Source organism: Schistocerca nitens, chromosome 3, assembly GCF_023898315.1.
Source record: "Schistocerca nitens isolate TAMUIC-IGC-003100 chromosome 3, iqSchNite1.1, whole genome shotgun sequence".
NCBI classification, from domain to species: Eukaryota; Metazoa; Arthropoda; class Insecta; order Orthoptera; family Acrididae; genus Schistocerca; species Schistocerca nitens.
In genome coordinates, this window is record NC_064616.1 from 744,875,561 (window position 1) to 745,019,739 (window position 144,179).

At 39.4% G+C, this 144,179-nt stretch overlaps 1 protein-coding gene across 3 annotated transcripts; it reads right to left on the minus strand.

Moving 5' to 3' along the window:
- Positions 1–13,563: 13,563 nt before the first annotated feature.
- On the minus strand, positions 13,564–107,272 carry LOC126248723 (succinate--CoA ligase [GDP-forming] subunit beta, mitochondrial). Of its 3 annotated transcripts, none has more exons than XM_049950030.1 (10): positions 107,229–107,272; positions 101,363–101,430; positions 79,083–79,221; positions 62,927–63,026; positions 50,612–50,764; positions 31,089–31,269; positions 29,325–29,583; positions 20,227–20,361; positions 18,226–18,354; positions 13,564–13,860 (listed from the first exon to the last, which is right to left on the minus strand). In XM_049950030.1, the coding sequence occupies exons 1-10, from the start codon at positions 107,251–107,253 to the stop codon at positions 13,754–13,756; spliced, it is 1,296 nt and encodes a 431-aa protein (XP_049805987.1). In that variant the 5' UTR covers positions 107,254–107,272; the 3' UTR covers positions 13,564–13,753. The 3 variants fall into 3 exon arrangements, with proteins under 3 accessions (XP_049805987.1, XP_049805990.1, XP_049805988.1); XM_049950033.1 differs by lacking the exon at positions 107,229–107,272 and adding an exon at positions 106,855–107,209; XM_049950031.1 differs by lacking the exon at positions 107,229–107,272 and adding an exon at positions 106,354–106,378.
- Positions 107,273–144,179: the final 36,907 nt, after the last annotated feature.

The window sequence follows — 144,179 nt, forward strand, 5'->3', positions numbered from 1 at the left end:
AAATAGTCATGGAAACCAATGTGTCAACGATGAAAAAGAAAAATCCACTACCTCGTCGCAAATTGTTGTAACGTCAAGTTGAACAAATATATTTCTAGGACGACACAATACACGTAAATCACAGAGCAAGTAAACAAGGTAAGACGAGTGTACACTGTAACAGTCAAATCAGCACTGAGTCGAAGTCTAGCGGCTGCTGGCTGGCTGGTCGCTTAGTTGGCGCAGCTGCTGCATGGCTGGCAGACAGCGCCGCATGTAGAGGACGCGCGTAACTGCGCGGCAGCACTTTGAAAGATCAGCGAGTCACAACACTTAACCCAGGAAGTACTGTACAACTAAAAGGATAATAGGAGGAAGAGCAAAGAAACGAACCAATTCTATGGTTAGATGAGGAGGAAACAGATGAGCACCACATGAATACAAAGCAGCCCAATGAGGCACAATAAAGAAGTCCTCATTAGACGGAAGAAGAAACAAATTGAAATGATAGATGCTTAACAGGGTCAGTTCAGTTGGCAACAGTGTGCTCAAAAGTTTGTTGTGAATTCTGATGTTATAAATAATTAAATAAATAAAAGATTAAAAGCTACTATTAAATGATTCTTGTTATAAATATAAGTGTACTTATATTAGCATAAGTGTGAGTTTCATAGTAAGTAAGCTAAAAAAATGTGAAAATTATATTTTTCATCTCACACTTACAGTCATAATTTCAAGCCTAATTTTATGCATGAGAGTCACACAAAGAGTGCAGCTTATGTTAACACTTATAAACTTGATCAACCATGTGTGATAAATGTTGATGTTGCCACAGGTTAGTGAAATGGAGTATTTTGTGAAAATTATAAGTTATGATTTCACTGGGGTGACTGCAGTGGGGAAGAGAAGAGGATGCTCAATGATGCTCATCCATGGAATTTTAGATTATGCAAAAAGACTGGAAAATCAAAGAACAGGAGTTATACACTTCAAGCTGAGTTAGAAAATACAAAATTTTATTTACAACAGCCGAAGGGAGGACAGGAGAAGGAGGTACTTGGAAAAGGTTGCAAGCAAAGGATGGACAGTGGGAAATTTTTTTAGCAAATTCAAATTTTGCTAGTCAGTACGTTTCTCTGGCCTCCATACTTTGATAATGAAGAGCCTCATACAGATGTAGAGGAATGCAGGGTGCAGCAGCACAATTAGGAAACCTGTAGGTAAGTTGAGTTAAAAACAGAACAAGTTAGCAGTCACTGAATGGATGTAGGCCAAAAGTTAAGAGTTCGTAGCACTAGGTCACAAGTTTTGTGAAACCAAGTGTTAGTCCTGACCAGGTAGCAGAAAACATAAAACAAAACAAATGTGTAAGGATTTTCGCAAATGAAAATACAGTATTAGAGGTGATACGGATAAAACAGAAGCAGCTCCTGAGCACACAATTGTGGGTTTTGTGGTGTCATTACCAATCCTGTGCTGTAAAGCAAGTGAATATGGAGCTGAAAGAGCTCCTTCAAAGAGATGGACGCTCTCCATTGATGCTGATTCAGTAGTTCTTATAGGAAGATGGGGATATACCTCTCAAAGCCAACACTTGCATGAGAGTGGTATAAGGACAAGTTAGCAAATCTAATTAGCAAAAAACACAAGGGAGCCACTAGTACATGAAGGCAAATCCCTGTGGTTACTGGGGTCAGGTGAGACACTGGTTTTAGGTCCGATTCAGAATTCAGACAGATAGTATTAAAAGAAATTAAATTGATAAAGTCTTGTTCACAAAGAAAAGGGGACACGTAAAAAATAACCAGAACAAATAATTATCAAAAAAAACCTTTCATATTATAACCAGTTTTGTAACACACCAAGAAAAGATGTAAAAGAACTCCAGGAGTAGTCACATCTTGACTGAAATTGACAGGTCAGGCAACAAAACCAAATCAGTAGGGAATTTTGTGAAAAAGAGAGACAGCGGAGAAGCCACAGAAGATAATATGATTTCTGGTATAGAGAATGTGAGCATTGTAAAAGACAAGTCAAGTGTAGCACATATTTTTAATAATTACTTTTTAAAAGGAGGTTAAAAAGATTGGTGCAAATAGTTCAGGAGAGAAAGTAAAACAGTACATCAAAGAAGCAGTACAGAGACATTTAGTGCATAAAAATTAATCTCACATCCCCATATTAAATAAGGAAGATCATTATGACCTTAAAAAGTGGAAGTTCATATAGGGTCTCTCAATATCTCCAATGGGACACAAAAAAGCTTTGACCCTATAATATGTAATGTTGTTAGTCACTCATGTAATGCAGCATTAATTCAGGGTTTTTTTCCCACACAGATTAAAATTTGTCATTGTTGTGTAAGACAAGGCTGCAACTCATATGAAAATACCTACTTGCCAGTGTCATTCCTTACATGATTTTCTAAAAATTTTGAGACGATAATTAACTTCACAATTGTCACCCACCTGTGTAGTAATGGGATACTTAACTAATCACAGTTTTGATTACCAAAGGGCCATTCTACCGAGTCAGTTGTCTGTATATTTTCTAAGCACATAATACAATTTTCAAATGATGAAATATCACCATGTGATCATCTGTGACATATCAAAGGCATTCGATTGTGGCAGTCATAATACTCTTACCCTAGGCTGTTCTGAATAATGCAAAGCAGGATACTACACACACATCAAAAAAAGTTTTGCATCACCTTGGTTCTGAGAGTTCTGGAACCTGTACAGAAAATTGGAATAGAGATCAACATAAACATCATTTCCACCATTTTGCTCATGAAAACCACACATTGCATGTTCTACCACCATACAGTGAGACCTTCAGAGGTGGTGGTCCAAATTGCTGTACACACTGGTACCTCTAATACCCAGTAGCACGTCCTCTTGCATTGATGCATGCCTGTATTCATCATGGCATACTATCTACAAGTTCATCAAGGCACTGTTGGTCCAGATTGTCTCACTCCTCAACGGTGATTCGGCGTAGATCCCTCAGAGTGGTTGGTGGGTCACATCATCCATAAACAGTCCTTTTCAATTTATCCCAGGCATGTGCGATAGGGTTCATGTCTGTAGAACATGCTGGACACTCTAGTCAAGTGATGTCGTTCTCCTGAAGGAAGTCATTCACAAGATGTGCACAATGGGGCGCAAATTGTCATCCAGAAGACAAATGCCTCACCAATATGCTGCCAATATGCTAGCACTATCAGTGGAGGATGGCATTCACGTATCGTACAGCCATTACAGCATCTTCCATGACCCCCAGCAGCGTACATCAGCCCCACATAATGCCACCCCAAAGCAGCAGAGAACCTCCAACTTGCTGCACTCACTGGACAGTGTGTCTAAGGCATTCAGCCTGACTGGGTTGCTTCCAAACACGTCTTTGACGATTGTCTGGTTGAAGGCATATGCAACACTCACCGGTAAAGAGAATCTGATGCCAATCATGAGTGGTCCATTCGGCAAGTTGTTGGGTCCATCTGCACGATGTTGTGGTTGCAAAGATGGACCTCGCCATGGACGTCAAGAGTGAAGTTGCACATCATGCAGCCTATTGCACACAGTTTGAGTCATAACAAGACGTCCTGTGGCTGCACAAAACGCATTATTTAACATGGTGGCATTGCTGTCAGGGTTCCTCCGAGCCATTATCCATAGGTAGTGGTCATCCACTGCAGTAGTAGCCCTTGGGCGGCCTGAGAGAGGCATGTCATCAACAGTTCCTGTCTCTCTGTATCTCCTGCATGTCCGAACAACATTGTTTTGGTTCACTCCAAGATGCCTGTACATTCCCCTTGTTGAGAGCCCTTCCTGGCACAAAGTAACAATTCGGACGCCATCGAACCACGGTATTGACCGTCTATGCATGGTTGAACTACAGACAACATGAGACATATTTTGCATATTTTCATTCATTGATGTATCATGTGATAATACTCTTGGGTAACTCTTCACTTACGCAAAAAGTATTCATTGCACAAAAGAAGCTATTAAATTTGTATGTAGGGTTCACACATACATCTTACGGGCATCTCTTAACCACAGTTTCACAGTAAATTTATTCACTTACAAAATTTGTTATCAATAACCTATCTGAGCCTGCGAGAAACAGAGACATTCCTAAGTACAACATTACAAAGAAAAATGATACACATTCTTTAATGAATCTAACTGTGGCACACAAAGCGATGAAATATGCAGCTATAAAACTCTCTGAAAATCTACCAATTAAAATAAAATGTACATTGCAGATGTTTCTCCTCAACAACAACTGCTGTACAATAGAGGAATTATTGAATATACATAATTTATCAGTTATAAAGGGAAAAACTATAAATGCCCAACTTGTATATATGATTCAGTATTTGATCTAAGTTTGTTTGTTGACAAGTTCCACATCATAACATTTATCATGAATATGATCTATGGAACAAATATCTAACTGGCTAGCTAATAGTGGACTAAGCTGAATTTTAACAAGACAATAGTTCTCAGAAGGAACAATCCCTACACATCATTTGGTTTAAAAATGACTGTTCTACCTCTTACGTTTACTGATGTGAACAAAGTAATTTATTTAATGACAAACATACAACTGAAAATTCTGACCTCTTCCACACAAACAAAAAAACATTAATTTGCTCAAAAAAGGTATATGACAAATATCTATGGTAGTGATTAAGAAGGTTAACAGATATATAATGGTGTCCATTTTAACTTTGTCTCCAACACCTCAAACTTTTGCCACTTGTGTTTTATAATCAGTTCTGTTGTTCTTGTGTGCTTACTGTGCTTGGTTACAAAGAGTTCTACCTGTGGCAATTTGCATCAGCATCAATTTTTCTTTCCCTTTTACTTCATCAGACTACTAGCTACCCTTGATATGTCTCCTGATCTTCACACTGCTACTCAGCTGGTGTAGACCCAATATCAATCATGAGAAAATATTTTGGGCCGCCCCCCCCCAGACACTGACCACATTGGTCGCTCAACAGAACTTCCAAGACTGGCTGGTAGCTGAGTGTCATCCATCGCTGGTAGCATAAGATGCTGTTCCTGATGACACATTGCACTGATAGTTCCTGTGGTAGCCTTGTGAAGAGGAGAAAGCTATGTTCACAAATCTGTACTCAGCTGAACTTGACTGCCAATACTTTTTTTGTGACTATAAACTGTAATTTCAGTTTACAGATATATATTTTTGTTATCACCTTTTGTATGTCTTCCATTTGCTCGGTTTCTCTGATTTCATGCTTCTGCACTTGCTTGCCTGTATGTTCAACTGCAGTGCTCAACACTTTCACCACAGCCACTATTTTCTTTGTTTTGGCCTGGACAGCTAAACATATTAAAAAATTATTATTTTCAGTCTGGTTTTTTAATCTAATTCTTAGATTTCTTGTTACCAGCTTCTTGTCTACACACACAACCTTCTTATGACAAGAAAAACAAACTTGTGATAGTCGGCATTAGCACCAAGAAATGCTGCTGCTTCTCTCTCTCTCTCTCTCTCTCTCTCTCTCCCTCCCTCCCTCCCCCTCCCTCCCTGTGTCTGTTTTCGCAAGAAACGATAGCATGGCAAAGTTCTTTGTTCATCATAAGCACTTTTTTTTACATAAGATTTCAATTTCACAACTAGTAGGAGTAACTGATACTTTATTAAATATGACTGTTTTAGAATTTTAGATACTAGTCATTAACTACAGTGGTGCCTGTCATTGAACATCATTTGGTAGAAGGACAGCGTAATATATTGTTTGCATGTAAAAATGGAAATTGTCTGTCATCACTAAATCACTGCCTTTAGTTGGGTCATTTTTGACTATGACAGATACTGTTAGCACTTCTGCAATGAAGCCTGAGCATAACTTGGAGCCCAAGACCATGCCTGAGTATAGCTCCAACCATGATTTTCTAGATGCCAAGCCACCTTTCGCTCGGAAACTGGGCTCCTTTTGTATGAGAACATTGTACATACATTTTTCTACCTGTCCCTTGCAGGTGCTGCCTCATGTAACCAATTTCCACAATTATTTCAGAAGAAGCAGCATCAAATGCAACAGTTGCTGTCACAACCGGCTCAGCCAAAGTGATTCTATTGTCATCAGTTTCATGTATGTACTCATTAGCTTTTGCAGTTTGATGTAATTCTGCTACAAATGTGTCACATTTATTGAGTGAGCAAGAAATTTTGGAAGCTCAAGAGGAAGAAGACAATGATTCTGGATTGGATGGAGAAATATCTGAGTGGAAACAGTCTCGAGAAGAGTCACATTCAGGTAAACTGCAGTCTGCTACAACTTTTCATCAGTGATATTGTTGCTCCTACTAGTTGTGAAATTGAAATCTCATGATGAAGCAGAATCCAACACAGGTCTCCAGATTTGTTTGGAGAAGATGAGACTATTTGCTGGCAAAGCAACCAAGCATGAAAGAAACAGGTTAGTATTGCCCTGATTGCAACATACCTCTCTGCATGAAATGATACTTCAGATTTTTCCATATAAAAGAGAATTACATGTGAAATTGCTCACTAACTCACATCACAATTTTATTAAGGATAATTATACTTTCTGTTACGATTGTTTTAAAGTTTGTTATCTATCAAAGAACTAAAGTAAATATGAAAAATAAATCTTTCTTCAGTTTGTATTTCCCTTTAACATTTAGCAAACACATATGTGCCAGTAACTCTTTAAATAGTGGCGCAAATGGCTGGTTTTCTGAGCCTGAAATTCTTCTAAGTGGCTAGACTTTTAAGTGTTAATTAACATAATTAGCAAAAGTATTTTACAATAACGTATTTTTTCCTACAGAAAAGACTTTTTTATACTTCATGTATGAAAAGATGCATCCTGTAAGCAAACACCTCAGATTGTTACAACGGACGGTTTTAACTGGTGAACTGTCTTCTTATCTGAGCAGAAGTAGGTAAAGCATTCATCAATCCAAAGCCTGCTTTAAGCATCAGACTGGTTTACTAAGCATTGCTGAAATGAAACTGGTATCCATTGAGCTTCTTTCCTACAATTGACAGTGATAACTTAGCTAGTTACACAACCTGGCAGTACCACTCAGTGTCAGTGGTATATAGCTTACCTATTAGTGCACAATGCCCAAAAGAATGGTATATATGGAAAAGTAACTGAGTCATGGAAACCATTAATACTTAACACAGAGAATGCTGAAAAATTACAAGTTAAAAAATAACAAAAACAAATTACTTGTGACTCAATATAAAAATAAATAACTCATTACAACAAAAAGACTTCTTGCCATTGTGCAGATCTGCTGAACCTAATAAATGGCATATGCTATTAGGAAGGCCTTCAATTTATATTTCATAATCTGGGATTCGTCACTCACAATTTTTCAATTCAGATGGAAGTATATTGAAAACGAAAACTGTAAAATAGTGCACATCCTTTCTGTACGAGTGTTAAAGAAGTGTTATCCAAGTGAAATTTCTTTTTCTGTCTAGTGTTCGCTGTCTGTTCAGTTCCTTTAGAATGAGTCCACATTATTAACCACAAATCCCATGAAGGAGTACCTGGTATATGTAAAAGGATGGTAGAATTAGAATTTAAAGAAGCTTGAACAATGGGCAATGGCTTGCTTAAAATTCTTGAACTGACACTGCAGATTCTTCTTAAGATCCTTTTTTTGTATGAGAACATTCTTTGTGAACACACAGAGTTGTCCTTAACACGAACGCTGCGGCTGACGCTTATAAGCATTTCCGCGATCAGCACGCCAGTGCGGTTGATGCTTATAAGCGTTTCCACAGACAACAAGCCAGTGCAGCTGATGATTATAAGCGTTTCCGCGATCAACAAACCAGTGTGGGTAATGCTTATAAGTAGCACGTTCACTAGCTGACTACTCAGTATAGTTGGTTTGGCTGTGCACTTGTGTTAGTACAAGCAACCAACAAAATATCATGTTATGTTTTCCTGTCTGCAGTTGTGTGTTTTCGTCTTTAGTCGTCTGTGTTGTGCATTGTTTGCAGAAACATACCATAGTGATGAAAGTTTGGAAGCAGAACTGTCGAATATGTTTCGCGACAGTTCGGAATTGGACGATACGGACGACGATGATGAGGAAATCGCTGACGATAAAGAACCCGTGCTCGCAGAAGTAAGCAAATCAGGTGCGACTTGGCATGAAGAACCACATGGGATGCAGTATCACCCATTTACAAAAGCAGAATGTTTGCAGATAAATCCTGCTGGCAATACGCCAATGGGTTTCTTTAGGCTACTGGTTACAAATGACATACTGTAGCTCGTACTTGATGAAACTAACGGTAACGCACACAATATATTTGCGAGCGAAAATACAAAAGAGGGCTCTAAGATTAGTAATTGGAAACATGTAAGCATAGGAGAAATACTAGTCTTCCAGGGTATTTCATTACATATGGGTAATGTCAAATATGCCCGATTGCAAGACTACTGGAAGAAACACCCGCTGTTCAAAAATAGAGGAATAGCGATGAGTACGGGCATTTTGCAAAAAATCCATAGTCAGGAGACCCAAAACCAGATGATCGACTATATAAGGTACACCCTATATTGAATCATTTTAACAATAGAATGTGTCAGGTGATGACTCAGTGATTCATTGCAGGGGACAATTGTCATTTAGACAGTATAAAAAGAACAAAAGGAATAAATATGGCATCAAATTGTACATGCTAAATAATCCAGACGGTTTCGTAAATAAATGCGCTGTGTACACTGGGATGCGTGGTGATATGGTGGGAAAAGAGCATGCTGGACGAGAAGCTGCATGTTGGCCATCACATTTACATGGACAAGTTTTACGACAGCTTTGCTTTAGCTAAAGCCCTCTTGAATGCAAAAACACATTGCACCGGGACACTAAGGATAAATAGGAGAAATACTCCTAAAGATGCAGTATGCGTAAAACTTGTGAAAGGAGACGCTCTTGCACAATATTCGGACGGCGTAATGATTGGCAAATGGAAGGACAGACAAGAAGTCTCCTATATTTCCACAGAATAGCCACTGCCCTTTACCAAATATAATAGTTGTAAGTCTCGGACCGATGGGCAGGACCAGATGTTGTCGTAACTAAGAAACTATTCTTCCATGTAGTTGACATCCTAATGTTCAATTCATATTACCTATTTGATAAATACTCAGGGCATAAAATAATGTCATAGTATTATAGAATACAAATAATAAGGGGAGTACTTCCACCAATGGACGTTACGAAAGGTGTGGGTAACAAATATCGCAAAGATACACACATTGTGTAAAAGTGGGATGCAATTGAAGGGAAGAAGCAAATCAGCAAATAATGAGGAAGTGATGTACAACGTGTGCGGAACGGGGCAAGCGTACGGATACACCATACGTGTGCATAATGTGTCCAAACAAACCTGCATTCTGTTTGAAATGCTGCACAATTACACATCCGTAATGTAATGGGATGTTGTATCTTCAGAGGAAGATCTGTTTATATTTGATTTGTAAAGTGTTTGTATTTGTTTTATTTGATAGCCAAGTAAAATTTCATTGCATTGATTGCTCAGAACATTAGGTTTCTGTACAATATGTGGACTTATTTAAGGTTTGCTATAAAAACATCACCTCTACACCTTGCAAACTTATTTGTTATATGGGATTGGGTTTCCATAGCACCACACTGCAGATGAGTCCTGTTTCTTTTTCTCCATTTGATAAATCTTTTGGTGTTTTCAGACTAATTCTTTTTCAATGGAGAGGATTTATCGCTTGTTTGAATTGCATTTTCTTTCCAATTTGCAATAAAATCAATAAATCAGAGGCGATGTTAGAATTGTTTGCAATAAATGTGTATGATACTTATAAGCATCAGGTAGCATGCAGCATTTATCACGATTGGCATGCAGCTAAAATGTACTTGTATTTTTATATCCAGCACCACCTGTTGCGCAGACGTTATATTCGCTGTCAATACTACGTATGTGCACAACATGAACTTCGCAGGTTTCGCAAAGGTATGTTTTCAGCTCTCAGCTCATGTGTGCTTATAAGCGTCCACCTAGAGTGTTAGCGGCCTGCACTGGTGAGTGCAACAAATGTGTTAAACACGATACGGTACGAGATATATAGTGAAAGCAAACAAGCTTTGCATTTTAGCATCAGTAACAAAAGACATTATTATTATTATTATAAAATGGATAGCAGCTCTTGGTTTCTGCACAAGATTCTAAATGTTATACATACAGAAAAGTTTTTCATTTAAAAGTTTTGACTTCACTGATTATTTGGGCATATTTATATCAAAATTTAACTTTGACAACAATTCTGTTTCAAGCTGTATACACCACTTTGCATTATATTCCACATCTCTGACAATGACACTTGGGTCATTTGCAAGTGGCTTAGGTTTTTGTATCATATGTCATGTTTACTGGTAGATCACTGTATATGGTTACTAATGGACATAATGTAGTGCACTACTGGATTGTATTTGCACTATACACGCACTTGAAAACCATGTGTGCCACTACATATGTACTGGCTATTTAGTGAAGTATGATGTGAAGCTTGAGGCTTGTGACAAGTGCTTGAAAAAGGCAGACAGTCGAAATTAACAGCACAGACAATAATAGGTTACAGCCTGCTTGGACCACGATTTCATTCTTAGATCACTGATACATATCAAGAAAAGCAGTAGATCTACAAGAGGTTCATGTCTCCCCCCCTGCCAACCCCAGGCCACTACGGCATAGCACATCAAACACATTCAAACATGTCCACTGTTTGTTGATACTTTGACAGAGCTTTATGCTTCTTGTTTGTTGGATGCAGGCTGAGCTTTTACCCACTTCCTTAAAACTCCAACATATGTAAAACACATGCACATGGTCAATGCTTTTGATAAATAAAAGAAGATACTAGAATGAGATTTTCACTCTGCAGCGGAGTGTGCGCTGAGATATTTATTGTCTGTAACTTGCTATTTTACCTTGCAACTACCTCAAACACACAGGAAGAAATTGCTTTTCCTAGAGCTAAACCACATCTGTCAACAGATTATGTGCACAGAGATGTGCTATTGTGCCCTGATTCACTACCACCTGAAAAAAAAACTTTCAAGTCACTGGCAATGAGGAAATTGAGCTGTAGTTGTCTAAATGATCTCTTCCTTCATACGCAAAAAAATGGTTCAAATGGCTCTGAGCACTATGGGACTCAACTGCTGAGGTCATTAGTCCCCTAGAACTTAGAACTAGTTAAACCTAACTAACCTAAGGACATTACAAACATCCATGCCCGAGGCAGGATTCGAACCTGCGACCGTAGCGGTCTTGCGGTTCCAGACTGCAGCGCCTTTAACCGCACGGCCACTTCGGCCGGCTTCATACGCATAAACTGATTTTATTAATGAGTAATTTAAAATGGCCACATTTGAAAGACATTGTATAGGACACTGATTACCAGTATAGCACTAATGTATGCTGTGTATATTTCTTTATACACTGAAGAGCCAAAGAAACTGGTAAACCTGCCTAATATCATGTAGGGCCCCCGTAAGCACACAGAAGTGCTGCAACATGACATGGCATGGACTCGACTAATAATATGAAGTAGTGCTGGAGGGAACTGACATCATGAATCCTGCAGGGCTGTCCATAAATCCATAAGAGTACCAGGGAGTGGAGATCTCTTCTAAACAGCACATTGCAAGGCAGACCAGATATGCTCAATAATGTTCACATCTGGTGAGTTTGGTGGCCAGCGAAAGTGTTTAAACTCAGAAGAGTGTTCGTGGAGCCACTCTGTAGCAATTCTGGATGTGTGGGGTGTCACACTGTCCTGTTGGAATTGCCTAAGTCTGTTGGAAGGCACAATGGATATGATCAAACAGGATGCTTACATACATGTCACTTGTCAAGAGTCAAATATAGATGTATCTGAGGTCCCATATCACTCCAACTGCACACGCCCTACACCATTACGAGCATCCACCAGCTTGAACAGTCCCCTGCTGACATGCAGGGTCCATGGATTCATGAGGTTGTCTCCATACCCGTTCACGCCCATTCACACGATACAATTTGAAACGAGACTCGTCTGACCAGGCAACATGTTTCCAGTCATCAACAGCCCAATGTTCGTGTTGACAGGCCCTGGTGAGGCACAAATTTTTGTGTCATGCAATCATCAGGGGTACACAAGTAGGCCTTTGGCTCCAAAATCCCATATTGGTGATGTTTCATTGAATGGTTCGCACACTGACACTTGTCAACAGCCCAGCATTGAAATCTGCAGCAATTTGCAGAAGGGTTACACTCCTGTCATACTGAACAATTCTCTTCAATCATCGTTGTTCCCATTCTTCCAGGATCTTTTACTGGCCAAAGCGATGTTGGAGATTTGATGTTTTACGGGGTTCCTGATATCTCTGGTATACTGGTGAAATGGTAGTACGGGAAAATCCCCACTTCATCGTTACCTTGGCAATGCTGAGTCTCATCGCTCGTGTGCCAACTACAACACAAAGTTCAAACTCACTTAATGTTGATAACCTGCCACTGTAGCAGCAGTGACCTATCTAACAACTGTGCCAGACACTTGTTATCTTATATAGGCGTTACCAATCGCAGCGCCATATTCTGCCTGCTTACATATCTCTGTATTTGAATATGAATGCCTATACCAGAATGAGATTTTTCACTCTGCAGCGGAGTGTGCGCTGATATGAAACTTCCTGGCAGATTAAAACTGTGTGTGGGACCGAGACTTGAACTCGGGGCCTTTGCCTTTTGCGGGCAAGTGTGGAATTGAAGCTGTGAGGACGAGACGCGAGTCGTGCTTGGGTAGCTCAGTCTATAGAACACTTGCCCATAAAGGGCAAAGGTCCCAAGTTCGAGTCTCGGTCCAGTACATAGTTTTAGTCTTCCATGAAGTTTCATGCCTTTACCAGTTTCTTTGGCGCTTCAGTGTAGCAATGCAAGCCTTGCCTCTTCAGAGATTTAATAATCAATTTAATTTCTTCCTTTTCTTGTTTCCTGTTGCTGTAAAATCATTGTTGCAAAGCAACAGAAGTTATATGTCCAGCATACCTGCACAAACCAATTTATAATTACCTTGTCAGTTATTGACAGGAAACGGTTATTAAATATTCTGCAAAACATTGATGGATCACTAAAAGTTTCATTCTCCCACAAAAGAGAAGTAATATGCTAAACACCCTAATAAGTTTTGCAGAATTGGCCATAAATTTTTAATTTTGTTCTGAGAGCTCCCTCTTCTCTCGGTGTAATGCAATGTTTTAATCTGTTTGACAACATTCTTCAGCAATTTGAAATATTAGATGATGTGAAATTCTGTAACTGGCCTCTGAGTGTTTTTCAAAGTATTTCCTCCAATATATTTTCTTTCAGACTGGAAATGAATCAACTAGTAACACACTAAAAGAAAAGGGATAGATTATTATTTCAAAGGCATTTATGGCTTGTTGCAGTCTCTCTGAAGAAACAATGTTGAAAAACTGTTACATGGTAGTGTTCTGAGACCTATCAAGGATAAAATAAAATTCTGAATATTTTTTCAAAAAGTCTTTATTTTTATAAAAAGTCAATATCCCAAACAGTACATAATATAAATCATATTCTCATCATCCACAAACTCACAAAGATCATAGAAAAAATTGTACATAAACAACAGTTTGAAAGAACGTAAAAATATTCCTCAAAAAGTTTTTTTCCATCAGGTTTAGCAGATAATACTAAATCATGTACTTGACGTAACTTTCACAGCAGCATCTTCTAAACTAGATGCCAGCTGTATTGGAAGACCTGACTCTCTCAGTATTTTCTTTGCCTCTTCAACATTTGTTCCTGCAACAAAAAAATGTCAGTGTAATTTCTGAAGGTATATTTTGAAATTATAGGAAGAGTGATGACTGTTCCAATGTCTCCAGTCAAAAAGCTTTCAGTACCAAGAACATTGAACTATAACAGGTCTTGTACATGTGTCCTGGTAAAGTGTAACAACATTCCAAGTTCGTAACAGTATTTACTCTACAAAAGTGTGCAATAATAATGATGTGTAAACTTAATGCAGACCACTTTGCAGAAGTCTCTTCAGTGACCTAGATAATCTTACACTTGCATGACAATATACATATTCCCTGATGGTATTTGTGGCTAATAATTAAAGTAAATTTAGGATAAATGCTGTAATTCACAACCACAGTAATAGGTGCAAAACTAATTTCCACATGGACTATGCAACTAGTTTTTAGTTTATAAAGGAGTTTTATACTCTGGTGCAATATCTATAACAGGTTATTGTTGGACATCAGGCAGGAAATTGAAAAATCTTCAAACATTCAAAAACAAAGTAGAAGATAACCTCACAGCCATTCCTAAAATTGAACAGTGTATTTGGACTCTGAGATGATAAACTGCAAAAGAGCTCAGGAGTAGGGTGAAGCAAATGGTAATAACATTAAACAGTAACTGTGACAACATTCTAATCAAAGAGTAATTTCTGAGTTGGATCTAAAAAAAGGAGCAAGGTCACATGCGATGTTTACATTTCCCAATTATGGCAAGTATTGGGAATCCAATGGAAATTCAATACCAAACCACACCATAAGAATTGCCAAACACTGTGGTATTGTAGAGGTACTCGTAAATATGGAGTTAAATGTGTACAGCAGGGAGATATAAAACTAGTGCTGCACATGACTAGGCATGCAATAAGAAATCTGTGAATAGGGTTCATCACACAAAAACTGGGTCTGGACTACAAAGATATAGAATAAGCAACATATCATTTAAACGGAGACAACACTTCACACATTGCTACTACACAAATTTCATGGATAGAAGGCAAGTCAGTGCTTAAGCTGTATTTGTCCCTCTTCCTTCAATTGTAGAGCCATTAGTTTCACACGACTTAATGTGGACAAAAGAAAAATGAAATTATTTGGTTTTTAGATAACCAATGAATATGTATTATTCCATTAATTTCCCTGAATATGTCAGCCTTTAAGTCTTTCTTTTAGCCAATAAACCTGTTAGATTAATAACTGTGACCTTTCACTGACCTACTGCGAGAACATTAATTGTATTTTTATAACAATGTACTGTTACTAGTCCATTATTTTGAGTCAAATTGTGTTTTTGTATGTTTGTTTATATAAAAACGTATACAAGTTGGGTAACATATTAATACTTCTTGTTGATTAATTAACTTTGAGAGCATGCAAAAATATTTTATGTAGAATCATTTTACAGTCTATATTGATTGTATGTTCTCTAAGTCTGCTTCAGAATCTCCATTTTTCCAGAAACGCTCACATAAATTCCTGAAACACCTTGATAACACTCTTGTATTGCCCAAATCAGTCATTTACAGGTCTAACTGCAAACCGCTGAATTTGATGTCCCGCATTATCGGCACAACTGGATGAACATAAAAAAAACACACACACACACACACACACACACACACACACGCACGCACGCACGCACATCTCAAAAACTTATCACATAAGGCTCTCACACATAGAATGTTTCACACAGATACCACACTTTTGCACAATTTTCTAAACAAATCATATGCATTATAATTTACCTAAGATATGCAATACTATTTTCCGGCATGATCACACTAGTTTCCATAAAGAAATGTCACAAAGTTCAAGTAATTTTTTAACTGCTTCAAGATAGAAAGCCCTCTTTGGTTGTTTGTTTAGTTTTTGTCAACTGGTCACTGAACAAAGCATGAAATGGAAGGTTCCTGAGAGGCTCTTAAATGCAGATTTTTTTCTCATCCATGACTGACAGTCCCTCATGTGGAATGAACAACTTTCCTCTCAGTCTGAGATATGAAAGCCTCTGGGTAGAGCCTGGATATTTCATTACATGGTGGTCATCTTTTCAGCAAGCTAAAGGTACACCTGGACTGATGGTGGTGTGTTGATATATGAGCACAAACAGCAGTTCTCCATAATATACAGGAGTTAGTCCACTGCCAGACACAGAACCACTTAGAAATATAGATACCATTTCTATCTTGCAGCTAAAAAGTTAAAAATGGTTTCTTTTTCAATTAAGTTCCAGTAAGTAGAAAAAATTACATGAATGTACTATTCATTTCATGTCACCATATTAGCACATAACAGTCATCTATGAATTCATTGTCATACCACATCAAGATTCATTTCTGAAAATGATATAAAGCTACTCACAGTCATTTCCTGTAACCTGATTATGCCAACACTCCAAGTGAAGTTGGCTGTGATCAAAGAAACCAGTTCACAAATGCAGTTACTACAATGTTATTTATTTACTGTGACAACTGAAAGTTTTGGCCACAGCTGTATTTAAAGCTCCCCTGCTTATTGTGAAATATTATATTTTGCTTTCTATTTTGAACTACATTGTAAACATTTAGGTACATCTCTTTTCTTATTTACATTGCCTGACAAAAGAAGTGAAGCACCTAGAGGGGGATGAGGAAATGAAATGAAACTTCATGGGTCAAGAGGATGTGTGGTGTTACAGTGATTACAAAATCAAGTCAAATTTACAAAGATCTCTGTAATATGAGCCCACTTATCAGTATGATGATGTGCCCCCTTTTACCTGAATGCTTCCACTGATTCAGTTGGGAAGAGTATCATAAAGCTATGGTATCCTCTCCCGAGGCAAGCTGGCCCACAACTGTTTTAACTGATTCTCAATATCTTGGATATTGGCACTGAGACAGAGTTGAAGCTCGAACTGGTCTCACACACCTTCCACCAGGAAAGATCTGGGGATCTTGTTGGCCATGAGAGTACGTCAACATCATGCAGACAGTTCATAGAGACATATGCTGTACGTGAGGATGCATTGCCTCTTGAAACAGGACACCATATACTTTTGCATGAGGAGTAACACATTAGGACATGGGATGTACTGTTATGCTATCAGAGTTTCCTCATTCACCACCAACTGTGACCTTGTGTCATACCCGATTGTTTCCCAAACCATTACACCAGAAGTAACATCCATGTGTGTTTCCAAAACATTGGAAGAATGAGCCCTCTTCCTAGGCCACTGCCATACTCATGGATGATGTATCTGAGGTAGTGCAAAACTGTGTATCATCTCTGAACACAAAGTGATGCCATTCATCAACAGTCCATGCTTCCTGGTCACAGTGCCACTCCAAATGCAGTAGTCTACACATGGGACAGTAATTCCCTAGTCTGACTGCTGATAGCCTCTAGGCCTAACTGCCTGATCAAAGTTTAACATTATTTAAATAGCAAATGACCTCATTTTATTTCCAGATTTAACAACCCCACTTCACACATTGTTTCATTCACCATTTCGCACGATATTTACAAGGCAACCCTTAGTTTTATCAAGTGCAATGATTGTAGGCACCTTAAATAATTATACCCATGCAATGGAACCATCCTACAGCCCATGGTGTAATTTACTCAACATTTTCACTTGTCAAGCCCTCAAGCTGTTTTCCACAGATACCTCTATAGTCACCTCATGTACGTTTTTTGACTTCCCATGTCTATATCGCACATTTACCTCCCATTTTTCCTCTTTCTCTTCCAGTGTATACCCATAGTTTACCTCCCATATTCCCCCACAGCATTTATTACTTAAATTTATCACTCCCTGACATTTACATTCCTCACCCCCCCCCCCCCCCCTATAGTGGCATCCAATTACAAATTTAACCCTGCTCCATCTGTTTTAAATCTGATAATGTAATCAGCCAGGACAATGTAGCTGTGCAAGTGTGTGTGCATTCTATAGCTCTGAAGGATTCATCCAAAACTTAGCAACATCCTCAGTCTTGTTTATGTGCCTACTGATGAGTTAGTGCCTCTGTTATTTAGTATGTTTTTACCTTTACTACTCCCATTATTTATAAAATGTAAAGGGGGGCAACAAAATCTGCAATTTGTGGAACTTTTCTGATAGTGCTTCACATCTTCGTTGTCAATGAAAAGTTTCTCTTCATTCTGATTATGAATAATCTACCTGCCTTCATGCATACTAGACCAACTTATTCTTTTGTTATGCTAAAAGAAAAAAAAAGTTGAAAATATTATGAAATGATGCATTACTTTGTTTTTCTTTGGCCTTATCTATCTTCATTCTTTTAGATGACAACAGCAATGCCACTTTTCCTTCATTTTGCAGTTCTTTGTGTTTAATTTCACTAATTTCATCACTTACCTTCTAGACGCACAACCAAGGGAATACTCAGTTTGATGTTTCGTGATGCATTTACTATACCATTAGCAATTGTTGCACAGTTTACAATCCCACCAAACACGTTGACTAATATGGCTTTCACATTAGGATCTGCAATGAGATAGAAGGATATATATTATTTATGTACATATGCATAGATGTTTTTATTTCTCTTACATTTTAGTTGCTGTCTTAAATGAGTCTACACAGTGTTTTACACTCAAGCAAGTAGTGAATAGCTGAACACTTCTTGTGTACACAGATTCCTTTCATTCAAGTTCATGATACAAGAGACAAAAAACATGGGGAAGATCAATTTTCACTTACAGAAGTACAGTTCTCTTCAAATTCTTTCACCTGTTACAACTAAAACTGAGTCTTTGCAACGACAATTATTTTGCACTCTTAATTTTCCATATTACTTAGAAAGATGCACTGAAATTATTTGTTGGAATGTTAATTGATGAGCCTTTTCGAAACTATGCATACCATTTGTTATTAAGTAGGGGTCACCATCAATTCTATTTTGTTGGCATAAAAGTTAACATTTTGGACAGCCCCATTACTGACATTTAAAGCTAGTGTTAGAATTTCTGGCATAGCACTGACATACATTTGAAGCGCATCTGTACAAAAATGCACAAGTGTATAGCAGTGCTTCCATCTGCCTTGACTGCAGAGGTTCCATCCTTTTTTTAAGTTGGTTGATTACAGTCGAGTTGTTTAGTTTTCATTGGAAATTCATGATTCAACTGTGGATAATTATTTTCCTATTCCAGGCCTCAATTTTTTTTCCATGAAACCCCCAGACTACATTCTTAAGTAAAATTAGAAGAAATGTATTTTAGCTCGGCATTACATACTGTCTGGCTAATGTGAATGTGAGAACATTCCTATAATTTTTTCAAGATATTTAAGTTCTACATGCAGTAATCCTTAAGATTTATTAGGCAGTATATGTGATTGGTCTTCCCAGAGCTGGTTTTAGGCCTAAGTGACACAAACCACTGCTTGCCGCGCAGAGTTGAGAGGGACGCCACAGGCACCATAACCGTAAGATTTCTGTACAGGACATATCACAATTAGTAAATTAGTAGCAGACACAGGAGGTATCAAGCTGAGATTGATGTCTGAGTGTTCATGTGCACTGGGGAAGGGGCTAAATGATAAGTCACTTATGCGGAAAACTACTATCTAACTGGTTTTGGTCGGCCAAGTGCATTCTGTAAATTAAAACTCTCGTCCCAGTTGATTAGGTTGCCTACTAATCATGGTCTTAATTTCTGCTAGGAGAAATACAGTCTTGCATAGAGTGAGGAAAACTGTTTTGACCAGATGCACTTCATGATTTTCACAAATTGTAAGGATAAACTTCCCACCTATAAAAGGAAAGCTCTAGACTTAATAACCTCTCTATATGACAAGCTATCTCAGTGTTACTGACTAAGGGGTCCATTTCAGGGGCTACAACAAGAAACTGATTCTCTTCCACTTCTTTATAATAGCAAAAAGTTACATACCTAAAAAATAATTGTATAAAGTCATACCTGAGGCAAGAGCTTGTATGACCTGGTGAGAGGAGAATAAACAGCAATAACGGAAAGAAATGGACCAACATTGATAGAGGACTATAATTATGATATTCTCCTGTAACTTTGCAAGTCACTGCCAAAATTCAGCTCCCATTTAACGTATTTGGCGAATGACTAGAAAACTCAGAATGAGTCAGGAAAAAAATAGGATATCACTCACCTCACAGAGACAAAGGAACTGTTAAAGAAAACAGACGGAACAGAATTTGCCCCCATGCCTTTGTACCTAGCCAGTTCTGTTGCTTGGAGTACATCCCATTCCTTATGTTACAGATCACAGTTTCATCAAGATTAGAGAAATATTCATCACATACCAGACTACCCTCAAGTACATAATGCATGTCAGCTGACAACTATCACCAATTCAGTCAGTGATTGTTTTACAACTAACCTGATGTCAGGATTTTGAAGGCCTCATATACTTGTTCTTCTCTCACACCGCCTCCAACATCAAGAAAATTTGCAGGTTCTCCTCCATGCAGTTTAATTATATCCATTGTGGCCATTGCAAGTCCTGCTCCATTAACTGAGAAATTATTTAAAATTAACATTAAAAACATGACCCATAGAAACATCAGTAATGAAGTATCACAATTCTTAAACAACAATCATAAAGTACAATAAACAAAAATCCATACACTGAGAATAAAGCTGCTGTGAGATGGACAGATGACACGTTTTCTATTTTAAATTTTCATTTTCAGAGTCAATAAACATTTTGATCTTCAACATAAATAACCTGTCGTTTGTTGGAATACACAGTGTCCCAGTTTCTATGTAATCTCCAATAAATGGTTTAGCATGATGTTCAGCCCCCCCCCTCCCCCTTTCAATTTTAAAATTATTGTACAACCATTATCTGCATGTAAGTCAGTAACATAATCATTACTGTCAGTAGTAGCAGTAACATTGCTGCAATTTCTACTTAAAATTAGTGCTTCTATTTTCAGTGCCCCTGTATCAGCATCCCGACGTCCTACACCATGGGCGTTTGCCACCATACTTCTGTTCAGTATTGTTTTGCACACATAACTAGTTACTGCCATCTTTATTTGTTCTTCATCAGCTGGCTAATCTACCCTAACTTGGGTTTCTGAGTGAACTAACTTTCCCCTCCTCACCTTAACTTTTCTAAGGGAGTGAACTTTTGACACTTCTAGTCTGATCTTTAGTAATCAAAAGGTGACTATCAATTAACTTGAAGAGAACCTAAACTGCAACTTAGTGAGGATTAGGGGAACAAACCACAGTAGATCACAACATCCAACTGAGTTGTTCATGCTGTGTAGCTGTTAGTACCCATAAGCTAACAATGTAGTTGGCTTCCTTTATGGGGAACAAAAATGGACAGATTGCTTACTGATATACATTGCAGATCATGCGATGAGTCACAGTTTGATATCCTCTTGACCAAATGGATTACAAGTGACACAAAGACGAAGCTGATTGTTAAACAACAATATTGACTGGTGACAAGGAATCTGCTTTTAATAAACTGCCACTCAACCACGAGAGTGATGACAATATTATCTGTATTGCTCATAGTTCCACATTAGGTAACCTCAAGCCTATGGCTCATGTCATATGGGGATGGCTGTCAGCCCTCTCCAAATAGATACTCAGCACAGTAAGCAGACCATCTGCTCAGAACTAAGGAAAGGGCACTATGGACCTGTTTCTCAATGCACAACACCACAGAGTCAACAGCACTCAAGGGTATTTCTCCTGGCTACAAATGAGAATACCATTTTGTAATCCCAATTATGCTCTAGCCTCACATTCACATGCTAGTACACAAGACACAGAGGGGGTTATCGAGGATGAAGATGTTGGCTAGGTGTCTTGTATTATGGCCATGCATTGATGTTAACATCAAATACGTGGTCCATGACTGCCAAAAGTGTGCAAACCCGGTCGGATCTAGTGTCCACGGCCCACTCCTGATCCGCCATGAGACCACATGTACATCAATTTTGCAGGCCCATCTAAGATGTCTATGCCATCACTTGTTGTGGATGCTATCTCTCTAATTTCCCACATGTTAGGTGGTGGTCATGAATGACCTTAGCAGCTGCAAAGCAGGCCCTAGTGCCTCTATTCACCACTGAGGCACCACTACACATTGCTGTAACTAACAGGGGCTTACATGTGCTCTGTTGTTTTTGCCAAAGAAGTGGCATAACACATCTTACCACCATTTCTTTTCATCCTGTATCAAATTCAAATGCAGAGTGGCTGACCAGGACATTCCAGACCCAAATGAACAAAATTCAACAACAGCCACTTCAGTGGAAGCTCCGACATGCTTCCTCTGTTCATATAGATCCACCCCAGTACATCGCTGTTTCCCAATGAAGATTCTGCACAGGCACATTAACCATACCTTTATCAGTCTCCTGTACCTGACTCAGCGAGCCCTGTTCTCACAGCCACCCTGAATGGGCTCTCTAATATGGGTTCTCACATATGGCTATACACCAGGTTGGACTCTAGAGGGACGCTGCTGGTCACAGCCATGCACTGTATGGGGGCTTATGGTGTACGTAGATGTAGATTTAGGTGTAGTTGTAGATAAGAGAAGCTCTCAATGTTAGAGTTAGTGCCCAAATATTAGCACCTCATGCTACACTGGCATAGCTCTGACTACAGTAACTAAATTATGTTACACTCCCAATGTGAATTCGTCAGGGCCCAAGTAACTATCCAACAGCACTAACCATTGCCAGCTACGCTTCCCAGCCAGGCCAGGTCATGATCGCTGCCTGCCAGACTTCCACACAGTACCCACCAAAGCTCCTAATTTCTGCCATCACTGACACAAATGTTACAATCTCCACCCATCTCAACCCCCCCCCCTCCTCTCCCCCTTTGACCAGACCATCATAACAATGGACTACGGAGAAGATACAGAGATTCAACCACAGGCACCATTTGAAGAAAATCTGTGCCACAAGAACAAGTGCCCAAGGCCTTGCTCACACCATTAGCTATGAGCTACCTACTGGTAGACATGCTCGCCTACCCTCCCCTCGTAAATTGCTGTTCCTAGTTCCACCTCCGGTACTAGCGGCCCCACAAACCAATATAAGTGAGGGGATCTAATATTTCATCACTCCTGATATGTGAAGACAGTTCGGAGAGTAGTGACAATATTATTCCTGGGCTCATAGTTCCACATTTATAAGCTCTATGCCTACGGGTCAGTAAACTCACCAGTAAACTCACACTCGAAAGCAAATAACTGGTATAACAGATGAACCAAACAGTCCTTATTTCATTACTGGAGCCATAGTTAAGCTGCCTCAAATACAGAAATAAAGCTATTACCTCACATTATAGACCTGAACTTTGATTTGTAACCCTGTGGAGTGTGGCTTTCATTCATCGATTCTGGTTTGGGCTCACATTACTTGCAGTTGTAATGTTTGCTCTGTACCAACTTTATTGCTTTCAACTTAGTATTGATCTTACATTCAACAAGCTATATGGTATGCAGCTGTTACAAGATTAGCTAGAGCCAGGTCACAACACTTCAATGCTGGCATCTTATTAGGGTGTGAAAAGGTTATGTTGATACCATGATCTAAGATTCTGAATTACTCAGGTCCTGCCTCAGACTGTAATTAGCATAGGTGTGCTGTGGTTTAGAGCTGTTCACACGTCTTTTAAAACTCCCAAGGCCATGGCAGGTTAGTGTAAAATGAACAGGATTGCTCAGAGGCCCTGCTGACTCGTGAGTTCCTGAGATGTCAATATTCCAGCCTTGGCGAAAACTTATAGGGAGAGTTGGACTGAAAGAACTTAGCCAATGGCTTCATGCCATAGGGCATGCCCATCTATTTCTTTGCTTACGCCTTGCAACACAAAATTTGGCTAGCTAGACAGTAACACATACCTTTAAAATTCCTCTGCTTCTACCACTTTTCATTTGGGAACAGTGAACAGCAGAACTCTAGAACCTGATGACAGGTTAACAGAGTTGAAAGAGGAATTAAAGAACATAAAACCAGACATAAAAGAGAGATAGAAATGTGGTGAAGAAATTAACAACAAACTGGATTAAAATCAGGATGTGTTTTACTACGGAGGAACAGATAATGAAGCGAAGGCTTTATTATCAACAAAGAATGGAAAATGCAGAATGGACTGCAACAATATCATCTACACATTCTTTCAGAAGGAAACAGACATTGGAACTGCCAAGGACTAATTGAACTGAAAATGAAAATGACAACTTTTTATCACATAATTAAGAGATGATGTGACGGTGTTAAACCACTTTCAAATTGCAAGTGAAAGTAGACTCATAAGATGCATAGTAAAATTAGATAAAAAGCTAGAAAGAAATGTACTAATCAGGCAAGTAGTCAGGATTGCAAATTTAAAATTTATCAAAGCACAGAGAGAACTACCACATTAAGTTAAGCAAAAATTCGACGTTTTTGAAAATGAAGGTCACACAGGTAATTATTTAACAAAAATGCCTATTCAAACAGTGAAAGACTTAGTAGGGATGAAGAACATGAAAGAAAAAGTATCAAACGGAATAAGGTAGCTATCAAACAGATGAGAAAAGTTTCAAGCATACAATAACATGACGATAAGAGCATATGTTGAATTAAACAAAACTCTTAATAAATGTCTTACATAGGACATGACAAGGTGCAATGAAAACTCAACTGAAAATCATACAACTGAAAAATAAAAAATAAAGTAAAATAAAGAGTATGAAGAAAACAAAACAGAAGCCAATGTTGGTTCAATTAAGGTGGCAAACAGCACAGCAACTAACAACAGAGAAAATGTTGCACAAGCATTCCAAAACTTTTTTAAATGTTAGTATGCAAGGGTGGTTTGAAAAGTTCTTGGAATCACCATGAGAGGTAAGCACTAGCGCAAAGAGTTGTTCACGTGATATTGATTGGACTGTTGCCTGTAAACATGCACCATGTCAGTGCTGTTGGAAGAGAGTTGTAGTGGTGACATGGCTCTGTTGTTGTTCCTGCATAGTGATTTGAAAAAAGGAGATTCAAGCAGCGATTAAGTACTTTGTAAAGAAAGGTATGAAGACAAAGGACATTCATGCCGATTTCCAGAATACACTGGGGGACTCTGCTCCTTCATATTCAACTGTTGCCAAGTGGACAAATGAATTTAAATTTGGTCACGAGAGCTTAGATGATGATCTGCGCAGTGGTCAGCCAAGATGTGTCCCTACAACAGAAATCATTGCAACAGCGCAAAAAATGGTCATGGAGGATCGGCGATTGAAAGTGCGTGAAATTGCTCACACATGGCAGATGTCATCTGAAAAGGTATATCACTTTTTAACTCAAGAACTATAAATGAAAAAATTACCTGCAATATGGGTGCCGCAACTCTTGACGCTGGATCAAATACGCATGCTGCCGGCATGGCAAAATTACACAAACTAAGGTATGAATTGTTGCCACAACCACCTTATTCACCTGATATGGCTCCGTCAGACTTCCATTTCTTCCCAAAGCTGAAAATTTTTCTCGATGAACGAAGATTCACTTCAAATGAAGAATTGATAGCCAGAGTTGACAACTATTTTGCAGGCCTGGAGGAAACGCATTTTTGAGATGGGATCAAGGCACTGGACAATCGTTGGACCAAATGCATTAATCTACAAGGCAACTACATTGAAAAATTTTAAAAAAAGTTTCAGTGATGTAAGTATTTTTTTTCTATTCCGTTCCAAGAACTTTTCAAACCACACGCATAGTTCACAAGATGAATCAGAAACACAAATAGTTAATAATGAAATTGACATCATTCTGTAAGTATTGGCAGATGAGGTGTACAAGCTCTTCAAGGTGTGTGAAAAAGATAAATCCCTGAAGGTGACTGAATCAAAATGATTAGTTAGCAGAAAATTTATCAAAAAGAAACTAACAAAGTTTTTACAGTATTTTTATAAAAGAAGACAATTTCTGTAAACTGTAATAATGCTATAATTTTTCTACTTCACAAGAAATGGGACAGATAATATCTAAAAAGAACTATATACATATAAGCCTCTGAACTGTAACGTTCATGATATTAACTAAAATTATCATGAACCATTAAATAATTATACGTCAAACAAGTGAAGGAACAAGCTGTCTTTAGAGGTTAATATAGCACAGACAGCCATTTGCATGTCGTTATCTAAATTACTCAAGAGAACAATGAGTATGGAAAGGCCCTTTGGGTTCCATTTATTTTGAGGAACTTTTTGACTCAGTATTACCAGTTTTGATTTATTGTAGTGAGTTGTAGTCTTATAATGTGAAAACCATTCAGAAACTGGAAGTTCCTGAGTACACAATGGAGAGATACATGTTGGCAGTTTTGAGGTAAGTAAGAAAAGAAATGAATCAGGAAACAGACTGGCATGAGAGACTTGTGGAGTACCATAATGATAATGAAATTGAGATGGTCGAAACATGCTGTTAGATAAATGAATGTCAGACGGGTCATAGAAGTTATTCCTTTGATTTCCAGACATAAGAAAAGCGCAGGGCAATAACCTGATGGAAAATGGGTAAATAGAGGGCACTAAAAACTTGCAAAAGTTCCATAGATGTGTATAACAGAAGACTGTATGGTATGGAAAATTCTAGAAGTAGGCCTTTTGTCCAGCAGTGGCTGTCAAATAGTTGATGATGCTGCTGCTGTCGATGACGACCTGTGTACCCAGTAGGCTCATCAAAATTTCAGTTCTGACCACTGAATGTAATTATTTACATGCAGTTAAACAACGCAGGATGTGAATAGTATAGATACATGTTTTATTACCTGGTATTAGTTCACCACAATACAGTGATTCCTATGACAGTGTCCTAACAAAGCCTTGCAATTATTATTTGCCAGTCTTTTATCTAATCCTCCACCTAACATACAGGAATGTTGCCTCTAAAAAGTAAACTACTCTCACAAATGTGATTGCTAGGCTGAATAAATGTCCAAAGGACACTCTTGCAATCAAAACTCAACAGAAACTACAATGACAAAACATTCATGGTACAGCTTTTACTTCCAAACCTCTTGCAAACCAGGCAAATGCAACGAATAGGCTTTTGTCGTGCACAAAGAGATTACCCATACTATCAATCAATACATGCATGCAATATTGTCCCTGGATTATACTTTTCCACTGTTCCCTGTAATAGTAGATGATAATATACTGAGAATACCTGATGTAGCATGCAATCCAGATTGTCTTCTTTCGTATGCAAAGAAAGGTGCAGGTTTTAATGGTTTCAGCAGTCATATTGTGATTTTAGTGGGCCTCTATACTGACAATGAAAGGAAATATAAGGCCTGTGTAATCACTTTAGGCAACCATTTTCACTTAATGTTGCAGATGGAGGCCTTGTTTCCTGGAGAAAATTGCAAGTTCCCAGACCATGACGCCCCTACTCATGATGAGGAAGCTGACCAACTAATATATCTTCCCTCAATTCCACAACTACCATATGTGCATATTATTAATCCATTGTATGGGAGAAGGAAAAAGAAACAGTCAATGACCTGCTATCCTATTTTAGCACCTTTCAAGGAATTTAAACAAATCCTCTGTGAGAAATATAAGATTCGTCCAACCATTCCCAGGTTCAAGTCCCAGTCCAGTACACAGTTTTAATCTGCCAGGAAATTTCAAGAATCAGTGTTGGTTGCAGTGATCCAAAGCAGAGACTCATTTACACTTTGTTAGTTTTAAAAATAGGAATTAAATGCATCCAGTCCCACAAAGATTTAGAGCATTTTCAATATCAAATACGGCTTTACATTACATTATATGTCTGTTTATGTTATTTTGTCAAACTCCTGTGTGCAATACAAACCAAGGAAGATATTTTTTCCTTCTCTAAGGCCAGCAGCATAATATACATCAGATAAAGATGCACCAGAATAGCTCCTTATAATAATTAATCTTTATTAATGACAGACTGTTTTGGCATTTATCACCATTGTCAAGCACATCTAGAATGTTGTGACATCCATGTTATTTCATTAGGGAACTGTTTTATAACTGTCAGTGCTTTGACTAGATAGTAAATGAAGTAAATATACTGAAAATAATACATTAATTATGGCTTGACAGTACTTTGACAATTCTACTCTTATGGCATTATGTGTTAATGTTGAGAGAGTAGAACTGTCAAACTACTGTAAAACAATAATTAATGTATTATTTTCAATATATTTACATTATTTACTGTCTAATCAAAGAATAGACAGTTATTAGACAATTCACTAACAACATAATGTGGATATCACATAATTCTAGATGAACTTGACAATGGCGATAAATGATGAAACAGTCTGTCATTTGAAATGGAAATGAAGTCCCATGCTTCTTGACAGAGCATCAGGGAATGATGAGGGAGACCCACACTGCCGTACTAGGCAAGGTCCTAATGGAATTGGTTTACCGTTTCCTTCCTCCGACCGTAATGGGGATGAATGATGATCATGAAGACAACACAACAACACCCAGTCATCTTGCGGCAGGTTAAAATCCCTGACACCGCTGGGAATCGAACCTGGGACCCCATGCTCGGGAAGCGAGAATGCTACCGCGAGACCATGAGCGGCAGACTGTCTGTCTGTCATTAATAAAGATTAATTATTATAAACAGTTATTCTGTTGAATCTTCCTACTAATCAAGGAAAATATGTCACAAGTGAATGCTAGGGCAGTAGTTTTATTAATTCCCTGCTCCTGCTGAAGTTAGTTACTTGCCAAATAATAATTGTCAACATCAGAAATTACAAAACGATGTATAATCAATTGTGCCAATTGTCTCTCATTGTACCAGCCTTAAAAAGAAAATATAACACAAAATATTGATGTCTCTTCACTTTCCATTTTACACTTATTTTCAAATACCTGTGCCCCCTAATTAGAAGCGCACAAATCAAGATTTATCAAACAACGGAAAATTCAGGATGGAATGTAACAATATTATGAGAAGGAAAGTTGACACTCACCATATAGCGGAGATGTCGAGTCGCCAATAGGCACATCAAAAATATTTTCACACTTAAAGCTTTCGGCCAATGGCCTTTGTCAACAATAGACACACATGCACGCACACATACACTCATACAAATGCAACTCACACACGCGACTGCAGTCTCAGGCAACTGAAAACACACTCAGCTGTCTGAGACTGCAGTTGTGTGTGTGAGTGTGTGTGTGTGTGTCTATTGTTGACAAAGGCCATTGGCCAAAAGCTTTAAGTGTGAAAATCTTTTTGTTGTGTTTATCAGTGACTCCGCATCTTCGCTATATGGTGAGTGGAAACTTCCCTTCTCATAATATTGTTACAAATCAAGATTTAAATTTTATATGTTCAAGTGTGTGTCACAAAGATACAACTAAAGTTTGCACTTTATGATAACAATCCACTACATCTATTTTAAATTTATGCTATCATACAACAGATTTTGCATCCGTTCATCCAGAAAACTTACCTAAGCAACCAATGTTACCCGACATTCCAATGTAATTTAAATTATACTTTGCTGCTTGCACCTCTCTTGGATCAGTTTCAGAGGTGTTGTCAAGTGCAAAAATATCTTGCTGTCGAAATTTTGCATTGTCATCAAACTGGATTTTTGCATCAACTGCAACAACATTTCCTTCAACAGTTTCAGCCAGAGGGTTTATCTCCACCTGAATTGCATCCACTTTAAGAAAGAAGTCCCACAGCCTTTTAATTTCTGTTGCAGCCTATTAAATGTACAAAAATTTCAACTTTAAGAAAGATTATCATAAACAGTTTCTTTTAACAATTATATTAATGAAATATCTCAAAATAAAGTGAAAAAGATACCTGTCCTTAGAGAGGCCATGAAACTAACTGATCACGATTTACTATGTAAGTGAGATGGTAATTAGTGACACGTTTATACACTTCTGAAAGGTGAATTGTGCCTGTCAGAATCCATATTACTACGTGTTGAGCTCAGACTGCTGCAGTCATTATTTCCATATTTCTAGCACATGAATTTTTCACACTTTTGTATGATTAATATCTCAATTAGTGTCATTAGCTAGTAGATCTCATTGTAAAGTCTTCAAGTATAGCCAACAGCAAAACACTGCACTAGCAGTCTTCTTTCAAAGTTACATCAAAGAGAACCACAAAGAGAACCAATGAACAGTACACATAATTGTATTTTAATTGGATTGTGTGGTCAAAGTCTACTGCTGCTCATCTCTCAATCCCTCTTCATTAAAATGCCACTCTTGTTTGCAAGCACTTGGAACTCAACTTTTTTTCCAGAAATACAAAGTTAGCTTCTTTTTAATTATTGGCTGTTGATGGTGAAAGACTTAATGTTCTTAGAATGAGAAGATGAGGTACTGATGAAAATAAAGCAGTGACAGCAGATAGAAATTCATTATTTGGTTAGTTAAGCTGGTAAAATATTTTCCTGCAAAAGACAAACCCCAGGTTCAATTCGCAGACCAGCATACAGTTTTAATCCGCCAGTAAGTTTCAAGGTTTAACATTGGTTGTATTGATCCACACGGAGATCATTTACACTTTGTTAGTTTTGCAAATGACAGTGTGCTCCAGCAGTGCTTATGGCAATTAGTTTGTATCTGAGAGACTGCTGCTACCATCCACACTGATGTTTCCTATGGTTTCCATACCTTTCTTCAGGCAAACACCAAAATGGCTCCTTTTGATATTTAATGGCCAAAATCCTCCTGAATCTTTTCCAATTTGAGTTTGTTTTGTGCCTCTAAAGAAGTTGCTGAAAGCATCCACCCACCCACCCACCCTTCCTTCCATGAACAGAGCTAGTGATCTAGGTTATGTATTTGTGTTGTGCATTACCACACCAATCCACAAAACTGACTGAGCTGCACTATTGATCAGAAACCTAAGACGCTTTTTTATAATGTGGGGAGTGGTCAGTACTGAATGGATTCAGAATAATTAGTCTCCATATCACAAGCACTGGAGTTTCATGCATGGTGGGGCCACGCCACAACATAACCCAGCTGTTTTCACCTTTCTTGACGAGTCCCTCAGTAATCAAGTCATTGGTTTGGACTGGTCAGCATTTACAGACAGAGAGAGGGATTGTTCTCCTGTGACCACTTTTTCCTGAATGTAATGATAAAACTGCCTATCTCAACAGTCTTCCACCAAAAAGTGAGATTCAGTCATAGAAAAATCTAGTTTACTAATTTTTTTTATTTCTTTTAGAAAGATGTCTCACCTTATTTACTTTAGCACCTTCAAATCCGAGGAATTTTGCTATATTATTAGCCATTTCATCAGTTACACCTTCTGATATGTTAACTGGTACAGTTTTTATAAGATGAGGTGTCTTTTCTGCCACATTTTCAATATCTGTGCCACCAGACGGTGACGCAACAATAACTGGACCATTGTGTTCCCTGAAAAAGTCAAGAAATTCTGATCATCAAAAAGTAGTTACAGAAGACTTTTGCAAATATTCACTTCTTAAGTAACTGTAAAAATGGTCTGTTATTTTCTAGAAAAATATAAATACTCGCCTCCAAGGAGACATAATCACAATAGAAGAGTTTCAAGCACAGAAAAAAGGGGAATCCATAATGTGCTTGGTGCTGTAGCTGTGCAGCTAGGTAGTACAACAACAACTACTACTACTCCTACTACTGCTACAGAGCCAAAAAATAAATGGCTCTTCACTGGGAAGTCAAACACAAATTGTCCACCACAGAAAATAAAGAACAAGGAAGTTTATCTGACCTGACTATCAGCATCCCAAACAGAAATATCTATAGCCATCATCGTCATCATCATCGTCGTCATCGTCATCATCTACCATTTTAGTCATCAAGCCAGCAAGATGTGAGAGCCAAATTATAAATGTCATATCTCCACTACGTGGAATCAAAAATTCTTAAATAGGACTACACTGTGAGCACATAATTATCTGAGGCTAGAACTTACAGATGTTTTAGAAATTTTAGACCTCTAGAGAAATATAATCCCCACACACCACACTCAAACTCTAACAAATGAATATGCAGCTATATTTAACTCATGATAAACAACCTTCACTCTTTTCACCCTTTGCTCCCTCTTTAGGGCTGGAAAACAAAGTTCAAGTTCCCAATATCAAGTGGGTGAAACAGGTTCAGAAAAGAACTCTTAAATGCCACGAAAGACAAGGCTGGAGAATTCACACTCTTAAAAGTACCTACCAAGATGCCTCTGCAATGTTACATTCTCTCAACCATTAACACAGAAAAATTACAATCAGAAAATCACAAAGAGAAACTGCCAACAGAAAAGAACAGATGGTAACCATTAAACAAACTCACAACAAAATAAAACAGGTGAACAGAATTCACTACAAAACTACAAGCAGTATAGTGTGCATCAAGAAACTACATCAAAAAAGCAATAAATAAAAGTAACAAACTGAGCCAAATACGGGTGTTTCACGGGTATGACATCATACGAAAAAGTGCTATGAAAAGTCATGCTGTAATGGTGCCTGTGGTAGTGTGCAGAGATGTATGATGGGAACAGTACGGTGGGCAACTAGGTCCAACATCAGTAGGCTGTACTTGGGAGGAGGGTGTGTTTGGGGGGGGGGGGGGGGGTGGAGAGGAGAGAAGTAGAGAAGGGGAAAGGACTATGCTGGGGTGGGGAGTAGAAGTATTGCGTCAGGCTGGAGTGGAAGAGGGAAAGGGGTAGAGGGAGAGGCTGATGGCTTCACCTGAATCTGCAGTACAGCACTATTTCATTTTCATACAGCTGAGGCACTGTCTCTTACTATGATGCTTCCATTTAATGTGCGGAGCTTCATGAAATATTTTAAGTATATCTCACGCAGTATTAAAAAGTTTTACAAAAACAGTTAGCTGTGCAACTAGCAGTAAATTCCCATTTAACTGTTGATAAACTGAATCATACACAACTGCTGCAACATGATGATAAAATGCTTTTTTGAGAGTCTTCCCCAAGCACTTTTCAGTTCCAGGTCTATATGCAAGATCTATACCATACACCCTCCCACTACTGCCTACTCCAGTCCCATTGCAGGCATATCTTACCTCATCAAAGGAGGGCCACGTGCAAAAGCAGCTATGTAGTCTTAATAGTTTAGATGCATCCACTGTGCAGCATTCTATGTGGGCACGACAACTAACAACTTCTCTGTCCTCATGTACAGCCACTGCCAAACTGTGGCCAAGAGAAAGCTGGACTACCCAGTTGCTGAGCATGGAGTCCAACATAGTGTGCTTGACTTCAATTACTGCCTTACAGCTTATGCCATTTGCCTTATAGCCTATGCCATCTGGATTCTTTGCACCAATACCAGTATTTCTGAATTGCTCAGATGGGAATGCTCCCTGAAAAATACCCTTTGTTCCCGTAATCCTCTGGACTGAACCTTCACTAATTCCTATCCTCCACCTCCCTCTACCCCTTTCCCTTCCTCCACTCCTGCCTGACGCATGACTTCTACTCCCCACCCCAGCATAGTGCTTTCCCCTTCTGTGCTTCTCTTCTCTCCTCTCCTCTCCCCCCCCCCCCCCAAATGCACTCTCCTCCCAAGTACAGCCTCCTGATGTTTGACCTAGCAGCCCACTGTACTGTTCCCACCATACATCTCTGCACACTACCACAGGCACCATTACAGCATTCTCCCCCCCCCCCATGCTACACTGCTATCCCTCCCCTCCCCACTCCTTATCTCGTCTGTATCCATACTACCCACCCCAGCCAAAATTATTACTCACCCAGGCGGGCCACACTGCCCTAACATGACAGTGACCACACGCACACCCACACGTTTTATTTGCCTGATGAAAGGTTTGGTCCGACAGCTAAAAAGTATCTAACAGTCTATTTTTAAAAGCGACTGTCCACTGCTTAATGCCTCCTCTATGCGGTGTGGTGTGCTGCAAGCTATTCTTTACTATGAGTCCATCCTACATTTTCCATTACAGAAAGTATCTCTCACTTAATATACTCCAATCTTGCATACGTTGTATTGTCTCCCTCACAGCAGAGAATGTTTTAGAAGCTCCAGTATGCTTATACAAGCTTGTTAACTGATAATAAGAGACTTAGTAGGAGACAATAGAAAGTGTTTGCTGTAGTTAAAAAATAAGAAACAAAATACTTTTCTACTAGCTGCACTGACGACTTCCAGTTACTGAACGCATTCTTCACCCGATATAGCAGCCCATGTTTCCCAATCACCTCCTCAGCTGTGAAAAAGTGCTTAGTGGAGGAACATCATTTTGATTTACATACAGTAAAGCATTTAGAGATTCGCACACTAGATTAGAGAAATATGAATTAAAAAAAAAAACATTTTTAGTTATTGAGTAACAGCAAGTCACATAGAACTACAACAATATACTGTCAAAAATATAATTACAAAGGCTCTTAGGGTTCTATCTTCATTGTTGTGAAGCACTGTAGGAAATGAAAAGACCCTGAACACACTGTTTGTAAGGGGGGGGGGGGGGGCAACAAAGTTCCAGAAAGTGAAAGTTGACAGATATGCTGGAAAATGTTTCAGTTCATTTGATACACAAAGCTGGGACTGCAACAATTTCTCCACATGTACCAGTAATTCAGGTAAGCGAGTAAGATGAAACCAGAACATTTTACTGTGTTTACTGGTAGTGGAATTGCTCACTAAAAAAAAAAAAAAAAAAAAAAAAAAAAAAAAAAAAAAAAAAAAAAAAAAAAGTGAATGAAGATGTCATTTCCATGAAAACTGGTGTCTTGGTATTCCTTATACCATAGAATCAAGAGTGTGAAATATTAAATGCAGACAAATCAGTACTAGTTTTCACACTCATGCCTGCCAAGGCCTGCACAGTACAAAATCAAACTTGCCATACTGGAAAGCTCAGTGAAGACACTGAAGTTACCAGTACTTGTCACTGGTAAAGCCACAAATCCCTTTCGTTTCTTCTTCTTCTTCTTCTTCCTCCTCCTCCTCATCCTCATCCTCTTCCTCCTCCTCCAGCTCATAACTTTCTCCCTTCTTGAAGGTTGTCTCGTGATGTTCTTGTATATGCTGCAAGCTTCAAGTCCATCTGGAGAGATGCAATGAACAACGTCGAACTTTTAACTATCTCATTCAACTAAAGTGTTCCGGCATTGTACACTAGGTATAAATCAAATTAAGTAGTGCATTTTTAAATAAATTAGCCTCAGATTCATAATAATGGAGGCTCATGCTCTATCCTACCATCCTGATTTAGGTCTCCAGGCTGAGACAAAAGCAGCCATGTGTGTGTTTCTTTCTAAATCTGAAGAGGAACTGTGTCCAACAGCTTAATCTACTTTTAAATGTACTTTTAATGTCTCTGTCCACTGCTCAATACCACTTCATGTAGTGAATAGCAAACTATCCTATACCATATTAATGTCAAAAGATGAAGTATAGTTGCAATGCAAATCAGAAGCTGGTTCTTTCAAACATGAAATTCTGGAAGTGAGTAATTTCATTCATAGATACACCTTTGCAGAACACATTATATCACCTGGTGACATTAATGAACATCTTAAATGCACACAAAATACCCGCACTTAACCCTAGGACGCCTAAGGGGGGGGGGGGGGGGGGGGTTCGTTGAACCCACAATTTTTTTTATGTCCCCTGCTTTTGCCCAAGTGACTTTCATACTACATATTCCCTTTGAGTTATTGTTTGTTGGCTATTTTATGAAACGTTAGTGTCAATATATTTTATAGAAAATTCCTGCTTTGAAAGAAAAAAGAAAAACTTATTATGGGTCCAACAAACCCCCCCTTAGGCTTCCATGCTATAGAAAATTTCCCTTAGTAGGACAACAATGCAAGTTAGTTTCTTGTTGGTTGGTATTCTTGACATTCACAACAATGGGTTTACTTTCAGAGGAAGTGATTGTTGATGTCAGTCAGCTGTTATTTATCTTGTAAACTTGCAGTGAGTTAGTGCAGTTCCCTACTGTTCACACGCAGACTTAGAAATGACTAAAAGAATACATGACTCACCTTTAGAAAGAGTTCTGACTGAAATTTTAGATGAAGATTCTGACTCGGGAGTGAATATGAGGATGGTGTTATGGAGTATGATTCAGATCGCGAAAGTGATGTGGATGTTAGAGAAGATGAAGATAGTGCAGCTTCAGGCAGTGACCATCAGGATGTCATTATGGCCAAGTCTGGAAGAAGGTACGTAACCACACAGCCTAGAATTCCTCGGAGGTCTGTTGCTAATATAATAAGAGAGCAGGCAGGAGTAACTCCAGCTGGTGTTTGCCATTCACCTGGAAAAGCCTTGAAGTTATTTCTTACTCCTGACATCATGGATGTTAATAGTAAAACATTCAAATGAAGAGGCAGTTAGGTGAAATGTTACTTTGACTAATGAGAAATAATTGTATGCCTTTATAGGAATCCTGATACTTATGGGGGCAAATAAGGACAATTCTGCCAGTGTACACGATCTTTGGTCAGACCTAATGGGTCGGCCAGTTTACAAGGGTATTATGGCAAGAGAACATTTCAAGGAACTTATTGCAATCATAAGATTTGATGACAAAAGTACCCGCCAGCTAAGAAGGGAAGCAGACAAGTTCACAGCAATCCGTGATGTTTCCAACAAAGTGAATGATAGGTTTCCACTACTGTATAAACCAGGGGTCCACCTCACCATTGATGAGATGCTCAGCTTGTTTAGAGGTCGCTGCCCCCTTCAAAGTATTTATGAAGGATAAACCGGGCAAGTATGGCATCCTTACATGCATGATGTCCGATGCAGCTGACAGATACATCTTGAATATGGAACCTTATGTAGGTAATGTTCAGAATTTGTCGAAAGAAGAATGGGGTTCAGCAACTGTCGTCAAACGTCTGGTAGCACCAGTGAAAAATACTGGTCAAGATATTGCTACAGACTGATACTACACATCGGTGGATTTGGCGGAAGAGTTATACCAAGACTACAAAGTTACAACAGTAGGAACTCTCCAGTCAAACAGGAAGCATATTCCAGACATAATGAAGAACACATCAAATCGAGAGCTATATTCATCAATGTTCTTGTTCACAGACCCATCAACAAGTAGTCCTCCAGTAACTTTGGTGTCCTACATAGCAAAAACAAAACCAAGTAAAAACTTACTGATGATGTCAACAATGCACCAAGATAAAGGCACTGTTGGAGGAGAGAAGAATAAAACCGAGATAAATGCATATTATAATTCCACTAAAGGTGGAATTGATACCACTGATAAAATGGCGCGTATGTACACCCGCAAGAGGGGAACAAAGAGATGGCCTCTATCTGTATTTTACTCTCTCATTGAAATTTGTGCTATCAATGCAACCACCATGTTCATCCAGCAACATCCAAGATGAAAGGAAAAGAAACACAACAAACAGAAACTTTATCTTCTGCAAGCTGGGATGGAACTAGTGAAATTGCAGGTAGAAGAAAGAAGTGCCAATGCAAGAGGGTTATCTAACCAAATTGTTCAATCAATGGAGACTATTCTACAAAAGAAAATCAAAGAAGTGACAACAGAAGCACTTCAGCCTCCTGCAGGGAAAGGTCGGTGCCATATTTGTGTAAGAGAAGCTAAAACAAAGAAGCAGAAGTACAACAATCTAAGTAAACCAAAACAGTATTGTGGACAGTGTCGTAAACATGTGTGTAACACACATTCACAAAAAATTGTGAAGTGTGTCTCTTGCCTTGAAGTTGAGGACTCAGAGTAGTCTATTGTATATGAACACATCTGTATTATGTCAATTTTTTATTCACTCAATCCAATATTTATAACAATTAACAACATTTATAAACCGATGCCTTAGTTAAAATACATAAAATGTTTTGAAAGTTGCAATTTTTCATCAGTAAACTTATTTAATACCTGTGGGCTCGCCGAACTCGAACCCACCCCCCCCCCCCCCCCCCTAGGCATCCAAGTGAGAAAAAAAGGCTTGGGCGTCCTAGGGGTTAAATACCAGTGTAGACTGTTTTTTTGCATGAAATTTCTATGCTGCCTAAAAGTAACTTATTTTGCTAAAATAGTTGTCTTAATACTGCATTTATGTTTTAATGGTTTTTGGAATTCCTTATGTAGCTATCTATTTTACATACTACAGATACAAAAAATTGCTTCCTGCTTACAATGTTTAATATAAGCTTTACCTGTGAACCCCTGAGAGAATCTTAGAAAATGTTTTGGGAAGTCCTGGTGGAAGGTAAACAATTTAAGGAGTAAACGTAACAACTCACTGAATATTAGAGGAACTGAGTCATCAAAAGGGATATAAACAAAACTGAGAACATTGCCAGCTTTTGGGCAAATGCTTTTTCTGATGAATAGTGTATACATACACAAAAACAAATATGTACACACACATGCCCACACTGCTACATTGTGGCAGCCGAGTCACACAAAAAAAAAACTGTTTCCTGCTCAAGATGTTTTGCTGTTTAATATGATCTTTACCTGTGGACCTTTGGGAGCATCTTAAATAAACAAGTAATATCATGACCACAAAAACTAGGAGCATTCTTAAAAATAAAAAAACTGCAGGCATACAGGCGTGTGTGGACATATGTATGTATGTTTATTCTATAGATCACAAAAAGGATTCATCCAAAAGTTATCAAAGTTCTCAGTGTTGTTTATGTGGCTTGCAAAAACTCAGTGTGTCTACTATTTGGTGAGTTGCTAACTTTACTCCTTAAATTATTAAAAAATGTTTTACTATACACAGAGTACTTCTTTCTTACTCTGACTTTTATTTTCTTAATATATTCCACTGCCTACATAATGCCAGAGATACAATAATCAAGAAACCTTTCTCACATAGTTTTTGACCAATTTTTGTTCTAAGAGCACTAACAGCTACATTTGAGTGTGTATAAACAGTTTGTACAACATACAAGGATTGTAATATAGGCATTTACTGATTTCACATTCTGCTATAAGAATACTAAAAGCAGTCTTCTCGTGCTACGTGTATCAAAAGCTGTCTACATAACAAGATGGAGTGAAAGGGTATGACACCACTGACGTTTCAAATTCCATTCCAGGCACATTACAGCCACCATGTCCCAAAGCATACGTAGAAGACAATATAGTCATCATCATTTGTGGGTTTTTGTGGATACCAGTCATCACTTTCTGTACTTCTACAGGGTGTCTCAAACCTTTTGGGTCAAACTGAAACTGGTGATAGTAGGTCCACAAGCGATTATACCGAGATAGGAAACCAATGGTCAGAAATGCATATTTATTGTATCATAGACACACTCTGTATACACCACATAACAACAACATAGCTCATAGTAATTGTTCAAAGCAACACCCCCATCATGATTCACATGATACAACAGTGCATGCAGTTCAGCTGCACTCTCTCAGTGATCCCAGTTGCCTGTTGTACACTGGAAGAGGCAGCAGGTGATAAACAGCACACACACCTTACCACCAAACAGACTTAGTCCACAGCATGTGTGTAATGTGACAGCAGCATGCATCACACCAGCACATTAACCTGTTCTGCACGTATACCACTATACCTGGTGTCAGTTGTCCATTGCATTAGACAGCTTGTGGTGTGTCCATGGTGAGGCGTGCTGCTGTGTACAGCGCATGACACATAAACAAAGATGGAATATCATGAGAGTTGGCAGACATGCATTAAATGTACAGTGTGGCAGAATGTAGTGCCTGTAAAGCAGCATGATTGTACAGAGAATGCTTTCCCAACAAGCATCATCCTAATATTCTAACTCGGGACCTTTGCCTTTTGCGGGCAAGTGCTCTACCAAATGAGCTACTCAAGCACGACTCACGCCCAGTCCTCACAGCTTTACTTCTGCCAGTACCTCGTCTCCTACCTTCCAATCTTTACAGAAGCTCTCCTGCAAACCTTGCAGAACTAGCACTCCTGAAAGAAAGGATATTGTGGAGACATGTCCAAGCCACAGCCTGGGGGATGTTTCCAGAATGAGATTTTCACTCTGCAGCGGAGTGTGCGTTGATATGAAACTTCCTGGCAGATTAAAACTGTGTGCCGGACCGAGACTCGAACTTGGGACCTTTGGAAGGTAGCAGACAAGGTACTGGCAGAAGTAAAGCTGTGAGGACGGGTCGTGAGTCATGCTTGGGTAGCTCATTTGGTAGAGCACTTGCCCGTGAAAGGCAAAGGTCCCGAGTTCGAGTCTCGGTCCAGCACACAGTTTTAATCTGCCAGGAAGTTTCATATCAGCACACACTCCTCTGCAGAGTGAAAGTCTCATTCTGTATCCATTTCAAAGGATACGGTGTGGAGAGTATTGGTGCAGCAGGTATTACATCCTTGTCATAAAAAACAAGTGCGCAAGCACAGGGACAAACAGATGTTGAGTCCCACGTTCACTTTTTAAATGGATTTGCCACCCCAGTGCTGTAGTGCTGAACTCTGTACAGTTTGTATTGCTCACGGATGAGGCCTCATTCACCTGTTATGGTGTTTTCAACAGCTGCAACAGCCATTGCTGGAGTGAGGATAATCCCCACATCACATATACTGGTGGCCACCAGCAACACTTCTCTGTCAGGCATTATCCAAGATCACTTAATAGGACATTATTTGCTGCCTTCCCGTTTGATTGGTCCACATTGGCTGGTGTTCCTGTGAGATGTACTGCCACAGTTCTCGGAGACTGTAGGCCATGTTGTCCATGAAAGGAGGCCATTTCACATTAGCTGGTGTTCCTGTGAGATGTGCTGCCACAGTTCTCGGAGACTGTATGCCATGTTGTCCACAAAAGGATGCCGTTTCAACATGACGGTGCACCAGTCCACTTTGATGTTAATGTTCATGAGCACCTGAACAACACAAACCCTCATCACTGGATTGGAAGGGGAGGTCCTGCCCCATGGCCAGTGCAATCACTGTATCTCACGTATCTGGACTTTTTCTTCTGAGTCTATGTCAAGATGTGGGTGCATGAAACCCCCATAGAAATGTATGATGACCTGTTTCCTAGGGTCCTAGCTTCCTATCTCCTCATACAACAGACACCAGGGATCTTTGAGAGAGTGCAGCAGAACTTCAAGCACCATTGCTGTGCATGGATTGAGACTGGCAATCGTCACTTTGAATAAGTACTATGAGCTACATTGTTGTTATGCGGTGTACGCTGTACATGCCCATAACACAATAAAAATGTATTTCCGACCACTGGTTCCTTATTTGAATACAATCTGCTGTGGGTCCATTATCACCTGTTTAAGTTTGACCCAAAAAGTTTGGGACACCCTGTATATAGCAGTGAAAAGCATCCAGGATGTTTTTTTTCTTTTCAGTGAGAATTACAACTGGTGAGGTTGCACATGAATTGTTATTTAAGCTTGTCAAAGTATGTTACTTACATAAACAAGTAATATTATGACCATAAAAGGTACAAGCAGTCTCCAAAAAGATACCAGTTACACTGTATTATGCAATGTATAAAACAAACACTTATGTGGGTGCTGATTCATTAATAACAAACACTGTGTATGTTGTATGGCATTATGCTGATATGTATATTAATATACTTAATAGAAGTATTGTGTGTATTCTCTTTCCCTCCGGCAACCCTCTTTAGTAAATCACAATAAATACTGCACAAGATATATATAAGCAACATTTCAGTTTGTCCTCCCATCTCCCTCTATTCCACTTGCATGAGAAAATCGTGTTGGGAAGAGGAAAGGCACAGTACACTGATAAATGAATCATTCAGTTTCAAGCCACAGCCTAAACATAAGATACCCCTTATTGCCTCAAAATATGAGGGTCAGAAAACAGAACAGTTTAACTAACGATAGGCAACAGACACACCTCTCTTTAACACATCTTCTGCATTCCCCATTTCTGTAGAACCATTACAGCTGAATAGCTGTAAAATATTTCTTCTGTTGTGTAATTCATAGCTAAAACTGATGTTACCTGTGCACACACAAATAAGCATGTAATGAATTAACAATGATAAAATTAGCTGCGATGTGTTGGCTGGAAATGAAAGAGTGTTATTCAGTGCCACACAAATTATGGACAGTGGTGAGTATCTACAAAAGTACGGCAACACACTGATGCAACTTTCAACTGGGAGCAATATCAATATCACAGTTCCTCTTTCTTAAAGTTTTCATTTTGCACAATCATTTATTCCTGGACTAATAAAAATACCCTTCAAGTTAATCTCTTTCAAAACTTGAGATATTTAACCCTGCTTTTATTTCAATGACAACAAATTGCCCCAAATAATATTATTTCAAACTAAATTGAAAAATCATGTTTGAATAAAACTAATCAGTGGTCACCTGAATCAGACAATACAAAAAATGATACTGCAATGAATAAAGTACTTGGTTAAATAGACATAAATTTATTGAATTTTCTTGTGTAAGATGTTTAATATATCACAAACAATTTCTCTGCTGACTATACAACTGTTTGATGGTCCTCCATATCTCAAATGTGTGGTACCATAAATGAATATGATTGACAGTCCGAATCACAGTGAGAGAGGAGAAAAGAACAAATTTGTGTAAGCAATTGCATGAAGAAGTAAAACAGGGTCAAGCACTCCAAAAGTACTCAAAGGTTAGCACTACCAGTAAGGAATTTTTTCCCCTCTCCATGAGTTCTTCATCATGACAACAGCCACCTGTATTTGTACCAAAATTGGCTGATCTTATTTTACATCATGATGCAGTCATAAATTTTACTCAATAGTTGTGAACCATCTTTCTTACAGTACTATATAGGGTGTAAACAATAACTGTTTACGACACACCACAGTGGTGTAGAGGAAGTCAAGACGAACAGTTTGCATTCTGCCAAGCCAGTAAACCACCTCAATCTGGCCTACAAAGGCCACCTTAGCTACAAGCATGTGCACCATGCGAGATTTTCAGTACCCTCTCACTCTCTTATGCTAATGGCTTAGCCTGCTTTTTCACTAATATTATTACTTTAAGGTTTCCCATGAGGGTAATGAAAAAGGACATCTTTTTTAAATGTTATACAAAAACTAATTATGTTTACAGTTGTATCTAAATTAACCATTACGAACACAGTAGTATCATAGTAAAAACAACAGACAAACAAAACTGTTTAATTGCTAATTTTATGCTGCTAAAATTCAAAATATTTAGAGGTAAAATTTTACGTTTTGTACATGCATGAACAAAGGGTCTTTGAACCCTTTTGTCATTGATGTGACACATATACCACTAAAGTAATACACAGTTTTAAGTACTGAGACATCAATGTCTCATAGCCCTCTAGTGCCAGCATGTAACGAGATGCTTTCAGAACTTGGAGAAAAATACTACGTCCCCATTGGGTGGATATATAGAAGACTGCAAGTGATCATATGATATTGAGGTGTGTGCATTTATAGAGTGTGTGTGTGTGTGTGTGTGTGTGTGTGTGTGTCTCCAGGAAAAGACAAAATCACCATCTTCTCTATTCCAAGAATGCCTGAAGTAACTAATTGTTTTTTATACACCACTGACATTATTTTGAGACATTACTACATACCTCAGTAATTCTGCTAGTTTGTACATAATTTGTGTGTAATGGGACATACAGGGTGGTTCATCTGAAGTTTCGGATGAGATTATCTCGAAAACTATACATCAGGTAAAAATAGTGGGTAAGAAAAGTTCGTTAGCTCAAAGGGGGACATCAAATGATACTACACGTGATCTGCAGCCCTCACCCCCTTGGGTGGGGCGGGGGTAACTTTTAAATCTTAAATGGAAACCCCCATTTTTCATTGCAGACTCAGATTCTCCACAAAAAAGTAATCAAGATTTGTCTGAAACATTTTTTAAACCGATGACAGATGGCGCTGAAATCGAGAAAAAAGTAAAATTGGGGAAGAACTCTGATTTATTTAGAATTATCCAAGAAGGCACATCAAATCAATAAAAAATGTGCACCAATTCTTTCGTTACACCAAATTAAGCTATTTTTGTACAAAATGTACTATATCCTACTTTTAGCGTTACCCAGGAGCAATGACATGGAGGTAGTAGAATGATGTTCCCATGGGGTGCTTCATTATAGTGTGAGTCCCCTTGCCTCTCACAATTTGGGGTGCTTAATTAATGAAATTATCCACTAAGAAATTGTTCAAAATTATCCCCATTTGCTTCAATGCATAAAGTCAAACATCTGCGAAAGTTGTCCACAGTTTTGAGCAGCACATCCCGTGGTATGGCTGCACACGCTCTTCGAATGCGTTGCTCCATGTCATTTCTGGTTTTGGGCTGTCCTTCATAAACAATTTTTTTAAAAAACCCCACAAGGAAAAAAATCAGGAGATGTTAGGTCTGGTGAACTTGGAGGCCACTCAATTGGTCCGCCGCGTCCTACCCACCGACCAGGGTACCATAAATTTAAAACGTTCTGCACATTTTTAGCATAATGGGGAGCTGCTCTGTTCTGTTGGATCCACATTCGTTGCCTAGTTTCTAAATCAACATCTTCCATTAGCTTTAACAAATCATCGCGGACAAGTTGTAAATAAGATTCCCCAGTAACATTTCGGTCAAAAAAATACGGTTCTATCAAGTAACCGTTTAAAATTCCACACCACACCATTAACGACCATTTGTGTTGATTGTCAATGGGTCTGTGCCAGTGTGGATTGACAGGGGACCAATAATGACAATCATGACGATTTAATTAGCCATTGTTTTTGAATGTGGTTTCATCAACGAACATAACGCACCTAAGAAAATCATTGTCACCTCTTATCATTTCCAAGGCCCATTGGCAAAAATGCACGCATACTTGCATATCTTTCAGCGTTAATGCCTGTGTCAGTGTGATACGATACGCATGATAATTATGTGCCTTCAAAATCCTCAAAACAGTTGATTTCAGTATTTCAGTTTGTCTCTGAATCGCGCGACTACTAATTTCAGGATCCAGTTGAACACAGGCGAGAAAAGTAAGGGTACAACCCTCATTTTCATTGTATTTGCGATGACGAAGTCGACAGTGCATGTATCCACTTCAAGCTCATTGAGTGCAATTTTGAATAATGTGACCGCTTGGATGTCGTCTGTTTGGGAAATGTTCCACATACAATTGCACAGCTTCAGTGTAATTGTTATGGCATTCACCTAAAATTATCATCATATCAACAATCTCTGTAGGAGAATAGTGAGCCACGTTTCGCTAAAGAATAATTTACTTTCATCAGTTGATGTTTACGGTTCACAATTTGAAAGTGAAGTGACGTCTGACTGCATTGCACCGACCGTTATACTGAGCCATAGTTCGCAGTTTGGCCACGGTAGCGCCACAGTCAGGTGAGTAATGCAATTGTGAAGACTTCCCTAACGAGATTTTAATGCCATTCCGCCTCCTTCCATCAAAAACTGTGGTGGGTAGGTTACATTTTGTAAAAAAAAAATAGCTTAATTTGGCATAATGAAATAATTGGTGCACATTTTGTATCGATTTGATGCATCCTTCTCGGATCATTCTAAATAAATTGGAGTTCTTCCCCAATTTTAATTTTTCTCAGATTCAGCACCATCTGCCAATGGTTTAAAAAATTGTTTCAGACAAAACTTTATTACTTTTTTATCGAGAATCCGAATCTGCAATGAAAAAAATGGGGGTTTCCATGTAAGATTTAAAAGTTGCACCCCGCCCCACCCAAGGGGGCAGGGGTCACGTGTAGTATCATTTGATGTCCCCCTTTGAGGTCACGAACTTGTCTTACCCACTATTTGTACCCAATGAATAGTTTTTGAGATAATCTCATCTGATACTTCAGATGGACCACCCTGTATATGCCACAGAAAACATTGATGTGTGTCGTATGCCAAAGCCATCTTCAAATGTTATGTTGAAAACTTGTGTGCAATATTTCATGTTTTTCATTGTCAGGAGAATAAATGTGTTTTGGGGCTGATTTGTTATATTTTTTTCAACAATTGCCATCCTGATAAAATAATTCTAAAATTAAACATTTATCTCTGAAAATCATAGGTTCACATGGAAACATGGAGCTAGTTAGGTTCATGGAACACATGTGTACCATTTCACCAATTTTTTAAAATCAAACAGATTACATTTTTTTGGTAGTGAAAATGTATTATTTATCGCAAAGGGACATGGGTTTTGAGCTTTTATTTTTAAAATACATGCTAATTATAGGTAAATTCTAACCATGAAAGGGTTAATATCCAAGCATTATTTTAGCCAAAACTGCACGTGGTGTGCATGTGCTGTAGCTTACATGGATTTTCTTGAACAACATGAAGCTGTTTCTTGGCTTGATAGACTGCAAGAGTCTCATATCCAAAACACATCATATGAACAATAAAGTCATTCCTTGCTTCACGTCTGACTTTTACCATTGCGACCCAGTCAGCCAGTATGCAGAACTACTGATCACGACTTTATATCACATTTATATTATTTCACTGCAAGTTGGGTCATTAGGGAGGCCAAGTTGTTATACGGCTTCAGAACACAAGTGATGGTTATAGTTGACTACAAATTAATTTCAATAAAAACTCTTTAGTGAGTGGTCTCATCCCAAATTCAACAAAACTTAAATTTAATTGTGGTATTAAGTGCACGTAGTGTCAAGATAAAATGTGGACATCAATTCATAAAAATCAAAATTTACATGGTGCATAGATTCAGACACTTTGCTGAGACTACAGGTACTGACTTATCTAATCCCTTGTCACACATTCTTACTGGTTTTTTGTTTGTGATCTATATGATTTGATTAGTAATGGTCTTTTCTTGGAACACAATGTTATTGCTAGAAGGCACAACCACAAACTATGGGCACTTGTGGCAGACACTGGCTAACACTACTGATGTCACTGTTAACAAACACTCTTTTGAGATAGAGTAGTTCATATTACGGACATTAATCTTTCTTATGATGAAAATTCATTGTTACAAAGGACCTAAATTTCAACATTCCCAGTAAAGTAAATACTAACACTACTAAAAGAACTGTGGTCAAAGTAAAAGGCATATGTGAGATGCTTATGGTCCCACAGCATATACAGGTCAAGACTGCTATGTCTACTCGAAAAGCATTTTGTAAACCTGTTCCTACAGGCTCATTCTCAAAGTCTCTTTGTGCCATCATCAAAAGGTTGAATGCAAAACTGCTTGAAAATTAGATAGTTATTGTGGTGTCACCACCAGACACCACACTTGCTAGGTGGTAGCCTTTAAATCGGCCGCGGTCCGTTAGTATACGTCGGACCCGCGTGTCGCCACTATCAGTGATTGCAGACCGAGCGCCGCCACACGGCAGGTCTATAGAGACTTCCTAGCACTCGCCCCAGTTGTACAGCCAACTTTGCTAGCGATGGTTCACTGACAAATTACGCTCTCATTTGCCGAGACGATAGTTAGCATAGCCTTCAGCTACGTCATTTGCTACGACCTAGCAAGGCGCCATTATCATTTCTTATTTAGCTTGGGATGCATGTACAGTCAGACCAATGTTCACCAATTATGGATTAAAGTTAAGTATTCCAGCAGCTACGTACTTTTCTTGATAGTATAATTACTTTACCTGTTCCAGACCTCACACCAGCCTGCGTGAGCTTAAATGCGTGCCTTTCGGCTTCCTCCAAACCCCGTGAATTGGCTCCTGCCAATTCACAACAGTTATCACAAAGAGAGATACAGCTAGCTCTATCGTCCTTATATCGGGCACCGATTAGGTAAATAAGACATTGGATTTCTTTTGTTCTAATGACATAGCTAAAAGGAACCTTCTTCCTAAATTTGATACTGAGTTGAAGAAATGTGTAAAAGGTTCCAACATTCTTTTTGCATCTGAGTAGGTTAAATGCAAACAAATCCCCAAGAATCCAAAACTACCAGTTCTTCGCTCTCAAATCTATATAAGAGTCATTCACCAATATGTCCAATTGATGGATGCCAAGGTCCTAATTATAAAATTAACAGTTTTTGCTATGCTAAGCTAATAGCTGCATTCACTTTTGAGGAAACATGGTCCATAAAAATCGGCTATGAGACAGCAATTTTCTTAAGAGAAACTAAGATTCCACGAGAGACTAATGGAGTCTCTTGATATAACCAATTTGTACATAAATGTTCCAGTTGAAGAGACTTTGGAGATTGTAAGATTGAATCTTCATAAGTATATGAAACTTGCAGTACAGGAAATTACTGAAAAGTTGCATTTGTTGCATAAAAAACTAACTTTTAACTGTTTTATTTTCAATGGTAAGACTTATCTTCAAATGGGCAGCATGGGCAAAAGGTTGCTGTCTTTCTGTGTTTTTGACTGACATTTTCATTAATTATCTAGATAGAAAATTCTTTGCAAATAATAGGGCCATGTCTAATAATATAATTTTGTATCGACGATATGTAGGTGATATTTTTATTGCACTTACAGCAACAGAATCACACATTTGGCAGGCTCCTTCAGTCTGCTGCATTCAAAAACACACTTCATTGTCGAGTTGGAATCAAATAGGGAAGTCTTAACTACTTAGACTTGAATACTACTAGGCAATCTACAGGTACTTGTTTAGATGTTTTCAGAAAACCATGCATCACGGATGTAATTATTAATGTAGAAATGGAAAAGATCGTATGGCATTGTTGGCCGAATGTAGACTCTTGCACTTAAGTGTGTGCGTTCTTCCTGTCAATGTTCAACAGGTTAGCTAAACTTGTCTTAAGCTCTGCATATGTTAGAAAATCATACAAATCACACAAATATGTTGGAAAAATGGTTACACTGAAAGTGCAATACTATTGCTATTTAATAACTGGTATTCCATAGAAGGAAAAACAAAATCTATTCCTGATCCTCCCGAGAACATGCCTAAATATGCATTTATATCCTATACAGGGAATTTCTGCGAACCAACTGTCAATGCATTTAAAAAAGCCAATATACAAACTGGCTTCCAGATGCTCAAGAAACTTAAGACAGTTTTGCTTACACCTGTTGACAACAAGCAGGATAAATTTACAGAGTCGAAGGTATATATAATCACTTGTGGATCCTTTGATAGTGTTTACATTTGGCAGACAGGGCATGACTTTTTAACCAGATTCAGTGAACACCATAATAACAACACTACTGCTATGGGTTGTCATCTCAGTGATCAGAAGCATCATGCAGATATGACTGAAAAATCCCTAATGATTTTAAACATAAAGCCAAAAGGCTTAGATTTAGACATTTTGAAAGAAATTGAGATATATAAGCATTTTAATGCTAACCAACATGGAATCTTGAATAAACACATTCAATATTTTTCAGGTTTTGTTATGAGCACGGCTGTGTGACACCAATGTCTGATTCTGAGAACAACTCCAGCTTCCATTTAATTTTTATATAGTGCACCTCCCCTACCTAACCCCCTTTTCTCCATTCCTATCCCTCCCGCCCAATCTAATTTCTACTGTGTCTGTTTCATATTTTATAGTTTAGGCTGTACAATTATATTATGTATTTTATACTTTTGCTTTACAATTTTTGTAAAGTGTGACAAGATGATACGATTTTAATGTTTGATAATCTATGGTACCAAATAATATTTCTTAGTTATATGGACATGATGGGTAATCCCACCAAGAATGATTTTTGTTTATACTACTTATACTGAAATATGTCCCACGTTTCATAAAAAAACTGGTTGTGTTCATTAGCACTTTTTTTTGCTATTTGATGTAAGTGCAATGGTGCACATTGAGTACTTTCATTTACCGATTTGGGTCAGCCAGATGGACTACCCTAGTTTTAACAAAAATATTGTATTCTCCTTTCCCTGTCTTACTGCCTATACTCAAATTTGTGGCATATGTTTGTGCTGCTATTGTATATTTTAAGTTTATGTGACTTGTCATATCACACAGTTGTTGCGATTATAGCTTTTGATGATGTGTGGCACCATGTAATACTCTTGAATTTAACTTAAAATTTAGTAACTTTTTATCACTGTCAAGGCATTGCCATTTGTATAAAGCAAAAATAAGTTGGTTCACAGCAACCAGACACATCGTATAATAAATGTATAGCAGTTGTTGAGCATTGGCACCACTACATTTTTTGTAATGCCACCTGGTGGCAAAAATGTCTTCTTGGTCTGCACTCTGCAGAATTATGTCAGTGGCCTGTGAATGTTTGTTGCGTGTACAACTGGATACATATATCTACATGCAGCAATAGCGCCTGGATAGGTGTGTTATAATTTGTGCCAGGTGTTTTTAAATCTAAGTGGAATGATAAAGGCAGCCATTATTATGTTTTATAAAATATTTCTGGAAATAATTTTCTGTAGATGTCTGATGGTGAACAAATTCCAAAAAGTGTCATAAGCAATAAAGTCATTTCTTGCCTGATGTTTGACTTATCATTGCAACTCAGTCAGCCTGTATGCAGAACTACTGATTGTCATATCAATTTATTTGTCTCAATTTCATTTACACCACTGTGGTATGTTGCTAACAGTTATTGTTTACACCCATGTATTGAAATTTATCATCCATCTCCAATTAAAATGGGAAACCAGACCATACTAACCAATCTGGTACTACTATAATTCAAGTTAATGCAAACACAACAACAGCTCTCTTATTTTAGATGAATAAATAATGAAAACTAACAAAAGACATAGTTAAAAACTACTTAAAGGTACTCTTACACTGAATAGAAAAGATGTACAGTGCTTGTGATCTACAGACCTGTCCATCAGTATACAAACATAGGTCTCCCGCTTAATGGTAACAGACTCTGCTACCATAACTTTCTTAACTAGAATGCCATCCTTTGGAGTCTGCTTGGTGATAAGTCTATGCCCAATCATATTTCCCAAAATGGCCTCAATTTCTGCTGGCCTGAAATAAAATAAGAGTATTAATTCTTCAATTTAACTGTTTCCTGGAGGATACAAAACACACACTGTTTAAAACAAATAGATTAATCCATCATATGAGAAGTTTCTGGGATGTAAGGTACAGTGAAGCAACTCAGACACCCTCTCCCATGCAAATGTCAACCTCACCTTCCAGTGGTGTACCCCGTTACCATGGCAATGACGACCGAGTCATCGTGATATAACCAAACTACACAAAGGGAATTGTAGGAAATGACATTCTCTGCCCACCTATAACACCTTCACTGGGAGCACGTGTCAAGGCTCAGAGGTGGCAGCCCAAACATGGCAATGTGCTGATATAGGTTAACTACCCACAACTGCTTAAAATCAATACATTAAAGAAACTAAGAGACGCAGCTAGATGGACCTAAAAACAACAATGACAACATTTGGCATAAAGAAGGACATGATTATCAGGTTCCGAAAAGTTCAAAACTTATACCAACCTGAGAAACTGCCACCACATAGAGCAGCAGCAGAGATATATAGACTCAGCATCCTGGCAGTAAGTGAAGTGAGATGGAATGAATTTGGAGAATTGAAGACCTTGAGTGGGCATACATATCTGTATTTTCGAAAGCTAAACAGTGATGATCCACACGTGGAGGGAGTGGGATTGCTCCTAAAAGAATGAACAGCAGCTTGGGGAAGCACATGTCTTCAAAATTTCTCAGGACAAGATTCAAAGGAAGAGTGAGAAACAACTCCATAGTGCAAATGTTATGCAAAAACTGAAGAAGCTAGAGAGGAAATGCCAGTTTGTATGGAGAACTCCAGAAAACAGTCAAAAACACCATCAGGAAAGTTATTTTAATTATGACAGGTGATTTTAATGCAAAGATAGGTGCAGACAATCCTGGAATGGAGCAAGTGATGAGACAACATGGAGTCGGCAACATGATTAATAATGAAGAGGTTTTTGTGGCTCCCCTCATGAAAAATGTCAAAATATCACAGGTGTCTCCAAATCTTCACATTACAAATCAAACTGACCACACAGCTTTTAGTAGAAAGTGGAAAAAAAATCCCTCATATAATTGAGAAACCGAAGGAGAGCAAACATAGGAAGTGGCGACCACCTTATGGTTGCACATGTTCTCATCAAGATAGTCATTAAAGGAAAGTGTTTCCACACATTGATGTAGGAAATTGAAAAATTAAAGTAGCAGCCAAGAATTCATACTATAATCAAGAAACTGATTTCAGGGCCTTTGCACAGATGAAGAAGCGGGCACTGATGGAAAATTGGAGAAGATGAAAATAGCTGCTAGAGGCACAGCTGCAAAAAATTGCTTGCTTCAGGAACCCAAGAAGAAAGGAATGGATGTCAGAAACAACTTGGAATTGTATCTAACTAAAAGAGAAGTAAAACTAAAACTGAACAGTAGCAAGACACGGCTCCAAAAGATTAAACTACAGGAGGAATGTGAAGCTCAAGGTGTGGAAGTGAAAATGAATGTTAAGGTTGATCACAGGAGCTGGGACTTCAAACTGGCAGAGATGGCAACACATGTTGGTACATCTACATTTACATAGATACTCCACAAACCACTATAAGGTGCATGGCAGAGGGTACTCTGTACCACTTCCTGTCATTTCCCCTTCTCTTCCCTTCGCAAATAGAGCGAGGGAAAAACGACTGTCTGTACACCTCTGTATGAGCCCTAATTTCTCATATCTTATCTTCGTGGTCCTTAACGCAATGTATGTTGGCAGCAGCAGAATCATTTGGCAGTCAGCTTCAAATGCCGGTTCTCTAAATTTTCTCAGTAGTGTTTCCTGAAAGGAATGCCGCCTTCCCTCCAGCGATTCCCCAAAGCCTCTCTGTAACACTTACGTTTTGTTTGAACCTATCGGTAACAAATCTAGCAGCCCTCCGCTGAATTGCTTTGATGTCTTCCTTCAATCCGACCTAGTATGGATCCCAAACACTTTAAGAGTACTCAAGAATAGGTCGCACCAGCATCCTAAATGTGGCCTCCTTTACAGGTTAACCTCTCTTTCCTAAAATTCTCCCAATAAACCAAAGCCGACTATTTGCCTTCCCTTCCACAGTTTTCACATGCTCGTTCCATCTCATATCGCTTTGCAGTGTTACACCCAGATATTTAAATGACTTGACTGTATCAAGCTGGACATTAGTAATACTGTATCTGAACATTACAGGTTTGTTCTTCCTACTCATTCACATTAAGTTGCATTTTTCCACATTTAGGGCTAGCTGCCATTTATCACACCAATTGGAAATTTTGTCTAAGTTGTCTTGTATCTTCCTACAGTCATTCAACTTCGACACCTTACCATACACCACGGCATCATCAGCAAACAACCACTGACTGCTGCCCACCCTGCCCAGGGCACACCTGACGATATGCTTGTCTCTGATGAATACTCACTGTCGAGGATAACATACTGGGTTCTATTATTGAAGAAGTCTTCCAGGCACTCACATATCTGTGAACTTATTCCATATGTTCATACCTTCATTAAAAGCCTGCAATGGGGCACCATGTCAAATGCTTTCTGGAAAGCTAGAAATATGGACCCTGCCTGTTGACCTTCATCCACAGTTCTCAGTATATCATGTGAGAAAAGGGCAAGCTGAGTATTGCATGAGCAATGCTTTCCAAAACCATGGCGATTCATGGACATAAGCTTCTTAAGCTCAAGAAAGTTTATTATATTCAAACTGAGATTGTGTTCCAGGATTCTGCAACAAACAGAAGTTAGGAATACTGGTCTGTAAATTTTGTGGGTCCATTCTTTTACCTTTCTTAGTGTAGTCACCTGCACTTTTTTCCAGTTGCTTGGGACTTTGTGCTGGGTGAAAGATTCATGATAAATGCATGCTAGGTAAGGGGCCAATGCTGTAGGGTACTGTTTGTAAAATCGAACTGGTGATTTATTTGTTTTCAAATCTTTAAGCTGCTTCTCCATGTCAGGTATGCTTATTTCTATGTCGTCCATACAGGAGTCTGTCCGATGGTCAAGTGACTGTATGTTTGTACGATTCTCCTGTGTAAACGATTTCTTGAATGTGAAATTTAAAACTTTGGCTTTCATTTTGCTATCTTCAACTGCCACACCAGATTGGTCAACAAGAGACTGAATGGAAGCTTAGACCCGCTTAGCGATTTCACAGATCTCTTCTAATCTTCTCTACTAATCTTCGTTTGTCATTTGTGCATCCCCTTTTGAACCTAGTCTTTGCTTCCTCAGTATCTTAAGAATTTTGTTATTAAACTGTGGTGGGTCTTTTCCATCCCTCATCCACTTATTAGGCACATAACTCTCCAAACCACAATTTAGAATCTGCTTAAACTTTGCCCACAATTCCTCTACATCCATCTTACTGGTACTAATATGTTAATAACTACTTATCTGGTCTATCTAACAGAAACACTGTGCTAGCCTTATTGACTGATTTATTAATTTTTATCTTCATAGTTGCTGTAACGACAAGTCTATTTGTAGCTACAAGGTCTGAGATATTTCCATTGCGTGTGGGCTGCCGAGCTAGCTACTCAAGACAATTTTCAGAAAATGTGTTCCAAAGTATTTCGCATGACTGACTGTTTGTCTGTACCCCCCACAATTAATCCATATACATCCCAGTCTGTACTCAGCGGGTTAATGGTGGTGGTGGTTAGTGTTTAACGGCTCGTTGACAACGAGGTCATTAGAGACGGAGCGCAAGCTCGGGTTAGGGAAGGATTGGGAAGGAAATCGGCCATGCCCTTTCAAAGGAACCATCCTGGCATTTGCCTGAAACGATTTAGGGAAATCACGGAAAACCTAAATCAGGATGGCCGGAGACGGGATTGAACCGTCGTCCTCCCAAATGCGAGTCCAGTGTGCTAACCACTGCACCACCTCGCTCGGTTCAGCGGGTTAAAGTCGCTTCCAAATAGTATTGTATGATCTGAGTATTTATGCACTCTTAACCATACACTACCTTTGAATGACTTTAGGACTGCCATAGTGGAATCAGGTGGCCGGTAAAAACATCCAGCAATTAACTTAGTTTCACCTACACCTGTTATATGTGACCAGACAACTTCAGTACCACATTCAACTTCGACCTCAGTAGAGAGAATATTTTTGTCAACTGCAATGAAAACTCCCCCTCCTATGGCCTCTAATCTCTATTTCCAATATATGTTCCACGACTTGCTAAATATCTCAGAGCTTTCCACTTTGGGTTTCAGCCAGCTCTCAGCCCCAAGAATAATTACAGTGTGAGAACTTTCCTGGAGGGCAGTAAATTTGGGAACTTTATTATGAATACTTCGACAGTTTACTCATGAAATTGTGAAGATTCTCGCCAAAAAGAAAGTTTCCTGAAGTCATCCTGTAAGGAGCAAACAAGGACATCTCCTCACCAATGATGATGCACAACATCCAAGATGGCATGAGCACTTTATGGAGGTGCTGAATAGAGACAATGAGGGAGAGCCTAACAACAAACAGCACCAAAAGCTGAAGATGATCCTGAAATATTAGAAAATATCATTAAATTGGAGCTGCCTTCAAAGGAAGAGATCAAGGCAGCAATCAAGCAGCAAATAAATGGAAAAGCCCAGTTGATTGATAACACAAGACCAGAACTCCTGACCACTGAGCCAGACACAGCCACTAATCTTCTTCACCATCTTTTGACAACGATGCGGAATTTGAAAGGCATGCCACAGGAGTAGAGAGAAGGAATTTTAATTAAATTGCCCAAAAAAGGTGAAACCACCAACTGCCATAATTGGAGTGGCATTAACTTGTTTACAATTTCAAGCAAAGTGTTGGTGTGAATAATCCTTAATAGAATTAAGGGCCAAGCTCAACTGCAGATAAGAAAACAGCAAACCAATTTTAGAAGTAACCTTTCTTTTCAGATCAAATAAACACTCAGAGTCACCATCAGACAACCAAATGAATTCATTACTTGTCATCACATTCTTTTTGTTGACTTTTAAAATTTCTTCAACTCCACTAAAAGAAGACCTACATGGAAATCTTAGAAAATGTACATTACCACAGAGAATAGATTGAAGGTTGTCAGGAAGACTTACAATAACTACACATGCCAATTCATCCACGAGTATAAAGCTATGGAGGACCTTCCAAGTTAAGTCTGGAGGTTGCCAACAATGTGTTTTATCTCCAACTATCATTTTACTGGTGCTTTATGAAATTACGAGGAAAGTGGTGGAGAAGAAGGACAGAATGATATGCTGGGGATTGAATGAGCAATTGTTAGATCTTGAGTTTAACGATGACATTTGCCTCCTCTCGCAGAGCTATGTTGACATGGAAAGAACACTGCAGGACCTTGAGCATGAAGCCAAGATTGTCGTGCCGAAATTGGAGACTGCCAAGATGAAGATTATGAAACTCAATAAAAATAAATATGAGACAGTTGGAAACAATGAGGAAGTTGAAATGGTAAACGAACTCGCACACTTTGGGAGTGTAGTTACTGAAGTCTGAGGAGCAGCTGCTGATGCTGGAGCAAGAACCTAAAAGGCAAATGGGGCCTTCATACAACTATATCCATTATGGAGGGCAAGAGATATTTCCATGACAACTAAACTATGAATATTCAGAACAAATGTGAAAGCACAGCTGCTACACGAATGCGAAATTTGGAAGATTACCTCTACAGTCACCAATAGTTTGCAAGTCTCCCACAGTAGATGTTTTAGGAAAGTCTTAACACTTCGACTGCTGGAGGCGTGTTAATTCATCATGCATCACCGTACCCCTGGTGCGCCCGATGTGTTTAAGCGCAGCCCTTGGGTTTTCCCTACCGCAGTAAGGATGTGTTGATGCATACCATGCCACTGGCCTTTTCACCGCTAGGGACAAATTTAGGCGCACTGAGTAACACCTACCTGAGCACGGCAGACGTGTAAACACACAGAGCTGTCTACCTGCCCTGCTCTTTCAGTAGCTGTTCAGTGGTCTGACTGTATAGTTCGAGAGTGCCTATATGTTTGTTGCTGTGTTCCATCTTTGCAGAATTTTACTTTGCTTCCTGTGTTTGACAGTTTTGTTGTTTTCTATGGAAGAAATGTCATGTCGCCCTGGTTGTACTGATAAAGAGATCCTGGATATGCTCACTAGGAGCGACAGTGAGTGGAATTATCTGATGTTGCTAGCAGTGGTGAATCTTCAACAGAAACTTGAAGCTGTAGTCCTCAGCCCTTTACATCAGGGGGAGAGCAAGCATTACAGTCAGCAGTTTGTTTGAATTCAAGTAATCAGAAAGTGACAGTGAAACGGTTCGGAAAAGAGCGCACATAAGTGACAAGTTTGACTGGAAAGAAACCAATTTCCAACCGTTAAGCCATTACTTTGATGACTTGACTTCAGGACACAAATGGTGATCCAAGCATTCTTTCATTTTTTCTGATATTTATGTCTGAAGAACTGTTGCAATTTATTGCAGACGAAACAAATAGTTTTTCCATTTACACCAGAGAAAGTACTACAGAATCTGTGATTTTTCAACTCTCAAAGTGGAAAGACATTGCATTTTAGGAAATGTATTGTTTTGTTGCTATGTGCCTTCTAATCTTGCAAGTTAAGAAGTTAAAATTAAGTGATTATTGGTCCAGCGATACACTTTTGAAAACACCAGTTTACAGTGAAATGGTCCTGAGACTGTTTTTGTCTACTTCCAAGAATGCTACACTTCAGTGATAACTCTGAGAGTACTGGAAGTGACAGTGTACTTAAAATTAGGATGACTGTTGACAAAGTTCGTAAGAGGTTTTGTAATTAATTTTGTCCACATCACAAGCTTTGTATAGATGAAAGTATCTTACCGTTCAAAGGACAATTATCTTTTAAGCAATTTATTCCAACCAAACAAAGTAGATTCAGAATAAAGACATTTGTACTGTGTGACTGTCAGAGTAGGTATATTTTGGATTTTATTGTATACATAGGTGCAACAACAGAAATTGAGTTCCACAATTTAGGAAAAAGTGGCGACATAGTGGCAACTCTTGTGGGACTATCTAGAACAGGGTCATATTCTGTGTGTCGATAATTGGTGCTCCAGCCTGGACCTGTTCCTCTGGCTTCACAACCATGGAACAGCCGCATGTGGCACTGTTTGTAAGAATAGGCGCAACATTCCAAAACTGTGGAAGAAATTAAAATGAGGAGAAACTGAGTTTAAGTCCACTGACAAGATCCTTGCTATCAAGTGGTACGATAAGAGAGAGGTGTGCATGTTCACCACAAGTCACACAACACAAATGGTTGAAACAAAAAAGACTGACAGAAATACTGGCGAAAAAATATAGAAACCACAATGTATTGGAGATTACAATTCGAGTATGGGTGCAGTTGACCGTTGTGACATGTTACTGATCTCTGTGGGATCAGTGTGTAAGACTGTGAAATGGTACAAGAAATACTTTTTTCACATTCTGGATCTGTATATTCTAAATCCTCATGCTCTCCACCGGTCGGTAACAGGGTGGAAAATAGCGCTTACGGAGTTTAACCTTTCTCTTGTACAGGAGTTTGTAGAAAAATATGCTACAGAATGGAAAAAAGCTCACAGAGGAAGGCGCTATGATGACGAGAATCCTCTGCGATTCAAAGGGAGACATTTTCCGGCTGTTATTATGAGTGAACATTTTCAGAAAAGTATGCTAATGCGCAAATGTGTGGTTTGCATGAAACAGAATCTGCGCCGGGAAACTAGATTCTAATGCAAAACCTGCAATATTCCATTATGTGCTGTACCCTGCTTTGAGACTTATCATACAAAGAAGCATTACTAATCATTGGGAACTAACCCTGAGAAAATTTGTTGACACTTCTGAATGAATTACTAAAAAAAAGTCTATTTTTAACTTCGCCAGTGCCAGTCCAGTGTCCAGATCAAAAAGAAATATGGGAAATAGATGTAACAGACGTAAAATTATTCAAACAATGCCTGACTTCTTCATATGTAGCAGTTTGCTAGCATATGAAAGGACTTGGTGATTGAGAGGGCGCAATATCTGTACTGTGGCAAATGTAAATACACCTAGTACATTGTGTGCCAATAACAAAACCCATATATTAATCTACATATGATACATTTAAATTATTAACATGTAGCATAGATCGTTATATTCCTTTATCCTTAGTACTACAAATACAGAGCACATTCGGTACACTTGTACAAAACCAGTTTTCCATAACTGATTTCAAACGCCTTTGATCAACGAGAAATAACATGCCAAAGTTAAAACTCTGTTCTCAGTGTGATTTTTTTTGATACTTTGCCTCTGTTGTTAGCCACTATTAGAAATTAAACTCATTCTTCTGGGGATGGTGGGAGGCTTAAAATTGGTTATTCGAATGAGGCTGGCTCTGAAGCATTAATAGAAACCGGTATTTGTAAAAGAAGTTTCGAATATACCCTGCTTTTATCTTTTCATAAGAATCAACATCTTTTTGACTAATTTGTAGATTATTGGAAAATAGCAGAGGAATAAAAATTTTTATGCCATATCTTTGTCTAAATTTCATTTCTATCATGCATTCACTCTATTAGATATGTGAGTTGGAAGTTTACATTGTTTTCGGGCATGATTTTCACGCCCAACTTTCATTCCAATTATACAGCTTGGAATGTTTTATAGAACATGGTTTTTCAGCAAAATCAGAATGAAAATATCACATTTTTGACATTTTTACAAAATCTTCAAATTTGCACTTAATTCATTCAGTACTGGAAAGTGCTACGCAAATGAAACTTTATATTTGAGAACCTTGTGTTGTTAGGTTAATACATGCCAAGTTTCACGTTCATCATCATAGCATTAGTCCAGGAGATGCAAAAATCCAAATTCAAAATTTTTTCAGGTGCCTATTTTTTTGGCCAATTTTACCTACAATTTTCTGGCTCAAAATGGCTCATAAAATTCTTTTCATTATTATTCTTAAGATAATGCATAAAGTTGATTTTTTTACAAAAGCTATTGCCCGAGATATTACAGCTCAAAGTCATCAAAAATTCATGCTGGCTCTGTGCAAGTCATAAGCAGTCCAGAAGTTTTCAGCACAGGGTGGGTCAGACTACATGGGCTGCTCTGCTCCCCATGGCGGCTCCATGAGACAAGCACTTAGCACAGGGAGCCGGATTACACCGCAGGCTGTGGCAGTTCAGTGCGCCAAGAAGACAGTGCGCCTCCAGCAGTCAGCGTCTCCAGCAGTCAGCGCCTCCAGCAGTCAAAGGTTTAAAATCTCTCTCTTGGGCAAATGTGATCTCCAATGAAGACCTTTAGAACAGAGCTAGAGAAGAACTGGCAACGGCCTTGCCGCAGTGGCTACACCGGTTCCCGTGAGATCACCGAAGTTAAGCGCTGTCGGGCGTGGCCGGCGCTTGGATGGGTCACCATCCCGCCGCCACGTGCTGTTGCCATTTTTCGGGGTGCACTCAGCCTCGTGATGCCAATTGAGGAGCTACGCGACCGATTAGTAGCGGCTTCGGTCAAAGAATACCGTCCTAACGGTCGGGAGTGCGGTGTGCTGACCACACGCCCCTCCTTATCCGCATCCTCCTCGGAAGATGACACGGCGGCCGGACGGTCCCGGAAGGGCCACTTGTGGCCTAAAGACGGAGCTACTACTAGAGAAGAACTAGTCACCATCCAAACCCTGAGAAGGAAGTGGAACTGCGTTGGACATGTCTTTCAAAAAAAGCCAGGATGCTGTAAAGACAAAAGCTCTTTGCTGCAACTTACAGGGTAAATGGAAACAAGGAAGACCAAAGGTCAGAAGACAGGGCAGGAAGAAATCAAGGAGGAGAGGAAAACATTTTCAGTTGAAGATTGTTGCCCAAAATCAAGTGCGCTGGTGAAGCTTCATTAAAGCCCTAGATGCACTGCAAAAGAGCAAAAGGAAATGAAGACAAAAAAAACAAGAATCTCTAGTCTAAAATAGCATGTGGTGAAATACGAGGGCTATCCACAAAGTACATTACGTTTTGGAATGAAAAATAAATAAAGTATTGGGAATTTTTTTTATTATATACAGATGAAAGCCACACTTAAATACTACTTTTCTACATAGTTGCCATTTAAATTAAGGCACTTATCGTAGCGATGGACGAGCTTGGAAATTCCTTCATCGTAAAATTCGGCCGCCTGCGCCTTCAACCACGTGGTTACCTCTTCTTGAAGCTGTGCGTCGTCATCAAAATGCTGCATAGCCAACCACTTCTTCATTGCTGGGAATAAGTGGAAGTCGCTCGGTGCCAGGTCGGGACTGTACGGCGGATGAGGAAACAACTCCCACTTAAAAGATTCGAGAACTTCACGAGTGGCATTTGCCGTGTGGGCCCAGGCGTTGTCGTGAATCAGCAGGATCTTTGAGCCCAACTTTCCCCTGCGCTTGTTTTGTATTGCTCTTCTGAGGTTGTGCAGAGTTTGGCAATACCTTTGAGAGTTTATTGTAGTGCCTCTTTCCAGGAAATCCACAAAAATCACACCTTTTCTGTCCCAAAAGAAGAGGTAACCACGTGGTTGAAGGCGCAGGTGGCCGAATTTTACTACGAAGGAATTTCCAAGCTCATCCATCGCTACGATAAGTGCCTTAATTTAAATGGCAACTATGTAGAAAAGTAGTATTTAAGTGTGGCTTTCATCTGTATATAATAAAAAAAATTTCCAATACTTTATTTATTTTTCATTCCAAAACGTAATGTACTTTGTGGATAGCCCTCGTACATCACTGGTCTAAATGAAATTACATTATGTTAAAATCTATACCAAGAAAAAGAATTTACCAAAAAAATTTTATGACTACCACATGCATAGGCATGGAAACTTCAATGGATGGTGCACAATCTTTATTGCATGCACAGAAATCAACAGCGATGAACAGATGTGCCATTTCAAATATTTCAAGATAGACTGATGGCCATAGGAAACAATATGAATGATGTCATTCCTTTCTTTTATTCCTCAATAAGCCATAGTATTTCTCATATTATCTATGGCTTCTTCACTTCTGTCTTTGTTATACATGGGGGTAGACTCTTTAAGACATACAGTGTTTCGTCTTTATTATACCACATTTGTTTTCTATCAGACAATTCCCAATGTTTTCAATTAGCTCTGTGTTTCTTATCTAGGAAAATTTACAGTTTATCCAATTATTTATCAATTAAAGTAATTCATTCATTCTTGATGCCATATCTATTGATATATTCTGAACATGAGAATTATGGAAAGACCACCACAACAGGATGTAATTTTTTATATTTTCTTAATGGCATCATTAATACAGTAGTTTTGTAATACTGTTCCTAAGCACACACAGCCGTTCTGAAAGTGAAATTGCAACTTGAGGTCACATACACAATGGCTGCATGGGTAAAGAGTATTGTAATAACATCAACAGAGTGAAAATTATCTGCAAGTGCAGAGGCTAGCGCATAGGAATATCAAAAAGTTGGTAGTATGAAACTGTCAGATTAAAGATTTTATAGCCAATATTGGTGGTTTCTGCCCATTTGAGTTTTAAATATTTCTTAATAAATCAACATCCTACTTCCTCATACCTTATGACGTGCTACTTCCACAAAAACAAAAATACTATACTACAGAAAGTTACGAATAAAAAAAGCACTAATATACCACACACAAGTGAAACATGGATGATAAATAGTTTGGACAAGAAGAGAATAGAAGCTTTCGAAATGTGGTACTACAGAAGAATGCTGAAGATTAGATGGGTAGATCACATAACTAATGAGGAGGTATTGAATAGAATTGGGGAGAAGTTTGTGGCACAACTTGACTAGAAGAAGGGATCGGTTGGTAGGACATGTTCTGAGGCATCAAGGGATCACCAATTTAGTATTGGTGGGCAGCGTGGAGGGTAAAAATCGCAGAGGGAGACCAAGAGATGAATACACTAAGCAGAGTCAAAAGGATGTAGGTTGTAGTAGGTACTGGGAGATGATGAAGTTTGCACAGGATAGAGTAGCATGGAGAGCTGCATCAAACCAGTCTCAGGACCGAAGACCACAATAACAACATACCACACATTGTACTTGAGCTTTTATCAACCCAATATTCCACAAGAAATACTAACAACACATACAGATACTTACTTCTTTGTTATGTGAACACCGCTTTTAAATCCATTATCAAAATGACCAAGCCCTCGACCACCTGCTAGCACTTGTGCTTTTATGACATACTCAGGAACTTCTGAAATTAAAATGGTATTTTTTCCTCAATATAAATATAACAAAATCAAAAAGCTATCTGTAATGCATTTTGAAAATTTTCAATGCATTTTTTTGCACAACCTAATTCATTCTGTGATACTGTAAAGCTACTTGTAGCCTATACACATATTGATAGTTTTTGCTTACTGGATCCACTATCTTAATTTTATTTGTAGGTAAGATAGATGAATCTATTTATTGACTCATTTACGTAAATTGTTAATGTAACACGTATTAACTGTATGGTTTCTTTGAGTATGATTCTTTGATTATGATAACGATCCAGGCCCTACTGGAACAATATATGGATATTCAATGCTTAGACATTCCTGGTAGCAAAATGTATGCTTATTTCAAAATATTTAATTTTAAGGTACACTTAAAATCTTCTTTCAAATAATGCATCCACTTGTTACTATGCACTGAAAAAGGGTCAGCATTTTACCACCATTTCATGATGTGATCAGAGATTAATTGGATTACAGTGCATCATTTGATGTATCATGTAGTGATACTACGAGGTGCGGCTAGAAAAAAAACCGGACTGATGCTGGAAAAAACATTTATTTACAATTATTTACAATTTCATGTTATCTCCTTCAATGTACTCTCCTCCTCGGTCTCTACACCGCTCCATACGAATTTTCCACTGTTCATAGCAATGCTGCAGATCATTTTCGGTAAGTCCATACATTACTTCCGTCGCTTTTTCTTTTACTGCTTCAACAGTCTCAAATCTAGTTCCTTTCAAAGCTGACTTGACTTTAGGGAAAAGAAAAAAGTCACAGGGGGCCAAATCAGGTGAGTAGGGTGGATGATCTAAGATGGGAATGTTGTGTTTTGCCAAAAACGTCTCCACTGACAACGCACTGTGAGCTGGGGCATTGTCTTGGTGAAGGATCCATGACTTTTTTCTCCACAAATCGTTCCGTTTTCTCCGTACTCGCTCACGTAGGGTAGCCAGGACGCTAATGTAGTAATGCTGATTCACTGTTTGTCCCTCTGGTAGCCAATCAATGTGCACAATCCCTTTGATGTCAAAAAAAACAATCATAATTGCCTTGAATTTCGATTTTGACATTCGTGCTTTTTTTTGTCGTGGAGAACCAGGAGTTTTCCAATGCATCGATTGGCGTTTAGTTTCGGGATCGTAAGTAAAAAACCACGATTCATAGCAAGTAATAACATTTTGTAAGAAGGTGGGATCACTTTCAATGTTTTCCAGGATGTCAGAACAAATCATTCTTCGGCGTTCCTTCTGTTCAATTGTGAGACACTTTGGAACCATTTTTGAACACACTTTGTTCATGTTGAAACTTTCATGAAGAATCTGCCTAACACTTTCCTTGTCAACTCCTGTTAACTCAGACACTGCTCTGATTGTTAAACGGCGATCTTGTCGAACAAGTTTACTGATTTTTTCAATGTTTGCATCAGTTTTTGCTGACAATGGTCTGCCAGTGTGAGTGTCATCACTGGTGTCTTCGTGGCCATCTTTAAATCGTTTAAACCACTCAAACACATGTGTTCGCGATAAACAATCATCGCCGTACACTTGTTGTAACATTACAAACGTTTCACTTGCAGATTTTCCTAGTTTGAAACAAAATTTGATGTTAACACGCTGTTCTTTCTGTACACTCAACATTTTCCGACGCACAGACAAAACGTCAACTACTTAAAACAGACGCCACGGGCAGACTGAGTGCAGGAGGCAGATGAAACTCGAGCAGTAGGCGGAGCGAGAGTCACGTGACAGGCCACGCGACTTTCAGCCTTATTGCATTCGTTTTATTGTTTCACCAGTACTAGTCCGGTTTTTTTCTAGCCACACCTCGTATTCTAGAACATTATTTGTAGGTGCTCCTTAGTTGAAAATCTCAAATGCAGCCCGTGTTTAATTGATTCAGTTGTGTTAAAGACCAGTAATCTTGTTTCAAAGTACAAAAAATAATGTATGTGGTACTTTGTGTTGAATACTAGTGCAAATATCAAAGTGAAATAAAGAAATACATGATAACTCATGAATTTTAAAAACCATGTAAACTAGGCACATAATATGTCTTGCAACATTTATTATTTCTCTTCTATTATTCAAAACAGACAAAGCTTCTGACATAGGACACATTGCTTCATAAGCATCTACAATGAGGTGACAAAAGTCACGGTATAGTGATATGCACATATCTAGATGGGGGTAGTATTGCATACACAAGATGTAAAAGGGTGGCGATTTGGGCGGAGCTGTCATTTGTACTCAGGTGATTCATGTGAATTGTTTTCCAACATGATTATGGCTGCATGATGGGAGTTAACAGGCTTTGAATGTGGAATGGTAGTTGCAGCTAGACACATGGGACATTCCAATTCGGAAGTCATTAGGGAATTTAATACTCTGAGATCCAGAATGTCAAGAGTGTGCCAAAGAGTACCAAATTTCAGGCATTTGCTCTCATCACGGACAGCACCGTGGCTGATGGCCTTCACTTAATGACTGAGAGCAGCGGCATTTGTGTAGAGTTGTCAGTGTTAACAGACAAGCAACATTGCGTAAAATAACTGCAGAAATCAATGTGGGTGTACAACAAACATATCCATTAGGACAGTGTGACAAAATTTGGCATTAATGGGCTATGGCAGCAGACGACTGAAGCAAGTGCCTTTGCTAACAGGACCCAGATGACTGGAAAACCATGGCCTGATCAGATGACCCCTCTATTTCAACTGGTAATAGCTGATGGTAGGGTTCGTGTGTGGCATAGACTTCATGAGGCCATGGATCCTAGCTGTCAACAAGGCACTATGCAAGTGGTGGTGGCTCCATAATGATGTGGGCTGTGTTTATATGGAATGGACTGGGTCCTGTGGTCCAACTGAAATTATCATTGACTGGAAATGGTTATTTTGGGCTGCCTGGAGATCATCTGCTGCCATTCCTAAACATGTCACCAGGCCACAATTGTTCGCGTCTAGTCTGAAGAACATTCTGGACAATTCAAGCGAATGATTTGGCCACACAGATCACTGAACATGAATACCATCAGACATTTATGGGACATGATTGAGAGAACAGTTCATGCATAAAATCTTGCACTGGCAACACTTTCGCAATTATGGACAGCTATTGGAGCAGCATGGCTCAATATTTTTTCCAGGAGACCACCAACAACTTGTTAAGTCCATGCTACATGGAGTTGCTGCACTACTCTGGGTGAAAGAAGATCTGACACGATATTAGGGGGTATCCGATGACATGTCACCTCTGTGTATATTGTATGGACAATGTCTCACACTAAAACTCTGTGAGGAAGTACACTCCTGGAAATGGAAAAAAGAACACATTGACACCGGTATGTCAGACCCACCATACTTGCTCCGGACACTGCGAGAGGGCTGTACAAGCAATGATCACACGCACGGCACAGCGGACACACCAGGAACCGTGGTGTTGGCCGTCGAATGGCGCTAGCTGCGCAGCACTTGTGCACCGCCGCCGTCAGTGTCAGCCAGTTTGCCGTGGCATACGGAGCTCCATCGCAGTCTTTAACACTGGTAGCATGCCGCGACAGCGTGGACGTGAACCGTATGTGCAGTTGACGGACTTTGAGCGAGGGCGTATAGTGGGCATGCGGGAGGCCGGGTGGACGTACCGCCGAATTGCTCAACACGTGGGGCGTGAGGTCTCCACAGTACATCGATGTTGTCGCCAGTGGTCGGCGGAAGGTGCACGTGCCCGTCGACCTGAGACCGGACCGCAGCGCAGCGACGCACGGATGCACGCCAAGACCGTAGGATCCTACGCAGTGCCGTAGGGGACCGCACCGCCACTTCCCAGCAAATTAGGGACACTGTTGCTCCTGGGGTATCGGCGAGGACCATTCGCAACCGTCTCCATGAAGCTGGGCTACGGTCCCGCACACCGTTAGACCGTCTTCCACTCACGCCCCAACATCGTGCAGCCCGCCTCCAGTGGTGTCGCGACAGGCGTGAATGGAGGGACGAATGGAGACGTGTCGTCTTCAGCGATGAGAGTCGCTTCTGCCTTGGTGCCAATGATGGTCGTATGCGTGTTTGGCGCCGTGCAGGTGAGCGCCACAATCAGGACTGCATACGACCGAGGCACACAGGGCCAACACCCGGCATCATGGTGTGGGGAGCGATCTCCTACACTGGCCGTACACCACTGGTGATCGTCGAGGGGACACTGAATAGTGCACGGTACATCCAAACCGTCATCGAACCCATCGTTCTACCATTCCTAGACCGGCAAGGGAACTTGCTGTTCCAACAGGACAATGCACGTCTGCATGTATCCCGTGCCACCCAACGTGCTCTAGAAGATGTAAGTCAACTACCCTGGCCAGCACGATCTCCGGATCTGTCCCCCATTGAGCATGTTTGGGACTGGATGAAGCGTCGTCTCACGCGGTCTGCACGTCCAGCACGAACGCTGGTCCAACTGAGGCGCCAGGTGGAAATGGCATGTCAAGCCGTTCCACAGGACTACATCCAGCATCTCTACGATCGTCTCCATGGGAGAATAGCAGCCTGCATTGCTGCGAAAGGTGGATATACACTGTACTAGTGCCGACATTGTGCATGCTCTGTTGCCTGTGTCTATGTGCCTGTGGTTCTGTCAGTGTGATCATGTGATGTATCTGACCCCAGGAATGTGTCAATAAAGTTTCCCCTTCCTGGAACAATGAATTCACGGTGTTCTTATTTCAATTTCCAGGAGTGTATTTACAATATTACAATACCCCTTTCTTTTTCTGACTGAATGCTCTGTTGTGGTATCCATTAAATCCACCCTCTACAATCTGTCTGACCTCTTTGTTGTTTGATTTTACAATCAGTTATATGAATATAGCTGATTCTCCAATCTTATTTCCGTTGCACATTTCACATGCTTGCTTGATTTATAACCAAATACCTAACAGAAGCAAGAAGAGAGTTTGATAATGGTTGTAAACTTAAGCAGCATTTCACATCATATTATAGTTTCCGTAAACGTATTTGCATATTGTCTGCATACATCCTGCTGCACAGGAAAGGGGAAAATTGTAGAAAAATTTCATGCTCTTAAGGACTGGCACCTAAATTGGAAAAGGAAACTAAACACATTACCCCACCCTTGTAACAGACTAGAGAGAGGAGAGAGAAGTGTTGCAGGTATCAGTGTTGTCATATAGCAACATGGTCAGAAATAATGATATGGTAATTAGGTCAGAAGATGATACGCTGTAACATTTAAGTTGGTCTTATGTGGCATTTATCAGTTAAATGCTGCATGGAATGCTGTAAGAGTATTCTATCCACCAGGGCAACTGGCACTCATTATCTGATTAATAATGTCTTTTAACCATTACATCTATGATGCCACATAAATTTCTATTTGTGTATGGTTATAACAGAACTACTCAGATTACATTTGATTACTGATGTCACAGTATTACCAACGATAATTATGTCACCTTGATTTTTTGTGGACTATCCAATGATCTGCATGATCAAAACTGGTAATCAAACATTTTTACTCCAGCAGCCCTTTAGGCTGAAGACACCACGTGCACTGATTGACTTTTCCCTATATGTGGATGAACTTAAATGGTTTCTATTTCAGCTATATTGCTGAATCTCTCTGATTTTTCTCTGACCTAGCCAATCACATCTTCCTCTGTAGGACCCTACATAGACCATGAAAGAAATAACTGTGTGAAACTGCTCACTCTCTCCATGAGTTACAGCACAGCCCAGGCTGAGACTATGTGTGAAACTGCTCACTCTCTCCAAGAGTTACAGCACAGCCCAGGCTGAGACTATGTTCCTCAACTTTCTAAAGATGTTCAAGATAGTTTGAAATGTCTGGATAGTGAACGAAACATGAGATTACCAAATATGTGTAACTTTGCGAATGAACTGAAAACATCCTGGATTTTCTTACAACTATCTGGGTGTTGGAAATGCAATGACTGTAAACAGTCTCACTGAAGGTTTGATGTTATCAAGCAGATTACTTTTATGTATTTCTGTAACATTTCCTCAGACTACACCTGAGGCTGCTGCTTCACCTGACAGTTTCTCCCCATTGAAAAATTGGCACCTAATTTTGTTTTGCTAAGCAAGATCTGAAAAGGATTGGCACTTGTTGCAGGGACGGGTAGTCAATGTTCAACTTAAACAAATGTATTGTATTATGCATAAACAAGGAAAAAAATCACATATTATTGTTTGTTGCATCATCAGCGATGAATCACTGGAAATAATGCTAACCATCTAGTAGTATGTGTCCAGACTGATTTAAGGTGAATCAACAGCACAAATTTAGATGCAGAAAAGGCAAATAGATTCACTGAAAGAATCCCGAGTAAACTTAATTTACCTAAGAGACATATGTATGTCTCAACAGTATGTGACTTACCATATAGGATTAAAAAAGGAGATAGAAACGATTCAAAAGAAAACGGCAGATTTCATCACAGGTTTGTGTAACCTGTGGAAGAGTGTCATGCAGCTGTTCAACCAGCTTTAGTACCAGACACTAAATAAGAGTCCTTGGGAATCAGATAGGCTTCACGTTACAAAAATCTGAGATCATACACTCCTGGAAATGGAAAAAAGAACATATTGACACCGGTGTGTCAGACCCACCATACTTGCTCCGGACACTGCGAGAGGGCTGTACAAGCAATGATCACACGCACGGCACAGCGGACACACCAGGAACCACGGTGTTGGCCGTCGAATGGCGCTAGCTGCGCAGCATTTGTGTACCGCCGCCGTCAGTGTCAGCCAGTTTGCCGTGGCATACGGAGCTCCATCGCAGTCTTTAACACTGGTAGCATGCCGCGACAGCGTGGACGTGACCCGTATGTGCAGTTGACGGACTTTGAGCGAGGGCGTATAGTGGGCATGCGGGAGGCCGGGTGGACGTACCGCCGACTTGCTCAACACGTGGGGCGTGAGGTCTCCACAGTACATCGATATTGTCGCCAGTGGTCGGCGGAAGGTGCACGTGCCCGTCGACCTGGGACCGGACCGCAGCGACGCACGGATGCACGTCAAGACCGTAGGATCCTATGCAGTGCCGTAGGGGACCGCACCGCCACTTCCCAGCAAATTAGGGACACTGTTGCTCCTGGGGTATCGGCGAGGACCATTCGCAACCGTCTCCATGAAGCTGGGCTACGGTCCCGCACACCGTCAGGCTGTCTTCCGCTCACGCCCCAACATCGTGCAGCCCGCCTCCAGTGGTGTCGCGACAGGCGTGAATGGAGGGACGAATGGAGACGTGTCGTCTTCAGCGATGAGAGTCGCTTCTGCCTTGGTGCCAATGATGGTCGTATGCGTGTTTGGCGCCGTGCAGGTGAGCGCCACAATCAGGACTGCATACGACCGAGGCACACAGGGCCAACACCCGGCATCATGGTGTGGGGAGCGATCTCCTACACTGGCCGTACACCACTGGTGATCGTCAAGGGGACACTGAATAGTGCACGGTACATCCAAACCGTCATCGAACCCATCGTTCTACCATTCCTAGACCGGCAAGGGAACTTGCTGTTCCAACAGGACAATGCACGTCCGCATGTATCCCGTGCCACCCAACGTGCTCTAGAAGGTGTAAGTCAACTACCCTGGCCAGCACGATCTCCGGATCTGTCCCCCATTGAGCATGTTTGGGACTGGATGAAGCGTCGTCTCACGCGGTCTGCACGTCCAGCACGAACGCTGGTCCAACTGAGGCGCCAGGTGGAAATGGCATGGCAAGCCGTTCCACAGGACTACATCCAGCATCTCTACGATCGTCTCCATGGGAGAATAGCAGCCTGCATTTCTGCGAAAGGTGGATATACACTGTACTAGTGCCGACATTGTGCATGCTCTGTTGCCTGTGTCTATGTGCCTGTGGTTCTGTCAGTGTGATCATGTGATGTATCTGACCCCAGGAATGTGTCAATAAAGTTTCCCCTTCCTGGGACAATGAATTCACGGTGTTCTTATTTCAATTTCCAGGAGTGTATATTCCAAGAGGAGTCAAGCAATAGATTACATTCTCTCACGACACATATTTCACAAAATGATCATGAAAGAAAAATCAGAGGAATTTTTCTTTGAAGGCAAAAATGGTACACAATGTACCCTCTACTAAGCAGGATAATATTCTTGAAGAAGATAAATGTAGATTTAAATGTCACATAGTGAATTTTTTCATACAATTATCTGATTACAGGCACAAACTGGCTAAGCACACTGTCATTAACTGCAATTAATAATGTTCTGCGACAGCAGAATGTTATATGAGACATGTCAATCATCCACAGCATTTGAAAATGGAGCCCCTAATCAAAGGCTATGTTCTTTGCTGCTGTGCACAAGACATAGGGCTTGAACTTTCTTTTCATCTTGATACATTAATATTTGAGAAAGCAGTCCATGAAATGGAAGCTAGTTTGACTTTCACAACCTTAATACACTGAAAAATAATATGATGTGCGTGCACGCCCATCCGCACGCGCACGCACACAGCACTTAATAGGGACTACCAGCATATTCAAATAGTACATTTTACCAAAAGGCAAGGAATATGTTAACTACCTTTAGAACGTCAGTATCAGAAAAAAAGGCCTTTTTCTTAGTGGATACCACAGTTATAAATTTACTAAATGAAGGCAGTACCTTCCCACTTAGGCTGTATTTATTTCGACCTCTTCTTCGTTGCACAACTTGTTTTGGCTTCACCAGTCCATACTGAGTTTTATTCTTTGGTCAACATTATATCGTTGTGCATTTCTCTTGTATTAAGTGCATCAATTATTTATCAAATAATCAAGAGCAGTACAATATGTAAAGGACAATGACCACATCTATATCATATGAATATGCTGCCATTTTCATAGATATGGCACCTTGTTCTATGTAACTATCTTTCAGTTAAGTTCACACTGTGTGTGCTCATTTCATGATGGTAATGCAGTGTGCTATTTTATACAGCTAACCACACAATAATAGCTTAACAGAGAAACTAGTTGTGGAATAAAGAAGAGATCCAAAAGTGGAAAAATGCTGACTGCATTTGTGAAAAAAAATGATGCCAAAGTGACACTACAGAGAATGTTTGCTATTATGAGCAAGACAGGACAATACATCCAATGTTCACTAGAAATCACTATGCTAGTTTCTGCGGAAGTTGTCCATTATCGTAGGTTCAATTGTGATTAAAGTTGCTTGGTTAACTTGTTAACAAGCTGAACTGCAATGCCGTGCTCCTGCAGAATCCAAAAAATACGTTTACTTAATGATAAAATCCTCTCAGTTGATGTGTGGTTTTTACCCAGTAAAACAAATGATTTTGCTTCCTAACAAAGATGGTGCTGCAGGCTAGCAACCATGTTACTAGCAAGCAAGTCAGTACTGAAGGAGATACGAAACATGTGATCTACAAAACTGTGCATCTGCGGAAAGACAATACAGTTTTGCAATTATTTAGAAGAAATAGTTGAAATGCATATTTATCACATTTCCTCTGTATGTACTACTATATTAACTAGGTTATTTCATAAACACCTCCACACAGTTCACTGGTGAGTAGGAATCTAATAACTATTGTTATGGGGCTGGCAAGGATATAAGTGCAAGTTTTTGTGCTTTTTGGTAAATTTAAAATAGCTACAGCATTTTATCATAACCTTAAGTATGTGCCAAGTCTTCAACAACAAACTTAACAATATTAACTAGGTTATTTCAAAAACACCTCCACAATGTGCAAAATTTTTGGTGAACAACGGAGTAACAATAACAGACCAATGGACAGATATGTCAGAACAATGCTACCCCAGGACAGCTTAAGATGCCCTGCATTTCATCCAGGCCACCTTATTTTGAACAGCACCACTTGATCTGGTATGTGTTCAATAGAAAGCTGTGGTGACTCAATGTACAAATAGGGATTAACATCTCCCAACTCTGTTTGTGGCACAGAATGATAAACTGTTCAGCATATCATAAGTGTGTGCCCAAACCAACAATTTCCTGGCAATTCAGAGTGTAAAGTAAGAATCTGATTTTTCTGTAGTCTCTGTCACCTCCTTGGCAGCACCTCAGTTTGTGTTTTTGAAGCTGAAAATCTTACTCAGTGTTTGATCAAGAAAAATGTACACAACTGTCCAATTTAGGTTGCAATTTTTCACACATTTTATAAGACTCGAAGTTGTATTGTTTGGACAATGACCAATTCTCTACCTCCGTGAAATTGTTAGTGCTTACTATCAGGTCAGCACTTACAAACAACAAATTGCAGTGGTAGAGTTACTCTTACGATTTCTGAAACTATAAAAAATGCCCATTAATGAAGCACGGTCCAATAATCAGTGGTAGTTCTAACCAGGCCCTAAACTAAGTAATTAAGTGTGGCAGGAAACACTGCCCATATTTACGCAAGACATCACAGTTTTCATACCATACTGGTGTTTAGTAATCTGTCAGCGTAAAGTTCACTACAGTATCTCACATAGTTCACTTGGTAATTAAAGTCATGACACTCAATAATAACTCGCTCATGTGACAATGATAGCTCAAATCACCTACCCATCACAACACAGTTCAGTCAAAATATACACTCAAAAATCACTTTAAAGTTTCTGGGCATCAACATTACTTCATTTCTGTGGCTGTAAGTACAGGTATTTCCATGAAAAAAAATTGTTCATAACAACAACATGAGCAAATATCGGGAACAAAGGTGTTACATGCTTGTTATCTCGACCAGGACCGGGTGCAGATTGACTCATTTTAAGTGACATCCAACTATTTAAAGGCTGGAGTATGAACAGACTGTTATTTTAGAAATTATACAGTCATTTAAGAAACAGCCCTGAGATAAAATTTTGCTGATTAGGATGTACCATAAATATTGACAAAATTTTGGTTTACAATGTGGTAACCTAGGAATTTAGAAAAGCCTGTGAGATCACTTTATGCATCCACATTGGGAATAACTTATAAGTACAGGTGTTGTATTGCAAATTATTTTCAATAACAGTAAATTATTCAAAATCTTAATTAGTGGCTAATTTAATTAGTGAGGGGGTCATTTGATTTTAAAAAAAATAGAAATATAGAACAAGAAAGGTACAGTACACAGTTCAGAATTTAATAAGCCTAATGGCAAAATTGGCAATAGAAATTATGATGGTATGAAACTTTAATGTCAATTATCTATACTGTTGGACTCAGAAAAGTCCAAGTTAAGTTTTCAAGTATTTAGGTACATGTCATATACATACAAAACACATAACAGTACGATAATTATTGTAATTACTGGGAAGAAAAATTATTACTCATCTGGGGTGGACGTAATCACACATGGAATAGTTCCAACTTGCTACATCACAAGAGGATTGGTTTATTGGTTTAAAGGTAGGGGGGGGGGGGGGGGGGAAGGAACCAAACTGCAAGGTCATCAGTCCCTTGTTCCCGGTAGAACAATTACCCAAGAGAAAGAAGAAAACAAGGAAGACATACGGCACAATAACAGGAGAAAGGAAGAACCAGAAGAACGACAGAAGGACAACAAATATTACAACGGGCAAAACAGGACAAGAAAACCACAGAGAGATGCAAGAACATGGAGAAGAAATTAAAAACAAGAAAGCAGAATACCATGGCTGGCTGACCATGAGAATAAAAATGGAGAAGCCAGCCACTCTGCAACAAATTAAAACCTCCACCCTAAAAGCCCTAGGGTGGAGGACACAGAAGGACAAAGGACATGCACTAAAACTCAGATCAAATGATGAAACCCACCCTCACAAATAAAACGTAAAACTAAAGCTGCTGTTGAGGCATTTTCGCCCAACACCGCAGGTAGGGTGCTGGTAAAGTTTAAAGTCCACCACAGAGCAGCTAAAAGTGGGCAGTCCAGCAAGACATGGACGACTCTCATTTGGGAGCCACAGCAACACTGAGGTGGGTCCTCGCAACGGAGGAGGTAACCATGTGTGAGCCACGTATGGCCAATGGGGAGCCGACAAAGGACAACTGATTCCCTGTGAGAAGCCTGCGGGGAAGACTTCCACACATTCACAGTCTCCTTAATGATACACAGTCTGTTGTGCATACTGTTATGCCACTCTGCCTCCCAAAGTTGAAAAACCTTGCAGCGTAAGACAGAACGCAGGTCACACACAAGATTATCAGTGGTAGAGCGACCCTGGCGGAAGCCGCCCAGACATGGAGAATTTTGGTGAGGCAGATGGGCCAATAGCTACCCACATGAAGCAATTTTTACCGGGTTTTAGCACTGCAATGATGGTGACCTCCCGCTATTGCAATGGAAAGATGCCATCGCACCAGATGCGGTTGAATATGATAAGGAGATATCGCTTGTAGTCAGACAATAGATGTTTAATCATCTGACTGTGGATCCGATCCAGTCCAGGAGCTGTGTTGGGGCAATGTGCAAGGGTGCTGAGGAGCTCCCCCTCTGTAAATGGGGCATTATAGGGTTCACTGTGGCGTGCAGTGAACGAGAGGACTTTCCTTTCCATCTGCCGTTTGAGGGTGTGAAAGGCTGGGGAGTAGTCTCCGGCACAGAGGCTTGAGTATAGTGCTCACCAAAGTGCTTGGCAATTGTGTTTGCATCGGTAGATAACATGCCACTGATGTTAATGCCAGGGACACCTGTTGGGGTCTGGTACCCAAAAAGATGTCTGATCTTCATTCAGACTTGGGAAGGTGACATATGGCACCCAATGGTAGACACGTACCTCTCTCAACACTCCTGTTTCCGTCATTTTTTAAGCTGGCAAATGCGGGAAGGAGCCGCTTAAAGGCTATGAGGTGTTTTAAGGAAGGGTGCCGCTTATGTTGCTGTAGAGCTCGCAGTCACTCTTTAATTGCCTCAGCAACTTCTGGCGACCATCAAGGGACTGTCTTTCGCCGGGGGCAACCCAGAGAATGAGAGATCGCATTTTCTGCTGCAGAAATTATCGTTTGAGTGACCTGCTCAATCACAACATCGATGGCACCATGTGGGGGAGATTCAACGGTGACAGCAGAGATGAAGGCTGCCTTGTTTAAAGCTCAACTGGGTAGGCGTACGTGGGCATGACGCCAGGGGAGTGGGGAAGTGGTCACTACCACACAGGTCGTCCTGTGCTCTCCAGTGAATAGATGGGAGAAGTCCTGGGCTGCAAATTGATAAAACAATGGTCAAGTAACTACCATGAGCCACACTGAAATGTGTGGTGGCCCCAGTATTTAAGAGGCAGAGGTCAAGTTGGGACAGTAAATTTTCGACATCTCTGCCACAGCCAGTAAGCATGGAGCTACCCCACAAGGGGTTATTTGCTGCCAGAATAATCAGTAACTATGTTAACGTAACGAGAATGGCGAGCAAGCGATATTAAGTATTGAAATTTTAACCATCCAAGTGCTTAACACAGCAAGAAATACACACAATAAATGTAAACATTTCGAAATCAAACTCGGACCACTCTGCACCACACAGTTTGCGCTTATTTAAAATAATCTGATAATCTGACAGGTTGGGTAAAACAACAATGCATTTCTCTGTAGACTAGAGGTAAAGATAAAGCTGTCATACAATACAGAGGTTGGTTTGAGCACCACAATACTTTAATAGACATTGACCTACTGAGGGAGGTATGCTGTCCTCCTCTGGCCTATGAGCTAACTGACACAACCAGTTGTAGGGGGAGCTGCAGTTTAATATGCACTCCAGACAATAGAGCACATGCATGATAAGTTAGTGATTTTCATTTATCACTTCAGCTGTATTATTACACATTCACTGTGTTACAAGAGGTTTCGTCTTTTGAATATCTACAGGTTGCCGAGATGTTCAAAGAATAAGACCAATCGAAACACAATAAATGTGTAATAATATAACTGAGGTGGTTTTTATTAATCCTAACAGTGTCGGCTGCGGTGCTCAACATGATCAAGATTAGTGATAAGCGATAAATAAAAATCCTGCGAGCAACCGGGGATAGAGTCCAAGATTTTTGAATGTGTACTCTGACACTTTACCACTGAGCAGCAAAATCAATAGAATACAGCTCATAAAAACAAACAATAACTGCCTAGGAAACCTATGCAATAACATAAAATAATGCACATATAACAGATAAAATAACATTTATGATCAGAAATAATCAGACCTACACAGGTGTTACAGCAACAATAAGCAACAAAAAAAAAATAATAATGATTGAAAGTTGCAACCTAAATCCTTGAAACTTTGTATAACACAGATTTCCACAATAAGGTTTTCAGTTATATATGGAAATCACAGTATGAATAAGTTAGAAAGATGGTAAAAAGAAGAAGAAGAAGATTAAGATAACAGAGGAGTTGTGCAAAGGAAACAAGATATCAGAGGATTTATCAAAAGAAAACAATCATACAAGATAATGTAATTTGATGTAAAAAGAAACTTTTTCTGCACTGCTAGTCTTTGTGAATTGAGACTCCTCCCTTGTCTGGAAACATTAAGCCCACCAATTTTCTTGTTGTAAAATTTCATATTTACACTGAAGAGCCAAAGAAACTGGTATACCTGCCTAATATTATGTAGGGCCCCTGCGACATGACATGGCATGGACTCGACTAATGTCTGACATAGTGCTGGAGGGAATGGACACCATGAATCCAGAGAGCTGTCCATAAATCAGTAAGAGTACAAGGAGGCTGGAGAGATATTCTGAAGAGCACATTGCAAAGCACCCCAGATACACTCAATATTTTCAGTCTGGGGAGTTTGGTGGCCAGCGGAAGTGTTTAAACTCAGAAGAGTGTTCCTGGAGCCACTCTGTAGAAATTCTGAACATGTGGGGTGTTACATTGTCCTGGTGGAATTGCCAAATCCGTCAGAAAGCACAATGGACATGAATGAATGCAGGTGATCAGACAGGATGCTTATGCACGTCACCTGCCAGAGTCGTATCCAGATGTATCAGGGGTCCCATATCACTAACTGCACATGCCCCACACCATTACAGAGCCTCCACCAGCTTGAACAGTCCCCTGTTGGCATTCAGGGTCAATGGATTCATGAGGTTGTCTCTATACCCGTACATGTCCATCTGCTCAATACAATTTGAAACAAGACTCCTCTGACCAGGCAACATGTTTCCAGTCATCAACAATCCAATGTTGGTGTTGGCAGGCCCAGGCAAGGCATAAAGCTTTGTCTCCTGCAGTCATCAAGGGCACACAAGTGGCCCTTCAGCTATGAAAGCCCATACTGATGATGTTTCATTGAATGGTTCACATGCTGACACTTGTTGATAGCCCAGCATTGAAATCTGCAGCAATTTGTGGAAGGGTTGCACTTCTGTTATGTTGAACAATTCTCTTCAGTCATCATTGGCCCTGTTCTTGCAGGATCTTTTTCTGGCTGCAGTGATGTAGGAGATTCGATGTTTTACCCGATTCCTGATATTCACAGTACACTTGTGAAATGGTCATATGGGAAAATTGCCACTTCATCACTACCTCACTACCCATTGCTCATGCGCTGACAGTGAGACCACGTTCAAACTTACTTAAATCTTGATAAACTGCCATTTTAGCAGCATGCCGACTGCAGTGCCATACTCTGCCTGTTTACATATCTCTGTATTTGAATATGCATGCCTATACCAGTTTCACTGGCACTTCAGTGTATTTGCACTATCATAAATATCACATTTCATTCACCATGTATCACAATGAAAATTGTAGTTTACAGACACTGCTCAGAAGTTATTAATTTTTGTTACTATAATGACCATAGTTGTTACACAAGCCCCTACAAGAAGACACCATTGGGGAAACTCGAGGAAGTCAATGATCAGTTTGACCACTTGATATTTGTTAGGGACTGTGGGTGTGAATCGTCTCTTACTTTATACTACAGAAAGAAAACAATCTTTTAGCCTGTATGAATCATAGATGAAAACTGTTTCACATCAACAGCAATAACCACAAGAAAATCATAATGGATGAAACAACAGAATGTTAACCCACTTACTTAATTTCTTAGAAATATCCACTGCATCTGCTGGATTCTCAGCCATCAAAAAATTCTGCACAGTAACTCCACTGTTTTGCAACAGTACTTTGCTCTGGTATTCCATAAGATTCAAACATCTTTGCTGGGTAGTAGAAATCTGGAAACAAAAGATTTCATATGAAAAATTACAGTGTGGAACATCTGCAAATGAATATGCATTTCTTACAGATAATATTTTATAAATTTATCTTTTTCACAAAAAGGTATTGAAGATGTTCAATTTATGTTATGTGATAATTCTGGAGAGTCGCAGTACACAAAAATACAAGATAGCGGAAACATTGCACAAATGTTCTTTTCAAATAGTCAAAAACACGGCATACAGCGTCAGAAGTGTTGCCACAGTGTGTAACAGAATTTAACAGCATGGCCACATGTCCTGATTAAACTGCAATTGAATGAGTAATAAATTATTACTTTTATCCATATCATTTTCATGTCAATGAATGATTACAAGCTGTTTGTCCTACGTACCAAACCAACAAGGTACCATCAATATGGACTACATGAGAGTGATACATCCAGACAAATAATTTACGGTGGAAGTACATCATCTATGAATGTCTTAACTGAGCACCATTAACTCATTCAGTGTATTATGAATCAAAACACATCAGCTAATAGTCAACTGAGTAATTTCTGTTGACTTTCTTATAATCAGGCAGGTACTGTTCCCCCCCCCCCCCCCTCCCCCTGGGCTCACAAGAAAACTGAGCAACAATCATTAATGCTTAGGACAAGTATAATTTACACTACATATTGCCAGCTTAAAAGCAAGATCTTGATAATGAGTAAATATTCAACACTACAGTTTTCATAAACTCAAGCTCACATGAATTCAGGACTGCAATGATTGCTAAATAAATGTAACTCTAGATACTAGCCATGGGAAGATGACATAAAAAGTGGTCTACGTGATTCTTTGCAGTTCACTGACAAGCAGCAAGACAATTGACTATCCTTCATCAGCAATAACAGATAAGTTCAAGGCAGGTAGAGATATATAGCAACTACGCTGGCTGAAGATGAACGCTGCTGGAGGTTGCGGAATCCTGACTCCACATTTGCTGAATATGTACTAAGTCATGGCCACAACTATCAGTCACAGTCATATGTCATTCACTTGGCAAAACAAAGGCCAAAAACTCTATCTGCTGGAGGTCCTGAAAATCAACCAACACCTAGCTCACAGCCCAGATCTAACCTTAAATGACCAAACACATCTTAAAATTTCCCCTCTTCTAAACTTCACACAATCCTCTCAGTTTTCCATTACTTGCCACACTGTCTGTTCCTTCACATTTCATTTCCTGTATTTATTGAAATTGCCTATGTAATCAACATGTTCTATTGTTACAATTGCTAATTCTTTCTTTTAATTGGTTTCTATATCACCTTCCATGTTAATTACCTCTTGGAGTTGCTTAATCAAATATTTTATTTTACTTGGTTCATTTATTTAAGTAAACTGTTGTTTATGCATGGTTTTCGAGTATAGCGTTAATATTTCTCCTGAATGAAATTTTCACTCTGCAGCGGAGTGTGCGCTGATATGGAAACTTCCTGGCTTTTTTTTTTGTTTCACGGGCAAGTGCTCTATCAATGAGATACTCAAGCATGACTCATGACCTGTCCTCTCATCTTTAATTCCATGAGTACCTTGTCTTCTCAACTGTTTTAATCTGCCAGGATGTTTTCAGATTTCTCCTGTTGCTCTCTTTACATTTATCTATTGTCCAACTTTTTACATCTTAAATTGAAGTGCCACAACACTGTCAAAGTGTTTATTTCTCAGTTTATGTTTGGAAACATCTTTCCAATGTTGTTTACAAACAATGTAACTTCTTTGTTGACAATAGTCAGTTGAAGTCTGATGATGACCTTATAAGCCGAAAACCAGTTAATGCGATAAATTAACCTTGTAGAACATAAGCAATACAGGGTGCTTTTTATTTATTATCACGATAGACTCACGAGAATAGATGGAACAATCAGGTAAAATGTTCATTATTATGGCCAACCCACTAATTAAGAGGTACTCAATTGTGTATACTGTTTAACCAGTCTGAATACTCATTTAAGAAGTCTTACTTATAAGATAAGTTTAATCAGACATTTCATTTAGTGTCATGACAGTTCATTGATAACTTCTTTGTGCAAAAAATCTACACAGACAGTATGTAACTCTATATGGTGTAACTCTATGGTGACAAACATAAGACACTATGCTATTTGTTGGCTGCAAACGTAAGTGCTAAGTTTTACGTAGCTGTGATGGAAGTGTCATGCCTCTCATGGTCACAATACTCACAGCATGGTCTATCTACACTGAAAAGCCAAAGAAACTGGTATACCTGCCTAATATCGTGTAGGGCCACCATCAGCATGCAGTAGCTCCGCAACGTGATGTGGCATGGACTCAACTAATGTCTGATGTAGTGCTGGAGGAAATGTACACCGTGAATCCTGCAGGGCTGTCCATAAATCCATAAGAGTACAAGGGGGTGGAGATCTCTTCTGAACAGTACGTGGTAAGGCATCCAAAATATGCTCAATAATGTTCATGTCCGGTGAGTTTGGTGGCCAGCAGAAGTGTTTAAACTCAGAAGAGTGTTTCTGGAGCCCCTCTGTAGTAGTTCTGGAGTGTGGAGTGTTGTATTGTCCTGCTGGAATTGCCCACAACTGTCGGAATGCACAATGGACAGGAATGGATGCAGGTGATCAGACAGGATGCTTAAATACATGTCACCTGTCAAGAGTCGTATTTAGATGTATCAGAGGTCCCATATCACTCCAACTGCAAATGCTCCACAGATCCTCTACCATCTTGAACAGTCCCCTGCTGACATGCACGGTCCATGGATTCATGAGGTTGTGTCTGTACCTGTACATGTTCTTCTGCTTGATGCAATTTGAAATTAGACTCATCTAACCAGGCAACACGTTTCCAGTCAACAAAAGTCCAATTTCAGTGTTGATGGGCCCAGGCAAAGCGTAAAGCTTTGTATTGTGCAGTAATCAAGAGTACACGAGTGGGCCTCTGGCTCCAAAAGCCCATATTAATGATGTTTCATTGAATGGTTCACACACTGATACTTGTTGATGGCCCAGCACTGAAATCTGCAGTAACTTGTGGAAGGGTTGATTTCCTCTCACATTGAACAATTCTCTTCAGTCGTCATTGGGCCCATTCTTATAGGACCTTTTTCCAGCCACAACAATATCGGAGAGTTGATGTTTTACCAGATTCCTTATATTCATGGTACACTTGTGAAACTGTCATACAGGAAAATCCCCACTTCATTGCTTCCTCGGTGATGCTGTGTCCCATCGCTCATATGCCAACTATAACATGTATCTGGTGACAAGTTACTTGGACAACTAACTTCCAGATGCATTCATAGTAACTGCGGGCTGTCTGTACAGTCCCTATTTTTCCCTGTATTTTCACCAGATGTTTTTTGGGGCAAATATTTCTGAAAAGAGGCCTGCCAAATAACTATAGACATAGTTGCAACTATCAGTGGAGAAACAAAAAATGGCAGTTTTGCCAGCACAACAGAAAACTGGCCTTTTCCATCAAAAGATGAGAATCTTGTTAAATAAGAAAGAGAGCTTCTCTTATCGCTACAGGAAATTGAAAAATCTAAAAGTATTTCTAGAGATGTATTATATATAACTGAACATTATTTGGAAGGCACACAAACTGAACAGATGCACCAAGATATATACAAAGTAGTATCCCATTACTGTAGGCATAATATCAGGAAAAGGAGGAGTGTCTATATAAAGTGAAACAAAGCCCCAGTCCAGAGAACTCAGTGAGGATTGCATTGAACAGCTTTCTGAATGCTGTCTTTCAGTAAAAGACTTGGAAACACACAAGATAGCATTTCTGACAGACTACAGACCACCAATAAAAAATATTTTAAACTTCATTCAGCAATTATAGAGAATACTTCTAAGATTTAATAAAAGTAAATGGGAAGTTAGTACATGTGGAGAGGTCAATATTGATTCCATATCATAGCTTTCATTGCGGACACGGACAGTTAATGATGTCAAACTCTGGCTGGATACTTCCGGCAACATTCCCAAGAAGAATAGAACTATAGTAAAACAACAATTGACTATTCATAAATCCAGCTGCCTTTTATGAATAGATGTGAGCCCTGTAATAAATGGTTTATCAGAGTGTGAAAATTTATCAGAATATTTACACTCAGTGTGTATTTTCCATATAGGTCAAACAATAATATTTTAATAACAGATCTTGACATCGTTACTGTACAGACAGCAGATAGTGGTCTGTGTACTGTAAATGCTGTATTTGAAGTTTGGTTTAGTCTACTGAGTTTTGTTTTTGGCCTTTTTTTGTGAATCATGTTGATGACACATCACCATGACGCAGAATGTGGCAGTAGGTTCACTAATAAGATACATTTATTCAGTGAAAATATGGCTAGCTGTGGGCCATTTAAATAATTGTATCTTTTACTTTAATCTTCATCTACAACAAAATTGAGTAGATGTAACCCAGCCACATAAATACTGTCTACTGAGAAATTTATTTATGGAATAGAAGTATTATTAAAATTTTCATTTTCAGCCAGCACCTTTAATTCATAAGGGGGGTGGTCACATATTTTCATGGCTTTATACTTTGCTCTTTCCTGCGCAAAACAGGTTAAATTGCAGATGGTGGAGAGGCTACTCTTCTCCCTAGTTTTATACTGATAAAAACTACTATTGTTTTTGATCAATGCCTGTTTTTTTTCAAACACACCTAATAGGGGTGTAAATGAAGTTCAAGGATGGATATCAGACATTATTATTAGTATCTCTCTGTGCAATGAATACTTTGTGCCAATGTGTGGAATTGCCCCACAAAAATATTCATATAGTGACAAAGAATGGAAGTACAAAAAGGAATCTAATACAGTATTCTGATGCTTTCATCATCAAAATTAGAAAGTGCATACAGAACAAATGTTTCTAACCTGATGTGTTTGAGAAGATTCACAAGACATGTTCAGAAAGTGAAGTGTACTGTGACCATAGGGGGCTGTGGTGTTTTTGTTCTTTGAGGGTTGGCAACACTGAGTGCTAGAGAGGGATCCCCTGACAAGAGCGATCATTGCAGGAACATGGTAGTACATAAACTCACATCGTAGTGACCAGTTGTATGAAAGATGTCGATGAGAGATCCCACTGAGTGTGAGTCACGTGCTGCGATCCATTTCCTACTCGCAGAAGGAATAACACCTACTGAAACTTTTTCACAGATGAAAATGGTTTTTGGTGAAGGTGTTGTGAATACAAAGTGTGTTTTTGGAGTTTAGAGGAGGCACAACAAATGTTTATGATGAACTGAGGTGTGGAAGACCTTCCACTTTGACTGCTGAGTTGGTGCAAAAAGTCAAGGAAACTGTTCGTCAATAATGTGCTGATTGACAGTGGATAAAATTTCTGCAATGTCTTCACAACTTCTCAGAACATTCATATGAGACAATCACAGAAATCCTGGAATACTGGAAACTGCATGTGGTGGGTCCAAAAACAGGTGACAGAGCAGCACAAGAAAACTCGGGTTAATAGTGCCCATGAGTTTCTAGAGCAGCTTGAATTGGAGGGTGAGGATTTTCTGAGCTCTATTATTTGCTTTGTTTTGTTTTAGGGCACAAAAATGATTAGGGTCATATGTGCCCATGTCAGATCCGTAGAACACGAAGACAAAAAAGGAGTTAAAACAACTACATGTTAAGCCCAATCGACGGAAGGAAAGACAGCTAAAACCAAGGAACTTTGAGAAAGGTCCATAAAATACATCATAGAGAAACAAAGGCCCTGAACTAAAGATAATGTCCCTCACCATACTGCTATGGTGGATAAAAAGTAAAACGCAGTCGACAGCCCATGTATCGCTCACTAAAATGGCAAACATACATTAGAAAGTAAGTGGTTAAAAAAAGGGCATTCTATCAGGAAATGGTGAACCACCAAAGGTTGAGGGCAATGAGCACAAAGTGGTGGGGGAGCACCACTTAACAAATGCTGATGGCTAAAAAGACAGTGACCAACATGCAACCTAGCTAAAATGATCTCATGGCGAGAGGGCCGAGAGGAGGTCGTCCAAGCCACTGGGAGAGGCTTAATTCACTGCAGCTTGTTCCCTTGAAGGGAGGACAAGTAGTGATGCCAAAGTGACACCACCTGCTGACAGATAACAACACACATATCATCAGAGGGAATGGAAGAACTAGCGGGCCGAGGTACGAGGATTGCAGCCTTGGCAGCAGCCTCATTTCTCATCAAGCTGACGTGATCAGGAACCCACATAAACATCACAGTGACTCCATCAAGAGTGAGCAAGTTACAGTTTTCCTGGACCCTTTACACTAAGAGATGGTCGGTGTACAGCATACAGACCCTCTGAAGGGCACAGAGATTCGGAGCAGATGGCTCAATTGAAAAGCCTGTGTTGTTAGATGTACTGTGTTGCATGGTACAGGGTGAAGTTCTCTGCTGTAAGTACTGAGCAGTGTTCCAGAAGCCGATACTAAAAAAATCATCTGTGGTAATGAGGAAGGCACACCCGACACCACGGTCAGTCCGAGAGCCACCAGTGTACACAAAGGTACAATAACAAAGTTACGTGAGAAGGTCGTGAAACTTATGGTGATAGAGCGAGCCTGGAGCTGTGTTCTTAGGAAGCGAATGAAGGCCAAGGTAAACACGAGCTGCCGCACAAAGCCAAGGCGGTGAAGGGTTCACACCCGTCAGGAAAGTGGCAGGTAGCATGAAGTTAAGCTGCCAGAGCAAGAGCTGAAAGCAAACTCCAGGAAGTAAAAGAGAAGAGGAACATGTCCCATACTGGTGATCAAAGGAGTCATCAAAGAAGGAGGCGTAGGATGGGTGACCGTGCATGGCAGACAAACAACGTGTGTATCTGCTGAGGAAAAAGTCACAATGGTACGACAGTGGTAGTTCGACAGCTTTGGCATACAGATTCTCAACCAGGCTAGAGTAAAACATGCCAGTAGCCAAACAGATGTCACGATGATGGTTAGTATTAAGATGCCATAAGAGAGATGGATGTGATGATGCAAAAACGAAACACCCATAGTCTAGTTTCGAATGGACATGGGACCGGTACAAAGGGAGGAGAATGGTCTGATCCACTCCCCAGGAAGTACTGCTGAGGACACATAGGACTTTGAGGGCCTGCGTACAGCGGGCGTCCAGGTAAGACACATGGAAGAACCAAGAAAGTTTCCTACCAAGCATGAGCCCCACGAATTTCATAGTTTCAACAAATGGAAGAGCAACAGGCCCAAGATGTAAAGACGGTGGAAGAAACCAATTGTGCTGCCAGAAATTCATACAAACGGTTTTGTAAGTGGAAAAGTAAAAGCCACTGTCAATGCTCCACGAGTAAAGACAACCAAGACACTGCTGAAGCCGGTGCTCAAGGAAACAAGTGCACAGAGAATTGCAATAGATCGCAAAATCATCAATGAAATGGGAGCTAGAGATGTCCAGCGCAAGACAGGCCATAATAGGGTTAATGGCAATAGCATAGAGGACAACGCTCAGGACAAAAACTGAGACAAGCCGTTTTCCTAGATAAACGTGTCCAACAAGTCAGAACCGAAACATACGTTGAAAACTCGATCTTTTAAAAATTCCTGAAGGAAGCAGGGCATGCGGCCACGGAAGCCCCACGTGTAGAGAGTACGGAGGATACAAGTTCTCCAGCAGATGTTGTAGGCTTTCTCCAAATCGAAAAACATATCCACAGTCTGGTATTTCCACAGAGAACCAACCAGTCATGACGAGGGTTGACAAAGTGACAAGATGATGAGCTGTAGAACAGCATGCTCAAAATCCACACTGTGCAGTGGTTTGTAAATTTCGAGACTCAAGCCACCATACCAACTGGGCACAAATCATATGTTCCATCACCTTGCGAACAAAGCTGGTGAGAGAAATGGGGCAATAACTAGAAGGAAGGTGTTTGCCCTTACCAGACTTATGTATGGGTATGACAGTTGCTTCATGCTAGCAACTGGGAAACTTGCCCTCTGGCCAGATGCGATTGTACGTATGAAGGAGAAAGTGCTTGTCCACAAGAGAAAGGTTCTGCAACATCTGAATGTGAACATCATCCGGCCCTGGGGTGAGGCATCAGGATGAAATGAGAGCATGATTTAGTTCCCTCATAGTAAAGGTAGCACTCACTATTATGAGAAGAGAAGGGCATCACCCAAAAGACTACCACTTGTTTCCAATGGAGGAAGGCAGGGTAATAGTGGGTGGAGCTCAAAATCTCCACACAATAGCAGCACAAGGTGTTCAAGATAGCAATAGGGTCCACTATGACATCATCTGCTACTGTCAGGCCGAAAATTGGGGAATGGACCTTGGTCCCAGAGAGCTGTCAGAAGTGGGCCCACACAACAGAAGAGGGAGGGGAACTGTTAAAAGAACTAGTAAAGTAAATCCAGCTAGCTTTATTGCTATCCCGAAGAATGTGACAACACAGTGCACGCAACTGTTTACAATGAATGCAGTATGCCTTTGTAGGATGACGGTTAAAAACACAGAGGGCACATCTCTGCACACAAATTGCATCACAGCATGCCTTAGTCCACCAACGGACCGGGACACGGCGTGGTGAAGAGGAAATGCTAGGAATGGAACATTCCACAGTGGTAAGGATAATGTTTGTAAGATATTCTATCTGGTCATTACGAATGGGGAAATGTTGGTCACCAAAGGTTCCCAAGGAGGAGTAAAGTCTCTAGCTGGCCTTAGAAAGCTGATATTTGGGTGTGCACGTACATGGGTGCTCCCGTGTTAAGGCAGACGAAGTTAAGTTGATTGAAAAGGAGAGCCAACAGGGCACCTCTCTGACAGGTTCTGTGAAAGCCCCAAAGGGGATGGTGCACATTAGTCACCAAGCACCAGAAAGGGGTGAGGGAGTTGTCGATTACACTGGAGGAAGCCAACCCTGGTGACACTGAATGACAGAGGAATGTAAACGGAACAAAGGGGAAAAGTGAAGTGAGGAAGGAAAATTTGGACTGCAACTGTTTGAAGCTAAGTAGTCAGGGATATAGGTTGACTATGAATGTCATCCCAGATGAGCTGCATGACTCTCCCTTGAGATAGAATGCTGTCCTCAGAGGGCGAAGGTCAAAGGGGACCGGGAAGAAATGTGAGGTCTCAAAGTGGTTATGAGGACACAATTTTGTTTTCTGGAGGCAGAAAACATGCGGATGCTGTGATTCAAAGAGCAGCCGTACGTCCTTTTTGTTGGATCGAAGGCCGTGAACGTTCCTTTGGAGGAGAGTCATGACGAGAAAAGGGCAGGAGCGAAAAAATGAAGGTGTGTCACCTCCACGCTGCCGAGTGCCAGCCTTCGAAAACTCACTGCTACAGGGTACAGAGGCTGAAGGATCCTGCTCCATGAGATCTACAGAGGTGTTGGCATTCTCTTTCTGTAAGTCTGTGGAGTCCAGAGCAGAAAAATGGTTGACAGCACACACCAGTGACCAGAGGTTGGCCAGGTGAGGGTATCATATGGTGACACAGTGAAAGAGGGTATCCACGTCAGTGAAGGAGAAGACCGTTTGCCTTTGTTTGATTTCTTAGAGCCTTTCCGGTTAGCAAAGGAAGACTCAGATTTTTGTTGGCAGGAGGGACATAAGAAGTCTTCGTGGGAGTATTCCATCTGTCCTCTCAAACCTGCCGGTTGTGTAGCAGGTGATTTTGCCCTGTGAGGGTGGCTTGTTGCACAGCTGGAGGAGCATCCAGGAGACAGGGATGTTACAATGACACTGGGTATTTTACAACTGTGGTGCTGAATTTGAGGTCACATGTCTGTGTGGCCATATCCTTTGTGGAGTGAGATGTAGCAAGAACAGTACTGTAAGTGCCAGATGGTAGGTCGCAGGGCTTCCAACTAGCCAATAATTTGCGAGCGACTGGGTAAGGCACTTTTTCCTTCACCCAGATCTCATGGACAGCGCGCTCATAGAGACACACAGGACAATCTCAGGAGGCGGCAGCACGGTCACCATCACAATTGATAAAGCAGGGAGAAGGAGGTGGACAATCACTATCATGAGCATCCCTACCGCAGGTTACACATTTGGCTGGGTGTCAACAGGACATTCAAGTGTGACACTGGTAGCAGTTATCCGACTGTGATAACTCCGTACCCTGCTTTGAACTTTGATGGTGAAAAATCAGTGCATGTGGGCACTACATATGCATTCGCCTTTATCGTCATCCAGTGGACGGCAGTGACACCCTGATCAGAGAAGTATGTTCAGATTTCTGCCTCAGTCAGACCATCGAGCAGCCTAGTGTAAATAACACCATGTGAAGAATTCAATGTTCGATGGGCCTCAACACAAATAGGATAGCCATGGAGGAGCAAGGCTGCGAGCAGTGGTTGTGCTTGAGAATCAGAAGTAGTCTCCAAAAGCAAAGTGCCATTGCGTAAATGAAAGCAGGATTTCACAGGGCTGGCAACTGCATCAACACCTTTCAGAATAATAAACAGATTTATCATAGCAAATGACACCATTTTCAGTGTATGAAACCACAAGGAACCGTGGTGCAGCTGGGAGGTTCTTTGAATCATTAGCCTTATTCCATTTACGTTTAGTAGACATTGACAGTGAAGGCGAAGATTGGTTCACAGCCCCCAATATTGCCAGCATCCCTGATGGTGTGCTCCTTCCAACTACCCCCCCCCCCCCTCCCCCTTCTCAGAGGGGAGCACATCTGCCTTAGGTGATCGTTCACACCGTAGGTCACACCTCCACAACACCTGACAAAAGGGCCCAATCGGCAGTTTGAGAAGGTAGCAGCCTGGACTTGGCCTGTACCAGGGGGTACATGTGAACCCTACCTGTCGACCCGGGGCTGGTAATTACGCGTTACCCGGTCACCTGTTACCAGTCACATGCATGGCCCAGCCTTCAGGATGACACAGAGAGGAAAAAGAAAAAGCTCAAACACCAAAGCAGAGAGAGACTGTTCTGATACCGGCTACTGAAAACGCAAAAAACATTTCCGAAAGCATCCTGGACACATTCTCCAAAGGAGGGGAAAAAGAATAGCAAGAGGATAAATATGCATCATGGAAGGGAAAAGAGCTGGAAAGGCTGAGGCCCCGTGGTAGCCAAGCACAAACCTACCAAAGAGTTGTGAGCCCCCTGGGGGGCGGGAAGCTCTCTTATGACTGGAGATGAAACGTGGGTGGCTCATTAGCTGCCTGAGACTGAAAGACAGTCACCACAGTGGTGTCACACCAGTTCCCCATCTGCCAAAAAATTCAAAACCACAATTTTGAGCAAAAAATCATGGTCTCAATGTTTTGGGACCAAAAGGATATCATTTTGGTTGAATTTCTTCCTCACCAGCAATGCACAACATTGTGAGACTCTAAAAAACACAAAAGGAGCAGTCAAAACAAAAGGAGAGGATTCTGACAAAGGGAGTGGGCTTGTTGCATGACACCTCACACAGCCTTAGCCACCAAAGTGCTCTTAGACTCCCCACCCCCATATTCCCCTGTCTTTGTGCCTTCAGATTATCTTCATTTCACCTCCCTGAAGGCCCACCATGAGTGGAATCAAATGTTTAACTCAAGAGCAGGTGCAGAAAGAAGTTCAGAAGTGGAGGACGGAGCTGGCGGAAGAGTTATTCAAGGAAAGCATCAGGAAGCTTGGGATGTAACTCACCACATGCACTGAATGGGACGGTGATTATGTGGAAAAATAGTCAACAAGTGTATCAACAATATCTTTTTTTTTAAATATACTTTTTCTACAACAGATATAAAAAATTAGCTCACTTAATTTCTGAAAATGTCTCATGTAATACAGCATGTGATTTCCAATTCAAGTTCTGATCAATATGCCCAACCAGGAATTCTGAACAATCGGTTTTACACATTTCCTTTCCCTGTTCTTTATTGATATTAAAGATAACATATCTGCCCTTGCACAGAATGGAAAAATTATTTTTTCTATATGATACACAATTTACCAAGAACCAATCAATAATATTTTATGCTCATTCTATTGTTGCAGCTCTTTGGGCTTAATTATGAAACTTACACCAGCAAAGAGCACAATTTTTCCTTTATCGGTGCACAATTGGTGACAGATGCTTGAAATCTGGTGTGGGCTTCAATATGAGTTGTTTTAAATAGTTTTGACACGGAAACTCTGTCTTAAAATCTGCACGACAGCAATGGTAATGTTGCCAACAACAGCACAACTAAGGCGGAGTTACTAAACACGGTCTTCCAAAATTCTTTCACCAAAGAAGATTCAGTAAATATTATAGAATTCAAATCAAAAACAGCTGCCACTATGAGTAGTTTGGAAGTAGATACCCCTCAGTGTTGTGAAGTAACTTAATACAGGAAAATCTTCCACTCTAGTTTATATACCAATTAGGTTCCTTTCAGAGTACTCTGATGAAATAGCTCAATTTTTAGTGGTTATATACAACAGCCCACTCAACAAAAGGGACCCATGCTCAACGACTGGAAAGCTGAACATGCTACACCAATACACAAGAAAGGGAATAGAAGTAATCTGCTGAATCATAGACTGATATCACTGACATCAATTTGCAGTGTGGCAACATTATGAAATACCTCAAAGAAAGCTATATACTGACACACAACCAGCACAACTTGCTCGTTATTCACATGAAATAATAAGCACTACTGATGACGGATATCGTAACAATTCCATATTTCGAGCTTTCCAGAATGACGTTGACAATGTTTCTCCTTATTATCCAACCTACGGAGCACTGTTTCAGTTTTGTGACAGAATATGTGATTTTCTGTCAGAAAGATCACAATTTGTAGTAATTCATGGGAAGTCAACTAGCAGAACCAAAATGAGATTTGGCGTTCCGCAGGACGGGTTGTAGGCACTCTTCTGTTCTTAATGTATATAAACAATTTAGGAGACAATCTGAGCAGCACTCTTAGAATGTTTGCAGATCATATTGCCATTTACCATCTAGTGGAGTCATCAGAAGCTCACCACAAATTACAAAATCATTTACACAAGATATATGCATTGTGCAAAAAGTGACAGTTGACCCTGAATAATAAAAAGTGTGAGGTCCTCCACATGAGTATGACAAACTGCACAAATTTAAAGGGTACTGATTTAATTGAATGCATTGTAATTACAATTAAGAACAACTGAAATTGGAACCATCATATAGAAAACGTTATGGGCAAGACCGTTTTACTGGTAGAACACTTAAAAGATGTAACAAATCTACTAAAGAGACTATCTACACAACACCTGTCCATCCTTTCCTGGAGTACTGCTGCACGGTATGGGATAGTTAACAGATAAGACTGATGAAGAACATCAAAAAACTTCACTAATACGGAAGACAGTGTCACTGATATGATAACTGAGATGGGGTGGCAATCATTAAAATAAGCAGTTTTTCAATGTGGCGTGATCTATTCATGAAACTATGATCATCAACTTTGTTCTCCAAACGTCAAAATGTTATGTCAAGTTCCACTTACATCGTGATAAAATATGAGAAATCAGAACTTGTATGGAAAGATTTAGGTCTTGATTTTTTTCCCCACATGCTATCAAGGTTTGAATTATAGAAAAATTGTCTGAATGTGGGTCTATGGACCCTTCGTCAGACATTTAAGTGTGAATTGCAGAGTAATCATGCATATGTAGATATACATAGCAAGAACAGGAATGGTCCCAGAACTAACCCAAGTGGACTGTCAGTAGTTATTTGTCCACATTCAGAAGAAAATTCATCATGAGAGCTGCACGAGCTACATAATATGACCCTTTATTTCCTATCAGTTAAATACGAAGTGACCCACTTATTTAGTATACCTCGAAAGCCATAAACTTTAAGCTACTCCAAAATAATGTTGTGGTTTGACAATCAACATTATACGAATTAATTGGAGAGGTCCTTCTAGAATTCAAATGGTGACCAACTCAGAAACTTATATTTCCAGATATGCTCAACCATTCTTCAACACACTATCTGTTACAGCACCTCTGAGAATTGATTTATTAGTGAACCTAGTCAATAGTTATTAATATCTCTCCTACTACCTTTCTTAAAGAGGTGTCTAACAACAGATTACGTTAAGTCACATTTACATCTGTATGTATTGCACCTAATTGCCGTGTGCCTGTGCTTGCCCCACATGCATGCCCCTTTCTCAACATGAGTGCACAAGTGACTGCATTCACACCTATGGAGCAGTGCACACACTACTTCTTAGTTCAAGCTGCAGTTGATGTTAAATGTGCCTGTGTGGCTGCCAGTGGGTTTGTTTACCAGGCGTAACTGCACTGTGCACCCGCGAAGCTGCAGTGTTCTACAGCCAGTATCACTTATAAGGATTCCTGAGAGGAACAAAACAGTTGCTAGATTCTGAACATTTACAAATGAACAGATAAACAATATGTACATAAATGTATTTTATCTCGCAAAACTTGTAATCATAATGATGAATTCTAAATACAAGAAAACTTTATATTACGAAAAAAGTAACAATCATCAAAGTGACATGTTTGTAAAGTCTTCAGTTTATATTATTAATGCATATTTTTCTTCATTTGGAGAGCTCATAGACTAAAGCATTAGAAAGATTCTGAAACATGTGGACATTTTGCTGTTGCTCCAATTAATTTAATTTATGGGCTAAGCTGAATGCATTGGGATCTCCAACATACAAGGACTGGCTGATGGCTAATGAAGAAATACCAGAGATTAGATGCTGGGTTTCCGAGTCAATTCGCAAATAAAAAAATTACTTTATTGATGCGCATTTCTACCAGAGACTGGAGCCATGTGCTTCTAAGGTTCCTAATTTTTTCAGAAATAAATACTCCAAAGGAAGTAAATCGATCGCTGTTGTGAAACTTTAGAGCCACCGAGCATAGCAGGGTAAGGACCCCATCATTTGCAAGGTCTACACCATCAGTTACTCTGCTTTTGTGTTTTAGACAGAGGTGGGAATTTGTTGCGGTGTTTATCATGTGTTGGGCCATAGATAATGAAGGAAAATATGAATTACAGAGGCAATGAATGAGTAGTAACAAGATTAGCTCAGAAGACTGAATTGTTGCTACCAAGCACAATTACATCAGTCTGAAGTTCCAGTTTGAAATCTATTATCATTCTAGACATTTACCAGGCTCCCTGGAAAAAGCGAGCGCGCGTGTGTGTGTGTGGGTGTGTGTTCTTTTCTGACAGGTTGTGGGAGAGGGTCTTATTTTGCCAAAAAAAGTTTAATTAGATCATTCAGTTCCTTTTTTGTTTACCTTAGTTTGCAAACTCTAGAGAAGAGAGTCAAACAAGTGGTGCTCTGCAGATAGCAAAAAAACACACACCTACACTGTAAGCTGCCCAATGAATATTAATTTTATTGATTGATCATCAGTAGCATCTGCATTACAAAAGACAAAATACCTTTTGAATTACATTTATTTCTATTGTACAGTGTTTCGTATTCCTTAATGTAACTGCACAATGTAGCAACCACATCAAGTAGCTAATATGAAACACTATACATGGAGATAAACGTAATTTGAAACATATTTTGTCTTCTGTAACACAAATGTTGCTGATAATGGACATGAACCTCAGACTATTAATACAATAAATAAAAGTAATCTCTATTGGGCAGTATATATAATGGCTTTCCTTCCATGCCACAGCTCTGTGATGTTTTCCTTTATTACTATTCTCTAAAGTATTACTCTACCCAGTATGCATTATTTCTCTTCTTTCCTACAGTTTTTCATTGCCTTCCAAACAACACACTCTCTGACATCTGAGTCACACTGTACCAAAGGTCTTGTACTCACACAACACACAGCTATGTGACAGTGGGGATTGTTGGTGCAGCATCTTATGCCCTCATGCCCCAAATTCCTCCTGCTGATAATTATAATTATAATTACTCCTTTCAATCTCATTTCCTCCCTCATCCTTGCACGTTTTTCCATGGTGTTTTCCACATCTACCAATACCACACAAACTAGTTAACCTTGACCTAACCAATCCCTCCATCCCCCCCCCCCCCCCCTATATACAAGATGGTGGCGAGTGTAAAAGTAAATCGTGCTTCTCTGTGGAAAAAAGTAAATTTCGGTGGTAAAAAGAGAACGTGTGTAAATTGTAAGGACGAAATTTCAAGGCTTAATGAATGAATTTCCAGTTCATAATTTATAACCAGCGCTTTAAAAATGGACATGAAGAAACTTCAATCCCGAATATGTGTGACACTGATGAACAAAAGGAAGATTCATCAGAAGGAACCAAGTGGAAAACGGAAGAAAACTGTTCCCAGGAAGTCCAATCTTGTTCCCAGGAAGTCCAATCTCAAAATAACACTAAAACTACAGTGTGTAAAAACAGTGAAACTTTAGTGCTTAAAAACAGTCAATCACAAGTGCATAAAAACTTTATTGTGCACACTGCTGAAGATTCATTGAACATGCCAGTCGGAGCCGAAAACTTTGGAAATGAATCACAAAAAGTAAGCAGACCGTAGCTAATTGATCCTCTGAGTGCGAAAATTGGAAAACGCGAGAAGGTCTGTGTATTAGGGGATAGTCATGCCCGGGGAATTTCTGCAGTGTTAACGAAAAAATACAACTTCAGGGAATCTGGATTCGTGGAGCCTGGGGCCCCATTACAAGAACTAACAAACCTAACAAAATCTAATGAAGTAGTTTGACGAAGGATGATTTTGTTGTTTTGCTCGGAGGAGCTAATGAAGTTTATAGAAATGAATCATACAAGGCTATCACAGAACTGAGAAATTGTCTAAATAACTTAACTCATACAAATGTTCTCTTTGTGAATGACCCACACCGTCATGACTTACCGAGATGGTCATGCGAGAACCACAAAATTAGTGTCGCTAACAAGAGTTTCGCGGAAATATGTACTCATTTCCAGAATGTTGATGTTATAGACACAAACATTTTAGAGCGAAGGTTCTATACAGCTCACGCCCTTCATTTAAACGCATCAGGAAAAGATGTTTTGCTGATAAAATATTTACTAATATCTCACCTGACAATGAAGAAGCCAAGACAAGTAGCAATTTAATGCAAATTACAAACTGTTTTTGACGAGCAGCAAACAGTAAAGCCCCCAATCAGTTGAAAATTACGAAGTGATTTAAACCCAGTAGGCCAGAAACGAACAATTAAATCATAACACAGCCTCAAATTATGACATGGTTCAATCCAGAACGGATGAAATACACCAAGATTTTTTTACGCATAATGTCACCTGCAGAAGAAAAAGAAGCAACAGAAGAAAACACAACAGCCAAACAGACTGCACATGGAACAGCAAGCAGACAGAAAGTAGTACGCCCACTACATCTTAAAGATTTTTTTACTACAGGTACAAAGAACAAAAGCACCCAAGATAAGTGACACCTCTACAAACAAGGCTAACCTGTGCATCTTTCATCAAAACATAAGGGGACTTAGCAGCAAAGTAGATCAGCTGTCAGTTAATATAAATGACAAATTGTATAAACAATGCTCAAATATTATACTTTACAGGACATCATATCACAAAGGGCATTAACTTATTACATTTAAATACTAACTACAACATTGCAAGCTACTACTCTAAAAACAACAAGGAAAGAGGTGGTGTAGCTACTTTTGTTAAAAATAATGTCATATTTGGAGCTATAGATGTAAGGAAATACTGTCTAGAACAACTATTTGAAGCCTGTGCAACTGAAGTTACAGTAGATAGCTCCCCAGTAATAGCAGTGGCAATTTACTAGGTACTTTAGGACCTCTCTGGTGCAAATAGAATTAAAAGTAGAGCTCCAGCATCTGATGAATTCATATAATCTTATTACAGTAGTTGACTTTCCCATCAGAATCACACCTGTCTTTGATAGACAATATTTTTATAGATTTAAGTAGGCACCATTGCTTCACTGTTACCCCTGTCTTGAATGATCTGTCTGACCATGATGGACAGCTCCTCACTCTGCATGAAACTAACCCCACCTGGAAATCTATTACGACAATGACTAGCGATTCACTTGAAGTCCTTAAACACAAACTGCAACAGATAGACTGGAGCCCAGTATGCAGGGTGGATGATGTTAATGCCAAATTTAATATATTCATAAATGAATTCTCAGCCTTATTTGAAGAGGTATTCCCAAAAAAGTTTGTTAGAAGCAAAACTGGTACATCACAGAACAAACCCTGGATCACAAAGGGAATTAAACAATCACATAAAACAAAGAGGGAACTTTACATTGCAACTAGAATGTCTAAGGACACTACAGAAACTAACCATTACAAAATGTACTGTAAGATACGAAATAAGGTAATACAAAAATCACAAGCATTGTATTATGATCAAGAAATTGATAACTCTCATAACAAAATTAAGACTATCTGGAACATTGTTAGAAGGGAGACAGGGAAAACCATAAGAACTTCTGAAGAACTCAAAATTAAACATGATGGTAATCTAGTACGCGATCCTGATAACATAGCCAATATTTTCAACAACCACTTCTTGTCAGATGCAGAACAAATAGGATGCAAGGGCTCCGTTAATGAAGTTTTGAGTCATATGCAAAAGACTATACCCAAACATACAGGTAAAATTCACATTAGGCCTGTCACAGCATCTGAAATTAAGAGAATAATCATCTCCCTCAAGAATTCTTATTACACTGGGGTAGATAATATCGCTAATAATTTACTAAAACAGTGCTGTGCTTACATTAGTGATGTACTTAGCCAAATTTTTAATGCATCCTTACAACAAGGAACTGTGCCTGACAGACTCAAATATGCAGTTGTAAAACCCCATTTCAAGAAAGGTTACAATACCGAAGTCACAAATTACAGGCCAATTTCCCTTCTAACGGCCTTTTCTAAGATAATGGAAAAGCTTATGCATACAAGAATTTTGGAACATCTAAATAAATATAACATTCTCAGCAAAAGTTGATTTGGATTCCGGAAGGGATGGTCAACTGAATAAGCAATTTATGCTTTCACAAATAAAGTTCTGGAATCAATCAATGACAAAATGGTAACAATTGGATTATTTTGTGACTTGTCAAAAGCATTTGACACTGTGAACCACCAAATCCCATTACAGAAAGCAGACCTATTAGGAATAAGTGGCTTAGCAAATAAGTGGTTAGAATCACACCTCAAAGATAGGAAGCAGAATGTAGTAGTAGATAGTACCTATGAGCTCCATAGTGGTGCGGTTTCATCTGAATGGATGACAATTAAATGTGGAGTGCCCCAAGGATCCATTCTTGGTCCTGTACTATTCCTCATGTTTATAAATCACCTACCTCAATGTACAATGTTACAATGCTTTTTTACCATTTTTGCAGATGACACCAACATTGTGATTGATGGTTATACATGTGAAGATTTTCAAGGGTCTGTTAAGAATATTCTTACCAATTTAGTGAAATGGTTTAGCTTCAATAGACCCCCGCTCAACTTTAATAAGACTAATTATATTCAGTTCACTGCAACTGCTAAAATGGAGGATGAATTAACTGTGAAATGTGGAACAGAGTGAAAAGAAAGAGTTGAAACAACAAAGTTTTTAGGCATTTTAATAGACTCCAGAGTAAACTGGTCTCATCATATAATAAATCTTCAGAAAAGACTCAGCTCATCGATTTTTGCCCTACGCATTCTCTACGAGAGCGGAAACATACACACAATGAAAGTAGCATACTATGGATATTTCCATTCTCTTATAACATATGGTATTATATTTTGGGGAAACCAAACACTAGTAACGAAAATACTCTTGGCCCAGAAACGTGATATAAGAATAATGAGCGGTGTTAGACTCCAGATGTACTTGTAGAAACCTTTTCCAGAAACTAAAAATTCTTACTGTCATGTCCCAGTACAAATTTTCTCTTATGGGGTTCATCAGCAAAAACACTGAGTTTCATAAAAGAAATAGTGAATACCATGGATATGATACTAGGAGAAAGCACGATTTCCACAATGAATGTAAAAACCTGAGCATGGTGCAAAAGGGTGTGCATCTATCTGGTGCAAAAGTTTTCAATGCTCTCCCTCCAGATATTAAAAACAAATTTGATAACCATTCCTCTTTTAGGGAGCACCTGAAACAATTTCTACTGGAAAGGTCATTTTACAGTTTAGAAAAGTATTTTTGCCACAATGAAAAAACCATCTAGGTCTGTGGACTAGATATTTTGATTGTGATATACCATAGTTTAAGTTTGAGCAGTGATGTAGGTACCATACCATGTAATATTCATAGTAATTTTCACTGGTTTTTAATTTGTTTTCACTTTCTATGTGTAATGTTTGGTGTAATCTGTCACTCTTACCACATATATGCATAGCAAACATGTCTTATTACTTTTGACTGATTGACTGCTTCACTACTACCTTTGCATTGATTGTTTACTGGCACACTCTATATCCTTGTGAGTCTATCACAGTTGGATCAATGGGGTAATAAATAAATAAATAAATAAATAAATAATAAATTCCCTTATACCAACACGCACACACTCCCAAACCTCAATTGCTCCATACTTTTTTCTGACATTTTTGTGCTTTCTTATGTATTTGTGCATATTTTTATACATTTTTCTATATATATTTACATGTCTGTACGCATTTTCATACATATTTTTCTGTTATCTAGCTTCTCTCACAACCACCTAACACCTTCATTTGCCCACTTCCTATGTCATTTCCCACTTTCCCAATGCCATCCCTGCCACAATGGACCATGGCTGCATCTTTCTGCATCATTCCAGGAAATTATCCCTTTCTTGACTAAAACCCAGTTACACATCCTGTTCCTTAAATTCTGCCTAACCATGGAATTCTCGCTAATGAATTAACCACAAAAATCTTTGGATCCCATCCTTCCTTTCACAATGACCTTCACGTTTTCAGATTCCTTAGGTCCCTGAACCTCACAAACCTGGTACTGGAAAAACACATCTCTCTGGCTTAGGCATCCCAGAACCACCTCCGCTTCTTCTATAAGGTACTGCTACTGTGCATTCCCTCTTAAATACATTACATCTCTGAAACTGAATCCCTTGCTCTCCACCACTTGGAACAGCATTGCAGACAGCACCTCCAGAAGTCAGTCAACCTTCTGACATCCTACTGCTCCCTTGGGGCACCACTATCCTAACCACAGTGTTCCTCCATCAACCCCTCGTAGCACTCAGACCCTGCCTAGCTGACCTTTTCAACTTGTCACATGTAGGTTCAGTCAACACACCGACAAGAGAGTATTATGGAAATGCTTCATGAACTCATCTCGGAAGCCTTGAAGGGAACATGACATTCATTTTGTGAAATGATACTGAGAAAATTAGAGAACCAGCACTTGAGGTTAACTGCAAAACAATTTTACTGCCACCAACATGCATTTTGTGTATGGACCATGAAGATAACAGAAATTAGGGCTCATGTAGAGACACAGACAGCCATCCCTCACTCCATTTGTGGATGGAACAGGGAGGGAAATGGCTGGTAGTGGTACAAGATACTCTCCACCATGCACCATATGGTGGCTTGCAGAATATGGATGTAGGCATATATGTAGATGATTAAAATGTTCTTGAATTTTGGTGATGTTATTTTCTTGATATTTTTGTATACATATAATGTGTAGACATATTCTAGCTGGTCTCACATAAAAGCTTCATGAAAACAGAGCAGATTGCTCTCAAAGACCTGTGACAAGCACTGTAAGATGTTCAATGCCTCCAGGGATGTTCCTTCATGTTATGTAAGTTTGGTAACCACAGAATCTTGAAATAAATCATGAAGCTCAAAGCTCAGCAAACTGGTCAGTTTCCTTCATTTGCAAGTTAATTACAAGCAAATGACCAAAAAAACCCTGATCACTGTGACTCCAATTAGTCATATGCTTGTTCTGCATCAATAAATATTTTTATTAAATGCTGTCTTCAAAAGACTGTTGTATACTCACTTTCAGCAATCACAGCTTCAACAACTGTTGCATGAAGGTGTAAAACGTTGAAGCATTCCATAAAAATAAACACTGGAACTTTCAAATGTTAACAGGTGCTCAAACTCAAAAAATGTATATTACTAAAAATGTAAATTTACACTTACCATCCTCGCAAAGTATGTAAAGCTGCATGGTAAGTTCTTCAACATCTTCTGGACAGCTGCCATGGCTCCTGAAAATACAAAAATGATTAACTATGAGCAACACTAAAGTGAAATTGACAGGTTAATATTTCACTCTACTTCGTAGTTTCTTCTCAGCAGTTGCATACACTACAGTATCTGTTATAGTATTTAAAGTTTTCATTTCAAACTACAGCATTTCCTTGTATATTTGTATCAAGTTTTTCAGTGCTAATAAATGAGAGCTAGATATTCTAAAAGGAGTTTTATTGTCTAATTAACAGATACACAATCTCAAATAACAAATAAATACTAAAAAGGTGTAGTGAGAAATCAGACACATTAACAGTTCATTTAACAATAAACATTCCTCAGACAAACTGAAATGGCAGTGAATAAATCAAACCATAACTACAACATAAATAAGAGAAGATAGAAAGGAGCATATAAACAAATTCAGTACTAAATACACCAAAATTCAAATACAAATATGCTAAAAATGTTGCTCAAGTCTACATATGGCATGCAATGAATTATAACCACCTCAGTCGACTGCTAACTTGGTTGTAAGTCCACATAACATCTGAAACAAATATTCATGCAAGATCACTGTATATAATCATAGATTTGCCAATCTGTAGGTAGTGAGTATTCATGCATGATTAATCTAATGTCATGTCATAGGTCATAATTAGTGCATGAAGCATTACAGTTGGACTGATGATAGTCAAAGACCAATTGTGTTGTAAAATCACTGTTCATTAATCCCTGTGCGGGTTATCATGTGTTATTGGGGCAATTAAATGGTGTCCTCAGTGCAGACTGATGACTGCAGCTGTATGGTGAGGGGATATCTACATAGCAAGAACTTTAACCTCTAGTGTTGAGAGAAATATATTGCTCATCTCTGGTACAGTTATTTCCTTGCAGAATGGGTGTGTTTGACGCTTTTGCATTCTTTTTCAAATGATGACGATATATTTCAAGACAATTTACCTAAGAATCTTGCAAATGCTATGAGAAATGGTTTGGAGATCACAGTGTTGACTTCCACAATCTTATGTTACATCTAGAACATCAACAGGAACACCGCATTACAGCACTGCCACTTAGGATGGAATACCAGAGTGTAAACAAAAGCCTGCAGGAAATAGGTAGCTGTCCACAATTCAGTAATCACACAGTTTAAAAACTGCCAACAAATTAAGTAACCTGTTCTTCTCAAATTTTAAAGAGAGATTTTCCTATGCAGCAGACCTGATCTACTAAAAAAAAAAAAAAAAAAAAAAAAAAAAAATCATTTTCAACACTCATACAACTCAAGCTGGATCTCTAAAATGGAATAAAAATTTGTAGTAGTTATAGTGGATGCAAATATAGTAAATATTGTAAACTTGATAAATTTTAAATACGTAAATTCTTCATCAAGTAATTGTAACCCTGACATGTCTCCTGTACATCAGAACTATGTTCCGAAATTCTGTACGTAATGAGATAAATAAAAGACATTTCACACCAGTCCAGATTTTCTAAAGGAAGGAAGACAAGTTTATTTAGAATATCGGAAAACCTCAATCAGGTTATCTAAACAGTGATCTGAAGCTTCAACATGCTGAATATGGATGGAAAAAGGGGGCATGGTGGCTATAGTGTACTTCTTGATTATTACACTTTGTCGAAGATTTTTCCAGTGAGGACCTTCCACCTCTGATGAGCAGTTGCGGAATGTCAGCAAATAAACCTCCTCAATGACTCTAAATGTGTTCCAGACATAATTTTCTTTATATATGGGATTAAGTGTAAGTCAGAGAGTGTCATATTTGCTGAATATGGTGGCTGTCCCAAAAACTTCATACTTTGAATCTCATGGTTCTTACATTTTGAAAACACCTTTGTTACAAAATGCATTATTCTGACATTTTTCTTTTGCAATCAAAGATTTTTCTCATGAATGTCTTGGGTAGATGGTCCAGAATATTTTTTACAGTACTTCATCTGCCATAATCTTTCTGACAGATGAAATTTAATTTTCCTTTATTGGGCAGGAGCACAAGCTTCAACACACTGGTTTAATTGCTCTTTCAGTTTTAGCACGAAGAAACTGAGCCAGATATCACTTACAGTAACAAATTGTTGAACAGAATCAGTTTGGTTTCCTTAAATCTGTCCAAATATTGCTGACAAACACATTTTTGCATTTGTTTGCCAGAATTCACCAGATGTGGCACCCATCTTGTATTAATGAACAACAGGAGCCATCAGTATATTCTTTTAAGTGTGATATCATATGTTACATAATTGGTGTCTGTCATGTTTTAGTTGCAATGTTCTTCATGTTCTTTAACACTGTGATTTAGTTATTGTGGACCATAGCTTAGATAATGTTGAATACTAGACCTACATGTGTGTAGTGAAGATTGTAGTTGTATTACAGAAGGCAAAACTGCCATTTTGCTTTGCACTTTTTTATGGCAGTTGTCGTGCCTGAAGTCTAGGCTCAGTTGTAAGCTGATACTTTGGTTTGATTGGGAGTTGGCGAGGGCAACAAATATTTAATGATAAAAAGTTATTTTTACAATGAAGACATGCTCACAGACCTATTTGTAGCATAGCCCTAGCCTTGGGTTAGGTTGGAAAGGGACACCTTTCTTTTATTCCATAGTTACAGTTACATTCCTGGTGACAACATGTACTCTCCTACTGTGGTGTTACTCTCCTACTGTGGTATGTTACAAAGCCTTAATCACAACACCCCATCCTATTAGTTAATCATTTTTAGTTTTGCTGAAATTTTTGTGTTGTTAGTGCCATCATCTATTGGTCATTTCTCAAGACTCATATCGCTACCATGGCAATAATGTCATCGGATTGTAGGCACAGTATAACTTTTTTATTAATCCCACTTTTTCTTGGCTATCATTCACAGTATGCCGATGATATTGTTTCATACACCTTTATTCACTCTTAGTTCAATATTAAAGGGTACACTTTCTACAGGTATTCATCTACAGCTACAGCTTTGGGATGTTCCTAGCTAAATCATATTCAACATCTTCCAAGTACAGCACATTAACAAAATACACACAAAACAAGATATTTTGAATGGCATATAATCAAAAGTAATCTGTAGATCAATTTCACTAGCACTACTGTGAACACTGTGCCAACATAAATTCAATAATTTCAACGGCACATGTATCCAAATAATCCAACCCGGCTTCGAATGAATCCAGTGTCTTGATCACAGTCCTTTCAGGTTCAGTACCACTAGCTTATCTACAGGAAAGAGTCCACATTACTTCAGAATTGCAAGCAGGAGCTCAATTCCCTGAACTTTATCTATGCACATTACATAAGGACATTCTGTAACATTAACATTATAAATTATTCAGGTGCCAAACCTTATGTTTTATTTAGTATTATCAGCCCTTGCAAGAGCAGGTTTTTACTGTGAGCTAAACTTTTCCCTTCATACAGTTAACTTCCTACATGCTATAAATCTGCTACAGACCACCATCCTCAGTTCTAAGAACTTGATGAAAGTTTGAACCCCACATTGAATGGATCAATCGGCTGCCACACATGAGCAATCACAAATAAAGGACATTCAAGATAGACAGCATTTTTGCTACATCCTAATGGTAAGAATTAAGTAATGACACCTCATTGCCTTTTTTAAACTTTATATAAAATACACGTACATCACATCCACCAAAATGCTTGTTGGACATTTATCTATTACTTAATACAGCTTTTCTGGAATTACCTTACAATTTATGTTTCTATAATGAAAAGTGTGTTATTTGTGGCACAAAAGTAGATATTGTCCAACACTACAGAACAATATGTTACCACAACTTTTATTCTGCATTCACATTTATTAGCCTTGCCAATTATATTGCTACCTCCCAACCTAAGCTACACTTCTTGAACACTGAAGATCAATCTATCACCAGAACAATGACTTTGCGGAGGGTTAAGGGGAGTGGGTGGTGGCACTATCACACTCTATACTCAGATTAAAATAAATCTATGATTGACAGATTGCAGTGGCAGAGGGCAGTGTTGTCAGAATGCAGCCTACCAGCAGGTAACACAGTGAATATGTGGTGCTCAAGAAAGAACTGTGATTGGCTGGCGGCTGGCTTTACCACTAAATTTGCTGAAATGCCCATCACAAAATTATTTTTATCAGCATATAGCCCATACTAACTGCAAGATATGAAGGAATATAAATATTGTAAGAGACAGTTTCATTGAAATTTCACTCCACAGTCAAAAGGATAATGGTTAAATTGTATACAATTAAGCAAGGTCTTCTAGTACAGAGATACTAAGTAATGTGTCCCAAGAGGATATCAGGCCAGATACTTGAGTTTTTTTAGTAGGTAAATGCTGTACCCTCATTCTGCATCAACTTTAATGTGTTTTCGCCAGCTATCTGACAATAATTCCTGGTGTGAGTTACCTAGAAGTATCAATCACTCTTTCAGTAAGTTGTACCACTTATACAGATGTGGTCTATGAACAGCAAAACAATTCAGTTTCAGAAAAGACTAGTGGTTAAAACAAACGCAGATAATCCTAGTGATGTGGAGCTGCCAACTCAATCAATCTGGTACATGGGAATTACTGTTTGTAGAGGAACATATCTGTACAAGAAAGGATTTATGTGCACTGAAATGAAGATTGGTATGCTGTAACAGTAACACACTTAAATATCAACCAACATGAAACTGCAAAAAAGTTTGCACAACAACCAAACATAAGGGGAAATTTTTCTAGTTTTGCACATTTTCGTGAGTTTAATAACATTTATTGTGAATTGTTATACATGAAGTGAAGGGTCAATATTGACCTGGTTGTTCTGGAATCCTTAAGACTGTCCAACAATAATGCTGCCACGCAGAAAACAGCCTAATCAGTGAACAGTCCCTCTGCTCATTCTACTCATAAATTAATTGTGTATTTACTTGATAGCATGCAGGGACAGCGCCTTGCAAGAGAACATCCGACAGACACGTTTTCCAGTCCACTTTTTTTAATGTAAATCGTTCATCGACATACACAACAAAAGAGGTTGATGGCTATGGTCAATCTTCCAACACACTACAAATATTCAGACTGAGTGGTTCAGAAGAATACTCTCAGTGTAGCCGTGAATATGTTAAGTACAATTTGTACACGCGCCCATTATTCACTTATTTACGTTTTTACTACAACAATGAGTAATAAAAAAATGATTTCGTACAAAAGTGTAGTACGGTGACTACAAATAAATTTGTAATTTCCCGCGTGACAAATCGCGGAAAAATTTCTCTACCATTCGGTGTCATTGTAAACGGACTTGCGACGCTACTTTCTCTATAAGACCCCCCAGAGCGAAAAGAATCTCATGTTGGGATCTGTCAAAGCATCCATTAACATTGTCCGTACATACCCACAAAAATAATGTAACTTTTAAGTGTTCATACCTTCAACGTGCTGGTACAACAGTGCGGAACGACGGAACTTAAATTTTTTGTTGATAAATATATTCCTCTTATTAAAGCGCACGCTATGAATACACTAGCTATTTAACGTCGTGCCTCCCCGCATCTCGTTTACATAAATGTAATGTGTTATCTAATCTTGCGTAACAGTCTCACAAAGTTCGTGCCTTATCAATCTATTTGTCTGCATAGCATATGGACCATTAAATTACTTATCGATAGTTTCAAAAGGTACAGTGTGTTTGTGGACAGATTTGATTCTGTTTTGTTTAAGCCATATCAAATGCTCTACACGATTGGCGACGTGCGTATCCCACAACAGACAACCGCGCATCCCTAGTAGAGTTTAATCTCACCTTCACGCGATACCGCCTTTTCCATAGACAAAGCTCATAAGTCTTTTCCTGTTCCGTGTTCCCTCTCCGGACAGTAATTGATGCCTGTTTCTCATCTTTTGGTCTAAATATGAAGACAGAAGACACATGGATATTAACAGCTGATTTTGGAATTAAAAACGTCAATCATAAGACGGTGGTTCTTGCCTATCCCGTCAATATTTTTCTTGGTCACTCTTTGATAAACAATTTACCGAAGTTATTGCAGAGTAATGGCTGATGTTAAAATACTATGGTTAGATTCTCTAGATAAACACGATTCCAAAATTTTTATTGGTAATATAAGATCATTCGCATTGTGTTCTTTTTGCAAATAAACATTACAGCATCAAATGTAGCAGCATCATTGTACTTGGGTTTGAAAATTACACTCATCAACCAGAACATTATGGAAACGTGCCTAATAGCCGGTATGTCCACCTTTGGTACAGACAAGAGTGGCGACGCGTCGTGGCATGGAAGCAACGAGGCGTTGATACGCCCCTGGAGAGAGTTGGCACCATGTCTGCACATACAAGTCACCTAATTCTCGTAAATTCGCCACGTTTAGTCACATTCCAGATGTGTTCAGTCGGGTTTTTTATCTGGCGAGTAGGGGGTTGGGGGCACCACATCAACTGGAACTCGCCACTGTGCTCCTCGAACCATTCCATCACACTCCTGGCCTTGTGATATGGCGCATTATTTGCTGAAAAGTGCCACTGCCATTGGGAAAAGTGATCCCCATCAAGAGGTGTCTGTAGTCTGCAAACAGTATACGATACTCCTTGGCTGTCATGGTGCTTTGCACCAGCTCCATTGGACACGTAAAACCCACGTGAATGTTCCCCAAGGCATAATGGAGCCACTGCCAGCTTGTTTCCATCCCACAGTACAGGTGTCAAGGAGCTGTTGCCCTGAAGTCGATGGATTTGCGCCCTCCCATCAGCATTGTGAAGAAGCTGTTCGGGATTCATCAGGCCATGCAATGCTCTGCCCATTTCAGTTGTAGTTGCTGATGTTGTGCTGTTAACATCGAAACATACATGGGTTGTCGGTTGTGGAGGCCCATTGTTAAGAGTGTTACGTGCACTGTGTGTTCAGGCACACTTGTACTCTATCCAGCATTAAAGTCTGATGTTAGTTCCACCACAGTTCGCTGCTTGTCCTGTTTTACCAATCTGCTCAGCCTATGACGTCCGACATCTGTAATGAGGGGTGGCCGCACTACCCCACGAAGTTTGGACGTGGTTTCACCTCACTTTCGCCATGTGATGAAGACACACCACAGCACTCCTTGAACACTGACCAAGTTGGTAATTTCCGAAATGCTCGTGCTGAGCCTTTGGGCCATTACAATTTGCCCTTGGCCTAACTCAGATAGATCATGCCCCTCCCCCATTCTACACACAGGCAGCATTCTAGAATGTGCATCACAAGTGACTTGTAAGAAATCTCCTTTGTAGACTGATTGCATTTCCCCAGTATTTTACCAATAAGCCAAAGTCTGCTGCCTGCTTTACCTGCCACTGTGTGTCTCTCACTAGCACTTGTTCCTCGCCAGGAGACACTGCTATGGCCTTGACGGGTTTACATCGGTAGTAGGGCGGCGGTTATAATGTTCTGACTGATCAGTGTATAATCACAATGGTTTAATTAACATTTTATGAGACAAACAGTCGCAAGCACTTTGGCTTAGTGTGATATTTACACAGTAAGAGTTGCTTATATATTTTGCTATTATGATGATAATTTAAGTTCCATACAGTTTGTTTAGCATGAGTGTCATGTAAGAAGATATAAAAATGTTTGATTTTGTCGTGCAATAGATGAATCAGTTTTGGACCTACTTTCATTGTGCATAAATTCGTATAAGTTTAAGTTAAAAATTTATTTATAATGTGTAACAGGTGTGTATTTTACCACAAGACAGTCATACTTCAGGGATGCCGGGTAGTGTTTCACTAAATATATTGTGCTCGTGGCAAGGAAGCCATCAAGGCCATGCTACGGCATGGAATGTGGGAGGTGAGTGTTCCACGTCCCTTTGGTCATTAGAGACGAAACACAAGCTCACATGGTGATGGAAATGCGCTGCATCTATTTCATTGGAACTATACTATTTCAGCAATATAGGGAAACTATAGGAAATCCTGCATGTTGACGACTGGATTAGAATTTAAAGTATTATTCTCGAAAATATGACGCCTTCTCTTCTATGGACGAACGGCAGAGACAGTAAGGCCTTTTATAGCTCATGTATGACATCACACATTTCAGGCTAGGTGGTAGTGGTCACTCAATCTCAGTGAAGTTGTAGGATTAATTCACTGAATTTTTGTAGATGATAAATACAAGGCGCTAAATTCCACCATGATAATCTATCTGATATAAATGAAGTGTCCAAAGGTTATATTTTTCTTGTCAGAACAGAGTATAAATATTTTCAAATGTATTTTATGAGACATGAAATAGTGAGCACCATTGTACCAACGATTTAAATGTTCTGATTTTGTTTTATTATCACAAAATTTTATGTAACATTGACAGGGTAAATGAAAATAAAAAAAATTACATCTTATTCTTGTAAATGATTCTGAGAAGTCAGCTAAAACATTCTAACAAGCAGAAGACTATAGCAACATGTAAGATTTAATTGAATAATTAAACATACTGGTAGTGTAAGTGTTAACAATGAAAATAAGTTATTTATTTATAGTAGGGCTTCTTCCCTTTCCATTCACGAATGGGGCAAGGGAAAAATGGTTGTTGAAATGTCTTTGTGCATGCTGTAATTAATCTAACGTTATCCTCACTATCCTTTTGTGAGCGACATGTAGTAGTTTGTAGTACATTCCTAGAGTCATCATTTAAAGCCAGTTCTTGAAACAGCGTTAGTAGACTTTCTTGGAATAATTTATATCTATCTTCAAGAGTCTGCCAGTTCAGTTCTTTCAACGTCTCAGTGACACTGTCCCATGAGTCAAACAAACCTAGCAGCGTTCTGGTACATTACCATCTTTTATTTTATTATGATGTTACAAGGTACTTGGCCTATTGGTCAAAAGAAATTTTAATAATTGAAATTGTTATTTTTTGTAATCCAGTCACACACAAGATCTACATCTACATCTACATCCATACTCCGCAAGCCACCTGACGGTGTGTGGCGGAGGGTACCCTGAGTACCTCTATCGGTTCTCCCTTCTATTCCAGTCTCGTATCGTTCGTGGAAAGAATGATTGTCGGTATGCTTCTGTGTGGCCTCTAATCTCTCTGATTTTATCCTCATGGTCCCTTTGTGAGATATACGTAGGAGGGAGCAATATACTGCTTTACTCTTCGGTGATGGTATGTTCTCGAAACTTTAACAAAAGCCCGTACCGAGCTACTGAGCGTCTCTCCCGCAGAGTCTTCCACTGGAGTTTATCTATCATCTCCATAACGCTTTCGCGATTACTAAATGATCCTGTAACGAAGCGCGCTGCTCTCCATTGGATCTTCTCTATATCTTCTATCAACCCTATCTGGTACAGATCCCACACTGCTGAGCAGTATTCAAGCAGTGAGCTAACAAGCGTACTGTAACCTACTTCCTTTGTTTTCGGATTGAATTTCCTTAGGATTCTTCCAATGAATCTCAGTCTGGCATCTGCTTTACCGACGATCAATTTTATATGATCATTCCATTTTAAATCACTCCTAATGCTTACTCCCAGATAATTTATGGAATTAACTGCTTCCAGTTGCTGACCTGCTATTTTGTAGCTAAATGATAAGGGATCTATCTTTCTATGTATTCGCAGCACACTACACTTGTCTACATTGAGATTCAATTGCCATTCCCTGCACCATGCGTCAATTCGCTGCAGATCCTCCTGCATTTCAGTACAATTTTCCATTGTTACAACCTCTTGATACACCACAGCATCATCTGCAAAAAGCCTCAGTGAACTTCCGATGTCATCCTCAAGGTCATTTATGTATATTGTGAATAGCAACGGTCCTATGACACTACCCTGCGGAACACCTGAAATCACTCTTACTTTGGAAGACTTCTCTCCATTGAGAATGACATGCTGCGTTCTGTTATCTAGGAACTCTTCAATCCAATTACACCATTGGTCTGACAGTCCATATGCTCTTACTTTGTTCATTAAACGACTGTGGGGAACTGTATCGAACGCCTTGCGGAAGTCAAGAAACACAGCATCTACCTGGGAACCTGTGCCAATGGCCCTCTGAGTCTCGTGGACGAATAGCACGAGCTGGGTTTCACACGACCGTCTTTTTCGAAACCCATGCTGATTCCTACAGAGTAGATTTCTAGTCTCCAGAAAAGTTATTATACTCGAATATAATACGCGTTCCAAAATTCTACAACTGATCGACGTTAGAGATATAGGTCTATAGTTCTGCACATCTGTTCGACGTCCCTTCTTGAAAACGGGGATGACCTGTGTCCTTTTCCAATCCTTTGGAACGCTACGCTCTTCTAGAGACCTTCGGTACACCGCTGCAAGAAGGGGGGCAAGTTCCTTCACGTACTCTGTGCAAAATCGAACTGGTATCCCATCAGGTCCAGCGGCCTTTCCTCTTTTGAGCAATTTTAATTGTTTCTCTATCCCTCTGTCGTCTATTTCGATATCTATCATTTTGTCATCTGTGCGACAATCTAGAGAAGGAACTACAGTGCACTCTTCCTCTGTGAAACAGCTTTGGAAAAAGACATTTAGTATTTCGGCCTTTAGTCTGTCATCCTCTGTTTCAGTACCATTTTGGTCACAGAGTGTCTGGACATTTTGTTTTGATCCACCTACCGCTTTGACATAAGACCAAAATTTCTTAGGATTTTCTGCCAAGTCAGTACATAGAACTTTACTTTCGAATTTATTGAACGCCTCTCGCATAGCCCTCCTCACACTACATTTCACTTCGCGTAATTTTTGTTTGTCTGCAAGGCTTAGGCTATGTTTATGTTTGCTGTGAAGTTCCCTTTGCTTCTGCAGCAGTTTTCTAACTCGGTTGTTGTACCACGGTGGCTCTTTTCCATCTCTTACGATCTTGCTAGGCACATACTCATCTAATGCATATTGTACTATGGTTTTGAACTTTGTCCACTGATCCTCAACACTATCTATTCTTGAGACAAAACTTTTGTGTTGAGCCGTCAGGTACTCTGTAATCTGCTTTTTGTCACTTTTGCTAAACAGAAAAATCTTGCAACCTTTTTTAATATTTCTATTTACGGCTGAAATCATCAATGCCGTAACTGCTTTCTGATCGCTGATTCCCTGTTCTGCGTTAACTATTTCAAATAGTTCGCCACGAGTCGGTTCTCTGTTTAACTGCTCAAGGTAGTTTTCGGATAAAGCACTTAAAAAAATGTCACTGGATTCTTTGTCCCTGCCACCCGTTATGAACGTTTGAGCCTCCCAGTCTATATCCGGCAAATTAAAATCTCCACCCAGAACTATAACATGGTGGGGAAATCTACTCGAAATATTTTCCAAATTATCCTTCAGGTGCTCAGCCACAACAGCTGCTGAGCCAGGGGGCCTATAGAGACATCCAATTACCATGTCTGAGCCTGCTTTAATCATGACCTTCACCCAAATCATTTCACATTTCGGATCTCCGTCAATTTCCTTCGATACTATTGCACTTCTTATCGCTATAAACACGCCTCCCCCTTCACTGTCCAGCTGTCTCTGCAGTATACATTCCAATCTGAGTTTAGGATTTCATTACTGTTTACATCTGGTTCCAGCCAACTTTCTGTCCCTATGGGCGTTGTGACCGTTTATTAATGAGAGCAGTTCTGGGACCTTTCTATAGACGCTCCTGCAGTTTACTATTAGCACATTAATATTGTTATTCCCTGTTGCATTTTGCCTACTCCTACCTTGCCGCGTCTCAGGAGGCATCTTGTCGGGCCTAGGGAGGGAATTCTCTACCCTAAAAAACCCCCATGTGCACTCCACACGTACTCCGCTACCCTTGTAGCCGCTTCCGGCGTGTAGTGCACGCCTGACCTATTCAGGGGGACCCTACATTTCTCCACCCGATAGCGGAGGTCGAGAAATTTGCTCCCCAGATCTCCGCAGAATCGTCTGAGCCTCTGGTTTAAGCCTTCCACTCGGCTCCAAACCAGAGGACCGCGAACGGTTCTGGGAACGATACTACAAATAGTTAGCTCTGATTCCACCCCGCGAGCGAGGCTTTCCGCCTTCACCAATTCCGCCAACCGCCTGTACGAAATGAGGATGACTCTGAACCCAGACGGCAGGAGCCATTGGTGCTGACATGAGCAACAATTTGCAGTCGGGTGCACCCAGTGCTCTCTATCGCCGCCGGTAGGGCCTCCTCCACATCTCGGATGAGACCACCAGGCAAGCAGACAGAGTGAACACTGGCCTTCTTCCCCGACCTTTCCGCTATTTCCCTAAGGGGCTCCATCACCCGCCTAATGTTGGAGCTCCCAATAACTAATAAACCCCTCCCCCCGTGTGCCTGCTCGGACCTTGCTGAAGGAGCAGCCACATGTCCACTCACAGGCAGAGCGGGCGATGCCACATGGCCAGCCTCCACATTTACCCTCTGCCTCGTGCGCCGCGAACGCCGCTGAACCCGCCACTCCCCTTGGGGAGAGGGTGGCCCAACCGTGCCCGGTGCCCGCGAAGATGTCTCGACAGCAGGGACAGTGGGTGAAGCATGTAACACCTGGGGTGTACCTCGCGACGCACCAGACTCCCCACTGCCGCTACGCTCCGAGGCAGCAGCCTCAAGATGGCTGACCACGGCCATCAACACGTTCAGCTGTTCGCGAACAGTGGACAGCTCCTCCTGCATCCGTACACAGCAGTCACACATCCTATCCATCCTAAGGAATCTATTTACTGAAGAGAGTTAGTCAACTTTTAACTAGACTGCTAATTCACTAAACGCGGCTGATTCTTGACTAAACTGTGAATGCTAGCCACTACTTGTAGAAAGAAATGAAAATAGCACTACCTGTCTCTGGACTGTATTGAAAACAAACACTAGCACTACTGGCACTATGGTTGAGTAAAGGGACTCTCTCTGACTGTATTCAAAACAAACACGAAATCTATGGAACACTATTAATAGCACTCGACAATTAAAGCTTCCTAAAAGCAAAAACACACGGATGAAGAAGTGACAAGTAAGAAAAATACAGTTAATACTCAAATTTAGGTAGCTCGCTGCACAGCAGACATGAAGCAGACGGCGGTTAGGACGACACTGACACTAAAGATGATGGCATTGAATGGAGAAGAACTGAAGGGAAATTTTTATGATCAAGAATTACAAAAAAAAAAAAACATAGTATCCTGATGTATATATTGTTGAGAAAGTTTCGTGAAAGTAAAGACAAAAAGTACATGTCAAATTGTTGTATTCTGACGAATCACACAATAATTGGGTAAATAAAAAAAATTCTAAAATTTTTATACACTCCCGGAAATGGAAAAAAGAACACATTGACACCGGTGTGTCAGACCCACCATACTTGCTCCGGACACTGCGAGAGGGCTGTACAAGCAATGATCACATGCACGGCACAGCGGACACACCAGGAACCGCGGTGTTGGCCGTCGAATGGCGCTAGCTGCGCAGCATTTGTGCACCGCCGCCGTCAGTGTCAGCCAGTTTGCAGTGGCATATGGAGCTCCATCGCAGTCTTTAACACTGGTAGCATGCCGCGACAGCGTGGACGTGAACCGTATGTGCAGTTGACGGACTTTGAGCGAGGGCGTATAGTGGGCATGCGTGAGGCCGGGTGGACGTACCGCCGAATTGCTCAACACGTGGGGCGTGAGGTCTCCACAGTACATCGATGTTGTCGCCAGTGGTCGGCGGAAGGTGCACGTGCCCGTCGACCTGGGACTGGACTGCAGCGACGCACGGATGCACGCCAAGACCGTAGGATCCTACGCAGTGCCGTAGGGGACCGCACCGCCACTTCCCAGCAAATTAGGGACACTGTTGCTCCTGGGGTATCGGCGAGGACCATTCGCAACCGTCTCCATGAAGCTGGGCTACGGTCCCGCACACCGTTAGGCCGTCTTCCGCTCACGCCCCAACATCGTGCAGCCCGCCTCCAGTGGTGTCGCGACAGGCGTGAATGGAGGGACGAATGGAGACGTGTCGTCTTCAGCGACGAGAGTCGCTTCTGCCTTGGTGCCAATGATGGTCGTATGCGTGTTTGGCACCGTGCAGGTGAGCGCCACAATCAGGACTGCATACGACCGAGGCACACAGGGCCAACACCCGGCATCATGGTGTGGGGAGCGATCTCCTACACTGGCCGTACACCACTGGTGATCGTCGAGGGTACACTGAATAGTGCACGGTACATCCAAACCGTCATCGAACCCATCGTTCTACCATTCCTAGACCGGCAAGGGAACTTGCTGTTCCAACAGGACAATGCACGTCCGCATGTATCCCGTGCCACCCAACGTGCTCTAGAAGGTGTAAGTCAACTACCCTGGCCAGCAAGATCTCCGGATCTGTCCCCCATTGAGCATGTTTGGGACTGGATGAAGCGTCGTCTCACGCAGTCTGCACGTCCGGCACGAACGCTGGTCCAACTGAGGCGCCAGGTGGAAATGGCATGGCAAGCCGTTCCACAGGACTACATCCAGCATCTCTACGATCGTCTCCATGGGAGAATAGCAGCCTGCATTGCTGCGAAAGGTGGATATACACTGTACTAGTGCCGACATTGTGCATGCTCTGTTGCCTGTGTCTATGTGCCTGTGGTTCTGTCAGTGTGATCATGTGATGTATCTGACCCCAGGAATGTGTCAATAAAGTTTCCCCTTCCTGGGACAATGAATTCATGGTGTTCTTATTTCAATTTCCAGGAGTGTATATGTGAATGGAATTTATAAATGAAAATTTAAAAGTGTTTGGTATTGATTTTATTATTAATTCTGCTGACTCTGTTATTAAAGAAGGGAAAATTTTTTTTTGATACTAAATAAAAAGTTAATAAGAATGATATAAGATCAAAATCATTTAGTATTTTAAATTTGAGTTTACTAAATGAAATGGATTTAACATGAATAGTTTATTAGATGTATATAAAACCATTATGAAAGATATACAAAATTTGATGATGAAAGAACGAATTTAGTTTTTATTTTTATTGAACATAAGATGACATAACTCAGTGTGGCACTTACATTCTACGTTTGACTACATTGACTCATTCTATATCATTTTGTTTCTCTTAATTTTATATCCTTTTAGTTCAAGAAGGTCTTCTAATCTAGGGTTTGGGAACCCAAATCATAACTTTTCAGGGTATATCCTCGTATAACCTGCAATACCATGAAACCTGCAGGTGTCAAATATTTGTCTTCTAAAATACCATTATTTCCGTTATCAATACTTGTTTAAAAATAATCTTCAAGGTCTAGTTTCCCAGAACTTGCATTCGTACTTACTCCACAATGAGATAAAATGTAATAATTTGCAAAATATGGATCTTTGTTCTTTGGAGTGATATTTTTATAGTAGCTAAACCTGATGAAGATTTATTATACCGTTACTCAAATCTTCTTGTATGTAGCCATCCAAAATATTGAAATCATTGCAGTAGCAATGTGTAAATTTTCTTTCATTCTCTGGTTCAAGTTTATTGAGGTGGGATCATAATTAAATCCAGTTCTCCAAAATCTGGATGTATACCTCTAATATTGTTGAGTGTTTTGGAGACTTCTTTGTGCTCTACTCACATTAATTATATTCATAATCATTATCAAATAATTTTAAAAGAATGAAGGTTGGTCTTAAATTTTCATTATTGATTGAGGAACAACACATGGGGCTATTTCTTCAGTTTCATTATTCCTTTGTGTTAACAATTATGTAGCTAAATCAAATCTTTCATCTGATTTTTGTATATAATTGACTTTAATTTTGTTCAGATCTCTTAAGTCATCTACTTGTTCTTCATTGCTTTTTTCTATATGCTCCATTAGACCTTCATAGAGTTGCTTTACATCATTCTTCATTTTGTATTCACCATGTTTCTAATTGAAGGCAAAACTTCTTGTGCAGCCCATCTTCTGAATTGTGTACCTTTTTCCTTTTCGATTTAAAAATTTAGGAATATAAGCCTGGTTCATTGATAAATATTGATTATTTTTCACTGCCTCTTAACCCTGAGGAATCCTCTGGTATTAAATTTTCAAATATTTTTTTGTCTACTCCATCAGAATGTTTTCTTGCTGTATAGCCACTATCTTTATATTCCAGTATTTCAGGAACAACTTTAGCTTTCAGCTATGGATTATTCTTTTTATCAGCTATCACTAAAACTTGCTTACCATTGTATGCAAGCTTGCTGTTCATCAAGAAGTTGCTGAAGCAGCCTTTGGGCTATGGCAGATCTATGGTTGCATGTATTTTGTCTAACACTTTTTATTTATAACATATCCTATGTAATTAAAGTTTAAATATACAGTAATAAATGAATTGCCATTGCTCTCTTGATTCATGTATTGACAAAAGTTTTGATTTGTTGATGTATCTGTCATCACCACTGTTCATTATTTGCTTCTTTCAAATCTTTACTGACATCTATCATAATGAACAAATGAAGGCAAATGAAAGTAGTATATTGTTAACAGAATTACATGACTTCCAATTACCCGAGGCTAGTGTATCAATGAATAAATCTTGAGCTCCAATATTTATTGGTTGATCGTTTTGTAAATTTATATTTCATGCAATTTTGCCTCTGTTACAAAACATTCTGTTAAATGAACATGTAACACGTCAGCCTCAGTTGCAAATAGAAACCAAACTTGGATTCTATTTGCAACTGAGGCTGACGTTTGACATGTTCAGTTATCACAGTTGCTGACAGTGCTGCACAATGTTAAAAACTCTTTAAGTCCAGCTAAATAACAAACAGTTAACCACAATGAAGATAATTGTCTTTTTATTTTACCAAAATGTAATATGTTTTTAGACTGGTAAATATTGTCTTGGTAATAAATTAATATATATAAATTTTCAATTTTTAATAATTGTTTTTCAAAACGTTTTTAAATTCTCCTTCCTTCAATAAAAATGACGTGGTCTTAATTTTTTACATGTTTTCGGATTTTGAGTAAACTCTTTTAACACAGATTGTGCTCAGAGATTTCCTCCAGCCAGGGACTGAATGTTGTGTCATCCTCATCATCATCATCATCTCATCCCCATTGATGCGCAAGTAGCCAAAATGGCGTCAACTGAAAAGAGTTGCACCAGGCCACTGGTCTACTTAGTGGGAGACCCTAGCCACATGACATTTCATTTCATTATGTAATAATTCATTTATACCTAATAAAAACTATTTAATGGAAGCAATCAAAATCAAGAAGTTGTGAATTATAGAAGTTAACTGATAATTTTCAGTCACATAAACGTACAAAGGGTAAGCATTCGTATATATGTAATGACTGTGTTAGCAAATATAAAAAATAGGTACGATAAATATAATGACAGTCTGCCATGGAGGAACGTAATGCATTACGATAACACCATCGCATACATACACGAGAATCACCATAACTACATCAGAGTGCCAGTATGGTGAAAGTTATGGTGATTCTCGTGAACGATTGCGATGGTGTTATCTCAACGTATTACGTTCCTCCACGACAGACCGTCAATGCACAGTATTACTGTTCGTTTTTGGAGCAACACCCACGACCAGCTTTGCGAAAGAAGCGGCCACACTTTCTGCGCAACCCTCCCATCATTTTGCATGACAATGCGTGGGTGCATACAGTGCAAGCTATGAGTGCTCTGATCGGTCAATGGGACTGGGAAGTACTGTACCATCCACCATACTCCCCGGACTTAAGTCTTTGTGACTTTGATTTGATTCTTATGTTGAAGGAACCACTTCGTGGCATTCGCCTCAGAACTGTTCCACAGATTCTACATGCAATAGACCGTTCCATTCGCACCATCAACAAAACAAGCTATGCTAACGGTATACTACGCCTTCCACATTGCTGGAAACGTGTTCTACACAACGCTGGTGACTACTTTGAAGGACAGTAACAGGCGCAAACATGTAACACTTTTGTATAGGTTGTGAATAAATAGTTGCCACTATTTAAGTTCCAACCCTCGTATATGCAACAACTCCACCTTTTTCGATATTAGTTCTGCGTGAGTAAGCTGTTAGACTGTTCTCTTCTATATGCAACTTACCTAACCCTGTGGTTATGTGGTGCTCAGACAGGCACAGGATGTCTATCTTTTCCCCTAAATTTTGCAAGCAGGCAAGAAGCTCTTCTACCTTATTACTCAATCCTCTAATATGTTGGTGGAATAAGCTAACCTTACTTTTCTGTGCATTCTTGTGGAGCTCTTCTGTTATAGTGACTTCTTTCAAAACACGCTGTCTGGAACTTGCTTCTAACCTAAAAAAGGTGCCCCTCTGAAACCAGTAAGCACAGGGATCTTGCATTGTGTGATGCTGACCTGTCGTACATTTTCTGCAAGAAGTTCAGCCAATCTATCTTTCCCTCTCCTATTCAGCTGCAGGTCATGTCTACTATAACCCCATCTCCCAATTGTAGCAATGGGTACTGCACTCATATGAGAATTCATTTCAGTCAGCAGTAACCTGCTCAACTCACAGTTAACATGTCTCACAGCAGTATTAACCTAGGGCTGGTCATGACGCTGCAGGACCTCCATGAAACTCGCATTTGTGTGTGTGGTTGCTACACCTATTTCATTGAGCTCACCCCTAATGCTGTAACTACTGTTCGTAATCAGGCTATTTCCTGCTCCATCGCTTGCCAGTGTGGCCAAGCGGTTCTAGGCGCTACAGTCTGGAACTGCGCGACCGCTACGGTCCCAGGTTCGAATCCTGCCTCGGGCATGGATGTGTGTGATGTCCTTAGGTTAATGAGGTTTAAGTAGTTCTAAGTTCTAGGGGACTGATGACCTTAGACATTTGAACCTGCTCCATCTACTATAATGATCTGATCCTCTATGCCAAAACCTTCACACAATATTCCTATGTCCTCTGTCACCTGGCTAAGGCTAGCACTTGGTTTCACAATACTTGTGACCTGGTACCCTGCTCCCAGCTTTTCCTGCACCATATGGCCTACACCCCTCCCATAGCTACTACCTAGCAGCAAGACTCTTTTCTTCCTACCCTCTTTTCATACCGACCTACACTAAGTTTCCTGGCTAGAAACCTGCTGTACCCTACTGTAACGTACAGCTGTATGAGGCCCTTCCCCTCCTACTTTAGGTAACAAGCCAAACTTATTCGATATTGATAGCTCAATGTAGAAGAAGTTGATGAGCTGTTTCCCTTTCGCCCAATGCTTGTTAACTTTACCCAGTTCGTACAACCTTTTTCCCCTTCAATATATCTAGTTCCAATTTCGTGAGATCTATTTCAGCCTGAAGGGTACAAATCTTTGCCTCCTGTACAGCGTTTCTCTCGTCTTTTTTGCCGAACCTACAGTTCCATGGGAGAGCCTCATTGAGTTCCCCATTCAGTTCCTCACTACATTCACACCAGGAGGTTATATTGGATAACTTTTCTTGATCTTGGAAACTAATCACGTGTTTTGCGCGCATCTTAAAAATAAAAAGTGTAGTTTAAAACGTTATTAGACTATCTTTTATGCATTATAAACTATGGAACTACCTTCTGTAATCGTCAGTGTGTGTTTACTTTCCTTACCATGTTTTGCACTTGTGAAATGAATATTTGCAGAGGGTTACAGCTTCGAAGGTAATAGGCTAATCGTTGTTATTTTTTATATTTTCAGTTCCTTGGAAAAAGAAGGAAAACATAGACGAATCTCGAAAGTATGCAAACCATGACAAAACCGTTTCAGCTGCAGGAACAAAATGCATAAGATGGAAATGAAAATGTTAATCTGAAAAAGTTAAAATTAACCAAATGAAGGAAAAGAAATATAAGAGGAACGCTGGGCTTGAGTACACAATGGTTAACAAAGGAATAATTATGGAAAATGGGAAATACGCCATTACTGTGACTGCAAGAAACAGCCTTTTGTAAAGATTCAACACGAAATTAGGGAAAAAATATTTTCATAATTCTGGGGCATGAAAAACTAAGGTCTCCAGAATTCAAATAAATGTTCATGGACAAATCATAGTCATCTAAATTATATGTAGCTACATGAAGAAAAGTGACGGAAGTGGAAGATCTAATAGTGTGATGTATATGGTTTTGATAGATTCTATGGAAGTGGTAGTTTGTAAAGTAGCATTTCTAAACATACATAGACTTCAAAAATGAAGGGGAAAAAACTAGCACTTGGTCAGAACACTCGTCCTTTGGATCAGAGAGGCCATTGTGGAACTAGAAATAATGTTTTTAGTGACAATCAGAGAATGTATGTAACTAATCACATTAAAAAAATTCTGAAATACACAGGTAATTACAGCCAGAAACATAACCCAGACAGGGTTTATATTGCACATGAACATTCTATTAGAAGTATTTATGACAATTATGTCAATAATTTCTACAAAAAAGGCACTAAAGCCAGTTTCCTTCTACAAGTACTGAAAAATCTTCAGAACATTGAATATATATTTCAAGCATCCAAAGAATGACGCATGTAAAACAAGTGACACTCTTTCCTTAAAAATTAAAGACTGCAAATTAAAAAATGATAGCAAGGAACTTAATGAGTTATAAGTTCAACAACAACATCTGTAGGTGACCTATAACAGAAAACATTAACAAGAAGCACAAAAATACGAAATTCTGGATATAATTTAATATAGACATGGAAATGTGATTGTATTAATTCAGTAGAATATAAAAAGAACTTAAGAAATTAAAACAGTTACCAGAAGTTATTGATCCTTTGAATCCAAGGGATACCTTCTACAGTGGTTGTACTAATACAATAAAATTGAGAGCTAAAGTAGATCGCATTACCACAGAAATAAATTACATTGATTTGTGTAGTCATTGCCCCACTGCACAATAGTATGATTATTATCCCAAACGACATCAAAAAAATTATATAAACCAAGATATTATACTAAAAAGTGATACAAGTTTATAAAATGTAAATTATTAGCACCTAGAGGACTGTATCATAGAGTTTTAAAGGTATATATAAAAATCGATAAAAATTAAAACCTTTTGTATCCTTTGTATATCAAATGTGTAGAAGAAAAATTTTTAAAAATGTAATCATGACGACGAGAAAATAAGTCTTATTGGAACTTGGACGACTGAAGAAGTAAATAGGGCTGCCGAAAAGGATGTAAGGTTTTAGATATCTATGATGTGTGCAATTTTAGAAATAAAAGCATATTGTGAGCAAATTATATAAAAGACTATGAAAATAAAATTAGAAGTAATCCTCATGATAAGTTATATATGAAAATAGTGAAAGAGAAAACTGGTACTGAATTCGATTACGATAAGATAAAGGGATATCCAGGGAAACAAGATTTTGCTACAACATGGCTGAATTCATAATGGGTAGAATTTCGACGAAGATAAAATATGAGTAAAACAGAGTACGTTACAGGTTTACAACAATTTTATGAGATAGAGTTGGATGTTCGATTAGATAATAAAGATATAAACTTTGTTAATCAGAATATGTACATAATGTGAAGGACAATCAAGCAAATTAAGAAAAAATGGTTCAAATGGCTCTGAGCACTGTGGTACTTAACATCTTATGTCATCGGTCCCCTAGAACTTAGAACTACTTAAACCTAACTAACCTAAGGACATCACACACATCCATGCCCAAAGCAGGATTCGAACATGCGACCGTAGCGGTCACGGGGTTCTGGACTGCAGCGCCTAGAACCGAAGCTATTTAAAATCACAGATGGTAAAGTAATCTATATTAACTGAGTGAAATTCCAAATCCGCAATAGCTGTTAATTTTTTTTCACTGTATGACGACCGGATTCATACCCTGGAGGTATGTCTTAAGGTCATAAACGCATATAGAATAAAACTACATACGTAAATGCGCTAATAGTCAACAAAACCTACCGAACAAAGTGCACAGTGAAGCGATGTACTCACAAAACTAGCACTTTATGTGGCACCATGTCCAGTGTGCAAGTGCACATAAAAACATGTCACTCCTCGTTCAAACCTTGGACGAAATGGCAGATGGACATCCATCTGAACTATGCATGAGCAGTAAAACATTTCCAAGTCACTGTCAAAAGGCGAGCTTGGACAGCACACGAGAATCCTAAATTAGGACGAAACCTGTAAGCACAAAACACTGCAGGATGAACGTAATGGAATTAAATTACAGCTCGCAGTGTTGATAGTGCGTAAAAGAGGGAAAACCTACTATCGTCAAAATCCATGGTAGACAAAGGATTAAAACGCACATAATCATTTGGAGTTATCAGCATACTAAAATATATTGGAAAGTGTCAAATAGAATTACATGCTGCCACACTAGCAACACTCTGAATATTGGGAAGCCAAGCATGTGTCAGCCATTCGAGGGTTGAAAATCGCGACATCTAGCGGTAGAAACTAAGTTAAACGACACACAATCTGGAACTTGGAAATTGCAGTAACAAAATGGATCTCACTGTTAAATAGCAATCCAGTACGAGAGACAGAAAATGTTAATAATTGCACTTATGAGAACAAAGGTACACATAGAATTACAGCTGAGGAAACTGGACTAGCTGGTTACACCCACAACAAGGTTACAGAACCCAACCTAAGTCCTAGTTCTTGATAGCAAAGTGTATTAAACCAATAGAAATCCAAAAATATATACCAGTATAAAAATATAAGAGGTGTAAAAATATAAAAACAAAATATCTAAAATGGTAGAAAGTAATGCTAGACCAAGTTAATGTAAAACTCGACCACTATCATTGTTAAACAGTCCAAATTAACGTGGAGAAATAGAGACCTTATGATGGATGTTAGTGAATGCGGACCATAGCTGACGAAGACATCCTAAGTGTAATCTCTCTAAAGCTACCAAAAACACTCATGGACAGGGCGAGGGTGGGGTGGGTGAATAGGAGGTGGTTCAGGATAGAGAAGAAATATAGGAAAACTGGGTCCAGCTGACAGTAACAATTACTTATGCAGGAGGAGACTATAAGTAGTCCATATTCAGTAACAGATTCCAATGTCTCATGCACATTTGGCTGTTCAGTATCTATAAAGGGGACTCCTTGATAGCCCTAAAATGTATATCTATTCTAAAACATATAACATTTTCCCTTTGTCCTCAATGCATAAAATGTCAAAGCTTTTTTCAACACTCATTACCAAATGTCCTGATTCAATCAGATGTAACGACAAGGTGGACCTCGAGTTATTCACATTGAGATGTTCCACTGCATACTAAAAACCCTACCTGTTGGACCTGTACATGTGCCCTCACAATCATTACCCTCTATGGAATACACCCCAGCATTCTTATACAAGTTGATGTCACATGACTGTCTATGTCTATATCTGGTGCAGACTCTATGAGGAATAAAACATGCAGATATAATACCCTTCTTTCTTATGTGTCTGCATATGCATTCTGACAACTTCCATAATAAGGCATATTGTGATATCTGACCATGGGCAGGTCAAGGTGTAAGAGAGCTAGTGTGGAGAAAAACCCTGACTGATGTGGAGACGAACCAGACTTCCTTTTGTGAATCTCATTGTTAATGCTTTGAACAGAACTGCCGTTACATCCATTGGAAGTAGCAGTGTGGACAATAGTATCATATTCAATTTTAAAAGCTTCAGAGGAGAGAGGAACATTGTGAACGCGATGTAAGAACACTCTGAGATCTGATTTTTCGTAACTCATGGGATACTTGGAAGAAGAATGGGTGACCAAGCCAGCTGTAGTGTGCTTCCTGTAAATATAAAAAAATGCTTTCTTTTAAAGTTATAGCCAGACCCAAGTAAGGGATAGTATTCTAAAATATCTAAAATATCTAACATTCTCCCTTCATTCTCAATGCATAAAATGTCAAAGTAGTTTTCAACACTTGTTACCAAATGTCCCATTTCTCTCAAATGTAACGACAAGCTGTAACTTGAGTAAACTGAATATCAGTGTGCTGTGCACTTAAATAACAGATGAAAGAATCACAATCTGCAGTAAAGACATTGTAAAGTAGAAGATGTCATCTATGTAAGTAAACCTAATCCAGTTTGTGTACCAAACGAGGTGTGTTGAATGACATGATCGTGTTCAAACCTGGTCACGAAAATGTTAGCTAAACAGTATGACAGGGGTGACACTATGGCCAATCAACATTGCTGAACTTAAGTAGTATCTCCAAAGCTAAAATAATTGTATTTCAGCACCAGTTCTAACAACTTGATAACTTCATTAATCTCAGCTGGGGGATGATTACTGCAGCTACTTAAATTCTCATACAGTCATAACTACATGCTCTGTTGGAATATTACTGTACATACTTTTAATGTACAATGTAGCTAACCTCATTTCAGGTGGAATCTCCTAACTGGAAAGCACAGAAACCAAATGGGTACTATTATGTAAAGATAAATCAGAGGGGTGAGAATAATATTTTTTTAAATACTACCCAATCAACTTCTCTGAGCGGTTGCCTACACCATGCCTAGCGTTCACTATGGGATGTGTCAGGAAATTACCGTTATGGACCTTCATTGCAGTCCTGAGACGCGGTGCCTCCAGTTTCATAGATATCAACGACATTTTCTTTGACAGGGACATGAAAAAATAGACACAGACTTGAGATGTTTCTTTAGTTTTGTGACATATTTCACAGTGGGATCGTATCTACATTACATTGCGTTAATACTTGTTCCATAGATCATGAATACGACATTTCGTAGTGATGTGGAATGTGTCATTTAAACATATTTCCTTTATACCGGAGGAAAATTGTGTAACAAAATTTTAACCCTGGGATTTAATCAAAATTACTAATGTTGTGTAGAACGACAATGCACCATTTTTAAACTATGGAAACTTGGCGCCACGGATTCCGATTGGCAGTGGGATTGCCCTGTTATCGTTCATTGGTTGACGGCTGGCACGCAACCACCAAGTGACATTGTGATCTCTGGCAGGCAAAGGATTTGTGGTTATGCGTTGTCTAGAGCATCCGACAACAGGGCAATCCCACGACCAATCGATGCGGGTGCAGTCAAGTTTCCATAGTTGCATTCCATGGTGCGTTGTCGACCTACAAAACATTATTAATTTTGGTTTCTACTGGCATCAGCTATCAGGGTTAACATTTCGTGACAATTTTTCTCCACGTAGTTAATACTTCATACCTAAAAATTAATCTATTGAGTTGAAGGAGCTGTCATTCAAACATTCTTTTAATTTGTCTTTAAATGTTGGTCGGCTATCTGTCACTCTTTTAATGCTATTTTTGCAAATGATCAAAGATTTTTGAGGGAACGTAATTCACCCCTTTCTGTACTGAATTCGGATTTAATCCAGAATAGTGAAGATCATCCTTTACTCTAGTGTTGCAGCTATGAACTTCGCTATTATTTTTGAATTACGGTAGGTTATTGATAACAAATTTCGTAAGTGAATATATGTATTTTGAAGGTAACGTGAATATCCTGAGTTCAGTAAATAAATGTCTGTAAGGTGATCTTGGGCGGGCTCCAGCTATTATTCTGCCTTACATGCTTTTGTGAAATGAGGACTTTCTCTCTTAATGAAGAATTACCCAAAAATATTATTCTGTATGAAACCAGTGAATGAAAACAGGTATAGTAGCCTAATTTACTGATATCTTTATCACCAAAATTTGCAATAACCCTAGTAGCACAAGTAGATGAACCTGTTTCAGCAAATCATCAATGTGTTTCTTCCATTTCAATTCTTCATCAAAGCACACATCCTAGAAATTTTGAATATTCTGCCTTAGCAACAGACTTCTGTTCAAAGCCTTTATTTATCAATGGTGTTACGCCATTTACAGTACAGAATTGTATTACGGTGTTTTCTCAAAATTTAGTGAGAGTCCATTTGCAGACAAGCACTTAATAATTTTCTGAAAGACATTTTTCCAATTTCCTCAGCAGATTCTTGCTTGTTGGGTGTATTACTATACCTGTGTCATCAGCAAAGAGAACTAGCTTTGCATCTTCAAGAATATAGAGTGGCAAGTCATTAATATACACTCCTGGAAATGGAAAAAAGAACACATTGACACCGGTGTGTCAGACCCACCATACTTGCTCCGGACACTGCGAGAGGGCTGTACAAGCAATGATCACACGCACGGCACAGCGGACACACCAGGAACCGCGGTGTTGGCCGTCGAATGGCGCTAGCTGCGCAGCATTTGTGCACCGCCGCCGTCAGTGTCAGCCAGTTTGCCGTGGCATACGGAGCTCCATCGCAGTCTTTAACACTGGTAGCATGCCGCGACAGCGTGGACGTGAACCGTATGTGCAGTTGACGGACATTGAGCGAGGGCATATAGTGGGCATGCGGGAGGCCGGGTGGACGTACCGCCGACTTGCTCAACACGTGGGGCGTGAGGTCTCCACAGTACATCGATGTTGTCGACAGTGGTCGGCGGAAGGTGCACGTGCCCGTCGACCTGGGACCGGACCGCAGCGACGCACGGATGCACGCCAAGACCGTAGGATCCTACGCAGTGCCGTAGGGGACCGCACCGCCACTTCCCAGCAAATTAGGAACACTGTTGCTCCTGGGGTATCGGCGAGGACCATTTGCAACCGTCTCCATGAAGCTGGGCTACGGTCCCGCACACCGTTAGACCGTCTTCCACTCACGCCCCAACATCGTGCAGCCCGCCTCCAGTGGTGTCGCGACAGGCGTGAATGGAGGGACGAATGGAGACGTGTCGTCTTCAGCGATGAGAGTCGCTTCTGCCTTGGTGCCAATGATGGTCGTATGCGTGTTTGGCGCCGTGCAGGTGAGCGCCACAATCAGGACTGCATACGACCGAGGCACACAGGGCCAACACCCGGCATCATGGTGTGGGGAGCGATCTCCTACACTGGCCGTACACCACTGGTGATCGTCGAGGGGACACTGAATAGTGCACGGTACATCCAAACTGTCATCGAACCCATCGTTCTACCATTCCTAGACCGGCAAGGGAACTTGCTGTTCCAACAGGACAATGCACGTCTGCATGTATCCCGTGCCACCCAACGTGCTCTAGAAGGTGTAAGTCAACTACCCTGGCCAGCACGATCTCCGGATCTGTCCCCCATTGAGCATGTTTGGGACTGGATGAAGCGTCGTCTCACGCGGTCTGCACGTCCAGCACGAACGCTGGTCCAACTGAGGCGCCAGGTGGAAATGGCATGGCAAGCCGTTCCACAGGACTACATCCAGCATCTCTACGATCGTCTCCATGGGAGAATAGCAGCCTGCATTGCTGCGAAAGGTGGATATACACTGTACTAGTGCCGACATTGTGCATGCTCTGTTGCCTGTGTCTATGTGCCTGTGGTTCTGTCAGTGTGATGATGTGATGTATCTGACCCCAGGAATGTGTCAATAAAGTTTCCCCTTCCTGGGACAATGAATTCACGGTGTTCTTATTTCAATTTCCAGGAGTGCATATTAAGAACAGTAAGGGCCCAAGACAGAACACTGAGGGATACAATTGTTGATACCTTCCCAGTTAGATGCCTCTGCTGATTTTTGCAGACTATCTGTACTGTTAATTTCAATATTCTGCATTCTTTCAGTTAAATATGAATTAACCCATTTGTGCACTGTGCCACTCATACGAAAATACATAAGCTTATTACAAGAATTTCATGATTCACACAGTCAAAAGCTTTTGGAAGACCACAAAATATCCCAATGGATGGTATTCAGTTACTCAGAGCATTTAATATTTGGTCAGTGAAAGCATATATTGCATTTTCCCTTGAGAAGCCTTTATGAAAACCAAATTGATATTCTGTGAATACTTCATTTTTACAAATATGTGATGCTCCTCTTGAATACATTACTTTTTCAAGAATTTTGAATAAAGCTGTCAGAAGTGAGATTGGGTGGTAGTTGTTAGCGTCAGACATATCCTCTTTTTTATGCAATGGTTTAACAATAGCATATTTCAGTCTATCTGAAAAAAATTCCCTGTTTAAGTGTGCTACTACATATGTGGCTTGATATTGTTCTCATAGAAGAAATTGTTGACTTTAGTGACATATTGGCTTTCCTTGCTAAGAACAACAGCCTTGTCCTTATCAGAGCTAAGAATAACAGAACAAGACTCATCAAGTTTATTATTAATATTCTGAAGCACTAAGTTTCCACCAGCCAGTGGTGATTTGGTACTCAATCTCATTTTGGTTACCCTGGCCCTTGATGACTTTACTGATGTCGATGACCACCTCATTACACTGAGCCATGGTAAAAGAAACATTATTCTATGCAGAAATAGAATGAGCAACACAGAAATCCAAAACCTATTTCTAGAAGATGCATCTCCTCACTGTCAAAAGACACATCAGTTAAATTAAAGTGTCCTCAGAGCAAACTGAAAAGCAGGGATAGAAGGAGGCAGAAGACAATGTCTGACAGGTCTGATAATAGGTAATTTAGTTTCTTAGCATGGGTCTAGTGTAAATATCGCCTCAAGTTATTGATACACTCGTTTATATGTTTGTTTACTGAATCAAAGGCGAGCAGACATACGTGACCAGCTAAATCCAAGTGGGCCATGTATAAGGTTTTGTTAACCCTGGCTTTCTTCTCAAACAAATTACCAACCTCCTCCAATAAACAGAACATCATAATGTGACTGCTTGCTTTCGAGGGCAAAGAAGCTCTAAAATTAACAATACTTCTTATGTACATAGAAAAGACACATTTAGAGATGCAAGTCTTATTGAACGGAATAATCATGGAAATTATAATCACAGCTTTTTTAAGATACTCATCTACCATTCCATTCAAGATTTTACCGAGGAATAACATGTTTTTACATGCACGTGCTCATTGGAAGTTGTGACACATGAAGTATTAGTTTTGTGAGTATGTCGCTTTACTGTCTACTTTTTTTGTATGTTATGTCGACTGTTAGCGCTTTTAATTATGTAGTTTTGTTCTGTATGCAGATATAGCCTGAAGACATGCCTCCAGAATGTGAAACCGGTCTTCATACAGTGAATAAACAATAAAAGGATATTGCAGATTCGGACTTCCATTCAGTTTAATATAGACTGTTTTACTATCTCTGATTTTAAATTGATTGATTGTCCTTCACATTATGTACAAGGCATTCTGCTGTGGTTCCTCGACCTATAATGTTATTTGTAATGAGTATATGGTTCAGATGAAGTACAATTTCAAAAATTATTGTGTAGAAATTAACACATCCACAAATACTTTTATGGCACCATTCACTACATTACAGCGCCATCTATCACAAAGCGAAAAAAGTGGTCCAACTAAAACATTCATACTTCTTTACATACTACACGAATATGTGATAAAAAATGGGGGTTCCTATTTTAAAAAACGCAGTTGATTTCCGTTTGACCTATGGCAGCGCCATCTAGCGGGCCAACCACAGCGCCATCTGGTTTCCCCCTTCAAGCTAGACAAGTTTCGTTCTTTGTAGTTTTTTCGTTTGACGCTTATTTCGTGAGATATTTGGCCCGGTCACAATCAATGTACCACCCTGTATAAGTACAATAACTGTTTTTATTGTCTTCTATGTTTTCTGAATCTGTTTCCTCTCTAGTTTTCTTGTAATCCATGACATAAAAATCATTAAAAATGTAAAAACCAGTAAGTAAGAAAGCTGTAAAATATTTTTTTAAGATAACAGGTTTTATGAAATATAAGTAAAGCTCCATTTATTCTTTATGTAATATTTTATGAACAAAGGTATAATCATTATAGAAATATTCACATTTGGTATGTAGGCTTAATTCGATTATTCTTAAGTTTTTTATTACTTCTTTTAAGCTCTTTTTCTGTTCTTTGTGAGAATAAGAATTTTTTGCTATTTCTGTTATTTTCAACAGAGTTCGGAGCATAATTATTTTTAAACAATTTATAGTCACAAATATTTTCACTTTTTATTGAAATAATTTTCTTTTTTCAAAAAACAATATATATAACTTAAACAACTCGATATCTTGAATCATACTGTTTTTGCTGTCCTGTTGTCAATTTATAACATATAATTTCTGTAATCTTATAAAAATTTTCCGTATGTAAATGGAGCCCTTATTCATATATTACACTTAACATTTGTCATTTCTCTGCTCGCAAAAGCTAGGCTCTCAAAAAAGCTCCCAAGTGCACTCGATCTGCTCACTTACCATTCGTAACTGTCCAGTTTTTGCCTGCATAAGTTATGTGTTGGCCAATTATTGTGTTCATCATTATTTTGAGACGATTTACCAAGGCACAGAAGAATATTTTGTAGTCAGTGCGTAATACTGTAATAGGTCTAAAATATTCGATTGTTTTCTCAGGTGGGATTTTGAGTTTTGAAACGACTATTCCTTCTTGAAAATCCTTTCAATACTGATATTTTGGCTTATTAATTCGTTGTATACATGTTCTAAATTAATTTTAATATTCTATTGGAATAAGACAAGAAGTGGACATGCAGATAATGTGCTATATGCTTGATTGGTACAGACTTACAACAGATGCAAATATATTGGTCATTTGCACTTCAAGAAATTACCTCAAAGTGCCTAAATAGTGCCAGGAAATATATTGATAACTTCTATTGTGAAATGGTTGAAAAGCAAAGGATTCTATTCTGTTCAAGAGTTCCTTGAGTGTGTGAATAATGAGAATGAACTATAAACAAGGAACAGACTTTATATCATGATCATGTAGGTCATGCTGTATCACTATGTTATTGCTGTCTTGTACTTTGTGTCATTCCTGTTTAATTAGTTATTGTCTTTTTCATACACCTAGCTAGTGCATTTATCTTGTACTACCTCAGTTATGGAATTGTTTAGTTTTTGTGTCATTTACTTTGTTATGCAGTGTATCTGACATTTCTGTTTTCTAGTACTTAGTGATATAATCCTAAATATTTTTTATTTTGCTTTCCTATATGTTTTTCTTTCACTTTTGAGGACACTAACTGCATATAAAGATGCTCAGAGCTGAATAAAGTATTATACAATATTTTGCTGGGATATCACCCTATGTTTGTTGTTATCCCAAACCATTTTTGGGAGCACTGTCTATTTTATCAATACTGCCACAAAGTGAAAACTTTGTATCAAACTGAGACTTGATCCTCGAATCTCACTTAGTGCAGCGGTGTTCTTACTATCTGAGATGTTCAAGCACCACTCATGAGCACCCCTCAGACCTACAATGTTGGTAGTATCTCTCTGGCACTTTCCAAACTTCACACAAAATCTGCTGTGTTATTGCTGGACTAGCATTCTAGCATTCTTAATAGGTGTATCATGAAGAACTGGTGTAGCTACAACCAAGGAATTGCTCCCAAAATGAATCTTGTTGTATATTGTGGAGTTTAAGCAGAGAATTTGTAGTCTACCTATTTAATTTCGTATTCTCTACTGGCTGTTCTTCGATCACTTTTCCAGTGTTTGTCATTACTATACTTTAGGGTCTTCTATGTCCTCAAATAAATTTAATGTTGTATGCTCATGGAATGACAAATTTCATATGTCATGTTAGTTGTCAATTAAATGTGGAAAGAGATCAACATGCTTATGTGAACATGTTCCCAATTGTTTACTGTCCTAATTCCTGAGCTGTTATTACACATTTTAGTGTTTTATAATGACACTGGAAGGTGGGTAGTCCTTTAGACTTCCCATTTTTTAGTTTATTTACTTAGTTCACGTGCACACATGCAGTTAGGGTACTTCTCTCGATTAGGATGACACTGTGATCGATATTATATTTGTTAAAGAGGGTTGACAGTGGTTATGTACTGAGTTCGCTGGTAGTCAACTGCACAAAGTAATTTTGAGCTGAAAAGTCTGAGTTTGTGTTTTCTTGGCAGTTATGACCGCAGCTGGGCGAAGGATAGCTTGCAGAGCGTAGATGGCGAAAAAGGCCGCTTTAGTGTCAAGGAAGGAACGTGAACGTAGGTATAGTGACTGCACTTGGGAACCTCAGTCACTGTTTTCACGCAGAAAAACGCATACTGGTGGACAGGGCCTAACGAGCAGGAGGCCCATAACCAAAGTCAGAGAAGTGCTTCCAGCAGGCCATGATAATTTGTCCCAGAGGCTTTTGGCACAGTTTTTTATAACTTCTTTAGCCAAATAGCAAATGACAGGCTGTTGTCAAGGAGAGTGCATTCTTCAGATTCTGCAGGTATCCACCTGATGTTTTCTTGTGGACCTTCCTGCAGGATCCATATCCTAGACCAATCTGCTTTCTGAGTGAGTGGAGAAACATCATCTGGGTTGGGATGCTGACAGTGACGCCAGAAGACGCACCGGCGTGCACCTGTTCTATGTCATGGCAAGTGAGAGGATTGGAGGAATGGAACTGGAATGTCTTCTTGGGGTAGGATAAAATGAGAGTGGAGAATTGTGTGAACGTCGTATAGAAGCACTGCTGCAGAGTGAGTGGTTGTTTTAGCTTCTTGATGGTATTCCATGACAAGTGTTTTCGGAAATGGTAGTGGAGAGACTGAGAAGTTTGAGGGAGTATTTGGGCTCTGGCCACGAATAGATCGATTCAGGCTTTGTCCTGGTGTTTTTATTCATTCAGGTGCTCGCCACGAGGCAATTATGATTATATATTCATGTTTGAACTGGAGACATGGTCATGGATCATGAGATGTGAGGAGGAGATGGAGGTCCATAGGTCGAGTTGGCACAGAGGCGCACTGGTTCCCAAAATGCAGATGCTCACAATTTTATGGTGAGCATTTCGCAAATCTATCGCATTAGGAACCTGTAAGGTGAAGTTTCGCAGTCCACAGCATGCTTTTTCAAACATCAACAGTCGCTATCCAATGTGTGCATATTGTGGTGACTTGCAGCTTGGCAATTCACAGCCATTCTCAGACGAAATAATGAGTCAGATCGCATTATCCTTAGTTAAATTTAGAGTCGAAGTTAATTTCCAACTGTCCCCAGATTTGGCAGTCGTGCATCGGAACATGTTTTATTTCATTTAACAGGAGCTTGTATATAATCAAGATCGTTTCTGCCTATGTTTTTTTTAATAAGTCTGTCATTATTTTGAATGTCCGCCCCAGCAGCTGAGTGGTCAGCGTGACGGATTGCCGTCCTCTGGGCCCGGGTTCGATTCCCGGCTGGGTCGGAGATTTTCTCCGCTCAGGGACTGGGTGTTGTGTCGTGTTCATCATCATTTCATCCCCATCCGGCGTGCAGGTCGCCCAATGTGGCGCCGAATGTAATAAGACCTGCGCTATGGCGGCCGGACCTGCCCCGCGAGGGGCCTCCCGGCCAATGACGCCAAACGCATTTCCATTTCCATTATTTTGAATGTCATCTGTTATTTCAAAAGATACCATTTCTTGGTCACTTATTAATTTGATTCATTTATGTGGGAGATAATAGTAGTTATTTTGGAACATTATACACTGTGTCAACCCCAGTTTCAATGCTAGGGGCCCCAAATTAGTCATTTGCATTTAAATATCCTATTGTGTTTAATTTCACAGTAGTATAACTGAATGGCGTTTCTGTACCACAGAATATTCTGTTTCAGAATTTCAGTATAATTATCTCACATACCTTCCCACTAAATAAGATACTTTGTATAAATTGTCATTTCCTGCCAGGGTTCAGAAATATTTGAAATGTTTCATGATGCGAACAGGCCAGTAATGTTTAACTAATGCTATGAAAAAATCAAAGCCTGGCAGATCACGTTTTATTATGTAGAACTGATTTGCAGCCAGGTAATTACAACTTAATTAACAGTTAGTTTCTGTTACAGGATTGTCATCATTTAGATCCTTGGTAGCTATAGTTGCTGGCACAAATTTAATAAACCATGTGTTTCTTCCTCAGCAAAATATTTTTGTGTGTGTGTTGGTCTGTGGTTTAGCACTAAATGTTGTTGTTGTGTATGGCGTCGATATCAGCGTCGTTCACTTTTGTGGGTTATCTTTAAAATACATGTGCGTCAGGTTAGTGTAGATTTTTGCAAGTATAGTAGACAACTGATGCCATTAATAGAAAGCTATTTTAGAGGATCATGTGAATAATAACAAGAAGTGAAGCATGATCAAAATGGGAAGAGAGTAAAAACAGAAGTTTCGGTAATATGGGTCAGGAACAAAACAGAAAATTACATGAGTCTGGTGACAAATGGACCAATTTTCATATGGGACAGTCAGGTAGAAGCGGTGATAGTATGGACAAAGCAGCTTCAGATCCTGAGGAGCCGAATGGTGCGTTTTATGACATGAGATGGAAGACGAAGGAGGAGTTGATTCCAGACATGTTGATGGCGCAGTCTTTATCAGTAATGCTGCTGGAAAGCATATTGATACGTCAGTTTCACCACCGATGCGCCACAGCATAATGAGTTCATCCACTTCCATGCCAGAAGTAGCGACAGGGAAGAATAAGCAGAGTGACGCAATCTTACAATTCTTAATGCCTGCAGAAGAGAAGAGGCTGAATAGAGGTACTGTTGTGAAGGAAGATAGGAAGAGAAAGAACAATCCACTGCCAGTACATCCTTGATATGCTCTAATAAATTAGCACCGTTATCCTCTGAGGTCAAGGGACTAAAATATAGTCTGCAAATGTTTTTTGTGTGTATTTTGTTCTGTGCACAAGCGATTTCGTTTGGAGATGAAATGTGTCTCTTGATGTTATTATGAATAATAATTCTCTGTTTCAGTTAGTCACTTTAGTTTTGAATTTTGGAATAAGGGAGTCATGCTAGCTTGTTAGATTTAGTTTCCAGCTGAAATTAGTTTGCTGTTCTTCTTTTGTCGTTTTGTTGCGTGGGAGGGTGCAGTATTTGCTTTCTAAACCTGTGTTGCAAGTTTTGTATATTACTAGCAAAGTAATGAGAACAGTGCTCCTCGTGAGCAAGATGGCCGCCGAGTAAGTGACGCCAGAAACTATTTCCAGAAAGTTAAGTGATTTAGTCAGGAATATACTTTAGTTTAACTCCGATAACAAATTAAATACGTGCATTAGTGTATCGTTTAGTCTTGCCGTTGAAGGTTTGACTTTTCTTTGCGCATTTTTTCGGAAAACTCGAAAAGATCGTAACTTCGCGAAGTCGTGCTTAGGCTTAAATTTTGTAAACGTGTTTGTTTCTTGTTTCACGGTAATTTAACTAGTCTCTCGGTAATAAATAAGTAAACTGCCGTAAATAGCGTATAACTTCATTGTTTTAAAACAGATTTCAGAAAAAAACGCGTAACTTTATATCAGAAACTTGCTTATATACAATTGTTTATTGGCTTAATTCTTGTAACGTCTTTTTTTCATTTTCGGTAATTTAATTGATTTATTCTAGCTAAAGTATTATTTTTGCCATGAGTGAGAAGTGCCTGACTTGCCGTAGAATTGTTTGTTCCGGGGTTTGGTGTGATTGATGCAGTAGTTTTTTTCACTGGGGGGACTGCAGTGGCGTGGGTGTCGGGGAAGTGAATCACGCTCATCAGTGGTTATGTAGGATTTGCAGCAGAGATAGGAAGATAGTGGAACAGGAGGGGAAAATTGCTGCCCTTCAGGCTGAGCTAGATCAGGCTAGGGAAGATCTGGACAGGTTAAGGAGGGAGAAGGGCAAAGAGAGGTGGGAAGTGGCAACAGGTAACAGAAGGAACAGGCCTAGAACTAAGTCTGACAGTTTTGTGGTGAATGTCGAAAATAAGTTTGACCTGTTGCTTCAGTTAGAAACTGATGAGTCTCAAGCAGAGATAATTGTAGACAGGACACAACAAACTTTCAATAGGAAATTGAAAAAGAATGTAGGAAAGTCATCGAAAAGGAAGAAAGTTTTGTTGTAAGCAGTTCTCATGCCAGAGGTGTAGGCCAACTTCTGCAGGAGGAATTAGGACCAGAATACCAGGTCACAAATTTTTTCAAACCAAGTGCTAGTCTGGATCAGGTGACAGAGGATTTAGGTTCACTCTGTAAAGGATTTACCAGGGAAGACACCGTGGTTATTGTAGGAGGTCCAGGGAACAGCATCGACAGAGATCCTGGGTACAGTATAGAGTGTGACCTGGTAAAGATTGCGTCGGCATCGAGACACACCAATGTTGAATTTGTATCTGTCCTGAGACGCCATGGCAGGCCTCATTTGAACTCTTCTGTTGGGAGAGTTAATTTTGAGTTCGAACGGCTGCTTGGGTCGGGTGCGGGGGCTCATATTGGTGTGGTTCCTGTTGATTCGCTCAGTAGGTGGGACTATACCAGGCATGGCCTACATCTCAACAGGAAAGGGAAGGGGAAACTGGCCGGGGTAATAGCAGGAAATTTAAGGGGGGGAGGCACTGCCATGAATGGTAAAATACCAGTGGTTACAGGTGTTGGAGCAGCACCTTTTTTAGGATAGGTAAGACAGAGAGATATCAAGTTCTACGAGAGGTCAGGATTGAAACAAATCTTCAGTTTAGGAAAGATATTAAACAGCACAATTCTAGCACATTGGATCACCAATCACAGCTGTCAATTATAAATTTTCACCAATCACCAGAAATTTTATCTCCACCAAGTTGTATCTCAGTCCTAGGTAATTGCATTGATGAATTAAAGTCACCCAACCCAGTTGACATAATCTGCCTCTCTGAACACCATGTGACCACTGGTATAGAAACTAGGCCTAAGCACAATGAGAAACTCAGACAGGAGAGTACTGCAAATGTTAGAATAAGGAAAGGTTCTCATAAAAGTATAATTAAAAATAATGTAAGTATATTTCATCAAAATATTGGGAGTTTAAAGAATAAAATAGATGAGCTTCTCGTTTGTTTAGAAGATTTAGAAGTTGAGGATGAAATAGATATACTATGCCTGTCTGAGCATCACGTTGTTACTGATATGGATGAGGTAAATGTAAGTGGATATAAGCTCTCTGCACATGTAATGAGAGAAAATATGGAGAAAGGAGGAGTTTCCATATATGTCAAAAGGTATCATTGTGCAAAAAGTATAGAAACAAAAAAGTTTTGTGTAGAGAAACATATAGAAGCATGTGCATGTGAGCTTAAATTAAATAAAGGCACATTTATAATTGTAACTGTATATAGGTCCCAATCAGGAAATTTTCATCTATTTCTGAAAATTTTGGACTCCTTGTTGTGCTATCTGTCAGACAGGGGGAAGCAAATTATTATTTGTGGGGACTTCAATGTAGATTCTCTGAAAGAGGGTAATAGGAAAAATGATCTTGAAGTATTACTCGGTTCTTTCAATTTGACGCCCGTTATTGATTTTCCTACTCGGGTGGTAAAGGATAGCAGCTCACTGATAGATAACTTCTTTATAGACCAAGATAAGTTTAACCAGATAAATGCTCAGCCTGTTGAGAATGGTCTTTCTGATCACGGTGCACAGCTAGTTACAATATATGACATAGCTCCATTCAGCAATACTAAACAGTCCTCCAAAGTAGTACGTTCAGTCAACGATTTAACAATTGCAAATTTCAGGGAAAGCCTACAGCAGTTAGACTGGGATGAGGTGTACCATGAACCTGATGCCAATTTAAAATATAATTTATTTCATGACATTTTTGTAAATGCATTTGAAAACTGCTTCCCCAAGAAAATAGTTAAATGTACTCGTAAGAAACCTTGTAACAAACCATGGCTTACTAAGGGTATAAAAATATCTTGTAACTGGAAAAGGGAAATGTATCTGACAGCAAGAAAGAGTAGTGACCCAGAAACTATCAAACATTATAAAAACTACTGTGTTATATTAAGAAAAGTTATTAAAAATGCAGAAGTATGTGTATCATATCTGAAATCAGCAACTCCGATAATAAAATTAAAACAATTTGGAATATTATTAAATGAGAAACAGGTCAACCAGGAGCACAGGAAGACAGTATTACCATCAAATTGAATGAAAACTTTACGAACAAAAAGTCAGAAGTTGAAAATATTTTTAATAATCATTTTCTAAATGTTGTGGATATAGTAGGATCCAGGTGTTCATTAGAAGATGCTAGGCTGTTAATGGAAGAGGCCTTACCTATGCAATTTGATACAATTGAAATCTCACCCACTTCTCCCTCTGAAATTAGGAAAATAATAAACTTGCTTAAAAGCAAAAACTCACATGGAATTGATGGCATTTCCAGCAAAATACTAAAAGCTTGTTCTCAACAGATAAGTAAGATTCTCAGCCACCTGTGTAATAGCTCTATGGAACAGGGCATTTTCCCTGATAGACCGAAATATGCTATTGTTATACCTTTGCATAAAAAGGGGGATAGATCTGATGTCAACAATTACCGTCCAATCTCCCTTCTAACAGCTTTATCCAAAATTTTTGAGAAAGTAATGTATTCAAGAGTAGCTTCACATATCTGTAAAAATGAAGTACTAACAAAATGTCAGTTTGGTTTCCAGAAAGGTTTTTCAACAGAAAATGCCATATATGCCTTCACCAATCAAATTTTGAATGATCTGAATAACCGAACACCACCCATTGGGATTTTTTGTGATCTCTCAAAGGCTTTTGATTGTGTAAATCATGAAATTCTGCTAGACAATCTCAAATATTGTGGCATGAGTGGGACAGTGCACAATTGGTTCAATTCTTACCTAACTGGACGAGTGCAGAAAGTTGAAATAAGCAGTTCTCATAATATGCAAAGATCAGCACATTCCTCAAACTGGGGAACTATCAAGAATGGGGTTCCACATGGGTCAGTCTTGGGTCCTTTGTTGTTCTTAATATATATTAATGACTTGCCATTCTATATTCATGAAGAGGCAAAGTTAGTTCTCTTTGCTGATGATACAAGTATAGTAATCACACCTGACAAACAAGAATTAACTGATGAAATTGTCAAAACTGTCTTTCAGAAAATTAGTAAGTGGTTCCTTGTAAACGAACTCTCACTGAATTTTGATAAGACACAGTACATACAGTTCCGTACAGTGAATGGTATGATGCCATTAATAAATATAGACCTTAATCAGAAGCATATAGCTAAGGTAGAATATTCCAAATTTTTAGGTGTGTTCCATTGATGAGAGATTAAATTGGAAGAAACACATTGATGGTCTGCTGAAACGTTTGAGTTCAGCTACTTATGCAATAAGGGTCATTGCAAATTTTGGTGATAAACATCTTAGTAAATTAGCTTACTATGTCTATTTTCACTCATTTCTTTCATATGGTATCATATTTTGGTGTGATTCATCACTGAGGAATAAAGTATTTATTGCACAAAAGCGTGTAATCAGAATAATAGCTGGAGTCCAACCAAGATCATCCTGCAGACATTTGTTTAAGTATCTAGGGATATTCACAGTAGCTTCTCAGTGTATATACTCTCTTATGAAATTTGTTATTAACAACCAAACACAATTCAAAAGTAATAGCAGTGTGCATAACTACAATACTAGGAGAAAGGATGATCTTCACTGTTCAAGATTAAATCTAACTTTGGCACAGAAAGGGGTGAATTATACTGCCACTAAAGTCTTTTGTCACTTACCAAATAGTATCAAAAGTCTGGCAGATAACCAACAAGTATTTAAGAAGAAATTAAAAGAATTTCTGAATGACAACTCCTTCTACCCCATAGAGGAATTTTTTTATATAAATTAAGAAAAAAATTATAAAAAAATTAAAAAACACAAAAAATAAAAAAGTTGTTATATTAACTTAAGTATGTTGTAAAATTAACATAATTATCTCATGTATTGGAAAATTCGACTCGTTCCACATCATTACGAAATATCGTATACATGATCCATGGAACTAGTATTAATCTAATCTAATCTAATCTAATCTGATAATGTAAAATTTCAGAGTGATTATGAGAAGCAATTACTTATGCAGTGGACAATAGTCTAATGAGCAGCTACTTCAGTTGTTTTGTAATAATAAAGTACCAGTAACGAGAGTGTAAGGGTGCTGCTATTCAGTACCAAGATGAGCTTAACTCACTAACGATTTAGATGGCTTTTGAAGTGAGGGACACGCTGTAGCGCTGCCTGGAACACTTATTAGTTTTGCATTACATTCAATGAAGATTTTTATACCATGTGAGATGGACTTTCACTAATACATTTACAATGTTGCAAACGAAGTTTAATCAGTACTTAACTGCTGTGAAATGAGGATTGCAATTTCGAGGTAGAAAAATGTCTTACTGTGGCAGGTTGTAAGCAATACTGAAGTTAAATAGATGATTCGGGAGGTTAAGGAATAAAATGTCTTTCAAGTGCTTGCTATTAATAGTCAAGTTCCTTTAGAATAATATATGTCTTTTTTTGTTTCGCTGATATTCTTACAACACCAATTGCATATCAACCATATCAACCTAGTGAATTTGTAGATGATACCTAATACACTGTTTTAATCATTAGCGACCAGTGAATCAGTTTTATGAAACGAAGTACAGAACATACATTTTAATAGTCGAATTCTGCATGATGCAGTTTTCCCACTCTTCTGCACAAACGATACTGAATTCACTTCTGTAAAGCCACGTCCACACTTGCGCGCCACGAGCCCCGAGCTGTGCACGAGCCGCACGTGCGCCGCTCTCCTTTCGTTCGTTGGAATTATGGGTTGCAACGAACCTCCAGCGATCCACAGGAAATCCACAAACATATAAGTATTCAGTTTGCAGCCAAGCTGTAAACATGTCTAAGTGTCGGTAAAATCTCGGGATTATGGCGATGAGTAGTGCGGCATTATTAATGGCAAGTCTGTCGAAAAACAAAACGAAACGTCGACGTTGGTGGCACACTGAACTTTATAAAAAAGAAATTTCCGCTCAAGACAGGTGAGCATTAATATTTGTTGTACATAATTTGCTTACTTCTTGTTTCTAATTTGCTGTGCATTTGTCGTAAGATTCTGACCAAATAAGCAATGGTGGGTGTGGATATAAAAAATTGACTGATCTACCATTTCTGTTCCAGGATTTCTACACCATCTATTGCACTAATAGTATCACAAGTCTGTGCAGCACTCATCCATGAGTTACAAGGATATATCAAGGTAACATATTAACACCGCTGTTTAACTCCTCTAATTTTGAAAGTTGTTTTATTTTTTTTAAATATTTTTATAAGTACAAAATTAAACGCATCAAAATCCATTAAACTAAAGTTATGTTACACAAAAGCCGAAAACTGTTCTGAAGTTATTGATGCAGCAGGAGATGGTTGAGAAGAGATGGGTGTCAAGGAATCAGATGGCGATTGTATGGGAGCAGGTACTGGTTGCAAAGTGTGCAAAGCGTTGAGAATGTATAGGGTGATATACACTTTCGGGAGGGATTTGCCAGTTGTTGGAATGCCGAGCATTTGGAGCAGCCCAGTCAAAAACCCTTTATCGGCTTTCACAAGTACATCAAACACGGCATGCTGTACCGATTTCTGCGTTTCAGGCGAATATTTCTTCACTTTTGATGCGACGTACGTAAAAAAGGCATCGATTTCGTCGGACTTATTTCACAGCTCTTTCTCCAATTTCTCTGCAGCAGTTTGTGAAGTGTCAAACGCACTCCTCATCACTGAGTCGTTTGCATCAGTTCGCTTACGCTTAGTAGGTCTGGCAGTGGATGTTGACTCTGTTCCCTGTTGGGTCTTGTTGGCGGTCTTTAGAAATGTTGAGTCCTGACTCGATGTCATCTTCAGTTCTAATAATCTCATCCGTCTCCTATAAATTACAAATAAGAATCAATAGTAACCAATATTACTTATGTATGACTGGTATTACGTGACTAACATAAAAAGAGGAGCCTATTAAAAAACATTAAGTCGTGTCGTTCGCCTCAGACCAATAACGCAGTAGTTTTCCAGTCACCAAAACAGTTACAAATATAATATGTAAACTCAACCACCTACCCCATGGTTAAAGTAAGTTTAAGTATGATTTCTGTTTCAGCTACCTGCGACACCTGCAGCTTGGAAGGAAGTAAGCAATATATTTGTACACGTTGGAACCTGCCTCACTGTGTTACTGTTCTGGATGGGAAACATGTTGTTTTACAAGCTCCAATGAACTAGGGTACGGAGTACTTCAATTGTAAATCCAGCTTCAGTATTGTGCTTTTCGCATTAGTGGACGGGAATTGTAACTTTATGCTTGCTGACGTGGGATGCCAAAGAAGAATTTCGGATGCATGAACTTTTCAAGGGAGCAAGCTACATACTATGATGACTAGGAGCGCATTGGGACTTCCGGTAGCAGAACTGCTGCCAGGGCATTATATGAAAATACCTTATTTCTTTGCAGGTGATAGTGCATTTTCTCTAAGTGAAAACCTCATGAAGAAATATTCTGGAGACTTTGCCAAAGCAATTCCTCACAGAATTTTCATTTATCGCTCGAGTAAGGCCCGGCAGACAGTCGAGAACACCTTCGGTATATCAAGCTCAGTGTTTCGGGTTCTAAGAAAACCAATGCTTTTGACACCTGAAAAAGCTGAGGTGATAGTCATGGCAGTCATTTTGTTACACAGTTGTCTAAGGACCCATTCGCCAAATCTGTACACTCCTGCTGGCATTGACCATGAAGAGAATGGAGCTTTAATTGAAAGGTCATGGAGGGTCCAGGGAGACGATAATATGACGTCTTTTTTAGCACTGAGACATGTCCCCTGACGATCCATAAATTATTTTCAAAAAATTAGGGATGAAATAGCAGATTATTGTATGAAAGAAGGATTCTTAGAATGGCAATACAAATATGCTTGAGTACATCAACATGTTCTTACTGTCGTAAGTCCTTTCTTG

What these genes read in the sequence shown, in the direction of transcription:
- LOC126248723 (XM_049950030.1), bottom strand. Translation starts at nt 107,253, where the DNA reads ATGGAAAAGGCGGTATCGCGTGAAG. An exon ending in GTTTGTATACTGATGGACAG is followed by an intron (nt 31,270 to 50,611) that starts GTCTGTAGATCA and finishes TGACTTTTTCAG; the next exon opens with GGAACACAATGGTCCAGTTA. An exon ending in CTTGGTTGTGCGTCTAGAAG is followed by an intron (nt 13,861 to 18,225) that starts GTAAGTGATGAA and finishes TTTTTGTTGCAG; the next exon opens with GAACAAATGTTGAAGAGGCA.